The 129,661-nt window shown below is 35.3% G+C and overlaps 18 protein-coding genes across 36 annotated transcripts in view; 8 read left to right on the plus strand and 10 right to left on the minus strand.

Annotated features, from left to right (window-relative positions):
• The first annotated feature begins 657 nt into the window (after positions 1 to 657).
• LOC149382639 (histone H3.2) lies at positions 658 to 1,498 on the plus strand. Its single transcript, XM_089600673.1, has one exon. It carries the CDS (start codon positions 753 to 755, stop codon positions 1,161 to 1,163), a length of 411 nt encoding a protein of 136 aa, XP_089456799.1. The 5' UTR covers positions 658 to 752; the 3' UTR covers positions 1,164 to 1,498.
• A 7,634-nt stretch (positions 1,499 to 9,132) lies between these two features.
• LOC149382640 (Transducin/WD40 repeat-like superfamily protein) lies at positions 9,133 to 12,868 on the minus strand. The gene is made up of 18 exons (XM_089630842.1): positions 12,765 to 12,868; positions 12,591 to 12,687; positions 12,467 to 12,520; positions 12,332 to 12,369; positions 12,215 to 12,248; positions 12,023 to 12,113; positions 11,854 to 11,945; positions 11,676 to 11,750; positions 11,326 to 11,417; positions 10,955 to 11,084; positions 10,651 to 10,740; positions 10,511 to 10,576; positions 10,338 to 10,429; positions 10,168 to 10,233; positions 10,022 to 10,085; positions 9,821 to 9,909; positions 9,539 to 9,671; positions 9,133 to 9,434 (listed from the first exon to the last, which is right to left on the minus strand). The coding sequence occupies exons 1-18, from the start codon at positions 12,827 to 12,829 to the stop codon at positions 9,390 to 9,392; spliced, it is 1,413 nt and encodes a 470-aa protein (XP_089486968.1). The 5' UTR covers positions 12,830 to 12,868; the 3' UTR covers positions 9,133 to 9,389.
• A 407-nt stretch (positions 12,869 to 13,275) lies between these two features.
• On the minus strand, positions 13,276 to 13,932 carry LOC149382641 (histone H3.2). The gene has a single exon (XM_089630872.1). The coding sequence runs from the start codon at positions 13,826 to 13,828 to the stop codon at positions 13,418 to 13,420; it is 411 nt and encodes a 136-aa protein (XP_089486998.1). The 5' UTR covers positions 13,829 to 13,932; the 3' UTR covers positions 13,276 to 13,417.
• A 9,778-nt stretch (positions 13,933 to 23,710) lies between these two features.
• Positions 23,711 to 27,033, plus strand: LOC149382642 (inactive rhomboid protein). The gene is made up of 7 exons (XM_089600890.1): positions 23,711 to 24,127; positions 24,424 to 24,597; positions 24,681 to 24,824; positions 25,475 to 25,594; positions 25,672 to 25,758; positions 26,272 to 26,705; positions 26,788 to 27,033. Coding segments are annotated over exons 1-7 (1,311 nt in total). The 5' UTR covers positions 23,711 to 23,776; the 3' UTR covers positions 26,789 to 27,033.
• A 430-nt stretch (positions 27,034 to 27,463) lies between these two features.
• On the minus strand, positions 27,464 to 30,411 carry LOC149382643 (Pentatricopeptide repeat (PPR) superfamily protein). The gene is made up of 2 exons (XM_089629808.1): positions 28,739 to 30,411; positions 27,464 to 28,512 (listed from the first exon to the last, which is right to left on the minus strand). The coding sequence occupies exons 1-2, from the start codon at positions 30,305 to 30,307 to the stop codon at positions 27,799 to 27,801; spliced, it is 2,283 nt and encodes a 760-aa protein (XP_089485934.1). The 5' UTR covers positions 30,308 to 30,411; the 3' UTR covers positions 27,464 to 27,798.
• A 1,781-nt stretch (positions 30,412 to 32,192) lies between these two features.
• On the plus strand, positions 32,193 to 34,931 carry LOC149382644 (uncharacterized). Of its 2 annotated transcripts, XM_089630068.1 has the most exons (5): positions 32,193 to 32,358; positions 32,424 to 32,852; positions 33,091 to 33,145; positions 33,427 to 33,883; positions 34,254 to 34,931. In XM_089630068.1, the coding sequence occupies exons 2-5, from the start codon at positions 32,459 to 32,461 to the stop codon at positions 34,698 to 34,700; spliced, it is 1,353 nt and encodes a 450-aa protein (XP_089486194.1). In that variant the 5' UTR covers positions 32,193 to 32,358; positions 32,424 to 32,458; the 3' UTR covers positions 34,701 to 34,931. The 2 variants fall into 2 exon arrangements, with proteins under 2 accessions (XP_089486194.1, XP_089486195.1); XM_089630069.1 differs by lacking the exon at positions 32,193 to 32,358 and having other exon boundaries at positions 32,368 to 32,852.
• A 208-nt stretch (positions 34,932 to 35,139) lies between these two features.
• On the minus strand, positions 35,140 to 50,854 carry LOC149382645 (octanoyltransferase). Of its 17 annotated transcripts, none has more exons than XM_089630078.1 (6): positions 50,690 to 50,849; positions 50,519 to 50,578; positions 50,384 to 50,456; positions 35,880 to 35,920; positions 35,471 to 35,530; positions 35,140 to 35,367 (listed from the first exon to the last, which is right to left on the minus strand). In XM_089630078.1, the coding sequence occupies exons 1-6, from the start codon at positions 50,753 to 50,755 to the stop codon at positions 35,299 to 35,301; spliced, it is 369 nt and encodes a 122-aa protein (XP_089486204.1). In that variant the 5' UTR covers positions 50,756 to 50,849; the 3' UTR covers positions 35,140 to 35,298. The 17 variants fall into 17 exon arrangements, 10 of the variants coding, with proteins under 10 accessions (XP_089486204.1, XP_089486203.1, XP_089486205.1 ...); XM_089630077.1 differs by lacking the exons at positions 50,384 to 50,456; positions 50,519 to 50,578; positions 50,690 to 50,849 and adding exons at positions 36,018 to 36,090; positions 36,153 to 36,212; positions 36,324 to 36,484; XM_089630079.1 differs by lacking the exons at positions 50,384 to 50,456; positions 50,519 to 50,578; positions 50,690 to 50,849 and adding exons at positions 36,018 to 36,090; positions 36,153 to 36,206; positions 36,324 to 36,481.
• LOC149382646 (F-box/LRR-repeat protein At3g03360-like) lies at positions 37,811 to 40,464 on the minus strand. Its single transcript, XM_089601151.1, has 6 exons — positions 40,297 to 40,464; positions 39,802 to 39,887; positions 39,658 to 39,699; positions 38,602 to 39,516; positions 38,378 to 38,515; positions 37,811 to 38,291 (listed from the first exon to the last, which is right to left on the minus strand). Exons 2-6 carry the CDS (start codon positions 39,877 to 39,879, stop codon positions 38,025 to 38,027), a joined length of 1,440 nt encoding a protein of 479 aa, XP_089457277.1. The 5' UTR covers positions 39,880 to 39,887; positions 40,297 to 40,464; the 3' UTR covers positions 37,811 to 38,024.
• LOC149382647 (F-box/LRR-repeat protein At3g03360-like) lies at positions 44,765 to 47,346 on the minus strand. 2 transcript variants are annotated; one of them, XM_089630067.1, is made up of 6 exons: positions 47,177 to 47,346; positions 46,684 to 46,761; positions 46,540 to 46,581; positions 45,495 to 46,409; positions 45,271 to 45,408; positions 44,765 to 45,182 (listed from the first exon to the last, which is right to left on the minus strand). In XM_089630067.1, the coding sequence occupies exons 2-6, from the start codon at positions 46,759 to 46,761 to the stop codon at positions 44,922 to 44,924; spliced, it is 1,434 nt and encodes a 477-aa protein (XP_089486193.1). In that variant the 5' UTR covers positions 47,177 to 47,346; the 3' UTR covers positions 44,765 to 44,921. The 2 variants fall into 2 exon arrangements, with proteins under 2 accessions (XP_089486193.1, XP_089486192.1); XM_089630066.1 differs by having other exon boundaries at positions 46,684 to 46,769.
• Positions 50,855 to 55,512: 4,658 nt separating the features above from the next.
• Positions 55,513 to 58,170, minus strand: LOC149382648 (transcription factor bHLH130-like). Its single transcript, XM_089630866.1, has 6 exons — positions 56,977 to 58,170; positions 56,569 to 56,888; positions 56,316 to 56,468; positions 56,170 to 56,235; positions 55,968 to 56,036; positions 55,513 to 55,823 (listed from the first exon to the last, which is right to left on the minus strand). Exons 1-6 carry the CDS (start codon positions 57,512 to 57,514, stop codon positions 55,764 to 55,766), a joined length of 1,206 nt encoding a protein of 401 aa, XP_089486992.1. The 5' UTR covers positions 57,515 to 58,170; the 3' UTR covers positions 55,513 to 55,763.
• Positions 58,171 to 83,235: 25,065 nt separating this feature from the next.
• Positions 83,236 to 84,685, plus strand: LOC149382649 (uncharacterized). The gene has a single exon (XM_089600921.1). It carries the CDS (start codon positions 83,317 to 83,319, stop codon positions 84,445 to 84,447), a length of 1,131 nt encoding a protein of 376 aa, XP_089457047.1. The 5' UTR covers positions 83,236 to 83,316; the 3' UTR covers positions 84,448 to 84,685.
• Positions 84,686 to 87,156: 2,471 nt separating this feature from the next.
• LOC149382650 (uncharacterized) lies at positions 87,157 to 91,277 on the minus strand. The gene is made up of 10 exons (XM_089630832.1): positions 90,545 to 91,277; positions 90,262 to 90,464; positions 89,888 to 90,085; positions 89,722 to 89,793; positions 89,540 to 89,635; positions 89,378 to 89,457; positions 89,220 to 89,295; positions 88,430 to 88,940; positions 88,246 to 88,335; positions 87,157 to 88,158 (listed from the first exon to the last, which is right to left on the minus strand). The coding sequence occupies exons 1-10, from the start codon at positions 91,074 to 91,076 to the stop codon at positions 87,419 to 87,421; spliced, it is 2,598 nt and encodes an 865-aa protein (XP_089486958.1). The 5' UTR covers positions 91,077 to 91,277; the 3' UTR covers positions 87,157 to 87,418.
• A 4,327-nt stretch (positions 91,278 to 95,604) lies between these two features.
• LOC149382651 (MIF4G domain-containing protein / MA3 domain-containing protein) lies at positions 95,605 to 99,265 on the minus strand. Its single transcript, XM_089630628.1, has 7 exons — positions 98,279 to 99,265; positions 97,998 to 98,187; positions 97,449 to 97,552; positions 97,253 to 97,355; positions 96,860 to 97,167; positions 96,464 to 96,769; positions 95,605 to 96,364 (listed from the first exon to the last, which is right to left on the minus strand). Exons 1-7 carry the CDS (start codon positions 99,035 to 99,037, stop codon positions 96,035 to 96,037), a joined length of 2,100 nt encoding a protein of 699 aa, XP_089486754.1. The 5' UTR covers positions 99,038 to 99,265; the 3' UTR covers positions 95,605 to 96,034.
• Positions 99,266 to 99,967: 702 nt separating this feature from the next.
• Positions 99,968 to 101,219, plus strand: LOC149382652 (uncharacterized). The gene is made up of 7 exons (XM_089600865.1): positions 99,968 to 100,024; positions 100,130 to 100,177; positions 100,267 to 100,313; positions 100,387 to 100,453; positions 100,541 to 100,584; positions 100,669 to 100,726; positions 100,826 to 101,219. Exons 1-7 carry the CDS (start codon positions 99,968 to 99,970, stop codon positions 100,874 to 100,876), a joined length of 372 nt encoding a protein of 123 aa, XP_089456991.1. The 3' UTR covers positions 100,877 to 101,219.
• A 1,923-nt stretch (positions 101,220 to 103,142) lies between these two features.
• LOC149382653 (protein SIEL-like) lies at positions 103,143 to 105,443 on the plus strand. Its single transcript, XM_089601521.1, has 2 exons — positions 103,143 to 103,156; positions 104,423 to 105,443. The coding sequence occupies exons 1-2, from the start codon at positions 103,143 to 103,145 to the stop codon at positions 105,351 to 105,353; spliced, it is 945 nt and encodes a 314-aa protein (XP_089457647.1). The 3' UTR covers positions 105,354 to 105,443.
• A 573-nt stretch (positions 105,444 to 106,016) lies between these two features.
• On the plus strand, positions 106,017 to 108,715 carry LOC149382654 (uncharacterized). The gene is made up of 7 exons (XM_089601522.1): positions 106,017 to 106,143; positions 106,420 to 106,467; positions 106,557 to 106,603; positions 106,677 to 106,743; positions 106,831 to 106,874; positions 106,959 to 107,072; positions 108,670 to 108,715. The coding sequence occupies exons 1-7, from the start codon at positions 106,087 to 106,089 to the stop codon at positions 108,713 to 108,715; spliced, it is 423 nt and encodes a 140-aa protein (XP_089457648.1). The 5' UTR covers positions 106,017 to 106,086.
• Positions 108,716 to 116,266: 7,551 nt separating this feature from the next.
• Positions 116,267 to 117,740, minus strand: UCNL (AGC (cAMP-dependent, cGMP-dependent and protein kinase C) kinase family protein). The gene has a single exon (XM_089602097.1). The coding sequence runs from the start codon at positions 117,670 to 117,672 to the stop codon at positions 116,473 to 116,475; it is 1,200 nt and encodes a 399-aa protein (XP_089458223.1). The 5' UTR covers positions 117,673 to 117,740; the 3' UTR covers positions 116,267 to 116,472.
• A 10,472-nt stretch (positions 117,741 to 128,212) lies between these two features.
• The window catches only part of LOC149382656 (MSF1-like family protein), a 1,833-nt gene continuing 384 nt past the window's right edge, over positions 128,213 to 129,661 (plus strand). The window contains exons 1-2 of the mRNA XM_089630194.1: positions 128,213 to 128,602; positions 129,278 to 129,661. The exon at positions 129,278 to 129,661 is cut by the window's right edge and continues 384 nt beyond it. Coding sequence (XP_089486320.1) covers positions 129,285 to 129,661 — 377 coding nt within the window. The 5' untranslated portion in view covers positions 128,213 to 128,602; positions 129,278 to 129,284. The remainder of the gene's footprint in view (positions 128,603 to 129,277) is intronic.

Below are 129,661 nucleotides of genomic sequence, written 5' to 3' on the forward strand. Positions count from 1 at the left end.
ATGAAATAATCTATTGGGAGATATGAATTTTATTATTTAATTTCAATTTAAGGCTAATTTTATTTCAAAATTTGGAATTTGAAAATTAGGGTACTGGTTTCGATTTGATTCGGTTTTTTTTATATAAGAGTTAATATCAATGAAAGGTAGATTTGTGATACTGTTATCTATTTCAGGGTATAATTGCGTCATTTTAGTTAAACAGATTGTATAATTTCGTCATTTTAGTTAAACAGAAGGTATGAACTCGACATTTTTGAAAATCAAATGTTAAACTCGACATTTCACTAAAACATATGATATATATGTGTAATTTTCCCCTTTTTTTTCCATCAAGTATAGTAAGGTATTAATGCATATATTTCCCATTGAATAGCCAGAAAACCGCCAAAAATGAAACTTAATTGGTAAAAATAATCCCCGCCTAGCCGTACCAAAGATAATTTTTTTTGAAAACCCGCCTAAACAATGAAATTTGATTGGTTAACTCCAAACTCGCAGATCACGATCCGCGACATTAGGTATAATTGAATCTGTACCGTTAATATCTGTGTGAATCAACGCTCCAAAAACTCTTTCTACAAGTTCTCATTTTTCATTTTTCAAACGCGCATTTTCTCGTTGCTCTCAAATCCCTCCCCAATATATTTCCCCTCCAAACCCCGCTTCCAACTCAAACCTTCTTCGAGAATCAAACGCCAACAAGAAATCCATTCTCATTTCCCTAAAACCTCTCAAATTCCTAATCCGAAATGGCTCGTACCAAGCAGACCGCTAGGAAATCGACCGGAGGAAAGGCTCCGAGGAAGCAACTGGCGACGAAGGCGGCGAGGAAATCGGCTCCGGCGACGGGAGGAGTGAAGAAGCCGCACAGATTCAGGCCGGGAACGGTGGCGCTGAGGGAGATCAGGAAGTACCAAAAGAGCACTGAGCTTCTGATAAGGAAGCTTCCGTTTCAGAGGCTGGTCAGAGAGATCGCTCAGGATTTCAAGACCGACCTCCGATTCCAGAGCAGCGCTGTGGCGGCCTTGCAGGAGGCGGCGGAGGCGTACCTCGTCGGACTTTTCGAAGACACGAACCTCTGCGCAATCCACGCCAAGCGCGTGACGATCATGCCAAAGGATATTCAGCTCGCTCGCCGCATCAGAGGAGAGAGGGCTTAGGGTTTCAAATCGGAGCATGAACGTCTGTTTGTTGGATTCTTAGTTTCTAGATCTGAATAGTATTCTCTTTTTTTATCTGGGTTTTCCAATCGGGCTGTAAAATTGTTCCCGAATCATTTCTCTAGTTAGATTTTTCACCTGGCTACTTCATCCCATCTGATATAATACTTTTCAAATATTCGTGGCCACTGATTTATTGCGGATAATTTTCAATCGCCTAATTCGTAGATCAGGACACTTGTTATTGAAATTTTCGTTATGATCTTCAATCTGGAAACCGGATTACCTGGATTCTGCATTGGTTTTTCCAAAACAAAGGTTCAATTATTCTTAGACTCTAATGAGTAAATAGAGTACTTGTAATCTCCCTGTGGCGATAACGTTATGTTGCTATTGTATTTGTATATGTGACTGTGAGTGTAAGTATTAGCAGGTTTCACATAGCCAATTAGTTTAGAATGATCCAAACTGATACATGCTGTTTTCTAGAGCTCCAAGAAACTAGACATTCACCTAGGAAGACACAATAGGCACTAGTTGATCTTTGATAGTCCGGACAACTAGCCCAATCTGCGTCCGTGAAGCACATAAGCGAGAATGTTGTTGATGGTCGGAGATGTATACCATGAGTAATCGTTCCCTTGAGATATCTTAGTACTCGTTTGCACGCGAGCCAATGAGCTTATTGGCTCAACTTGTTGACTATTTAGGCAATGTCCGGCCTTGTGAGAGTCAAGTATTGTAAAGCCCCTATAACACTTCTGTACTGAGTCGTGTCATTCATTTGTTCCTCCTCTCTTGACCAGGGTTTGGCTTGGTGTTGATGGTGTGGGGAAGGGCTTGGCTGTGATCAAGCCGGTCTTTTTGAGCAAGTCGGCGACATACTTGGACTGAGACAGATACAAGCCGGTGGAGTCGTGGTATGCTTCACTCCAAGGAATTAATGAAGATCACCCAGTTGTTTGAGTGAGAAGCAGCGATGCAGGTCATTAATAACCTCAGAAATAGCCATATCATCATTTCTGGTGACGAGAATATCGTCGACGTAGACCAGAAAGATGATGCAGACATCATTGCTGGTGTAGATGAAAAACAAAGAGTATGACTTCTGAGTCGGTCGAACCACGCATGCGATGCTTGTTTAAGGTCGTACAGTGCCTTTTTTAACTTGCAGACGTGGTGAGGACGGAGATGGCCCATAAAGCTCTTTAGTTGCCACATGTACACGTCCTTTGTGAGAATCCCATTAAGGAATGCATTGTCGATGTCGAGTTGTCGAACACGCCACCCACGTTGCACAGCTAGCGTTAGAACAATTCTTACAGTATATGGCTTCACAACATGGCTAAATGTCTCCGAAAAATCAACACCTGGAGTTTGTGTATCCCTTTGCAACAAGCCGCGCTTTGTGGCGATGGAGAGAGCCATCAGACTTTTACTTCAGCTTGAATACCCATTTGTTCCCAACCACATTGTGAGTGGGAGAGAACGGGATCAGATCCCACGTGTCGTTCTTGTGTAGAACATTTAGCTTTGATTCATAGCCGAGAGCCATTTAGAGTCAACTAGAGCATGGTAGACCGTGGAAGGTTCAGATGGACAAGGATTGATTATTAGAGGGGTGTCTACTGAGATTGAACACATTGGGTTTGAATACCCCAACTTTAGATCTCGTGGTCATAGTATGTGTGAGACTTAGGTCTGGGACTATGGATTTCGCACAGGCATGGTAGTGGTAGGAGTAGGTGGAGCTGAAAGTTGATGACGGGTGTATGGTACAATGGTTGTCTAGGATGGTTGTGGTCGGTTTTTGGGTCATTGGCTCTTTTGGACTGTGGACTGGTTGGATAGGCTGATAGGTCTGAATCAGAGAGGCTGAGAGCAACAATATTGGTGTTAAAATTGGTCACATCAATGTCATATGGAACAAAAATAGGACCTGGACAAAACGAACAACAAGACACTATTTGTGGACTGACATCAAGATGAGGAACAGACTCATACCCAAACAACTCAATATAAGGAAATTCACCTTCATGAAAAACAAAATTCCTGGTGATCTGAGGCAGGCAAACACTTATACCCTTTGTGTGCATGACTATAGCCCAGAAAAACACATTTTGATGATCTAAATTCGAGTTTATGAGTGTTGTAGGGACGAAGATGTGAACAAAAGGCATAACCAAAAACTTCAAAAAGTTGTAGTCTGGGGTTTTGTTAAAAAGAATCTGAAATGGTGATTGGCTTTGCAAAACAGATTTAGGCACGATATTGATTAAGTACGCAGCTGTTAGAAAATAATCAACCAGAAACATAGTGGCAATTTTGCTTGAGCTAAGAGAGTGAGTCCTCATTCAACAATATAACACTGCTTTCTCTCCGCTCGACCATTTTGTCCATGAACGCGTGGACATGGATGCATCATTTGTACTCCCTATTCAGTTAGAAAATTCTTGAAACTACGAAACTCCCCACCCCAATCACATTGAATAGTAATAATGTAAGCTTTAATGGCTTTCTTAGCAAATCGTTTATAATTTGTAAACACATTATAGGCTTCAGATTTTAGCTTTTAGGGATAAATCCAAGTAAAATGGGCATGGTCATCTAGGAATTAAGAAATTTATCAACGTTTTCGTTATGTTCTAACCTTTAGTTGCTTTACAATCAACATATAACCAGGGACACATAAAAACTTTGACTAGATTACTCAGACGAGTCTTCACTGTCATATATTGAGAAAGAGAGCAAAATATGATAATGAAAATTAAAAACAAACCAACAGAGAAAAGGAAAACACTAACCGAGCTTTAGGATGAGTCAATCCTGCTCCACCTTCAACAAAAAATTTTATCCACGAACTTCGACAGCACATCCGATTTTGAATTTTTCCTTCGTCGGCAACAAGGATGAACACTGGATCAACACGCGCCAGTCCGCTGGGACCATGAGTTTCCTCCACCTCTACCACCTTCATCACGTAGAGCTCTAAGTTGAACGCACCCCATATTTTTTCTTGGAATCCACTCGTGAGTCTGGTTTGCACCTTCTGGTTTGCTTGCGTGTTTTGTTTTCTTTCCTATCGGAGTCGGTGAAGTCGGCTCCGAATCAGCTTCAGTTTGTTCTGTTGGGATTTCTTCGTCGAAACCCCTAATATAATCGAAAACGAAATTAAACAATAGCAAATAATGGATACAAAGATTTATAGCGGTTCACTTTCAATGCGAAAGCTACATCTAGTTGTTTACAATTAGCTTAAAGTGTTTCTTGCTAGGATGAATGGAATACACTCAATGAACCCCTATTTATACACTTTTAGAGTTCACAAATTTGCTCTCTCTTTCTCATGTGGGACTTTTTTTCACTCATATTATATTAGGCTCCACACTTTCTAACATATTCCTGGTCAGCTCCTTTGGCATAACGTTTTTTCTAGCAATCATAATCCTCAATTTCTGGGTCGATGATCACTACGACAAAACAGGGGATTCCAAGAAAGAATCCGCGGTGCATTTGACGTGGAGCTCTACGTTATGAATGTGGTGGAGGGAAACTCGTGGTCCCAGCAGACTGGCGCGTGTTGATCCAGTGTTCATCCTCGTTGCCGAGAAAGGAAAAATTCAAAATCGGATGTCCTGTCAAAGTTCGTGGATCAAAGTTTTTGCTGTAGGTGGATCATGATTGGCTCATCCTAAAGCTCGGTTAGTGTTTTTCTTTTCTCTGTTGGTTTGTTTTTAGTTTTCATTCTCATATTTTGCTCTCTTTCTCAATGTAGGACAGTGAAGACTCGTATGAGTAATCTAGTCAAAGTTTTTATGTGTTCCTGGTTATATGTTGAATGTAAAGCAACTACGGGTTAGAACATAACGAAAACGTTGATAAATTTCTTAATTCCTAGATGACCATGCCCATTTTACTTGGATTTATCCCTTAAAGCTAAAATCTGAAGCCTATAATGTGTTTACAAGTTATAAGCGATTTGCTAAGAAAGCCTTTTAAGCATACATTATTTTATGCGACATGTCGCAAGTTCTAAAAGAATAAATTTTTAAAGTATTGCCCCATAACAAAACAATCGAAAATAAAGAGAGAAACAAATCCCGCTTAATTTTTAACGTATTGGATGCGACACGTTGCATCCAATACCACTAAGTTTTCCTGAAATGTTATTGGATGCGGCATGTCGCATCCAATACCACTAAATTTTACAGAAATGTTATTGTGCTTTTGCTTATCCGGAGCACTTTCGGATGCGACATGTCGCATCTAAAAGGGCTCTGCATAAAAAATGTCTGGTTTGAACATTCTGGTTTGCTTGCGTGTTTTGTTTTCTTTCCCATCGGAGTCGGTGAAGTCGGCTCCGAATCAGCTTCAGTTTGTTTAGTTAGGATTTCTTCTTCGAAACCTCTAATATAATCGAAAACGAAATTAAACAATATAAAATAATGGATACAAAGATTTACAATGGTTCACTTTCAATGCGAAAGCTACATCCAATGTTTACAATTAGCGTAAAGTGTTTCTTGCTAGGATGAATGGAATACACCCAATGAAATCGTTGCATTCACTTACAACAAGAAACAACCACCTATCCTATTTATACACTTTTTTTTGGCTCCCTTGGCATATCTTCTTTTCTAGCAATCATAATCCACAATTTCTGGGTCGATCTTCACTACAACAAAACATGTTTTTGATGCGGAGCCCTTTTAGATGCGACATGTCGCATCCGAAAGTGCTCCGGATAAGCAAAAGCACAATAATATTTCTGTAAAATTTAGTGATATTGGATGCGACATGCCGCATCCAATAACATTTCAGGAAAACTTAGTGGTATTGGATGCAACGTGTCGCATCCAATACATTAAAAATTAAGCGGGATTTGTTTCTCTCTTTATTTTTTATTGTTTTGTTATGAGGCAATACTTTAAAAAAAAAATTCTTTTAGAACTTGCAACATGTCGCATAAAATAATGTATGCTTAAAAGGCTTTCTTAGCAAATCGTTTATAATTTGTAAACACATTATAGGCTTCAGATTTTAGCTTTTAGGGATAAATCCAAGTAAAATGGGCATGGTCATCTAGGAATTAAGAAATTTATCAACGTTTTCGTTATGTTCTAACCCGTAGTTGCTTTACATTCAACATATAACCAGGAACACATAAAAACTTTGACTAGATTACTCATACGAGTCTTCACTGTCCTACATTGAGAAAGAGAGCAAAATATGAGAATGAAAACTAAAAACAAACCAACAGAGAAAAGAAAAACACTAACCGAGCTTTAGGATGAGCCAATCATGATCCACCTACAGCAAAAACTTTGATCCACGAACTTCGACAGCACATCCGATTTTGAATTTTTCCTTTCTTGGCAACGAGGATGAACACTGGATCAACACGCGCCAGTCCGCTGGGACTACGAGTTTCCTCAACCTATACCACCTTCATCACGTAAAGCTCTACGTCAAACGCACCATGGATTCTTTGTTGGAATCCCCTCGTGAGTCTGGTTTGAACATTCTGGTTTGCTTACTTGTTTTGTTTTCTTTCCCATCGGAGTCGGTGAAGTCGGCTCCGAATCAGCTTCAGTTTGTTTAGTTAGGATTTCTTCTTCGAAACCTCTAATATAATCGAAAACGAAATTAAACAATATAAAATAATGGATACAAAGATTTACAATGGTTCACTTTCAATGCGAAAACTACATCCAATGTTTACAATTAGCGTAAAGTGTTTCTTGCTAGGATGAATGGAATACACCCAATGAAATCGTTGCATTCACTTACAACAAGAAACAACCACCTACCCTATTTATACACTTTTTTTTGGCTCCCTTGGCATATCGTCTTTTCTAGCAATCATAAACAACAATTTCTGGGTCGATCTTCACTACAACAAAACATGTTTTTGATGCGGAGCCCTTTTAGATGCGACATGTCGCATCCGAAAGTGCTCCAGATAAGCAAAGCACAATAATATTTCTGTAAAATTTAGTGATATTGGATGCGACATGCCGCATCCAATAACATTTCAGGAAAACTTAGTGGTATTGGATGCAACGTGTCGCATCCAATACATTAAAAATTAAGCGGGATTTGTTTCTCTCTTTATTTTCGATTGTTTTGTTATGAGGCAATACTTTAAAAAAAAAATTCTTTTAGAACTTGCAACATGTCGCATAAAATAATGTATGCTTAAAAGGCTTTCTTAGCAAATCGTTTATAATTTGTAAACACATTAAGGGATAAATCCAAGTAAAATGGGCATGGTCATCTAGGAATTAAGAAATTTATCAACGTTTTCGTTATGTTCTAACCCGTAGTTGCTTTACATTCAACATGTAACCAGGAACACATAAAAACTTTGACTAGATTACTCATACGAGTCTTCACTGTCCTACATTGAGAAAGAGAGCAAAATATGAGAATGAAAACTAAAAACAAACCAACAGAGAAAAGAAAAACACTAACCGAGCTTTGAGATAAGCTAATCCTGATCCACCTTTAGCAAAAACTTTGATCCACGAAATTCGACAGCACATCCGATTTTGAATTTTTCCTTCCTCGACAACGAGGATGAACACTGGATCAACACGCGCCAGTCCGCTGGGACCACGAGTTTCCCTCCACCACCTTCATAACGTAGAGCTCCACGTCGAATGCACCACGGATTCTTTCTTGGAATCCCCTCGTGAGTCTGGTTTGAACCTTCTGGTTTGCTTGTGTTTTTTGTTTTCTTTCCCATTGGAGTCAGCGAAGTCGGCTCTGAATCAGCTTCAGTTTGTTCTATTGGGATTTCTTCATCGAAATCCCTAATATAATCGAAAATGAAATTAAACAATAGCAAATAATGGATACAAAGATTTATAGTGGTTCACTTTCAATGCGAAAGCTACATCCAGTGTTTACAATTAGCGTAAAGTGTTTCTTGGTAGGATGAATAGAATACATCCAATGAACCCCTATTTATACACTTTTAGAATTCACAAAGTTGCTCTCCCTTTCTCATGTGGGACTTTTTTTCACTCCTATTATATTAGGCTCCATACTTTCTAACGTATTCCTGGTCGGCTCTTTTGGCATAACGTCTTTTTTAGCAATCATAATCCTCAATTTCCGGGTCGATCATCACTATAACAAAACATGTTTTTGATGCGGAGCCCTTTAGATGAGACATATCGCATCTGAAAGTGCTCCGGATAAGTAAAACCACAATGACATTTCTGTATAACTTAATGGTATTGGATGTGACATGCCGCATCCAATAACATTTCAGGAAAACTTAGTGGTATTGGATGTACATTAAAAATTAAGCGGGATTTGTTTTCATCTTTATTTTCGATTGTTTTGTTATGGGGTAATACTTTAAAAATTTATTCTTTTAGAACTTGCGACATGTCGCATCTAATACAACTTTCTAAAAGCCTTGTTTTTCTATATAACCTACGCGTCTTCTTCTTCCTCTCGTGTATGAGAGGCTGAGCAATATGGGTGACGATGATAGAAGAACCCGTGAGAATCCCGACATTTCCATATACTCAGTGAGGTCTTAAATGGATCTAAACCTTTCATTGGCATCGACAATTGTTATTGAAAGGATCGACACAAAGGTGTGTAGCTCAGTGCTACTGAGAAATGCTAATTTTGTTGTAGGTAATAATATATCAAGCCGCTCCTAGAGTCCCTGGTTTGCTTCACATAATATGTTGTTATCATGTGCAGAACAATTTTCAAAAACCATTGCTTCACATAATATGTTGTTATCATGTGCAGAACAATTTTCAAAAACCATTCAGCGATATTGACTTGCGTTGGTCATTGCGCGGTTGCAAATTGCAATACATTCCCAAACTTGGAATAAGTTTGTGACTAGTTCAAGGCAACTAATGTCTCTCAATGACTAGTTTAGCTGGAGCGTGCTTTCGTTTTGAGTAAAGCAAAAAAATGCATAATCATAGCAAATAAATTACATGGCAAGTTCTCATGTCATTACATATTATGTTCTTAACAATATTCAGCTCTTCAAAACATACAATATTCCAGGAATTAAATTTCACAAGACACCCATATGTATTTGTTGTTTAATCTAATATTACACAGCTTAACTTCTATGTTCTAACTGGTTGTGGAATATGGATATCAAGAACACCTTTAAGCATCTGAATAGCTACAGACTAAAAATAAGATAACTTATCAGGCTTTCATCTATTATCGCTCTCAGCCTCAACATTGCTGGTGCTTCTGTGAAATCATGAGTAAAGATGAATCCTGAAACCAGTTACCAAAACTATCAGGTAGTGACATGGCTTTAATTCTCTGAAGCACAGCAAAAACTGTACACAAACTTGGAAATTTTCCGAGGGATGTTGTACCTTAGTAGCGGCTACAATGGTGCAATTGAGAGGATGAACAGAACACGCAGTAACTGCTTCGGATGATGGAACAAAATAATTTTGATTGCTTTGCTTGTTGGTCTCACTTGAATTCTCTGCATCATCACTCTCACTAGAGGTGACAACAAATAGTTAAAACTCAAAATAATGAAGAAAAAAAAACAACAACAACAACAACAAGAAATAGAACTGTTCACATCAGATGTTACAAGCCATAAAAACAGAGTAATAATACAGTTTTTATAAAAGGGTATTACTTACTTGAAGTCTACATGGCTCGGGGAAGTTACATCGGGGTAAAAATCTAGTATGTATATTCCTTTCTCAGACGACGATCCAACAGCGTAGATCTGCACCAGAGAGTATGAAATGATGATCTAACTTCTCTCATATGTGAAAGCCGAAATAGTTTTTTTTTTTTTTCGAGGAAAAGGCAACGAGGGCATAAGTGAAGTCTCTTACAGAGTTTGTGGGTAACCAAGCTGGTTTTCGCAGACACAACATCCCAGCTGAACTCGATTCATTTCTGCTCAAATCCCAATCAAATACAAACAAATTTACATCATAATAAGCATCAGATAGTATGATGAGATCAATGTTGAACTTACAGCCAAGCTGGCGGAGGGCAATGTATATGCGTAATGTCAAAAGTATATGTATTCAAAACACCAGACCTGCAATATCGGATACATGACAAACAATAAGATATGCGTAGTATTATGGAAGTGTTCAAGAAAGTTGTTCTTTAATTAAAAAGGAAATTCTGGTTCTGACTTACCAACCATCGTCAAGGTGAAATGCTAGTTGGTATGGACAAGATGGGTCAATGTCAATGGAGTGTATCTCTTTTGCAATTATATCTGACTGAGCCTGCAAACGTACATCATTGATTACACGAGCTTGGTTTTAAGGTCTGGTTTGTGTTAAACAAAGAAAAAACAGACGAATTACCTTCAGCGGTTTAATTTTCTCCATCATAGAAGACAACTTTAATGATGCAAACGGAAAATGACAGATCTGGACGGCACAAAAAAATACAAATTAAAAACCAAACTGATTGTAATACTTGATCTGTAGAGAAATAAACTTACTTCTTTATGACTACGAAACGCATCAGATGCTCTTCCTCCACGGAGATCCCACATATGTACAACCCCATCCTTATTGGCCCCAAATACAGTCTGCATAAATTACAACCTGACTTATGTGATTGATTCCAATTGTCTAGTTAAAGTCTGTACTTACGGTATTTTATAGTATCTGCACTACACATGTACTTGAAAATACCCCCCAAAAAATGCTGTAATGTCACATATATACAATGTAAGAGATAAGGAATACAATATATTCCTCGAAAGATTTATGTATAGTTGTATACATGTATAAAATTCTGACCTGGTTTTCAGGGTTTAGCTGTACACTATTAATGGTACTGCGAGAGCCTGAAGCAAGTTCAAGACATGGAAATGAACTTAATCTTCTATCCCATACATTGATTACACCATGGGTATCGGATGCAAACAACCTATCAAAGTTAATCACTAAATCATATAAGAATATGTAAGAGTAGTGAAAACATTACTCTTTCTTAGCAGCTGGTTTGCTTAGTATTGACGTTATTGCACTTCTACGCCAAAAGGCAAGAGCTTGAAAAGGTTCCAACTAGTAGTAGTGAGTTAATTATCAATCTCCGATTCATGTGCATTTAAGTTAAGCCACAATTCGAAAACCAGGAAAATAACGGGCGTTATGATCTTTTTACCGACCTTGAATCGTCGGTTGAGGTAGAAGCTATGTCCGAAAGACCTCTTTGAAAGCTTGAAGGTTGGACAGAGATACTTGATTTTGTTCTTAACACCTACTACCAAGTGTGAATTCATCAAACAAAGTTGGGTTATCTTTGTTATGTAAAAGTGTCAAAAAGGTTTCAGATACTTAGACAGTACCAAACCGTTAGCAGTAAGTGGGAACCATAGTAACTATTCAGTCACTATTAGGTTCCTTTTTTTGCTTCTTCTCTAGGAGCGCTATCAGCTATGTGATTAAAAAGGTTAGTGAAGAAAACTAATGCAGTAAGATAAATAACCATATGCTGAAAAACTGTTCTACTTAGTACCTGGGATGGCTCTGAAGAGATAAGACCAATATCATATACGAGTAATTCACAGCTTTTCGTAGAACCACAAACAACCTAAAGCCGGAAAAAAAGAAACAGATCAGATTTATCTCCTTTAAACAACAGAGATGAAATGCACCTTAATGTTTAGTAAATTACTGAAACTTAAAAAAGAAACCTCGTCTTGGTTGGCGAGATTCCATCTCACAAAGTCGAATTGTCGACACGTGGAAAAGTGAAGCACAAGTTTGCTCGCCTCATCCTCCGAGCCTAACAACAGCGAAATAATGTTCCCGTAGACATTCAATGGAAAAGGGTCTATAATAATATAAAATGAGCAGTCTTACATGCTGCTGAACCACTAGTTCGACAATAAAGAGATTCAAAGTCGTGCACAGTTAAGCACCCCGATTTCGTGACGGAAACCAAATATATTCCCTGTCCAGAATAAAAAAAACAAATGACCCAAATTATCAACACAAGTGGAAGGTAAAACCACACCAAGAGACATCAACGAACCCTAGTTCACTTAATTTCACCTTGTTATCGAAGTCCAGAGCAGAAATTCCTTCCCTAAAACAGACAAAGAGGAAAATTTATCAGCTTATCTCTTCTGAATTGAATGGAAATACCACAATAGATAGTTGTAGACGAACTTATGAATATATGCTCCACCATCTCCAAGTCGATTCAACTGTAAATATACCCCCAAAAACAAAATCATATAAGCAGACAACGCAATAGTGATCATCACAGGATATTGAAGCGGTGTATGAAATGGATTTACATACATAGGTTTGACATGGAACGCCGTCGACGAGATACGAATGCGGAAATGCTCCGACCTAAATTAAATTCAATTTAATACTACGAAACCACCTCAGAATAATGTATATTATCAACGATCGGAATCACCTGAGAATAGGATTGCATCAGCAAACCGGAGTAGCGATGGCGTCGTTTCGACTCAAACTTGCCGTTTAATTCGACGAGGTTACGATTCCATTGTTTCCTTGAAAAGATTAAGAGACACTCAGATCTATTTGCTCACTGTGAAGAACGAAAACGGCGAAACAGATATAAAATTACCTCCGTTTCTTATTCGGTTCAGATTCTTCAATTTTGGGATTCAGAGACACCAAATATTTCTCCATTGTCTCAGAAAAAAGTGAAGTACTTAATTTGTGTTGTATATCTCCAATTATTGCTCTATTTTCATTTTTCGCGAATATTCATTAAATTTCCCGCCAGTTTCTTATCGGTCACGTGGGTCGGGTAAGCCCGTTTAGAGAATATGGGTCAAACATGAACACGGTTTTCTTGAGAGTATTTTGCTCTGTTTTGTATGCGAGTATTAGTAATTCGTATAATTGTTTATTGCTTGTTTTGCTTTTAGTCCTACGTGGCTTGTATGTGCGAGAAGTCAGTAAAATCGATATACAATTCCAATTCCTCTCTTTGTTGAGCACTTGAGCTCAACTCTTTATCTACCACAAGAAACTCTGCGGAGTTATAATTGTAATACGTTTTCAACCGATTTACATTTTTCAAACTAAAATTAAAACGAGAAAGTAAATGAGAAGGATCGAAAGACAGAATGTTTAGAACTATGCAGTAGATATTAATCCAGTAACAGATTTACATTATCCATCACTCAAAATCATAAAACTAAATCCTAACGAAACACAAAAGATCACAAAAAAACAAACAGATCCACAGTTTTCATGACTCGATCTGAAACCCTAAGCCCTCTCTCCTCTGATGCGGCGAGCGAGCTGGATGTCCTTCGGCATGATTGTGACGCGCTTGGCGTGGATTGCGCAGAGGTTGGTGTCCTCGAACAGTCCGACGAGGTACGCCTCCGCCGCCTCCTGGAGGGCGGCGACGGCGCTGCTCTGGAATCGGAGGTCGGTCTTGAAGTCCTGAGCGATCTCTCTCACCAGCCTCTGAAACGGAAGCTTCCTGATCAGAAGCTCAGTGCTCTTCTGGTACTTCCTGATCTCTCTCAGCGCCACCGTTCCCGGCCTGAATCTGTGCGGCTTCTTCACTCCTCCCGTCGCCGGAGCAGACTTCCTCGCCGCCTTCGTCGCCAACTGCTTCCTTGGAGCCTTTCCTCCGGTCGATTTCCTTGCGGTCTGCTTGGTACGAGCCATTTCCGATTAGGAATTGAGAAGATTGGTATGAGACCGAAAGTGATTGTTTATTGAGATTATCTGAGAGAGGAGATCTTTCGGATGCGGTGAATCATTCAATAATGGCGGGCATTTTTTATAGGGAGATTTTGGCTTACCTCTCTTAGTCTCTTTTGAAATGAAATATTATGGGCCGTCGATAGTGCAACAAATCTACCGTCAGGATTAAATGCACAAGGATATCAGATTGCAATCCGTGCCTTTTTATATCAGCCAATCAGATTCTTTCGCCTTAGCGGGCTTACTTTTTAGAATAAGGCTTTGTTTGGTAGGAGGGATTATTGGAGGGATGGATTAAGTTGGAGGGATTTGGAGTGATGGATTATACATTTCCTTTGTTTGGTATGAATAGAAAAAGATGGAGGGAAGAATTTGTTTCCGTGAGACCCACCAAAAAACTTTCCTCTCCATTTTGGAAGGATTGTAGAAATCCATAGCATTTTATTTATGAAAATTACATTTATAATATTTATTGATGCAATTTCATAGTATCTAATTATTTTATACACAATTTATTTTTTAAATTATTTTGGATGTGAAACAAAAATGAGTAAAAATTAAACATAATTTTAAAATTAATGTTATATACTTTTATTTATGTACCTTGAAAATATAATTATTTTTGTTTGGGTAATTTATAATTATAATTTCTTGTGCATTATTTGATATGTTTTTGGTAGATAATATATTTACTTTGCATGTTTTATATCACATATATATTTACATACGTGAGTGATATGTTTTTTTTTTTTTTTTTTTTTTTTTTTTATCAGAGTGAGTGATATGTTTATGTATAGATGTATTAACTCATATATTTTTTTGGGGTGAAAATAGGCAGTTATTTGGTATTTTATAAGAGTAAAAAATGGAATTTAATATATAAATGTTATTTATTCTTTTTATATTTTTTTATACCAAACAACAAATGGATGGATAATAATCTTTCCTCTCATCATACCAATCAACTTTTGAAAAAACCACAATCCATCACTTTCCTTTCTTTTCTCTTCCATCCTAAATAATCCATCCACCTTACTTTCCCTCCTTCTTACCAAACAAAGCCTAAGCGAGTTATTTAACCCCGCGCGTTGCTGCGGGTAAGTGAAAAAAAAAAAAAAAAAAAAAAAAAAGGTTATCCTGTCAAAATGTTCATGAGCTCATGAATATATAATAATAATTAATTTATGATATTTAATATACGTAACTAAAATTGTTTATATACACATAATATTTGAGTTATACATAAAGATATAATATAGTCTCGTATTTTCATATAATTTGCATACGCATCAACTTTCTCAATCCTATTATATTTGAACTATCAAAAAAATCAGATTTAAACTAAACTGTTAAGATTTAAAAAAATGATAATTAACCATGTATTTTTGTTTATCATAAAGTAAACATCGGATGAAAAAATAGCGTATAGGATTGAAAGAGCGGATAATACAACGGCATCATTGTGAAAGAAGGTATAAATATGTATTACTACCCCTTTGTTTATGTAAAAAGTATTATATATTTTTCTAATTCGTTCTATATACATGAAAAACCATTACGGACTCATATTTATCCAATGAAATTAAACATCAACTTTTCAAAACATTTAATGATTTCAAATTATTCCATAATTATTAAAAAAATTAATTTAAAAATTAGTCATTTAATCACATAACTAATCTGTAAATATAATTTGTAAGCAATCACATAACTAATTTGTATAGTAAATACCATGCCAACCATATTGTATTTGTATGTATTTTTTTTTTTTTTACTATTGTCTGCATTTTTCTTGGATATTGTCTGCATTTTTTTTATACTGTCTGCTTTTTTTTCTTGGCTACTGTTTACATTTTTATTTTTTTTGCAACTGTTCTACTGTCTACAAAAATTATAGATACTTGTAAGTAGAAAAAAATAAAAGATGGATAGAGTAGATGTGACAAATGCATAGAGTAGCCGTGACAAATGCAACCGTGAAAAAAAAAAAAAAAAAAAAAAGAAGAAGACTATATTAGCCGTGAAATAAGAAGAGAATATTTTATATTGAATTCAATGGTCCATGTTAAATAATCAAAACTGACAATAAAAGAAATAAAGATTCAGTAACAATACCAAAACATAATAATATAAGGCTACGAGCAGAGGAAGACTCTTCAACTTCAAAACATGGCTTCATCCAATTACAATCTTCACTACATTACTTACTAATTATTATTAGCCTTTTGCTTTATCGGAGTTAGTAAGTGAGAAACAAAGCTCGTGCTGGTTTAGCAAGAGAAGAAAACGAGGCTTAATTTTGTAGTCTTGTCATTCATTTTCTCATACTGTCTATTGGTTTCAATTTTCATTACCAACTAAACACAGATACGTGCACTACCAAAAAAAAAAAAAAAAAAAAAAGAGGCTTTCATTCAACGACATGTGATTAATGTCGTAAAAAGAATGTCATTATATGTTTTCCATTGTCATTGAATGGGGGTACTGGGAAAAATTTCCATGTATATATTAGCAGCAACCGAGTTAATAAGATATCAAGTTTCATGCTCATAGTTTCTAAGCAAATTAGGCGGTTGTAACACCCTAAATTTGTAGGGAATACTTGTCTGGACGAACCTTGCGAACATAGTGAACATACTTGTCTGGTCGTAGCACCATTGAACATACACTGTTAGTGTTAAATAGCTAAACGTAGTGTCATTTCTTACTTCCTCTGTTTGTATGTCGTTTATTACTTAGACTATATAAACTCTGTACTCACTCTGATATTGGCTGTATCAAAGAGATCTTCGTCTTCTCTCTTGTTCTCAATCTCTCTCTACCTTATCATGGTATCAGAGCTTCTCTCTTTCGACGCCTGATCGGAGTTTTTCGTTTTCTCCGATCGCCGTCCTCTGAACCTATCATCTTCTCAACTTCGTTATGGATCCAAATGCTACTCAGTCGTTTGTTACCTTTGCTCATCCAATAGCATCGAAACTCGACGGAAACAATTACATTGTTTGGCGCAAACAAGTGTTAGCCACTCTGCGAGGTCACGATCTGCAGAAATTCCTTCTACCAGAAGTCATTCCTCCACCAGAATTCACTTCCGAGCGTAATCGGGAGAACGGAATAGTCAATCCAGCCTTCATAGCCTGGGATCGACAAGATCAACTCATCATCTCGTGGCTTATGGCCTCGATGAGTGATAATCTTCTGTATCGCATGGTCTCCTGTGAGACTACAGCTCAGATTTGGAGCACATTGAAGTACTACTTTGCATCGCAAGTGAGAGCTAAAATATCGCAGTTCAAGACGCAGCTGAATGCGATGAAGAAAGGCTCACTGTCAATCAATGATTACCTTCTCAAGATTCGCAACCTAGTTGATCTCTTAGCTATGGTTGGTGAAGAATATAAGGCGAAAGATCACATTGAGGCGATTTTCAGTGGATTGCCAGAAGAATACGAAGGTTTCATCATGAACATTGAAACAAGAGTTGAGCCTCTCACTGTTGTCGAAGTCGAGTCTCTTCTCCTTACTCAAGAGAGCAGAATCGAGAGGAAATCTCAAACTCTAAACCAGATCGATAATCCTACAGCAAATTTGGCGCAATACAACCTAAATTCCAACTGGAATCGAGGACGTGGTTCAAATTTCAATCGTGGCTCGAACTATGGCGGATTTCAGAGAGGTGGCTTCTATTCTCAAAGAGGTGGCCAAAATTTCCACCGCGGTGGTTATGGTGCTCAGAACGGGGTCAACTCCGGAAGAGGAACTCAGTTCTCAGCTCCAAATCCAAATCGAGGTCGCAGCAGCTCGTTTGGTCGCGGACGAGTTCAGTGCCAACTATGCGGCAAAAGTGGTCATCTCGTCACCTCCTGTTTCTACAGGTTTGACCAAAATTTCTCAGGCCCTGGACAATTGCAAGATATTCATGAGGCTCAAGGTCATCTAGCTGAGATAGGCGATGAAGTTGTTGGCGATTTTCAGTACAATCTTGGTTCAGACGATTTCTATGAGCTCTCACAGAATGACTTCACGCCATCAGCAATGCTTGCTACTCCTTCTTCAGTTCAAGACTCCAGCTGGTATCCCGATTCTGGTGCTACACACCACATAACTTCCGCTGAAGACAATCTGATGTACAAACAGGAGTTCACAGGATCGGAGAAAGTCTTGCTTGGTAATGGTATGGGCCTCCAAATCTCTCACATAGGCAGAACTAAATTCAATACTCCTAGTCACAACACAAACCTTCTCTTAGATAAACTCCTACATGTTCCAAATATTACAAAAAATCTTCTTAGTGTGTCTAGGTTTGCTGCCGATAACAATGTCTTCTTTGAGTTTCACTCCACGTTTTGTCTTGTGAAGGATCAGGTCTCTAAGGAAGTCCTTATGCGTGGTCATCTACACAGCGGTCTCTATGTGTTCGATAAAAGTCAGCTCTCCCTCAGTCTCCAGTCCAGCTCTCAGTCAGTTTCCCCAAAATCAAGTTCAAGTCTGCACAACTCGAGTCTAGAAAATTCTGTCAATGCTTTTGTATCTAGTTCATCAACTACCTGTAACAATGCTTTTGATGTATGGCATAAGAGACTAGCTCATCCATCTGAGAAAGTTGTAAAATCTGTTCTCCAAAAGTGTAACATTTCCTATATCAATACAAATTCTTTTTCAGTATGCACAGCGTGTTGCTTAGGTAAAATTCACAAACGTCCATTCTCAAACTCTGATACAAAATATACAAAACCTCTTCAACTTGTCCACACGGATTTATGGGGCCCATCACCTGTTCCATCTGCAAGTGGATATTCATATTACATCCATTTTATTGACGCCTTCTCTCGATACACCTGGATATATCTGCTGCGACAGAAATCATAGGCGCTTAACACGTTTAAGCTTTTTCAGAAACATGTTGAGCTACAAACTGGGCAAAGGATTATGGCTGTTCAATCAGATTGGGGAGGAGAGTATAGGCCATTCACTGCGTTCCTTAACTCCCAAGGGATTACCCATCGAAATTCGTGCCCACATACACACCAGCAAAATGGTGTAGCCGAACGCAAGCATCAGCAAATTGTGGAAACAGGGCTCACCTTACTAGCTCAAGCGTCGATGCCCATAAAGTTTTGGGATGAGGCTTTCCGAACCTCCGTTTACATCATAAACCGGCTTCCTACACCAACGTTGAACATGGCAACTCCTCTTGAGGCTCTGTTTCAGGTACAACCCTTATACTCTCAACTAAAAATTTTTGGTTGTGAATGTTTTCCCAACCTACGCCCATACAACAACCATAAACTAGATTTTCGGTCCAAGCCATGCCTATTTCTAGGGTATAGCCTAAATCATAAGGGGTATAAGTGCCTTGACTCTTCGGGTAGAATTTTCATCTCTAGGGATGTTGTATTCAATGAAGCATGTTTCCATTACACAACCATATTTCCTTCACCTCTACCACACCCTCAACCTCAAACAACTCTATCTCTTCCTCTACAACTAGTCCACACACCTCTTCCTACTCCAATGTTGTCTTCGCCTACCTCACCATCTCAGTCAGATTCCATCTCACCCTCCCTCGAACCTGTCCCGTCACCTACAGAACCGTGCTCTACATCCCTCTCTTCCTCATCCACAACACAAACTGCTTCACCAGACCCTGCCCCATCCCACTCTATGGTTACTCGCAGCAAAAATGGAATCTTCAAGCCTCGAATCCTCTATGCTGTGAAGGAACCTGAATCTGTCTCTGAAGCACTGTCCTCGGAAGCCTGGAAACAAGCAATGAAGGATGAATATCTTGCCTTGCTGCGGAACAAAACGTGGAGCTTGGTCCCTCTACCACCGGACAGGCAAGCCATTGGTAGCAAGTGGGTATTTAAACTAAAGCAAAACTCGGATGGCACACTAAACAAGCATAAAGCCAGATTTGTTGCAAAGGGCTTTAAGCAAGTTGCAGGGTTTGACTTTCATGAAACGTTCAGTCCCGTCGTCAAACAAACTACCATTCGAGTGGTTCTTACACTTGCACTTGCTAAGGGTTGGTCCATTCGTCAATTAGACGTTAATAATGCTTTTCTCAATGGCGATTTGCACGAGGAGGTGTATTTACAGCAACCAGAGGGCTTCACAGACTCGTCTTCACCAAATCTTGTGTGCAGGCTTCACAAGTCACTCTACGGTCTGAAACAGGCTCCCCGGGCCTGGTTTGACAAGCTAAGAGACGTTCTTCTCCAAGTGGGGTTTACTTCGGCTAAAACAGACCAATCTCTGTTTATTAAAACCTCTCCACAATTCACTCAGTACGTACTAGTCTACGTTGATGATATTCTTCTGGTCAGCAGCTGCCCTTCTCATCTTGAGAGCCTAGTTTGTCATCTCAATGCACAATTTGCACTAAAAGACTTGGGATCGCTGGACTACTTTCTGGGTATTCAAGTGCATCACATGGAGTCTGGCCTACTGCTCTCACAAAAGAAATATGCGACCGATCTTCTATCTCGAGTGAAAATGTGTACTGCGAAGGGTGTTGCATCTCCGATGACATCTGGTACTGCACTCTCAGCCTATGGCAGTGATGATTTTGACTCACCGTCACTCTATCGGAGTGTAGTTGGGGCTCTACAGTACCTCACGATCACTCGTCCCGAGCTGTCCTTTGCAGTCAATAAGGTGTGCCAATTTATGCAACGCCCTCTAGTCTCCCACTGGAAGGCTGTGAAACGCATTCTACGCTACATTGCTGGTTCAATCGATTTCGGTCTGCTCGTTCGACGCCAACCTGTTGCGTCCCTATTAATCAGTGGGTTCAGCGACGCTGACTGGGCCTCTGACAGCGATGATCGCAAGTCTACATCTGGGTTTTGTGTCTTTTTGGGTTCAAATCTAGTGGCTTGGTCCTCTCGGAAACAGCACACCATCTCCCGATCGTCCACTGAAGCTGAATTTCGCAGCTTAGCGAGCCTTACTTCGGAGGTAACCTGGATTCAATCCCTTCTGCTTGAGCTCGGTCACATCTCTCCACGCCGTCCAGTGCTCTGGTGTGACAACCTCAGCACCGTCCAGATTGCTGCCAATCCAGTCCTTCACGCACGTACGAAACACATCGAAATTGATCTGTATTTCGTTCGTGAGAAAGTCCTTCATCGCCTTCTCGACGTGCGTCACGTTCCTGCGTCTGCTCAAGTTGCTGATGTTCTCACCAAGCCGATCTCCAGCCTTCAATTTCCGACCCTACGCTCCAAGCTTCGCGTCGAGTCTCACTCTCCGCTCGGCTTGCGGGGGGCTGTTAGTGTTAAATAGCTAAACGTAGTGTCGTTTCTTACTTCCTCTGTTTGTATGTCGTTTATTACTTAGACTATATAAACTCTGTACTCACTCTGATATTGGCTGCATCAAAGAGATCTTCGTCTTCTCTCTTGTTCTCAATCTCTCTCTACCTTATCATACACTTAGTCATTCAACGGCTATAGATAGGTAAACAAATTCAGCTAGCAGGCATAAAGTTATTGTGACCCACTTTTTCCGACGAGTTATAGAAATCGGTATGATCACACACGTAGTGCTACGCCAAAAAAATCCGAATTTTAATCAATGTACGAATAAAGACACGGGTGCGGATTGACATTCCACTTTCACAAAAAAAGAACAACATTCACAATTCAAACGTATAAAAGCCTACATACTTACATGGCTTTAAGAGCCAATCGATTTTCCATCACAAACGCCTCAACCATTAAAATTAAGAAACCTATACATTTCGGTCACACGACATCATAAGCAAAAGTTGGAAAATTACATGGAAATTTTCAAAGCTATATATATAACCCTTATGCACCTAAGTATCGGTGACGAAGGGGAAAATTTATGATCTCCTCATGTGTCTTCCAATAGAACAGCTCTATCTTCATCGTTAACACTCTCTTTGCCAGACTCACCAAGTTTATATCAGAATGCCTACTGCGTACATATATTGAAATTACTATGATTCATTTCGATTACACGTCTTTCCTATTAATATGAAGTTCTCATATAACTTCTAATTTTCTTTTCATGCCTTAAATTAAACATTTTTTTAATAACAATTTCCATTCTAAGCTAAAAACTCTGATAGTCCTCAAATCAATCTCGTTTCGAGTCTCTTTTAATTTACCGGCGATGATTTAGATTTCTTTGTTATGACTTTAACTTTAGAGTTTGGGTTTAGGTTTTGATGTTTCTTTGTCATTTTTGGTGGAGAAGAAATATAAGAAGAAGAAATCATGACGAAGAATAAGAGGAATTGACGTGGATACGAAGAGAGTGAGAGAGAGAGAGAGCGTTTTATGTCCATATCAACGTGTTTCATGATCTCACTCCCTCTATAGCCTTGTATATACCTAATAATTTGGGGAAACTGGAAAAAATAGTTTTAAGAATTTGAAAATTTGTTTGATGATTTATTGACGTATTGTCTTTTTATTGACCTCAATGTCAATAATTCTTCAAACCATTCTGGAAATTTATTTGAAGATTTATTGACATCGATATCAATAAAATTTATGGATGTCAATAAATCTTCAAAAAAGTTGGTCTATTGTAGATTTATTGACATGCATAAAATTTATTGACAACGATGTCAATAAATCTTCAAATAATTTTTCATAATCGTTTGAATATTTATTGAAATTCATGTCAATAAAAAGACAAAATATCAATAAATTTTCAAACGAATTTAAAAAAAATTTAAGCCAATTTTTTTTCTTCTAATTTTCCAATTTTTTTTTTTCAACTTCACATACCAAAATTAAATACAAAATTAAACACACATACATCATTAAGAGTAAATAAAAAAAATTAAATACAAAAGAAAATAAAAGTATATTTCATTAAGAGTATTTTTGTACTTACACATACATCAAAGTCATATTTTTGGATTAATTTTGACTTATTAGATTTTGGACATAGTTCGAGGAATAAAATATTGAGGAGGTCATAGTTTAGGAATAATCACACTTACCTTAATAGACCACATAATTTCCATAAAAAAAAAATAGGATTTTTGGTTCAAATAATCATAGCCTTTTATATGAAAAATGGTATGAAGTAGCCAATTCAAACTATGACTTTTGCAAAATAGCCATAGTTTCATTAGGTATAGCAAAATAGCCAATTGAGAGTACTATAACTTTTAATCTTGCCTCGATTAATTTTAATCTAGCATTCATAAAGCTTACATTATGTCTTTATAGTTCGTTGGGATTAAATTTAATCCAGCCTAGATTAATCTTACTTAGACTAGTTTGCTTATAGTTGACAAATTATGACTATTTTGCAAAAGCTAATTTTTATTTGGCTATATAACCGTTTGACTCACCCCCTTTTATAATAGTGGCATTTTAGTACTTAAACTCTTTTGAAGCATTTTGGTCATTAACTTACTTATTTTGTAGCATTTTGATCTTTTTCAAAAAACATATATTTTATTTTATAAACTTAAAACATGTTTATCTACTAAATTAAATTATTAATTTTACAAAATAAATTTATTATATCATATTTCGTAAAAACACTAAAAAAATGATACACTATTAGATTTTTATAATATTATATATGTTACTTTTTAAATTTTATAAAATTATAAACAAGTTATTTTAGTTTGTAAATATGTTTTAAGTTGATTTGGTGTTGAATTAAAAAAAAAAAAAATATGACATAATTATTTTTTTCAAAAAAATAAAATAAAATAAAAAGACAACGTATCGGTAGTCAATTACATGACACGCGCAAGACATTCCCCTTAAAGATATATAACGTCTAGTATTCAGATTCCCTCCTTCCTTATAAATAGAATTTGAATTTAATTCCATTAAATAATAGAATTTGAATTTAATTCCATTAAATAATAATAAAACTCTCTCATTTCTCTCTCTCAACGACGCCATGGAAGACGAAGCCGACCTCATTTTTGGCGCGGCACCTCCGGCTCACGTCTCCATGACGCCATTCTCTCCGGCGACACGGCGGCTCTCAAGCTGCTTCGTCAAGCCGAGCCGACCGGTCCACGCGGCTAGGCGCCTCGCCTGGGTCTCCCTTCAAGGCCGGCTCGTGAACGCCGACGAGGCCAGCTCAGCCACAGCCGTTAATGGCGGCTTTTCTCCGGCTCAATCCGTGGCCTGGGAGCTCTTCAGCCCAGTTCAGCGATTCCTCATCGTAGCCGTTATCGGAGTCGCCGTCGCCGAGTCCAAGAAAAACGTCCAGATTCGGCGCCTTCAAAAATCCGTTCAACTTAGGGTTAGCATTTAATTCCATTTGTTGATCTCGACACTTCACCGTGACACATTGATTGAAATTCGTTTTAATGGCTTTGCAATTTGTTGTTCTCGCGAGTTTCTATTGAATATTGCAAATAAAATATTAATTTGTCCGTTTCAGATACAGTAGAATCAAATAGATGTGTAATTACATGGCATTTTTAAAATTTGAAAATTCAACTGTTCTTTTAAGGATAGGAAAATTTTATCTCTGGTATCTGAAAAACGATCCAGTCTTTGCATTTAATATGAAATAGGTTTGAATGTTTTTCGCAGGACCAAGTGTTATCTAGTATGCAGCAGAAACTCGATGGTCTCTGTGATCAGCTGAACAATGTTAAGGCTTGTTCGGGATCCGAGAGTTTAGAACAACAAGATCACGATACTTGGTTTGTCGATTTTGGTAGTTGTCTTCGTGATCAAAATGACAACCAGTTCAATAGGACCACGGTATGAGTTCCGTCGCATGTCTCCGCTAATGTAATAATCTTTTATAACTCGGTTTAAACTTTTTTTTATGAATTTAAATGCAGGGGAACAAGGTAACAAAAGCCTCCGGGGACGATTCGATTCAAGCGTACAAGCCGAGTCTGACAAATTTTGCGGAGCAAGAGGAGCGTCGAATGTCTGATTTATCAGATTGGGGTTCGAGTGTCACGTCTGCTGCTGAAATCCAAGTGAGTTATTTTTTGAGTGAAAAACTGGTAAATAGGTGATTAGTTTTTTTTATGATTAGACGAATATTTGAAATATTATCTCTCTTTATGCCGTTATGCTCTTTTATTTTGCAATCATTCAAATGTCTACCAGGGCCCAGGATACTTTTAGTACAACTTGGAATCTTTGGAATAGTATCGAAATGTAAAGATGGGAATTTTCAGGATCTCTTTTGGTTTTTGAAAAAGGAATTAGAGTTCTTGAGTGTTTTATCCTGATTTATTCCTAGGCTTTGTAATGATATTTCAGAAATCAAGGTGGACCCATTGTTTATTTTAAGTTGGACAATATGTCATTTAAGCAAATTCCAATCATGGTGGCTTTAGTTGGTCTTTGCTCCCAATGGTGTTCTGGTTTTAAAGCTGTTTCACACGAATCTCCACAACGGTCCTTTTGTAGGGTCTCTAATAATCTTTTAGTTGGTCTTGTTGAGAATTTGTGTCTATAGACTCTATAGCACTATTCACAAGCGTTGCTACTTTTGATTAATGCATCAAAACACCAACAGAAAATTAAACCAAAACTTCCCACTTTACTTATGTACGGGCCGCATTTTGTCGTTCGCAAATTTCAATTTTCTACAATGTGTTATTTATAATTCAATGTATAGATGAACAACTTGGCCGTAGAACAAGACATCTATAACTTGAGGAGGAACTGCGACGACAAGGACGCTATCATAAAAGAACTCACTTCTCTACTTCACTCATCCGATCTAGCTGGCTCAAAGGTAAAATTCTTTTTCCTTTCCATGGTAATTTCCTCTTCTTTTTTCACCCTCAAGATCTTGTTATCTTTGTGCAACAGAGAATATCGGAGCTTGAAGATATGATAAAAAGGAAGAACGGTACCATTACACGACTAAAGAAAGACATCATCATTCTGGAACAAAAGGTCAGTGGTAGCTTACTCAAAAAAAAAAAAAAAAAAAAAGGTCAGTGGTAGCGCGGGAGAAATATGAAAAGAACCTTTGAATTCCATTGATGAACTATAAGAAAATACTCCGAGACCCTTAACTCTCCTAAATGATTTTTTTCTCACCTTTATTTTATAGACAAAGAAGTACCACTAATACCATTTCTCACCCCTAAACAATTTACTAATTATTTTGATTTCCAAAAGTGGTATCAGAATAGTAGCAATGTAATTACGAATGGACGTTCCTGATTAAGTCTGACCTACAAACTATAAGAAAAATACTCTCGAGACCCCAAATGATTTTCTCGTGTACCTTAATGTATAGACTAAGAGTTCCCACTAATACTATTTCTCCCCCTAAACAATTAACTAATTATTTCATTGCCTAAAAAGTTCTTCCTACAAGAATAGTAGCAATATTTTCCAAGAAAACCAAACAAATAAACAATGTCACTATGAATGGGCATTCCTGATCAAGTTCGATCACAGGTGATGAACTTTGCGAGGCTTCAAAGACCATCTTTCTCTTCCCCGAAGCCACCGAGTGTCCATATCCCACACATGAGAGACAACCTCGTCTACGACATGGACAGTACCACCGGACCCTCTTCGTCCTCTGATTCAGACAACTCGCCAAAGGACCGACCTCATTCTCCGGAGATCCTTCCTCAGACATTCGAACTCGATTCTTCTAGGAACGAGAAACCAATGCCAACACGGAAACCTTCCTCGTCGGTTTCCATTGGGAGAAGGAAGGAAAAAGAACCACCAACTTCGCGATCGGCTAGTCCTCTCAAAGAGATATCTATGAACCGAAAACTCGATACGGTCTCTTCTTCTTCTTCGTCCTCGAGACTAAGGAGGTCTTCGAATAGTAGTGCCAACAGAAGACTGAATCTCACTCCTCACAAGAGATGGGTTTAGTAAGTGACTGCATTTTGTTCATAAATAAATCTCTGCTGTGACTTGTTCTTATATGATTTGAGTTTTTCTTTTGTTGGTCAGGTACATTTTGCAAGCCAAACTTGGATGGTCGTCAAGGATTAGAAAGTACATAATTATATAGTCGTGATTTGTTTATAAATCTTTAAGATGTCGGTGAATTATATCACTCTTTAATGTAGGATATTCTTGAATTTTGAGTTGACCATCAATTCTGGTTTTCTCACGTCAAACCATGGAGTTAAAAGTCCTATGATGTGTTTTAGTTGACTTGTTTATTAAATTCACTATTCAAATTGCACCGTGTAATCCGTGTTCCTTGTCTATAGGAAGACTTGTGCGGAAAAAAAGAAAAAGACGGAAATTCAACGACATAATTTTCAATAGAAACTAAAAGCGCCTACCAAATCGCCAATTATTGACTTTTGAATAAAATGGAAGAATGGCTTTGTTCTTTTCTATTGTACGGTATTCAAGCGCATTAAAAACTTTGATTAAAATCGAATTTCAAATTTTGAAATATGTAGGCAGCTTGGACTGTAGCACAAGCAATCTGTTCGAATGATTTCAAATTTAAGATTATAAAATATGTTACTGATAATATTACGGACTGTTTTTTTTGTCTATAGAAATAAAATCATTGGAAATTAAAAAATTCGTACAAAAACAACTGTATTTTTCTAAAAGCGTATATAAATTAAATACATAAGAAAAATATATACAAACAAACATCTCTTACCTTACATAGAACAGGCCAGCAATAAATTGAATCTTTTTGTGTTTGTTTCTATCTTCACGCTCAATAACTTGCGTGTGAAGATTCGCATCAAAAGATTGATTCTCTGGTCTGGAACATGATGTGCAGAACTGCAGATCAGAATTTGCAAATCAAAATCTAAATAGCTTGCAACTTCATGGTTTTATGGAACGACTCAATGCCTAACTAGGCGAAAATTCAAAACTCAATTCAGATTCCAATAAATAGAAGAACTTACAAGGACTTGAAAAAAAAAATCTCTTATTTACACCCGACTATCCCCGAATTCGGGTTTCAATTTCGATTTTTTTTCTTGTTCAACAAGACTCTCCTTCCATCTTATGCTCGATCCGGCTATAGCCTCTACCTTTCGCGATCCTCTTATCGCTCATCAAGTCTCTCACGTCCCTCGCTTCGTCCCATCTCCCGAGAGAAGAGTAAATGTTGCCGAGAAGCACATACGGCGTCGAATCGCCCGGCGATAACCGGAAAAGCTCGTCCGCCGCTCTTTTCGCCAAACCCACGTTCCCATAAAGCCTACAGCAACTAAGCAAGACCTCCCAAAGGACGGGATCGTCTTTACACGTCATCCCGTCCACGAGCGCCTCCGCTTCTTCGAACCGACCCGCTCGCCCCAGAGAATCCACGACGCAAGTGTAGTGGTCCGACCCGGGCTCGATCCCGTGGACCCGTTTCATCGAATCGAAAATCTCGAGCCCCGTGTCGGTCAGACCCGAGTGGCTACAAGCGGTCAAGACCGCCACGAAGGTTATGGAATCCGGAGATTCCCCGGATTCTTCTTCCGTCAATTCTCTGTAGAGAGAGACGGCCTCGTCTCCGTGCCCGTTCTGGGCGTACCCGTGAATCATCTCGTTCCACGTAACAATGTTTTTTTTCGTATTCATCGAGTCGAAGAAGCGACGCGCCTCGTCGACGTTCCCGCATTTGCAGTACATTCCGATGAGGGCGGTCCCCACGAAGACGTCGTTCGCGGACCCGTCTTTCGCGATCAGGCCGTGAATCTGCCTCCCCTGAGAGTAAAGGTGGGCATTTTAACCCGTTAGTTTACATTCTGACCGTTTGTTTTGGTCAAAATTTACCCAGCGATTAGTTTTAACCGGTTATTTCATGGTCAACCAACCATCAGTGGAAAAATATATGAAAATAACGGATAATTGGTTAACTGTTCTAAAGGTTAATCGGTTAACTATTAACCGTCTAAAATGGTTAAAGGTTTGACTTTTGCACACGTTTTACCTGAGACGAAGAAGAGAGCTTCGCGCAGGAACTGAGCACGGTGGCGTAAGAGAACGGCGAAGGATACATCGCGTGTTGTCTCATCTGGGCAAAGAACGAGAGAGCCTCTTGATCTCGTGAGTTGAACGAAAACCCCGCTATCATCGAATTCCAACACACGTTATCAGATTCGGGTGTTCTGTGGAATATCTTCTCCGCCGATCCCATGTCTCCGCACTTCGAGTAGACCCCGATCAGCCCACTCGCCACGTAGACGTCTTCGTGGAAATCGGCTCGGATCGAGGCTCCGTGAATCTCCTTTCCGTGCTCGAAAAGTCCCGTAGCGGCGCACGAACTGAGTGCGATCGCGAGGGTTGTCCGATCCGGTTTCTCTCTCCGAAACTGCATTAGCCCGAAAAGCTTTACAGCCTCGCAGTGGTTTCCGCTCTGGGAATACCCAGAGAGCATTGCGTTCCACGAACCGACGCTCGGGTTCGAAATCTCGTCGAACATTTTCCGAGCCGTTTCGACGTCCCCGCATTTCACGCACGAAGCGAGCATATTGATGTACGTCACGTCGTCCGGCTCGAGACCCGAACGGCTCATTCGCTCCAGGCAGCGGAGAGCTTCCCCGAACCGGGATCTCTGGCCGTACCCGGAGATCATGATGTTCCACGTCACCACATTGACTTTCGGAAGAGCAGAGAAGACCTCTTCGGCACCGTCCATGTCTCCGTGCTTCGCGTACATGTCGAGCAACGAGTTGTTCAAATGAAGATCTCCTCCGAACCCGAGCTTGATCGTAAGAGAGTGAACTTGTTTCCCGTTGTTTTCGTCCTCTTTAGCACACACGCCCATAATACTCGAGAGCGAGACCGAATCCAAGCGTATCCCTTTCCTCAACATGAGTCTGAAGAGCTGAAACGCCTCGGAGACTCGATCGGTCTGAGCTAACCCGCTCATGAGAGCCGTGAAAGCGACCTCGTTCGGCTCAGCCATGTCTTGTAAGGCTCGAACCGCGTCGCTGATGACACCGCACTTCGAGTACATGGAGAGAAGAGCGTTGCTGACATAGACGTTGCTCTCGAGACCGATCTTCCGAGCGAGTCCGTGGAATCTCCGGCCACGGCTCAGATCTTGCACCGATCCACAAGCGCTGAACGCGCTGGCCAAAGTGAAACGAGTCGTCTCGTGACCCTCCGAGGCCATTTCGTCGTAAGCGCTCAAGGCTTCTCGGTCGAACCCATTTCGCACGAGAGCGCTGATCACGTTGTTCCAAGACACGGTGTTTCTCTCGGGCATTTTAGCGAACACTTGGCGAGCGCGGTTCAGATCACCGGCTTTGCAATGCGCGCCCAAAATGGCGTTCCATGAAAAGACGTCTTTCCTAGGCATTTCGTCGAACGTTTGGTGGGCGTAATTAGTGTTGCTGCATTTCGAGTACAGCTCGATGAGTCTGTTCGACAGAAACGTGTCGGATATGAGACCGTTCCTCATAATATAAGCATGGATGTGTTTTCCGGTCCGGTGAGCTTTCTTGTCGATGCAAAGCTGCAAAAGGTTTGCGAAACGAGTGCTTTGACTTTCCATGGATTAAAGTCGAGTTCTTTAAAACTATCATGAAAGTCATAACATCTGATTAAGGCTCGCGGTTTTCTCACCGTAATGTGGAGAAAGCGGTGAGATAGTGTGGTGTTCATGTTGGGCTTCTTTTTATATGCCTTTGATAATATAAGGCGTACGTCACAATTCTTGTCTCACACGTAAGCACAACACTTGTTGCTGGAATTTTATTACATAATATATTAATTGAAAAAAAGAATAATTTTGCTGGGGATGAGACTATTGAAATGTGTGTGTGTGTGTTTTTTTTTTTTTTGAACAATTACATCCCCGTTACTTTTTACCAAAATTCAATATATCTAAATTATTCCAAATTTATGACTGTAATATCTGTTTTATCTTCTCATCTGTTTCAAAGTCTTAAAGTATTGTATAATCGTCAACGAGTATGATATGTAGTTAAATTCTCTTCCGTTTTGGCCAATTGCATTATAATTAATATATCTTGTTGACAAGTCCAATTTTCGGGGACGAATTTGTGATCACTAATGAACTCATGAAATGGCAGATTTGCTGCACATTTTCCCCCGTTTTTTTTTTTTGGAAATTTACTAACGTTTTTCATGGCTTGCTGGTCATCCTGGGCAACGGTGTTTAACGATACTACCGTTACCGTTAACCAGCCTTAGGCAACGGTATTTAGCGGTACTACCGTTACCATTATGCAGTATAAAGTGTAACGTCACAATTCTTGTCTCCCACTCCCACCTCCGTAAAAAATAATAATAGTAGTAATACTAATGCCATTGCCAGGAAGTGATGTGCGTGGTGGTTGGAATATTTGTAAAAAATGCTTAATAATAATAATAATATTGCAATTAGAATATCAACTACTCTGCTCTACTATTCATTTTAATATATTTTTTTAAACAGCAACAAGAAATTCTTAACAAGAATCTTGTAAGGGAGTGATAGAGATTGGACATCAAAATTGAGACAGAGTGGTAGTGAAATAAGAAATATTCAAATCCTTATTGGTTGAAGTCAATCTAAAGATTCTAAACTCAACTCTCAAGTCAATTTATGTTTGCCTGGAAATTGGAATGGTATCACAATACCAGGTCGTATATTTATTTATTGTAATTTGTAAGTAGTAAATAAAATAGTACTCGTATCGATCGACGCGATTGAAATACAATTATATTTGTCAGAGAGAGTAAAGGCAAATCAGAGTAATATAGTATTCTAATTTTAAAACATAAAAAAGAAAAGAGCTACCTTAATATATAAAGAAGACATGCGATGTCAACTCTCTCCCAACACCAACTATAGACATATGAAGTAAAAATAATATGACAAAATTAATTATTTCATTCTTTCTAACAATTATGCTACGTTTTCAGTGCTCCTTTAGAAGATTAATTTAATGATGTCACGATCATAATGTTGGTGAGGTCATTAAATTCCTAGATATATTATATCTATAGAGGGAGGCATAGAGATGTATAGGGGAAATAAAGTACTCGCAAATGGCTTTTTGGGGCCGTGAACGCCAGATAAACCCAATCTAGACCCCACCCATAATATTATAGGAAGAAGATGAACAGTGTATGTGTAATTATTATAGTACCCCATAAAAATAAAAAAGAAATATCTCTGTTAGATCATATGAGATTAGCATTTAATTATCATCGCTACTTGTCTAAACGAAATTTCTCGGGATTAATAAAAGTTTTAAGAAAAGAGAAAAAGCTAGACTACCAAAAGAAACTCTCTTTTTTTTTCTTCCATTTCCCATCGAAGTTATTGACTTTTCTCTTCAAAGCCAAACCTTTGAAAAACCAGTACACCTTCATAATAACTCCCTTGTATATTATTGCCTCGTTATTCATATATATTTACTCTCTCTCTCTCTCTCTCTCTCTCTCTCTCTCAATTTGCGAGCCTCTTTTGTTTACTTCTCATCCCTCCCAAAATCCTTTCACACATCTCTCTTCTGTCTCTCACAAACATTCAAAACCCAAACGTACATAACAATCATCACCACCAGGAAAAATAAAATGTTTCCGTGCTAACAGGTTAGTCCATTATATATGATGATTCATCATCGAGTTAATTTAATATTAATTTACTTCGCGCGCAGCTGAAATTAAAAAAAAGAAAGGAAAAAGAAAAAGAATGACCATGGAGAGAAACTCAACACAGTCGGCGGAGGTTTTGTCGATCGAGTGCCTGAAAGGAAGCTCGAAGGCGGAGGAATGGACGGAGGACATGTTGCAGACGGGAGACATAGTGGAGGAGCTCCGGATCGGAACCTCCGTCACCGTCAAGTCTCCGTTCAAAAACGGCCGGAGCGGCGTCCAGAAGATCCTCCACGGCTCGTTCAGAGCAAACGACACTTCGATTCTGGTTCGAGTCCGGCGAGGCCGCGACCGGTTCGCCGAGCTCCAGGCCTGCATCGTCCCCAACGAGTCCGCCGGAAAGAAGCAGTACATGCTCCGATCCATCGACGATCCCAATTACACCGTCGGATTCTTGGATCGCACCGAGTCCGAATGCTTCGACCTCCAACGTCCGTACACTTCTTTCTCAGCCTAATCAAGCCTTTCTCTTATATTCACTATTAAGAATAATATTTCCGATAGACCAGAAAGTTAATTAGTTTTGGGCGGGGAAGCGCGTGAATGGAAATGTGGTCAATAAAAGCCTTTAGAGTGGGTAGATAGATAGACATAGATAGGTGTAAATGTAATGAATAAATTGGGGGTTTTGTGATGTACTGAGTAGGGCTGTTTTTGTGGTGTGTACAGAATCAAGGAGCGCGAGGATGGTGGCGGCTCTGTCTCGGACGAAGTTGCAAGACGGGTAATTGGTTAAACATTTAATCAATTTATAGGGTTAGGATTTATAACCGTTTTTTTTTTACAACAGTTAACCGGTTAAACTTTTAATCAATTAAGCCGGTTAGAGGTTAACCGACCGTTCAAAACGGTTAAATATTTAATCGGTTATTTTAGAACGATTAACTAATCAATTAATCGTTAGTTTCAATATTGTGTTTCTTGATTGTTGGTTGACCACCATTAACTATGAAATATAATTTGAATCAAATAATAACTGATCGGTTAAAAATGTCCACTTTATAGATACGTGTCGTACCCGTGGGACCGGCGGATGCAGGAAATGCTGGCGGTCCCGCACTCGAGCTCGTTCTTCTCGTTCTTGTTGTTCCCAAAGGCATCGGACCGGGCCAACTCGCGGTACAACGACCTCGAGGACACGCTGGCGCGGGCCAACGCGTGGCTCAACTCCTCGCAGGCCTCGGGGGTCCCCATCGTCTTCATGAACATCCACACCGAGTCCCTCCTCACCAAGATCTCCGGTGACATGGCTTCTTCCACCGTCAACACGGGCTCGCTCTCCGACCTCGCCAACCTCGCCAATGCCAGCCTCTACGGCTTCGAGGACTACCACGGCGTTGACATCGGCGTCGTGCGGGCCGTGCGGCTCTGGTACGCCCCTCTTGGCCCCGAGATCGCCATCGAGATCAAGATTCAGGAGGGAGACACCAAGCTCGGCTTCACCATCAGCCGGACCGAAGAGGTACTTGATCTTTTATTTTTTTATTTTTTTATGGAAAAATTGTACAAAATAGTCATTTGAAACTTATTGATTAGCAATATAGCCAAAGTTTCAACTTTTCAGCAAAGTAGACAAATTTACGTTTTCAAAATTTATTTGACAGCCTAGATTAAATTTTTTGACGATTATTATAAGCAATTTATCACTTTCAAAGGAATTAATCTTGAAACCAGATTGCTGCACATTTTTGCTATTTTGCTCAATTGAGGCAAACCTTGACTATTTTGCAAATTCATAAGTTTGAATTGGCTATTTAGCTACGTCATCTTTTTTTTTTTTTTTTTCAATAAGAGTAGTCCAACAATTGTGGATTGATGTCGAAATGGGACAGGGATTTATTTACGTGTCGTCGGTGATGGATCGGGACGAGAGCTTGCCGTCGACTCGGTCGGGGCTGCTGAACCTGTACAAGGAGGCGGAGAGCACGTCGAGGCTGTTGGTGGTGTCTCGGGTGTCGGGCCAGAAGGTGCTGCCGTGGATGGCGTCTCCGACGGGGGCGGTGCGCTGCTTCGACACCGTGTCCCTCAGCCAGAAGCTGTCGCTGCACCGCCACGCCAGAGTGCCCATCCTCATCCACGTCTTCCTCTGGGACACCGCCCCCGGCTTCTCCCAGCAGCCCGCCAGCTCAGCGCCCCTCGCTCAGTCCATGCCGCCCGAAGTGGCACAGCACCACCCCAACACCGCCCAGGTGGCGCCTCTCCCGGGGCTCGTGCGGGACGCCGCCGGTGACGTGTCCTTCCGTTTCCACGACTTGGCACTCTCCGCCAACCGGGTTTAGCTCACCTCTTTTTTTTTCTTTTTTTTTTTCCATTTTTCCTTCATTGATTGATTATGTCTGTGCATAGAGAAATATTCAAGGTGGTGTGGAATGATTGTGTTGTTGTAGAAATATTAGAACCTTTAATTACAAAACTACGGGATTAGAGTATAGATTTTCCACCTGGGGTTTGCTCTGTATATCTGTATTTGTATATGCTACAATCAATAATAATACACTACAAAAGCCAAATGGACTCAATTTTTTTTTTACCTGTTTGTTTTGTGGTTGCTAATCCTAATGTATCTAATTTCTGAAAGTCGTTTTCCAGGAATCTTTGTTTGTTTCTGACAGAGAAAGAGACCAGTCTTTTTTCTCGCATTCCAAAATTCTTATTCCAGTCGTAGACGTATTCATGTCGAATTTGCGTGATGGAACTTCTTGTTAAAGAATACATATGTACAAATGAATAATTATTTTTGTTATTCTTTTTTTTTAGAGTTAACCTTTCATAATCCATTGCTTTAACTCACAATACAACCCAAAAAAACTACAACAGGCAGCCACAAACAGATATTAAGCAGCAAATAAAATGAAAAATAAACAGTGTAGTTAACAACTATTTGTCTGATATCTTCAACAGCTTAAAGAGGCTTTTGGTGGCGTCTGAGCTCAGTTCTTCATGAACCTTTACATATGCCAAGGAAAATCACATAATCATTACATATTCGGAAACAAAATTTGAGAAGGAAAAAAAAAAAGACTAATCATTTTAGGAAGATAACACTTACTAGTTTGTTATGAATGTGCTGAAAGGTCTTGCAAAATCTTTCTGCTTCTTCAGCTCCCACCTGCACAAATCAAAGCAGCTAGTTTTTATTAAAGATACTCAGATATTTCTAACACCGAGTTCGAAATAAATGAAATTTTTATGCTAATTGTTTGGACATTGTTACAATCAATCCTACATCAGTTAATAGACAGGCCATTGAATATCTGAATTTTTTGGTCCTATTTTCTTTCAAGCATCTGAATTCTGGACACAAGATCTTCAACAACTAAAAAATTCTATACACAAGCGATTGTAAGTAGTTATATCGCAATTATTCTGAAAGAATTGGCTCACAGTTTCATAGAACATAAAAGGCAATACTAATACCCAGAATTTGAAATTGTTCATCATAAACAGCACAAACGTACCTTTCTCTCAGCAGCTGACTTTAGCTTCTTCCAAAACGCGTCTGCTAGTTCAACACCAACAACACAGAAGCTATAAATAAACCACCACAATAGCAATGAAACTAACTCTTTTCAATATGAAACGATCAAAACTCGTACCGCGCTGATCAAACCCTTGGACCGCGATTCGCTTTTCATCTCCCTTGTCCCACGCATCATGCCATTCGTTTAGCTGTCACGGCCTTAAAATGTGAGATCAAAATCGAACAACTCGCAAGAGAATTCGCACAGTACCTCAACACTCGGCGAAGCTCTGGAACTTGACTGTCTCGACGATTCTGTTACCGGCTGAAACTAAAACAAACATGCATTGATTCTGATGAAAATGAAACCAAAATCCAAACAGTTTCGAGAAAAATAAAATTGAGAGCTAATAAAGCAGCAAAGAGCTTGTGAGACGATTACAATGAAGTCTCGTGATCTGACGACTGGGAAGAGATCAAGAAGGCGTTTGAATTCAACCTCGTCCATTGCCTCTCTCTCTTCTTCTTCCTCTCTAACGAATCTCTCGCTCGCAACTTTCTTGGTTTCTTCTTTCTTCCTGATCCCCAACCCAGTCCTCCACAGTTTCGTTATTGTCAGTTGGGCCGTTTTTTAATTGGGCCGAGGCTTCTAAATATTTAAAAGCCCGTAGTCAAATTCTTGTGATCTTCTTCGGCTTTTGGTCAAATTCTGTGTCTTTCTCTCCAAAGCTTGACATTGTAGACCTCATTGAGTATATTGAAATGTTGGGATTCTCACGGAGCTTTGAGCCAAGCTTCTTCGCAATCACTGTTGTGGTGACATGGTAGTGATTACTTCTAAACGCTTTATACAAATACGATTCGTTGGTGATTTTGATCACAAATGAAAATTTATCCGGGGTTAGAGACGCGTGAACTCTCCAAGCACATCCTTCCACCTTGCACCGTTGTTCTCGATTTTTCAAACTTCATTTCCTCATTTCAAATCCCTCTTGGATCGCAAAATCATCAAGAATAGAGCAAAAGTCCATGTAATCCTTGAGTGTTTATCATTGCATAAGCTGAACTTTACCACTTTCTTCACCAACTTGCACCATAGGAAAACATAAATTTGAGTTATTCTCATCTTCGTCAGTCATATATTGCTCGGCCTCATGTACAAAACCTTCAATATCATATTCTGTTCATTCTTTACCCGAAAATATTATTCTATCGGGGCGAAATGGGTTCGATTGGATATGCTCTTATAACTCCAATAAAAAAAAATTTAATAAAAAGTATTTAACGAACACCACTAATTTTCTTTTTAATATATTAGATTCTCTTAAAACTTATTTATAGTTGGATTTTGAAATTCCTTTCAAAATTTATTCGACTCGACATATAAATACCTTACGTTTTGATGGGAATATTGTGTGATTTAGCTAAATACACAATTTAAAAAACTCGTTTTTTAGTTTTGTTTTGCTTGTTGGAGAGTTTTAGAGCTTATTTTTCCTCTTCAACTACTTTCTTCTCTTCTCGTTCTCTTAACTCTTTTAATTATGTTTTTGTTTATTGTATTTTATCTCATGTTTTTAATTATACACTAGATGTTCATGGGGTTACAATGGAGCCCGATGATTCTCTAGTTTTATATATTTTCTAGTTTCCATTCGTGTTTGCTTGATTGTTCGCCGTACAATTTGTCATGTTCTCATTGAATTTCCATATAGGATTATATACTTTTTGAGAGAGAGTAAATAATCGTGCTTAGCCCTCTATGTAAGTTATGTTTTGATTTGTTTTTGTTTTGTTATTTGTTTTTAAATCACCTCTATCTGCAATAGTTTTCTTGAACAAGACAGTTTTGAAATGAGTTTTTTTTTTTAATTAACCCACGCAATTCCAGAGTGAAACTTTAACAGACACATAACGAATCTAACAGACTGAGACTGGATTAGATTTTTCTACTATAATTAATAATAAATAAATAAAAGTTTCTCACATCAGACGATAAGTATTGACACCAAAACGAAATACAAACCTCGATCTAAATCTCAACTTCCTAAATGGCTATAAAATAAAAATAAAAAATAAATAAACAGTCCAAATAAATTAATGGCTCAACCAGCATCTTAGAGGAACCCTATAATTTATGAAGTCAAAGGAATCGCAGTTTCATAGTGGGCGGGAGTGTTTGTGCTAGCTTGTTGAATGGATATATATGTTTTTGGTTTGGCTGCTGATGAACATCTATCTTCTCAATAGATTTACCACAGTTGACAATTTGCTTTAGAAGCTCAACTTCTCTTGCTTGTCCGCGATAATTATAGAACACAACTTCCTTGAGATTAACGTGTTGCAATTGATGGTCCTCCGAAGACGCTACCTCGTTTATCGGACGATTCTTCCCTTGAAGCATAGGAAACTAGAAACACATATAATACGATCAACTAGTCATCAAAGGATGCAACATTGTAGAATAACATAAAGAGTCACCAAATATTTACTTACATGTAACTCGAGTTTGTTCAGGCTCGGGGATGCCTTCAAAATATTTGAGACTTGTGGCCATAAGTCCTCGGGGTGTTTTTGAACTAACACGAGCTCGAAATTCTTAATAGCGGAGAATGTCGGCAAGCTTTCGCTCCCCTAGTTTTCATCAGCAAAAAAGAACCAATGACTAAAACAACAAATAACTAGATAAAAAAAGAAGGAAGAAACGTAACGGAACTTACATGGATAAACGGTTGGTGCAACGACAAGGTTTCCAAGTGAGGGAAGCCATTTGCGAGGCTGTCAAGGTGCTTTGGGTCGTATTTGGAAACATGTAACGAAACTCTCTTCACTGTCACTACATTGCTTCCACAATGAAGCTCATCTAATACGTTTCCCACGTAGTTCAACGATACGAGAGATTTTGCTTCACTAACATCCACCATTTTCATGTCCACACAATTAGTGATGCTCAAGTGCTTCAGTCGAAGGGGTTCAGCGAAAGGACGCTGCTCAAGACCACAATTCAAATCTAAAAAGCGTTCTAAACCAAAGCACTCTTCAATGCGTAGTGATTCAAGCGATACACAATTCAATAAGAGACCACGCAATTGAAATCCCGATACAAGAGCATGTTTCAAAGTCAATGATAAAAGTGACTTGAAATTACCATGAGCACCTAAATAGTGCGCAATTACGAAAGAGCTCATCGACAAGTGTTTTACGGAAGCTGGTTCTTCTCCACGGTAAAATGATAACGGACAGATATGAAACACATTTTCAGGAATTCCCAGCGAAAAGTTCAGATCCATCCTTTGAACTTTAGTCTTGATCGCAAATCGAATACAATCTCGAATAGTATCATGTCGGAAATTACCTAATAATAAACATTTTATTTCCATGGATTCAACCACGGTACCGCTACGACTTGCTAAAAATGCCATGAATTGTCTCACCAAATAACGTGCCTTACGTTTCGGCATACACCCAGCCTCAAAATAAATGTGTTTCAAACTTGCTTCCTGCCACAAATTTCTCCACCTTCTCGACAAAATGCCGGTTCTTATTGCATCTCTTGAATTCAATCGCGATATAATTTCACATAGAAGATCGTCTGTCAATCTAGTGAACAAATCCTCCTTGCTTTCATTGACATTCTTTAACCCCATAAAAAAAAAAAAAAAAAAAAAAAATTACAACATGTCAAAATGCGCTAGATAAAATATTAGAACTAATACGTTATCTGAAAGATCTATCATGAGCAACATAGATAATGATATAATATAATTTTGATTTACCTTGGTAGCCCCAAGAGTTCTCCGAGTTCTCTTCTGCCAATACTTCAAGTTTGCGATATGATAAAAATAAGTCAATGACAACAAATTGAAGCAAAGTAGATGAGACTAATGCAAATTAAGTGAGTGATAATCTGTAATACTCACCCGCAATAAAGATGTCAGTCTCGTCCCCAAACAACTTTTTCGAAATCTCCCCATACCTTTGCTCTTCGAAGCCACCATCTGCAAGCCTATTAACAGAAATAGTGTTTGGCTCAATAGAATGAGAACTGTTTCATTGAATGAATTGAACGTACAAGTAACTGAGTTTATATACTCAGCTGAGTGAGAGGGAAAAGGAGAAATACAAGAAACGCATAAAGAGAAACGACATTGTGTAGAGTGAGTGTCGTTTTGACATGAAACGACTAAGTCACTCCAATAAAGCCCGAGTATTAGCAAAGAAAAACTTGGAACACAAATACATGTACGATTATTTGTGGGGGCTGAATTAACATACATGTGTACATATATATATATATATACCTTATTTAATTGTTCATGATAAAAGCCAAATTGAGATGAAGGTATATATATAATCGTCATACAATTAAACAGATTCGATACCAAAACCGGACGAGATGAGTCAAGTCAACTCACCGGAAACACTGACGGCGAAAAAAACTGACCGGCGACGATATGAGTAATTGGGATGGTCTGTACTGTAGATGTGAACGAAACTTGTACTTAGAAGTTCGAACTATGACTCCTTGGATGTTCTCAAAGTCGGATTTTGATTTCCTACGAAGCTTAATTTGAATTGACATAGTTACCCCTGGGTTTTATGTGAATAAAAACGTAAAAATAAACATATTAGAAATTAGAATAGGCAATTTTGATGGGAATATAATATACAAAAAATTGGCTGCTTAAGCCACGGAATGTGTAGCAATTTAAAATCGGCCAACCTTTCGTTAATATTCTGTAAATAGCCATATTGCTTACGTGGCAGCTTATTAATTAAATTAGGTTTACACTTTTGTCCTTATTTAACTCGCAGAAACCGAATAGGGAACTTTTCAAATTTGAAATTTGAAATTTCCTGCAGATTTTGAAAATTAATAGCCCATTTATTGTTATGTTTTTGGAAGTTTCTAGCGTTGACTTTAGGTAATTAGTATCTATTTTCGTGGTTAAACTCTGTAAATATATTCTTCATTTATTGATATTATTTTGTCTTCCATATATTCATAATTTCCAGAATTTTCGTGCTCAAAATATTTCCAGAATTTTTTTTCCAGTTCAAATATACTGTAAATAGGCTTCTTATTTACAATAAATATAATGTAAATATGCTTTGTATTTACAATGAATATACTGTAAATATGCTTCTTATTTACACGAATATACTGTAAATATGTTTTCTATGAACAGCAACCAAAAAAAAAAAAACTGTTCTTCTTATTTAATCATATGTCTGTCTCTTCCTACGCGGACCTCGGAGGTCACCGGCAGCGATGGTGACTTGACCGCCATCAAAATGGCGGCGTGAATCTCCAAAATCGGCTTTATGCTCAAACATGACCGTCCTCCAATTGTCGATTATCCTTTCGGCGCCAGAGAAGAAGATCGTCACTGCTTAGATCGCACGGCCTCAACGAGATCGCGGCAAAGATCGGATAGTCGATGGACTCGGGCTGGAGACTTCTTCAAGACTCCACGCCTTGGATCTCCTCCGGCCGGCGGGCCTCCAAGTCGCCACGCTCCTCCGCCGCCGTGCCCTAGGTCGCCGCGAAATCCCGACCTAGAACCTAGGTCACGCCCTAAGTTGTCGCGCGCCTCATCCTCGCTCGCTCGCCAGCCACTCCAGCTTGACCCGGTCGAGGATCTCCTTCTCAGGCGCGGCTCGAGCACCAGCCTCCATCTGCGATGGACTCGTCTTCGAGGTCTGCAGAAATCGCTCCAACAGATTCGTGAGAGGATATTATCGTTTGGGGTTCTTCTTCTTTTTTATTAGGGAAATTAATGTGGGCGGTTGTGTGTGAACGCATCTACACGGTTTTAATTACTTCCTAGATTTTCGCGAGCATTAATAACGAAATATTTGAGCTGATTAATAACGAAACTGGGCGGGAAAAAGAAAAGGGTAGTCTAGTCAAATTTTGGCTGTTAATAAATCATCCGGACTATTTACCACTTATTTAAAGAACGTTGGCTAAAAATAAATTGGCTATTTTTAGGAGGCTACTTAGCTTAATTACCCTATAATATAACATCAGCTTTCTGATTTCGTTTTCTTTCAAAATATACTATTATGTTCAAAATTTGAACTACCTCCTTTCAAAAGTTTTTTCTTTTAGAATCCTTCACTTTTTAGGAAACATCTCGTTTATATACTTTTTTTTTATTGTACTTTCAGTTTTATTAGACTTTTTTTATTTATTATTGTTTACATTTTCGTTTTAAGTTTTTATTAACTATTTATAGTTTCATTAAAAACATGGACATAAAATGCTCTCACGAAAATTAACTTACACTTTAAAGTCTATATGTGATTATTGATTTAAGAACACATGTATAAATTAATCATCGATCAAATTTATTTGTTGATATCTATGCACCTATAGAACATTTTTATTAAATTATCGCATAAGTCTATGAGTGTAATTTTGATGAATGTGATATTTTTATATCAAATTAATATTTTACTATTATTAAATTATAATAATGTGTACCTATTTTATATTTATGTCAATAACCTTAGAATAATTATCAAAATACTTACAAAAATAAAGAGAAAATGGTTATTGGCGGTATAAATATTTCAATTTTTCGATTTTATACATTTATATAGTACAATTTTTTTTCGGTGACAAAAAAATTTAATATTACGTTTTAATACCATTGTGCGTTTCAATCGTTAAATTGAGAATAAAAAATGATATTTTTTTTCACTTTTTTACTTTATTTAATATCTACTCTTTGATATACTTAATTTTATATACAAATTTGTTTTTGTCCTTCGTCTTCTTCATCATCAGAGAGCAACAATGGCTGAAATCCCCGCCGTGTCGGACCCGCTCTTCTCCGAGAATTGCCCTCACCAAGACTCACAACGATTTCCGTCTTCTCGAATTCGGATTCCTTCGCCGCCAAAAAATCTATCACATAACAATATATTCCTCGATGAAAACATATAATAACCTTCACAAAACTCACAATTCAAGCATCAAACCAGAGAGGCTGTTGTTGACCGGTAAGTTGAAAGTCTCCCAACGGCAACGGTACGAAGTCCCATGTGAGTATTTTGATGGGAATTTAACATCAGAGCTTTATGATTTCGTTTTCTTTCAACTTACTAGAGTCCTTCACTCATGAGAGACCTAGGTCTCCCTGGTCTCTTTGTCCTTCAAGCTACGGCGATGCCTTCGAGCTCTCCAGCGAGAAGATGAGTCCGTGTCAACGATTGAAGAGCAATGAGCTCCTGCAAGAGGACCACTCAGCCAACGGCGGAGACTTCCATCGTGTTAAAGTAAATGGGAACTAACAAGAGTTTATAAAGGTCATGGGTTACTCCTCTCATTACCAATTGGTTTTGAGATGGAACCCCATGATACTTTAACACATCGCCACGCTATTCCCCTTTTCGACCGCCACGGCGTCCATTTTTTACACGATTCTCACTCCACACACTCAGATCCACAAAGAAAACACCAGTGAGAACCAGAATGGAGTCTTTGGTCTCCTAGTTCTCTTTCCGTTTAGACCAAGCCTTGAGCGACAAGAACTTCGATAAGTCGGCCATCGAAGACCTAATGAGGCTCTTCAAGGTGGAGGCCTATGAATTGTGGCGGCGACGGAGCTGAACCTTCTCCAAAGGCCGACGAAACCGTGACGGAGCTCAAGGAAGCCGACGAAGAGCTCGAATCGACCATGGAAGCCGCCATGGACGATGGCCTTGAATCCTTCTTCTTGTTCAAAATTCAGAGATGAAGCATTAGGGTTTTCTCGTTTGACAAATTACATCCATAATCAATAATATTCAAAGTTGTCAGCATTTTTTTATGGTTTATTTTTTTACAGGAGAGAGAGATAGAGAGATTTGCAGGTTCGTATAGAAGAAGAAGGATTTATATTTATAACTTAAATCTGTTTTTAAAATTAATATTATAATACTTTACCCAAATAACTTTTATTTGAGTCTCACGTGAAAAAAAAAACGTGATTACTTCACTGACATTTTGATATCACAATAAACGAAATGACTATAATGACACAAAACATGACATTGAGAAGTAAAAATCGAGTTTTTATATTATGAGAGACAAGTTATTACAAATAATGTAGTTCTTGAGACAAACGTATCATTTGTTCTAAAAAAAATCAAAATTGTATATTTTGATGGGAATATAACATCAGCTTTATGGCATTTTGATAATAAAAAAAATAGTTCTCTTTCATTCTTATTTTAGGAACGCCTCGTTTTATCATAAAAGTGTATCATTTTTGTAAATTTTTCTTATTGTTTATGGTTTTATCACTTATCCTAAACCTTGACACAATTAGGCACCAAAAAACACGTCTTTCCATTATTTTTAATTTTGTTTTGCTTGTTGGAGGGTTTTAGAGCTTGTTTTTCCTCTTCAACTATTTTCTTCTCTTCTCCTTCTCTGACCTCTTTTAATTGTGTTTTTGTTTATTGTATTTTATTTCATGTTTTTAATTATACACTATATTTCATGGGGCTACAATGGAGCCCGATGATTCTCTAGTTTTATATATTTTCTAGTTTCCATTCGTGTTTGCTTGATTGTTAGCCGTGCAATTTTTCATGTTCTCATTGAATTTCCGTATAGGATTATATACTTTTTGAGAGAGAGTAAATAATCGTGCTTAGCCCTCTATGTAAGTTATGTTTTGATTTGTTTTTGTTTTGTTATTTGTTTTTAAATCACCTCTATCTGCAATAGTTTTCTTGAACAAGACAGTTTTGAAATGAGTTTTTTTTTTTTAATTAACCCACGCAATTCCAGAGTGAAACTTTAACAGACACATAACGAATCTAACAGACTGAGACTGGATTAGATTTTTCTACTATAATTAATAATAAATAAATAAAAGTTTCTCACATCAGACGATAAGTATTGACACCAAAACGAAATACAAACCTCGATCTAAATCTCAACTTCCTAAATGGCTATAAAATAAAAATAAAAAATAAATAAACAGTCCAAATAAATTAATGGCTCAACCAGCATCTTAGAGGAACCCTATAATTTATGAAGTCAAAGGAATCGCAGTTTCATAGTGGGCGGGAGTGTTTGTGCTAGCTTGTTAAATGGATATATATGTTTTTGGTTTGGCTGCTGATGAACATCTATCTTCTCGATAGATTTAGCACAGTTGACAATTTGCTTTAGAAGCTCAACTTCTCTTGCTTGTCCGCGATAATTATAGAACACGACTTCCTTGAGATTAACGTGTTGATGGTCCTCCGAAAACGCTACCTCGTTTATCGGACGATTCTTCCCTTGAAGCATAGGAAACTAGAAACACATATATAATACGATCAACTAGTCATCAAAGGATGCAACATCGTAGAATAACATAAAGAGTCACCAAATATTTACTTACATGTAACTCGAGTTTGTTCAGGCTCGGAGATGCCTTCAAAATATTTGAGACTTGTGGCCATAAGTCCTCGGGGTGTTTTTGAACTAACACGAGCTCGAAATTCTTAATAGCGGAGAATGTCGGCAAGCTTTCGCTCCCCTAGTTTTCATCAGCAAAAAAGAACCAATGACTAAAACAACAAATAACTAGATAAAAAAAGAAGGAAGAAACGTAACGGAACTTACATGGATAAACGGTTGGTGCAACGACAAGGTTTCCAAGTGAGGGAAGCCATTTGCGAGGCTGTCAAGGTGCTTTGGGTCGTATTTGGAAACATGTAACGAAACTCTCTTCACTGTCACTACATTGCTTCCACAATGAAGCTCATCTAATACGTTTCCCACGTAGTTCAACGATACGAGAGATTTTGCTTCACTAACATCCACCATTTTCATGTCCACACAATTAGTGATGCTCAAGTGCTTCAGTCGAAGGGGTTCAGCGAAAGGACGCTGCTCAAGACCACAATTCAAATCTAAAAAGCGTTCTAAACCAAAGCACTCTTCAATGCGTAGTGATTCAAGCGATACACAATTCAATAAGAGACCACGCAATTGAAATCCCGATACAAGAGCATGTTTCAAAGTCAATGATAAAAGTGACTTGAAATTACCATGAGCACCTAAATAGTGCGCAATTACGAAAGAGCTCATCGACAAGTGTTTTACGGAAGCTGGTTCTTCTCCACGGTAAAATGATAACGGACAGATATGAAACACATTTTCAGGAATTCCCAGCGAAAAGTTCAGATCCATCCTTTGAACTTTAGTCTTGATCGCAAATCGAATACAATCTCGAATAGTATCATGTCGGAAATTACCTAATAATAAACATTTTATTTCCATGGATTCAACCACGGTACCGCTACGACTTGCTAAAAATGCCATGAATTGTCTCACCAAATAACGTGCCTTACGTTTCGGCATACACCCAGCCTCAAAATAAATGTGTTTCAAACTTGCTTCCTGCCACAAATTTCTCCACCTTCTCGACAAAATGCCGGTTCTTATTGCATCTCTTGAATTCAATCGCGATATAATTTCACATAGAAGATCGTCTGTCAATCTAGTGAACAAATCCTCCTTGCTTTCATTGACATTCTTTAACCCCATAAAAAAAATTACAAAATGTCAAAATGCGCTAGATAAAAGATTAGAACTAATACGTTATCTGAAAGATATATCATGAGCAACATAGATAATGATATAATATAATATAATTCTGATTTACCTTGGTAGCCACAAGAGTTCTCCGAGTTCTCTTCTGCCAATACTTCAAGTTTGGGATATGATAAAAATAAGTCAATGACAACAAATTGAAGCAAAGTAGATGAGACTAATGCAAATTAAGTGAGTGATAATCTGTAATACTCACCCGCAATAAAGATGTCAGTCTCGTCCCCAAACAACTTTTTCGAAATCTCCCCATACCTTTGCTCTTCGAAGCCACCATCTGCAAGCCTATTAAAAGAAATAGTGTTTGGCTCAATAGAATGAGAACTGTTTCATTGAATGAATTGAACGTACAAGTAACTGAGTTTATATACTCAGCTGAGTGAGAGGGAAAAGGAGAAATACAAGAAACGCATAAAGAGAAACGACATTGTGTAGAGTGAGTGTCGTTTTGACATGAAACGACTAAGTCACTCCAATAAAGCCCGAGTATTAGCAAAGAAAAACTTGGAACACAAATACATGTACGATTATTTGTGGGGGCTGAATTAACATACATGTGTACATATATATATATATACCTTATTTAATTGTTCATGATAAAAGCCAAATTGAGATGAAGGTATATATATAATCGTCATACAATTAAACAGATTCGATACCAAAACCGGACGAGATGAGTCAAGTCAACTCACCGGAAACACTGACGGCGAAAAAAACTGACCGGCGACGATATGAGTAATTGGGATGGTCTGTACTGTAGATGTGAACGAAACTTGTACTTAGAAGTTCGAACTATGACTCCTTGGATGTTCTCAAAGTCGGATTTTGATTTCCTACGAAGCTTAATTTGAATTGACATAGTTACCCCTGGGTTTTATGTGAATAAAAACGTAAAAATAAACATATTAGAAATTAGAATAGGCTATTTTGATGGGAATATAATATAACATCAGCTTTCTGATTTCGTTTTCTTTCAAAATATACTATTATGTTCAAAATTTGAACTACCTCCTTTCAAAAGTTTTTTCTTTTAGAATCCTTCACTTTTTAGGAAACATCTCGTTTATATACTTTTTTTTTATTGTACTTTCAGTTTTATAAGACTTTTTTTTTTATTATTGTTTACATTTTCGTTTTAAGTTTTTATTAACTATTTATAGTTTCATTAAAAACATGGACATAAAATGCCCTCACGAAAATTAACTTACACTTTAAAGTCTATATGTGATTATTGATTTAACAACACATGTATAAATTAATCATCGATCAAATTTATTTGTCGATATCTATGCACCTATAGAACATTTTTATTAAATTATCGCATAAGTCTATGAGTGTAATTTTGATGAATGTGATATTTTTATATCAAATTAATATTTTACTATTATTAAATTATAATAATGTGTACCTATTTTATATTTATGTCAATAACCTTAGAATAATTATCAAAATACTTACAAAAATAAAGAGAAAATGGTTATTGGCGGTATAAATATTTCAATTTTTCGATTTTATACATTTATATAGTACAATTTTTTTTCGGCGACAAAAAAATTTAATATTACGTTTTAATACCGTTGTGCGTTTCAATCGTTAAATTGAGAATAAAAAATGATATTTTTTTTCACTTTTTTACTTTATTTAATATCTACTCTTTGATATACTTAATTTTATATACAAATTTGTTTTTGTCCTTCGTCTTCTTCATCATCAGAGAGCAACAATGGCTGAAATCCCCGCCGTGTCGGACCCGCTCTTCTCCGAGAATTGCCCTCACCAAGACTCGCAATGATTTCCGTCTTCTCGAATTCGGATTCCTTCGCCGCCAAAAAATCTATCACATAATAATATATTCCTCGATGAAAACATATAATAACCTTCACAAAACTCACAATTCAAGCATCAAACCAGAGAGGCTGTTGTTGACCGGTAAGTTGAAAGTCTCCCAACGGCAACGGTACGAAGTCCCATGTGAGTATTTTGATGGGAATTTAACATCAGAGCTTTATGATTTCGTTTTCTTTCAACTTACTAGAGTCCTTCACTCATGAGAGACCTAGGTCTCCCTGGTCTCTTTGTCCTTCAAGCTACGGCGATGCCTTCGAGCTCTCCAACGAGAAGATGAGTCCGTGTCAACGATTGAAGAGCAATGAGCTCCTGCAAGAGGACCACTCAGCCAACGGCGGAGACTTCCATCGTGTTAAAGTAAATGGGAACTAACAAGAGTTTATAAAGGTCATGGGTTACTCCTCTCATTACCAATTGGTTTTGAGATGGAACCCCATGATACTTTAACACATCGCCACGCTATTCCCCTTCTCGACCGCCACGGCGTCCATTTTTTACACGATTCTCACTCCACACACTCAGATTCACAAAGAAAACACCAGTGAGAACCAGAATGGAGTCTCTGGTCTCCTAGTTCTCTTTCCGTTTAGACCAAGCCTTGAGCGACAAGAACTTCGATAAGTCGGCCATCGAAGACCTAATGAGGCTCTTCAAGGTGGAGGCCTACGAATTGTGGCGGTGACAGAGCTGAACCTTCTCCAAAGGCCGACGAAACCGTGACGGAGCTCAAGGAAGCCAACGAAGAGCTCGAAACGACCATGGAAGCCGCCATGGACGATGGCCTTGAATCCTTCTTCTTGTTCAAAATTCAGAGATGAAGCATTAGGGTTTTCTCGTTTGACAAATTACATCCATAATCAATAATATTCAAAGTTGTCAGCATTTTTTTATGGTTTATTTTTTACAGGAGAGAGAGATAGAGAGATTTGCAGGTTCCTATAGAAGAAGAAGGATTTATATTTATAACTTAAATCTGTTTTTAAAATTAATATTATAATACTTTACCCAAATAACTTTTATTTGAGTCTCACGTGAAAAAAAAAAAAAAAAAAAAAAAAAAAAAAAAAAAAAGTGACTACTTCTCTGACATTTTGATATCACAATAAACGAGCTGACTATAATGACACAAAACATGACATTGAGAAGTAAAAATCGAGTTTTTATATTACAAGAGACAAGTTATTATAAATAATGTAGTTCTTGAGACAAACGTATCATTTGTTCTAAAAAAAAAATCAAAATTGTATATTTTGATGGGAATATAACATCAGCTTTATGGCATTTTGATAATAAAAAAAATAGTTCTCTTTCATTCTTATTTTAGGAACGCCTCGTTTTATCATAAAAGTGTATCATTTTTGTAAATTTTTCTTATTGTTTATGGTTTTATCACTTATCCTAAACCTTGACACAATTAGGCACCAAAAAACACGCCTTTTCATTCTTTTTAATTTTGTTTTGCTTGTTGGAGGGTTTTAGAGCTTGTTTTTCCTCTTCAACTATTTTCTTCTCTTCTCCTTCTCTGAACTCTTTTAATTGTGTTTTTGTTTATTGTATTTTATTTCATGTTTTTAATTATACACTATATTTCATGGGGCTACAATGGAGCCCGATGATACTCAGATATTTCTAACACCGAGTTCGAAATAAATGAAATTTTTACGCTAATTGTATGGACAGTTAATAGACAGGCCATTGAATATCTGTATTTTTTTTTTGTCCTATTTTCTTTCAAGCATCTCAATTCTGGAAACACAAGATCTTCAACAACTAAAAAAATTCTATACACAACCGATTGTAAGTAGTTATATCGCAATTATTCTGAAAGAATTGGCTCACAGTTTCATAGAACATAAAAGGCAATACTAACACCCAGAATTTGAAATTGTTCATCATAAACAGCAAAAACATACCTTTCTCTCAGCAGCTGACTTTAGCTTCTTCCAAAACGCGTCTGCTAGTTCAACACCAACAACACAGAAGCTATAAATAAACCATCACAATAGCAATGAAACTAACTCTTTTCAATATGAAACGATCAAAACTCGTACCGCGTTGATCAAACCCTTGGACCGCGATTCGCTTTTCATCTCCCTTGTCCCACGCATCATGCCATTCGTTTAGCTGTCACGGCCTTAAAATGTGAGATCAAAATTGAACAACTCGCAAGAGAATTCGCACAGTACCTCAACACTCGGCGAAGCTCTGGAACTTGACTGTCTCGATGATTCCGTTACCGGCTGAAACTAAAACAAACATCCATTGATTCTAATGAAAATGAAACCAAAATCCAAACAGTTCCGAGAAAAATAAAATTGAGGGCTAATAAAGCAGCAAAGAGCTTGTGAGACGATTACAATGAAGTCTCGTGATCTGACGACTGGGAAGAGATCAAGAAGGCGTTTGAATTCAACCTCGTCCATTGCCTCTCTCTCTTCTTCTTCCTCTCTAACGATTCTCTTGCTCGCAACTTTCTTGGTTTCTTCTTTCTTCCTGATCCCCAGTCTTCCACACTTTCATTATCAGTTGGGCCGTTTTTTATTGGGCCAAGGCTTCTAAATATTTAAAAGCCCATAAAGTTAAGGACAACCAACCAAAAGTAGGCCCTTTAAGGTGAAAGAATCTGATCGGCCGATGTACGTAAAAAGAGAAATGGCCTCGACGAATAACAACTTTGATACTTTAAACTAAAATAGTATCAATTATGTTTTTGCACACTTTTACTAGTAACTAAAGATTAAAAGATCTACTATTTTAGCGCGCTATTTTAAAAGATTAAAAGAGTGTACAAAGACGAGAACAAGAATCTGATCCACCGTCTTTGTAATGTTGCTGCGCATAATCTAGCGCGCTATGCGGTTAACCATCACTCGTCTTCGACCTGGCTGGGTTTAGTCCCGCCTTGTTCGGAAGAGGCCATTAGGGCCGATGATCGCGAGTTGCGGTCCCGCACGGCCTCCTAGGGCCTTGTTGTTTGAGCTTTTCTTGTTCTCTTTCCGTTGGTTTCTGTTTCATTCCTATCTTTGTAACCACGGTTTTCCTCCGCCATACGTGAGGGCTTTTATGATATTTCGTGGCACCGACCACGTTTCCTCAAAAAAAAAAAAAGATTAAAAGATCTACAATTATTGTTAATTATAGACTTGTAAGTCTACGGTTTATGACAACTGTATACTTTCATGTCTATAATTAACAGTAAACGTGTCTAAAAATATAATTCCTACTATTTTAGTCCAAATTATCAATATTGTTACTACTTGAGGCCATTTTCCATGTAAAATGCGCTGATTATCCCCTAAAAATGATGGAACACCATTATGGTGGTCTTCCGGATTTGTGCTATGCGGTGGACGGCGCTTTGTACTACCAACAAACTGCCCGGGTTTGTTCATAAAACTACATGTGCATAACATTATATTAACGTAAACAATAAGATGGCTGTTGTGTTTGGCATAGTTTTTTTTAAGTGCTTTTAAATTATGCTTTTGAAAAAAAAACTGTTTTTTCCAAAAGTTACGAAAATCTAGTTTTTCAATTTTTTCCTATATTTTGCAAAAACACTTTTCAAGTTTTACTAAAAACTATTTTTACCAAACTTTAAAACGGTTGAGTTTTAGAAAAAATCTAAAAGTAGGCTTAATAAGCTAAGCCGAACATAGCCTACATTGATAAATTGGTTGTTTTAGTTATATACTTACTTACAAAAGTGTAGACATGTAATTTTTTTTTTGTTTTACAAATATTGTTTATATTTGCATTTAAAATATACAAATATAATCTAAAATATGATAAAAGTAGTATATACAATACAACTATTAGTTAAGTCTAAAATGGTATTTCAAGTTTCCAAACGATTCTATAGTAATATATAGAAAGGCTATTTGTTTCCCTTTATTTTCTAAATAATTTTTTAAATAGGGCAAAACCAAACATAATTTAAACTTCACACGCGCCTCACGCTCTCTCTTTCCCAGGTTCCCTCGCTTTTCTCACACGCGCCCGCTCAAAATTGATTCGGTTAGAGATATTTTGCTCGAATTATGTTATACCTCTCAAACGTAAACTCTCACTCTCTCATCAAAATGAAGCTCAAGCTCAAGCTATCGCAATGGTTAACATTCAGGTGATTCCACGGTTGAACAAGCATCCAAGAATTGTGATTTGTCGAACTGATGGAGAAGAGGTCGAGGAACTGGAGCCTCTCAAGCTTGCAAATCTGCAGAGGAAACTTAAACGTCTCAAACAGAAACGACTGAACATTGTGAGCGAGATCATCTCTGCTGTCTACCAAGGCACCTACATTGGGCCTTTCGATCTCGAAGTCCCTGTGACGGACATGAGGGGTGTCGAAGAGCTCGAAGTTCCAATGCATGAAAAGTCATTGTGACATGCAATTCAGAGGTGTCGACGGAGTAAAAGTATCAGATAGGTTGTGCTGTGGAAGCACGTACCAGCATTGGCTATGAGTTTTATTTCTACGTCATCCCGTGAACGTCACTGTTCTGGTATATATATATATTTTGTTATTTATACAGGTTACATGGGCTTTCAAAACCTAGCCCAATAGCCATGCAAAGCTTTGATCATTCTTTGTATTTATAGTAAATCAAAGCTCATATCATTCATGTATCTAAGCAATGCGGGACTTTTTGCTTCAATGAGATATAAACACATATCATTTATGATACACTTTCTTTTTATTAAAATGTTTTCCACATATATATATATATATATATATATATATTATTACAATTTTTTTTATTACACGCATATATATTATATTTATATGTATATATTTATACTTCGTACAAACATACAGAAGTTAACATATATGTTATATGTATACAAATATCTATTTTATAAATACATATAAATGTAATATATATATATATATATATATATTTAAGTGTATACATATAACAGCGCTTCGAAGATGGAGACGTTGGAGTACCAGAGTGGGCGTTTCACAAAGGGGTTGCCATGACTGGAAGTGTGTTTCGTGAGAGGCGAAGGAGAGACGAGCCTTCGTGATTACTATAAGAGTAGTTCGAACACGGAAGGAAATCATCTCTTAGGATGTATTAATTTTATTAGTCTATTTCGAGTTAAGCCTATTTTTTATTTCAAAATTGAGAATTATTGGGAGTTACGGTACTGGTTTGCAGTTTGGTTCAATTTTCATGAATGAAAAATTAATAAAAAGTAGATTTGTGACGTTGTTATTTATTTTAAGGTATAATTCAATTATTTTAATTAAACAGATGGTACAAGCTCGATATTTTTTAAAACATAAAGGTAAACTCGACATTTCATTAAAACACATGGTATATATGTTATTTTCCCTTTAATAAAAAACCAACTTTTTTTTTCACTTCCAAAATCTTTGGAAAGCTGTTGAATTTTTCTTTTAGTAATGTATTTCGTTCTTCACAGAGTTATGAGGTGAACTGCTGCTCGGAGTTATTCAGAGCCCGAACGTCTTAGTTCGGAGAAATATATTTATATGCTGGTTTAAAAAAAAAAAACAACGCTTGAAAATTTAATACACCAATTAGTTTTAAAATATTACACCTTTAAAACAATATTCCCGTACCTTCCCTTTTTTATTTTACATCAAATTTCAGATAATTCTTTTCTTACGGGCTCCAAACATAGGAGTAAGCCCAAATAAATAGATGCAGAAATGTGTGGCTACCAGCCCAGTTAAGTTAGTGTTGAAGCCCAATTGTATATTGAATTTGTACTAAATTTTTGCTCAAACATATAGATTTGGGTACATGCAATTTTCAGACCCATACTAAATGACGATCGTAATCAGATATATTCGCCATCAAACATAGAAGAAGCTCAAAGTCAAACTACGGACAATAATTTTCCGTTGATTTCTACATGTGAAAGCAAATCTCGGTTACTTATGCACAATTTTGTGTTTATCACTAAATCATGACATGTATAGAATATGAGAGGGACGTTTTCCAAAACTAGACTAAAAAATATTCGGTTTTGAAGATCCGAAATGCAAAGAGACGACAATGAGAGAAGGTTCACGAAAGGCATAGTTGTAATATAAGGAGTTAGGAAGGTCCCACTACTATAAAGATGAAAAGAAAGTGTATGTTCTGGCTTTGCCTTTGCCTATATAATATATATACATTTTGTTCGTGCATACATATGTGTTTGTATATATATTATATATCTACTTCAAATAATATACACCTCTCTTTCACTGTGCACTACACAAAAGAACCACTATGCCACATAGCTTTTTAGCCTAGGATGATTACGTCACTCGTGACGCATCACTCACTCCCTTCTTTCCTTGGATTTCATTTCCCTTCTTTTTGGCCTATTAAGCCAGGGAAAAAAAAAGTAAAAAATACAAAGCTTGTTTAAAGTCAAAATCATGTGATTCATCTTCTGTTTTTTAATCAGGAAAAACATGAATGCCCTACAACTACAGGTGTTCATTGTCTTTTTCTTCTTTTCTTATATAGAAAAATATAGCATTCTTTGAGTGCTTTAATATAAGATAATTGTATGTAAATAAAAGGATGAGGAAAGTTCAGATGATTATTGTTGCTGTGTAAATCGCCCATTCGTTTGGCTGGGCCCACTATCCCTTTCGACCAATGTTTATTTTATAAAAGTGCGTCTAATAATGTCAGACTCGGAGGCTTAAACTAGAGTCCGTAATTGAAAACTTCCAAGCAATTATAAATAATGGTATTAAATTATAAAAATCGAGGCTCAGAAAAGTGGAAGTTCAACTTTCACATGAATGGATGCTTATTATTTGAAGCGTGCAGTTATGGAGTTGAAAGTTAGATGACACATTAGATTTTACATTCTCTGCGAGATTACACTCTCTTTTTTACTGCTATATGGAATCTAGGAAATTACACTTACAAAAAAGGAAGAAAAAGTTAATAAATTTTCTAGTGGTTGAGGTACGTACGTACACTAGTGAAATTGAAAGCACATGTTACAGCACCGGAAGAATAAATAATATATATATATATATATATATATATATATATATATATTCTGCACAAACTGGGTTATTTTTAATTTCCTATGATCAATATAGGGGCGTTGAATATATATGGATCCTAAACTAGATGCCCTTTTCACCAGCTTTTTTATTCTCACCCCTCTCATTATTTATAACCACATACATATATTTGTAAAAAGAAAGAAATATATATTTACGAGCTCACCACTAGGCACACTAGACACTAGAGAGTAGAGACTACCATATATCTTTTTCCCGGTGCAGACAAAAGATTTTTATGAATAATCTTCTTTTGGTTCTTCTTTTCACAAACTCTAATGATTATTCTTAAACGTAATAATCTGTACATGTACACAATTAACATATTTTTATAAGACCAATTAACCAAAGTCTGCGTTTTTCACTGGTCCCTTTATTTGCTATTGTTCCTTCTGCTGCTCGATTGAACACGTACACTTTGCACGACTATCATCGAGTGTCTGAAAAAGGCCACATATTAATATATTTTTTTTATACGTAAGTATTGTATGGATTGAAAGAAGAGCACTTGATAAATCTTTGTCTAATGATCTTTTTTCGGTAAAGTTCAAAAAAAAAAGAGAGAGACTTGAATATATATGTACCTGCACTTGGTTTTGAAGGTCTTTAATGTACTCAACTGCCAAATCTAACATGTCGGCCGTGTTTGTTTGCTGCAAATAATTCACCAAAAACTTATTTAGATTTTGTTTTATTTTTATTATTGCTTTAATTAAAAAGTTCAAGCATAGACTATACGATTAAAAAAAAATTGTGGACTATTTACGCTTTTTTTAAAAAAATTACCTTTTCCATGTTGGGTACAAGCTCTTGCAGCTTCCTCATCCGCTCACTAATTCGGGTCCTTCTAACCTGTTTCAATAATAAATAAATAAAACAAAATTTCATTGCAATTTAGCAAAAAATAAATAAACGTAAAATGACATATATACCCTCTCGGCTATGCTACGGGGATGAGTGGCACAGCCGCGCTTAGCTCGGATCTTACACGGCACCGAATCTTGAAACTGCAAAAACTTCTCTATCGCTGCCATTTCCGTTGGCGTCTTTGGCAAGCTCAGGTGATGACTCAGCATCGGAGGCTTCTGGAAAAATATTCCACAACAAACAGGACCAGTCTCCTTAAAATGCAACGCACACGTGGCAGTAATCACAGCCGTACATATACAACTAATAAAAACAAACCTGATTCTCCATCGGATTCATGCCGGAAAACGGCTTCACATCGTCGTCGTAGTCGTCTTCGTCTCCCCGGAGCCTTTTCAAGCCGGAGATATTGTCCGACATGTCGTCCCACGGGAAGTTGGGGGCGTAATTATTGTCGTTTTTATCTTCCGTCATCATGGGACCTGTCGAAGAAGTCCTCTTCAAACGACTCGCCGGGGAAAACGACGACGCTTCTAAGTCGTTGACCGTGCTCGTATTATTATTAATACTATTCCCTCCGTACGTTCCGACCATCCCTCCTCCTCTCGTTGCACCGAAGCCAGTCAACTCTCCGATGACTTTAAACATAAAGAAAGACAAAGGATTTATATCTAGCAGAGCGAAATTTATCATTATAAAGACACGAATATTTTTACAAAAAATTACCAGAGTCGATATCAATGTTGGCGAATAGCCCCGCCGGAGAACTGCTGTGTCGAACTAGGCCGGTTTTCATCGCCGGAATCTGAGTATTCATTCGCTGAGAATACGGCACTTCTCCGCCGGAATTCATTGCCTGGCTCGTCGGAAGAGGCGGTTTCGACGCGCTCTGGTAAAAAGTCGCCGGAGGAGGAGGAGGAGCGGAGTAGTTATTATTGGAACTCTGAACCGGTTCCGGGTTCGGAGTGAGGTTCGGGTTCGGAGTTGGGGTCGGAATGGTGACTGGGGGTTTGAGAGGGTCCAAGTCGTCGGTGCTGGTCATGAAGCGAGCGAAAATCCTCTCCGTCTCGGGGCTGGAAGGACGGTTGAAGAATTGCTGACAGAGCTCTCTGTCCAACATTTCGTTGAAGTAAGAGCTCGGAGCCGATCTGTATCGCATCAATCCCGAGTTCGCTGGTTGTTGCTGTTGTTGGTGTTGCTGATGATTGAGAAGACTATGGTGATGATGATGATGATGATGTTGTTGGAGATCTGATGACTCCATAACTTCCTTTTTCTCCTCAATCTTCTCTGCCTTCTATTTCAATACTTGACCTTGAAGTAAAAGCTAAAAGGACTCGCTCAGTTTTTTACTGCGGAATTCCTCACTCTTTCTCTCTCTCAAAACACCTTTGTTGCTTGATCAGATCAGATCAGTAGTTTCAGAAAGAGACAGACGAATGATTGTTGTGGATCTAATAAAATTGGTGACTACATAAAAAAAAACAGAGGAAAGGAAAACAGAGTAGAGTTTGAATGGACGACAATAATAATACAAATAATAATTAAACTCCTGCTAACAGTAAAATCTAGTACCACCCTTTTTCCTATGTCTGAATCTGAATCACGCAAGAGTAAGAGATAACATAATAAAAACCTGGAGCTATAATTTTTACAGTAAAAGAAGAAAAGACACTAGAACTGAGAACTGTTGACAGAACAAATAGTGAAACAAGTGGGTTCTCTCTCTCTCTCTATCTCTCTCTCTCTCTCTCTGCAAGTTCAGAGATACGGTATATTGTTTGTGGTGAAAGTGGCAGTGGTGTTGCTCTTCCTCTTGAGTTGATGCCAGTGAGTGAAAATAGACAGAGAGAAACGAAAGTATTTTATTTTCTATAATAAGAGTTCAACTAATGGGAAGTAAAACAGAGCCCAGAAATTCTAGTCTCCCAGATTGGGTATGTTTCTAGTACTTTTACGATAATACCCTTACTCGCGACTTATAATTACGGACTAGCCATTTCTTGGATATATACGCTACGCTGGAAACACTTGAGAATTAGCCAATTACTTCTTTTATTTTTTATGAGAGAAATGGCTCAATTATCTACAAGTCGGCCAAAGTGTGAATGACATGAAGAAATAATTGCACTCAAATTAATATATATTATTACCATATTAGTGCAAAGTATGACTATCAAGCTATGCCTATTTTCAGTAACAAACCTAATCTCAAAGAAATCATAAGGACATGTTTGATTATTGAGAGCTTAATTTTTTTTTAATTTAATGTAAATTGAACCCACGATTTTCACGTTATAAATTTTAAAATTACTATTAGATCAAACTAGATACGACATTCATACAACAAGTTAAAACATTGTAATGCATATGATATAATTATGTTGAATCTACGATTTGTCGACCATATAAATGACATGGACGAAAAAAATTAAAGCTCCAACTAAGACGATGACTTAATTGTAATTTATAAGAGATTAGTATTTGCGTATTCAAAAATCTATAAATAGCTAGTTTGATCACATATCGGGAGTTTTTTTTGTTCTTATAAATCGTAATCTTTAATATTAAGAAATTGGATAGATTCTACAAATATATGGAAAATATAAATTCAAAGTACGTATGAATACTGAGGTGTCAATAATTTTTCATTCAAGACGAAAGTGACGAAAATATAAGGAAAAAATAATACACATCCCCGAAATTGAAAGTCCTCCATAGATTCATACCAATGATTGGAGTTTAGTGTCACGAAAAAGCACCATTGGAGATTGAAAACAAAGAGGAACAACGTTCAGATCAAAACCGAATACTAGTTCACTAATGTGATGTGCTTACAATAATTAAACAAAATATTAGGTAACTGTTCAACTAAAACGTTTGAGATTGCTAAATAACAAACGTTTCGTAAATCTTACGTAAAAATCCATAAAAATGACTTGGCATTCATGATTTGTCATTTCATTGAAATAAAATGGTTGAATATTTACCTCAATTTACACGTGTAAATACACGGACGTGGTTATTTACATAATATTTACGAAACATTGGTTATATAATAATGTGAAATTATAAATAGGGTCCAATAAAAAATAGTCAACTTAAATGTTTGACATTGCTAAATAGCCAAAGTTTTATAAATCTTAGTTAAATATCTACAAAGATGACGTGGCCCTATAAAAAAAATTATGTTTTCCAGATTTGTCCATTCTTTTTATTTCTTAATTTTCATTTAAATTTTTATTATTAATTCGGCAGTTTATGTAAGGCAATTTTTTAAAATTTTGAATTTTAAATTCTCTCTTATATTTCCAAAAAAATAGCAATCAGTTATTTCTACAATATTTCGTGGATTCATGATTACATATCAATGCCCAAAATATACGCAACAATTATTTTTCTTATTTTGTATTCTTTAAAATCGTAGTTCACATTTATACGTATTTACATATATTTATAAACATTTACAGTTATTGACACATATTAACAGATATTAACAAATTTATTCTACGTTTTTATTTGAATATTTTTTGCAGTTATTCGTTTAAATTTGATTTTTGTTATTTGTTTAAATTTAGAAAATAGCTATTTAGTTGACTTAATTGTGTTAAGAGTCATTATTTTAAAAAATATAGCAAATAATTATTTTTTACATAACTACTTGAATTGCTAAATCATATTAATTCCCAAAAATATACGCAACAGTTACTTTTGTTATTTTATGCTGATACAATCGTAGTTAAAATTACGTATATATTAACAGATATTTACAAAATATTCACACATATTAACAGTTATTTTCAAATAATAAATTTACAGAATTCAAATAAAGATCCTAATGGCGGTGTTCGCGATCGACGAGATTTTTCTTCTAAGTTAGCTTTTTAAGAACGTTACTGAGGCTCCGGCGATGGTGTTGGAGAAGAGCATGAGACAGTGGCAGACGAGGAGTAGCACGAACGGCACGTGAAGACCAATTGCGATGTGATAATCGTCACCGCCATGAGGCGTGCCAGGCCACGCCAGAGGTAGTTGACGAGACCGATGATGATTCTGACGTCTGCGGCGGCGGGAGAGAGGCGGGGATGGAGCTGGATGAACGGGGATAGAGGGGTCGCAGTGGCGAGCAGGTAGCCGGTGGTCTGGATGAGCGGGACGAGGACGATTGTCTGAAGACAGACTATATCAAACCGTCGCAGCGTCCTCCTCCAACGCAACCGCCGCCTCCGCCACGGCAACGGTCCTGACCGCGACGACGATAACTTTCACGACGTGTCTTTTGATCTTCTCTTGTTCCACTGCCGCCATCTGCATAACCGCCACCGGCAACGACATAATCGGAGGCGACGGAGCAGTCTTGGTGGGTCCGGCAGCGGACTCTCTCGAAGGTCGCCGAAGCTCCACCGCTTCTTCTCCTTGCGAGAGAGAAGATCGTTTTTTTTTTCTTCAGGAAATGCAAATGAAGTCTAAATAGATATTGAGTGTGGTTATTGATTTAGTCCTCTTTAATTTCCTGATACGCGGAATATTGATTGCCCGATTATAGTAATTTTATAAAAATTAAACCATAACGTAATAAGTTTTGGGTGAGAATGATTTTTTTGTATATTCGTCTATTTATGTCTGTAAATAAATGACAATGATTATTTATCTAAGATTTACAAAACGTTGGCTCTTTAGCAATTTTCAACGTTTAAGTTGATTATTTAGCTAATTAATTGTTATAAATATGATTATATACCTAATGAATCCATAATTAAAACAAAACATAATTGATAATACAAATGCCTTGATTTTGTGAATTTTTTTTAAGTTTTGACATAAATTTTTATTTATTTTGTTTTGTTTTAAAAAACGGAGGGATATATTTAATAATTTTTGGCATGACATGTATTACAAAAGATTTCTTTATCAAAAGGAAAATCTAACGGTGTGAATGTAATGATTGATCATAGTGTTATCTAATCACAAATTTACGGTTGAATCCGAAAGTTTAGGAGTGTCAAGAGAACCAAAAGTACTGCTCAATTGACTGCACTGTCACTGTTTGAACCACTATATATAATTGTGCGTGTGCCACATGGTTCACAAACGACATTTAATTTTTAATATCTGTTATTTACTAAATTCTTCTTCCCATTTTCCCCTCTAATGGCTAAATAAAGCATGCGATTTTATTTATTTATTTATTTAAATGGAATTGTGGATTAGATAAATTATAGGAATTGCAAAATTCAGGCTTGAAACCATAACATTCTCAATCATATTCTCCAAGTTTTGATTGAAGTGGACTTGTTCTGTTCTTGTTGTATTCACAGATGCATGATTGTGGTGAAATAAACCTAAATAGTAATATATAAACAAGGAAAATACAATATCTAAAGGTTGACTTGTCTTGTCCCCTTTTTTATTTTTGGCAATGCAATGTAGATGGTGAGCCCTATAAAGAAATTATGAAAGGAACCATTAATTTTAATGAAAACTTTAGTCCAGTTTTTATGGTCCATATCTCATGTGTTTATACGAAGAAAGGTTGAGTAAATATGTGGTAGAGATTTTAATGCTTCCCGTCTTAGACTTGGAAAGTCAACAAAAAGAAAAATAACAGAAAAATATATTTTAAATGTTTGCACATTCATAATAAATACATACGACAAAATAAACCATTGTTTTTCCATTTATTATTTCTGCAATCATAATTAATTCAGTAGCAACATTCACACTGAGAGCTCAGGGTCTTTCTTATTTTATTTTAACGAAGCTACAAATATTCAGTATTCTGATATACAAGAAAAATTTAATAAGTTGTATATGATGTCAGTCTAATTACATATATGACGTATACATATATAATGAGGATGGACGTAAATTTGATTATTTTTAATACAGAATCTACTGTATAAAGTTTTCAATTTGACCTGAAAACCAAAAGATAGTAAAAGTTTTATAAGCACTGATTCTGTAGGGGTTATGTATTTGTTTGGATGTCCCTAAACTTTTGGAGTTATTAATTATATTTCGAGGTACTAAGAATACAAAAAATAGGTAAAATATATGGAATTATGGTCTCTTCTTTTTCTCTGGCATACAACTAAATATTAGAAGAAGAAAAAAATTCAATATAATATTTTTGCTTTCCTACCAAAAATGCGAAAGGTTGCGTCACTCTTTTAAAGAATGTTTAAATTTCATTTAAAAAAGTCTAAATTTCGATTATCTTTCAATGAAATGATTAGCCCTTGCAAAGGGATTCCTCTTCACAAAGACCCACAACATTTTTTTAGAATATGTTGAATTTGATTGTCATCTTTTGAGAGATAAATGACATTAGCTCTCTGATCAGTATCAACGATCAATTATTTCAGATATGTATACTATTTAATATACGAGAACGATGGTTAACTTCAAATAGTAAATGTTTATTGGATTCTTGTAGCATTTATAGTATTTTTGCCTTTTCGGAACTTCTTACGAAAAGAGAGACCCGTCCAAAACCTAAAAAATGAGGGTCGTACCGATTAGCTCATTGACGAACCGGTTATACTTATGTAACCTTATCTTAGCTTAGCATATATTCAAAATCAGCAAAATACGAGCTTAGAATTATTTATTGCATGTACAAAATGGACATTTCTCTACAATTTAGGTCGTACCTCAACTAAGCCCCAAAATATTATTGTCACAAGACGGAGCCAGCTAAAGGTCCAGGGGGGCTTAAGCCCCCCCTCAAATTTTTTTTTTTGCACTTTTTGCCAATTTTAAAAAAAAAATTACATTTTTTTCTCTTGAAAATTTATACTTTTGGCCCAATTTTTATAAATTTTTTACAATCAAGCCCCCCTGAATTTTTTTTCTTCAAATTAGCCCCCCTGATGGGCTTTTCTGGCTCCGTCAGTGGTCACAAGTCATATATAATACTCCAAACTAAGCCCCAAAATATATTATCATAAATTACAACTTATTCTCCATTATTACTTTTTGGAGAGAATTGTACCAAACAATATATTTTGTTCTCAACCTGCGTTGAACATAATAATTTGTTATTAAATCTGGAAGAGGAATTAAAAAAAAACTTTTGCTTAATCATGAAGTGCCACGCACGGACATCGAAGTTAGAGAAAATTTTATTTTTGTTTAATTTTGAAGTTTTTTATTTCAAATTTTATTTTTGTTTTGTTGGTGGAGGGGACCATATGATACACGCGTAACCTTAGGACACAAAACAATATTTGATTATTATTTATTTCTTCTGGCAATTTATGTTTCCACATGAGCTGTACTTCTTAAATCCGAAGACAGATATATCCCCGTCTTAACTCTTAACCCTCCAAACGCAAGGGCAAACTTGTCCTTACATTTTGTGTGCTTTGCTTTCTAGTAGAGTCCCAATTTCAAAAAGGATATTCGAGTTCAATGAAAATGGATCTTCAATTCCAAACCAAACCGTTTTAAACAATTTGATATAAGTGAGACTCAATTGTTTAAGAAAATAAACTGGACTGAATTACTGAACCGGTATGGATAAGAATGTCATTTTTTGATACTGAATATCAGTTTAAAAAGTGGACTAAGCAAAATCAGAGAAGATCACTAGGCTATAAAACGACCTTGTTTGAGTTGTTGTTATAGTTTTTTTTTTTTTTTTTGTCACACCCTTAAAGGAAGATACATTATCAAGATTAATTTATAAGATAAGCGCATTACTTGCCTCCAGCAAAGCTTTTAGAGTTAACAAGATATCATCCAATAACAATAAGGTAATGAGTCTTGTAAAATAGTTTGTGAGCTTATAAAATTGAAATTAATTATATAATTAAACACACCCACTCAGAAAAGAAGAAGAGATAATTTGGTTTCTTATATCAAATATTTTCCTTCGAGATTTCCGAGTTATACTGCTTCTGCATGTGTTGTGTATGGGTTGACCCTTGAAAAGGGTTAGTTGCCAACTCTATCATAGATTAATTTCACATAGTTTAGCTAACTTTAATAAATATCACTTTATAATGGTACCTAGCACAATCTAATCTAATGTGTAATTTCACGCCACATTTTAAAAGATCAGTTGTAACTATCACTATATACTTTGAAGCTTTTACTAAAATAAATAAATATAAAGATGAAAACATATTTGTATAAAAATGTCTTTTTGAGTAGCACCGCCCTTACAAAAATCATAAGAGCAACTCCAATGTTAGGAGATGCTTATTTATACATATTATAAAAAATAATATATTTTATTAAATATTACTTTTATATAATATTTTTACAAAATGCTCCAATGCAAGCATATTTTAAAATTGCATACTTAAATATTATTTTAATATATTTTATTTCTTTTTCATATCATTGGTGTCATATTTAAACACCATTGCCCTAATGATTATGACACTCTAAAGTGCTCACAATCAGGCACGAAGTTAGGTATAAATGAAGGGGGCTATAGCCCCTCAAATTTTTTTTTGTGCACTTTTTACCCACTTTTTCATTTTATTTTTACAATTTTTTACTCTTAAAATTTACAAATTAACCCCCCTTGATTTTTTTTTTACAAATTAGCCCCCCTAAAATGAAATCTTGACTTCGTCCCTGCTCACAATGCAATAACAATTTAAGATATTATCCACATAAGCTTCACTTAAATATGAGCACTCTCGATTAGAATTGCTCTAAAATTTCAAATGTCGAATTAAATATATGCCTAGTTTTTAAGGTTTGATTAAAGATATGTCGAATTAATTTTAGCCAAATATTGAAATTTTTGGATTTTTCCGAAGTTTTTTTTTTATGACCGTGTTATTAGTGTAATATTATTGTACCATATTATATAATACAAATTAATAATAATTAGAGAAAGATATGCCAACTTTTTTAGGTTGAAATTTCAATTAATACTACAAATAAACCAATTATTTTTTTGGAAAAATACAGTAACTTTCCCATTTAGATTATTCACCATATATTAGTGGCCAATGCCCAGCTGGATTGGAAACTTCGATTTACTATTGTTCCACATCTTACTCAAATAAACAATTTCGAAAAAGTCACCTCTGTAAATCAATGAGCTCAAAAGTTGACAAATTTTGTTTATTTTAAGAGTGAACACGTATTGAGATTATTAGATAATGTTGTGTTACTGAAAAATGGTTTATCTCAGTGATGCGACTCACTTCATCATCCGTGACATGTGTGACAAATTTTGGACCAACCTTAGTAACCTTACATATACATTTTTATATATTTATCTTAACTAATTTTGTAGTTTGGTCACCTACATATCACAATTTTGTTAGGCGCTAAAGCGAAAAAAGGTACTCAAGTAATAAAAAATTTATAATAAAATTAAACAGTAAACTAAATTAAATATGTGACACCGATATTGAAGTTGAAACCTAACACCGTTTACTTTCTGTTTAAGCTATTAATACAAACAAATTATTTAATCAAGAAGAGAGACGCGATGCTTTTATATTTGAGTAAATATTTTTAACAAATATTTTTAAGTATTTCTACAAGACAGTGTGACAAACAAAAGACCCTACCATTTTTGTTGTCAACCGTTGCATTTATAATATAGAAGCTGACTGAGGAAAAAATCGCTCTGCCTTGATTGGGATTGATATTCATATTAATGCCTTGAAAATAAAAAACCTCTTTATTTTATTTGACATAATGGAAATTTGTTGTTTAAGTTTAGATAAGCTCGTGAATTATTGTACATACACATCTTATAAAATTATTAAATTTTGAAGTAATCTTTGTATATGATATAACCAAGCATCATTATCATGTTTTTATGTTTTCATTTAAGTGAATTGTTTAGCAGATAATTATAAATTTAAAGAAGCTATATATTCCAAAATAGTTGGAGGCACGCAATCTTTTAACAGACAGATACAGCCAACTCATGTGACTATTTAATCTTTTTTTTTTTTAAACTTTTCTGAAGACCATATAGTAAAAAAAAATGTTGCTGATTCCAATGATATATATTAACATTTTGTCTTCTAGCATTAGATCATGTGATTGTAGATATAGAAATTATCACATTCGTCGCTGCTAAGATACAAATTAATCTAAACTATTCTAACAAGTTATACTGCAACGCTTTCAGTATTTATTTATTTATATACGTAACAGGGTAGGAAAGATTCCTAAGTACCAAGAAAACGAGTGAAATTAATATGATTATAAATTTTGGTGTTTTGAAGTTTGAACAAGTTTGAAGGCCAATATTGTCTACCCAGACGGCTAAAAACAAGGCCAACAATAATAGCTCAATGAATCTATTTATTTTTATTCTCCAATGAGTGAATCATTAGACCTTATATTGACCAGGCAGAATTTTCTAATTATTTGTTATTTTTCAAGCTTCTTTTATTTTATCAGTAGTTTATGTGGTCGTTGTGTAAGATTTATTTGGTTGAAGACAAATAAGCCACATTTCAGTATATATATATATATATATATATATATATATATATATATATATATATATATATATATGGTTGTTTGGATCTCTCGATCATCCATTCATTGCGAGTATTTTGAAAAAGTTTAATGAATGTTCAACTTTTAATATGCTTTATGTAACTTAGTGTCAGAATCACACACAAAATAGTTGAACACTTGAATTTAGTAACAGATACATTCCGACCTAAATTCATGTTATGTATTGTACAAAAATACTGCTCTTTTACACATTATAAGATATATACTGCTCTTGTACAAAAATTCACGTTTTGCCTAATATTAATGGGCAAGTAGTTAAGTTTGGTCATATTTCAGAAAGCCTTAATGCAAACCAGTTCATATCGATCTAGGAGGAAGAAAAAGGAGAGTTATGGTGAGCGAGAATATATAAAGAGAATGTCCAAAACTACTACTATTGATATGAAAAAAAGATCGAATAAATTTGTATCTGTATTTACATATATACAATATGATTCCCACACTTTTGGCAACCTGATGTGGAGTTGGGGCAAAAAAGGGAACAAAGTAAAAATTGTCATTTAGATGTTTCTTTGTGGCTCAACAAAAGTATTGGGCAAAACGAAAGAATAGATTCTCTTCACAAATGCTCAAACCAACAAGAAGCCAATGAGACTTTCTTTGTTTGGCTTAAGTGTTTATACATGTGTTTATTCATCTTCACTAAAAATGGGCTTGATGTTTCAGCCGGGAATCTATCTACTTTTTTCTTTTGCACTTACGATCCTTTTGCCTAATTAAATTTTGTAAAGTTTTTTATGAACATCAAATGCATGGCTCACGTTACCATAATTTTTTTTTTTTTAGGTAAAATGATCAGTTCATGTGTTCAATTTAGCATAACCAAATCAATTATATTAAGATTTGGGCAATACAATTTATGGATTCCGCTCACACTTGCGCCACCGTCCAACATTAATTAGGTCATAATTTTTTTTTTCTTTCACATAAACTGCTTTAAAGGTGAAACGACGTGAATTGTATACTTGAGATCCTGTAATAATTATGAATAATGATGTAAATCATCCTAAACGATTATAGGTTCCAAAACACGATTATAGGTGTCAAAACTGGATATATTAGATAAAGTTGTATGCCCATATTCAAATAAATCAGTATAAATAATATGTTAGAACAATCAAGGGATATATACACACAATAAATTATGGGAGCCCGAACAAAATAGCAAAGTCAAACATTGTAATTGTCAAAATAGCCAACTTTTGGTTTATTTTTAATGTGTAGCCAAATATACCACATTAACAGTAAAAAATTACAAATTTGCCCTTCATTTAAATAATATCAAATCAAAATATTTGGAAGATTCCCGCGTCCAAAAAAGAAATAAATGAAATTGGAATCGCGTGAATAAATGTCAACTAAAACAAATCCACCGTGATAAATGCATATCTAACAAATCCACCGTGATAAATGCTTATCTTTCAAACACGCAACCAAACGTACACCGCACGAGCAAAAATTCAAAAACAAAGTCAAACAAAAAAATTTGAAGCGAGACCGGCGATTGAAATTAACAGATATTAACAGAAATTAACAGCAATTAAAAGAAATTAACAGGATTGAAATCGTTCCATACATGAATCAATGAGTGAAAAATCTTCAATCAAAGCTCTAATTTAACATCTAATTTACGTTGCAATCAAATTAAATAGGCAAAAACAAATTATTGTCTGCGATTTACTGATACAAACAGATTAAATACAAAGGACCAACACCAGATCGTCAACAACAATTAACAAGAATTAACATAAATTAACATGATTGAAAACAAGATCTTTAATTCCTGTACAAATATTAAACATAAAAACAAATAACAAACACCTATAAATCGTTCAATACCTGATTCAATACCTTGGGGTTTGGTGCTTCCATGACACGAGTGATGGTCATTGGTGAAGGCGACCTCTCGGCCGTGAAAACCGGTGGCGCCGACGGCCACGGCGGGGGCAGGGGGAATGCGCTCTCCGGAGATCAAGATAAGTCTTCCCTTCTCATCGAGGTGGTGGGCTCGGGCGATGCTCCTCCGGGCGACTGGGCCTCACCCGGCGTGGCCGGCGGCGCGGCCGACCAGGCTCTGCAGACAGCCGAGCCCGCGCAGGGCGTTGGGACGCGGGATCGCCGAGGAGGGAGCCCCCAACCAGGATAAACCCAGCGCTGGGACGGCTGGGACGCCGGCGAGCGAGGCCGGTGCTGCGCACGAGACGGGGCGCGCTATCGCGCGCGGGACCGAGCGTTTGGCTGGGCGTGAGGGAAAAGTCTCTTCAAATCTGAACGTGTATATTTAAACGTGGAAATTCTGTTAAACAAGCATTTAAAGTGGATCAATGGTTGACTTTTTCATTTTGATTCTTTCAGTTTATATAAAATCAACGTTAAATAAAAAAATAAGGGCAGTTTAGGTAGAAAAAACACGTCTGATTTGCCAGCTCACCCATATTGGCTATTCTGCAAAAGTTTCTCAAAGGTCGGCTATTTTGCAATCTAAACGTTTGGACATGGCTAGTTCGTCCAATTTTTCATAAAGTAATCATAGTGTGTTAGGTGAGCTAAATGAACCAAAATGCAAAACCTTAATAACCGGTTATAAATGTGAAGTTCGAAACAAATATTATTAAACTCATGTCATTTTACCAAAATCAACAAACACTTAAAATTTGATAATTTTATTATTAAAATTAGGAGAAAAAAATATTTTCTTATCAAATACAATTTCGTGACTTTTTTCTTACTTCGTAACTGATCTGTTACGAAATTTTAAGATTATTTACGAAATTTTAAGATTATTTACGAAATGCATAATTTCGTCACCTAACTATCACGAAATTATGAAAGGTATTACAGTTTTTGTCTAACTCATTGAGTAATAAAATTATTTCAAATTATTTTTGGTGTTAAAATTCCTTTTTAAATAGCTAAAATGGATTGACTTCATAGATGGAATGTCAGAGGATCCACTGTGTGAACAAATATAAATAGAGGGTCCAAAAAAATGGTGGTGCGGTAATGAATATTAGTCAAGAAGTGGCATCATAAAAGCAATGTTGAAGATTGCATTTCATGATGACTATAATAATAAAAATAAATATACCCCCAGCTTTTGATTTCTTTCAAAATCTAACTATCAAATTGTTCTCCAAACTCTTGGAAGATATCCTCTGGATACGAATTATTGGATTGCAATTAAGATGCTTTTACATGTAAGTCCCAATGAATGGATCAAGAATTGATCCATTAGAAGTTAGAACATCTTCAATTTGATTATAAAAAAAAGTCTCTTATATTTTTTTGGATTATTGGTTTCTCCCAGAAAGTATGTTTGAAAGCTTTAATCCGACGTTGTTAAGAACGAAACAATTTAACTTGCCTTTCAAGCCTAGTGGGCCGTTTAAGATTGGCCTTATTTAGTTGTTGGCCCAATAAGGACATATGTTCCCAAATTCGACCAGATTTGGGTCATTTAGCCACGTGGCAGGTCCAACAAGACCTGGTGCTTGTCTCAAGGCTTGCGCGCTCAGCGTGGGTCGGCCCAAGTTCTCTGAAATATGTATTATTTCTGAGAATATCTTATTTTACATGTATATTTCCTTTTCAGACTCGAGGACTACGAGGAATATAAAGGAAATATATAATATTTGTAACGGAAAAAACACAGTTTAATCACAATGATATTTTTATCCGGATATTTCGTGAGGTCTCTTTGGCAAAATTTATAATGTGAGCTATTTAGGAAAGTCTTATATCTATTTCGAGCTAGATATGTAATTTTCATTTTTGGTCTAGATACCCCAATAACATATTTTGTTTCCTATTATTTAATTCATTTATTTGTTTTTGCCACACCTTGTGCTTAATTATTTTTGGGGTTGGTGAATGCTAGACCCAATTTATCATTTATTTATGTCATTTAATTGTATTTTAGTGTATATAAGTAATTAAGGTGGATATTAGAGTGTTATGAGAAAAATGATTCAGTTAAGTTATCACAGTTTCTTTGGTCTTATATTTATAATTTTATAGACATCAGTAAATAATAAATAAGCAACAATAATAAGATAATAATAATAATAAAAAGGATAGTTTAATAAATAAGATAAGCCTTTCTGTCTTCCGACACATGCAATACGAGACGATTTTCGTTGGAATCATCAATTTTCTCTAACTTAGTGACATGGCAAGGAACGAACAACATTATTAAGTCATCACAACATGTTTGATATATTCTCTCCCGGATATATCGGAATATTGTTCCAAGACGGTTCATATAGTTTAATTTACTTACATGCACGTGAAATCCTCCATAATTTTCTCTCTCATGTACACGTACGATAGCTAGAAATACACGTGTATACGTATTTGTGGCTTTGTGGAGTTTTTTTTATTTTTTTTATTTTTTTTATTTAGAGACACTGCTCATATGATCATATCATGTACCGTCAGAAAGGTTTATACAAATTATTGAAGCATAGTCCCATGTTAAAAGGCATGTCTCACGGCTAAAAATAAAATAAATAAAAATTAAAACTCTATGAATACATATCATGCTACGCAACGTGGTCTATTTCTAACATTTCCACAATTGACACTTTTTGTAGAAGCCATTAACTAGACTATAATTATATAGGTAGATATAAAAGGAAAATATCACTGTTATTTTTTCCCCTTCTGATCTAAAGAATATATTGTTATGTCCTAATCTTTCATTATTTTCTAGATATATTTCTATATCTACCGACGTTTTTTTTTTCATGGCCAATTTGTATGTACACACTAAGATATTCTGACATGGTTTTTGTGACTAGCTAGCACAGTAGTACTTGTGATTTGATATATCATACTTTTCAATTATGATCAAAAGTCCAAGACCCATCGATATTGTATATGGTGTGATTAAGATAACTCATGACTCGGTTCCTCTTATAACTCTTGATGTGGATACATTACATGCATGCATTATCTATGTGTGGTGTAGATAATTGTGAATTTGTGTTGAATTGTATTGGCCCTTTTAATGAATTAATTGAGATTACATCAAATCAAGTGGTTGGGGTTTCTTAGTTATTACTTACATTTTAGAGGAATATGCGTGTGACTAATTATTGGTTGTTAATGCAAAAAAGAATTAGGTACAAATATAGAAATAGATGATTTATTTGGGAGTTCTTAATTATTTGATTTAGAGTATCAGTGGCACATGGCCATACCACATGCGTTAGCTAGTAAATTATGTCAATTCAATTATCACATCACTAATACTACACTTTTGTAAGGATATTATTTTTTCGTGGGTCAATCCAATATAAAGCTTATTATTGATTTATTTTCTTAATTATATATCAGTAAATTGTAATCCTGATCGGTTAATCAAGCATGGATCCTTTATATCCAACATCACAGCTTGTCGTCAGATCTTTGACGCTGCATACTAAGACATAATGTTTTTTATAATCTATAATTTCATTTTAGAGTAGAAAAAAAGTCTCCTTTGTTTTTACAAGCTATCGCATATAATATGATATTAAGAAGAAAAAAAATTGTTGTTGTTTCGTTTGTGAGTAGAACGACAACGAGAGTGAGGTCACAGAGGTGTCGCACACAATATTTACCCGATAATAATCTCTTATATCAATAATTCAAAATAATGTTGAAAAATACATGTCTTTAAGATACATTACTTTAAACATAAACACGCTTGTCGGCGCTTCTTCATATACGTAGACCAAACATGAGATTATGACAATAATTAATTAGTTTACGCTCCAACTTTCTGGTGGGAATTAGGTTTAAGATAACAAACGAATCGTATGTCGGCTGTCAAATAATTAGTACTTGTATTTTGATTTTTTATAAACATAAATATGACGTAAACCCTCACATTTTTTAAGAAAAAATAGCTTTAGCTAAACCACATCAAACATTAAAATTACATTCTAACCAACATTTCAATATTTTTTTTACAAACTAACCAATATATATTGATGACGTGACAATGAATCTATTATCTTGTTTCCTGATTTCATCCCTATTAATTGTTTATTCCATTTGTTTAAACAAAATTATCAATTAATAATAAAATCAACAATCTTTAATGATTTGATATTTTGATTACCCATTTTGAACTCTCTAGTCTCTCATACGAACCCTACTTTTTCAAATTCATTCCAAAGCATAAACAAGATTTGCATTGTCCCTTGCTAGAACCAACCATTTGTGTGGCTCCTCGTGGCGGCGGTAGTGTGGGCGTGGACGTAATCGCGAAACTCGTGCACAAAGACCAAGACCCACTCCGGCTTCGGCCCCGCGAACCTCTCCGAAACCGCATCTCCCTCGCTGTGGCTCCAACGAATCGGAGTTCCTCCTAGAGCCGCCGAGATGTTGCAGTCCTTCGCCTTCGACATCCAAAATTGAATCTCTGGTCTTGTTGTCGCTCATATCCTAGACCATGAAGTCAGATCCATAACTCTTCATCACTTGTCAGTGGACCACGAAGTAAGAATCTCAACCGCCATCATCGAGTTCATGCTCATGGACGATTCGCCGTCGCTCGTCCTCGACCACGAAGTCAAATCCACGATCTAACGGGCTTCTTAAACTTTTTCAGCTCATTCCATAGCATCGCCTCCTCGTCATCTGAGGCCGAGACCAACCAAAAGCCTATTAAACCTCGAGTGAGATTGCATTAGTCTCTCTCTCTCTCTCTCTCATTCTCTACAACTTTCTCAAATTCGGAACATGAGTGTATTTGAATTTGAATTGGACTGTATAGTTGTGTTTATTCAATCGTATTGATATTTTTTGTGTTTATTTGTATTAATGCCTAAGTAAATTTGTATGAATATCGGTATTTTGTGTGAATATCAGTTAATTTATTGTAGAAACACAGCTGAATTGAATTGGAGTTAGAATTTGAATTTGAATTGGACTGATATTTGTGTTTATTCAATCAGATTGGTATTTTTTTTTTGTTTATTTGTATTAATGTCTAAGTAAATTTGTGTTAATATCAATAATTTGTGTTAATATCAGTTAATTTATTGTAGAAATGCAGCTAAATAAATATGAGAGACTACGACACAACCCTGGGCGTCATGGTGAATGTCTCTTGGTCGGTCAGATCTGCAATTAAGATATTAACATATAAGATTTTGTTTATTTTTTTTAAAAGGGACTTGAAGATTTCAAGGTCAGTTTAAATTATTTATTTATTTCATATTGAATAGACTTGCCGCGTATATGTGAGTATAATTTCAAATTTGGTTACTTTCAATTTTTTTTATTTAGTTAATTCAATGTCTTTTCTATTTATAGGGTATAATAGATGATCAGGTTAGTTAATGTGGTTTATTGACTATTTCGCAAATTAAACCAAATGTTAGTTAATTTTCCAAAATTAAGTTTCTGATTGATTACTTAACTCAAGCGTTCTTTTTATAATTATTAATTAGTTTGCCCTCCTATTTTCGTATGCATGAATTAAATTTGAGGCCTTTTAATTGTACAAGAATAAACTGTATCAAATATTCGAATAGCTACCCTAAACTAAAATTATAACTAAATTATATAGCTTAATTTATGTCTATGCTTCACATAATATGGCGCATATACTTATCTTAATTTGAGTTATTTTAATTATTAGATATCTATGCTAAAATATTAATATAAGAGGTCTAAATTAATCATGTGTAAACTAGAATGTAGTTAACGCCGGTTAGTAGTATTTTTTAATTCTATGTAAAATGACCTTTTTGGAGGGGAGGTGTTGGAAGTTTCCTATTGCTATCCCCTCCGCTACGCCTTAGACATTCAAATCTTCATGCAATATGAAATTTTATTTTAAATAATTTATCTTGTTTTCTAATTTTATTTGAAATAATTAAGCTTATTATCTAACAATAATAATTGTATTATAACGTTATTCAAATGACTAGATCAATAGCTTAATATAGTTTATTGTACCTTCTTTAAATTTTTATAGCTCTCCAACTTCTTAATTTTTTTAAGATTATATTTATTGCCGGTGAGATTGAATACACGACTCCCGTTTCAAAAGTAGTGACAATTACTAGTAGATCAAATTAGCTACCACAACTATTATATTTATAAATAGCTAAAATATAGATCCCAAATTATTTTAAAGCATTTTGAACCACATTTTTTTTAGAACTGAATAATTAGTCCACAACTTTTTTTTGTTGGCACTTAGTCGATTTGTTTTGAACCAATAATTGAAATCCTCACCATCTAGCTCTCAGAACAATTGAGTTTTATAGCTCAACTAGATTCCGAACTAATTTGAAACATTTTGATCAATGGGTATACTTTAGAACTGAATTAGTCTTTATTATAAAATAAAAAAAAAAATAAAAAAACTGAATTAGTCTTTATTATAAAAAAAAAAATAATAAAAAAAAACTGAATTAGTCCATAACGTTTTTTCTTGCCACTAATCTAGTAAATGAAAATTCATTTGCATTTCTACTCTATTAAATATTAATAAAATTTATTTTAAATTATTCTAAATCATTAAAAAAATGTGGCATCTAGTAGCACTACTACACATTTTATTCTATATATCAGCTCTGACTTGTTGCAAAACAAAAAACAAAAAACAAAAAAAAACGCTGTTAAAGCTACATTTTAATATCGTATAGTCTATTATAAAGTGGACCACCAATCAGAATGCGGAATGTCAACATGTTAAGACTTAAGAGTGCCTAGATCAGTTACAAGGGTGGCATACTTTTTAGTGGCGCTTGCTACATAAATGTCGCTAAAACTGATTACTTTCTTTGCATGACTTCCATGGATAAATAAAAAATAAGAAACTGTGACTTCAATAACGACGCATATTTCGACATCGTCAGCCTCTACCTTGTTGCGGAGAGTATAGTAATTATGTCAATCCAATCTCTCCCAACAACCAATACATAATGAAATCTAAAATGAAAACAAGAGCGCCTTTTTGTATATTTACGAGTATATGAGACTCTTTTTCAGATCATTTATATTCTTTATGAACAAAAAAACTTGTATTCTTCGCTCCCAGTTAGTTAATATGGTCATTGTAGATGCTCGATTTGCAACTGATAGTCCAAAGGTGAACACTAAAGATATGCATAAACCACGTAACCAAAAGAAAAGGTAAAGATAGTCATAGCCCTTTTTTCAATTTTGTTAGATTTAATAATGGAGGAGAGTACTAATATTATTTGTTTTTGGTTGATGACATGAAATTCGATCAAATCCAACATTTTAGAATGACATTCATGAGAGACATACTGTTTAAGATACGACGGATATATTGAACATCATAAATAAAAAACGGATTTTGGACCATATTACATTCTTACTTTCAGCATAATCTGCGTGCATGATTTAATCATAATTCCAGTGACCCGTCGAGTACGGTTCATTAGTTTGTCAATAGCTGTGTCTTAATCACATCAGTTTGTCAATGGCTGTGTCTCAAATAATAATTAAGATACTGCTTTAGATGGAAGAATACTTTGTTAGGAATTTTGAATCTCTAATTTAATCTCAATTCAATTAAAGAGAAATTAAACTTAAGATCTTAAACGTGTATCCGAATTATTTGGATTGAATGCACAAAATGATTGTGGTCTTTCAATTGCAATTTGACAGAGAGTTTGGAGTATTTTTGTTGATGAGGATACAAGAAAAAGAAACGTGTTGCAATCAGCGACCATACTTGTTATTAATAACTATCAGACAATTACTAATTAATAACTATCAGACAATTACTAATAACTATTGCCTATTTTTAATTTGGTTCTTCATCAAATTCGAATTGATATTTATGGTATTCACATAATAACATCATGACAGATATGTCATTATCACAAAATTATTTCACATCAATTTTGACCAACATATTTATTTATACCATTAACATACTTATCAAATTGCTATATTTTAAAGAAGGAAAAAAAAAGAATATATAAAACATATACAAGTCGATCACATCTCGAAGATATTATGCATTTCACAGTCTGGAATTATTTTAAGTATGTGTTTGATATCCCCATGACACATTGTGTGACGGTGCTTTTGTCTTCATATGATTCATATCCACAATTTCATCGAGCTTTTTCTTTTTAATTTTTTTAATGGAACAATTTCATCGAACTCTTGTGCCCACAAATGCATTATTTTTCTTTTAATCATTTAGGGTCAGTTTCAGCTCAACAGTATACTGAGCTGATTAATACAGTTAATAAGATCTGTACATACACTATACATATTGTATATATTTGTGTATAGTTATAAATAAGAATTATCTAGATCTCTCGCTCGAATTCAGAAATTTATCTTTTTCTTTTGCTATAGCACGGTTCCGAAATGCCCCTATATAATGATGATGGGTCATTGAATAAAATAGCCGACTAGTTTCTGATGAATAATAATCTAAATCAGTGGACTGAAATTCTGCATATTAAGACAAAGATTCAGGTAGTGGGTTAGTAGTAGTTTAACAGTTGTATTCCATGGGGTTTTGAGCATTAATCCCTCACTGCACATGTGTTTAATATTCATCATGTCCCACTTGATACGTACACTTGCATCAATTTTGTAATCTCGCCACGGATAGATTTTTAATTAACAAATTATATTCATTCAAATCTCACCTACAGATTTCCTTGTTTTCTTATCGAATACTGACAGATGTGGGCTCTTCATTTGTCTTCATTCGTGTTGTCAATGCAATATTGGATACATATTATAATACTTTATATCTGGTAATAAATTACCATATATATATATATATATATATATATATATATATCCTCATCTTATACCATCTTCAAACCATAAGAAGTTCTAAAGTTTTAAATCTTTGGTGCCGCCCTTCTTTAGTGTCTTTCGTGACAACATGATTAATGGAGGGTTCTTGATATAGGGTATGATGATTTTTCTTCAATCCATTTCGGAAAATTCTGCTAACTGTCATCCAACGCAATCGTCTTTCATAGCTTAAAATTGCATCGCCATCAGGGCCGGCTCAAGAAGAAGGCAAGAGGAGCAATTGCTCAAGACCTCCACCATTCACTAGGCCCCACTTAAAAAAAAAATTAAAAAGTTATTATATTTATACATATGTAGTTGTGTACTAATATCCTAATTTAAATGGAATGCTCAACTTAAAACAATCGAATCTGTCAAGGGGTTTTCGTTTGATTATCCATAGAATATATGAAGCTCAACATTTTTATATGTCAGTAGTATTGTGTTTTTCTTGGTATTTTCTGCATAATTAAAGTGAAGAGAAATACAACATTAGTATATTGAAGGATATACATACTAATTATATCTATATTAAGTCATTTGACTTTAACATTCATTATCTCCTAATTTTTTATATTTTTTTTATATTATAATTTTTAATTTGATTTTCTTATTCTTATTTTCAACTTATCACTAGTTAGTATTTGATTGTGAAATTGAATTTTATCCTAGAATCCTGGCTAGATATGACTACTAGGAAATATAAATTAAGATGTAACTTCATTTTTATGATGTAATTTATCATTATTTTGTTATGTATAATTTCTATATTTTAACTAATAACTTTTTTTAAAGCCCCGTAATTTTCTTAAACCTCAAGCCCCCTTATATGTCGAGCCGCCTCTGATCGCCATCTCCTCCACTAAGTGCTTGTTTATGTTGTAATCTTAGATTAGAGAAATAATTTATTTTATATGGGCCGCGAATGTCCCGAAAATACAATTACAAAATATAAATACAAAGTTCGCTAGTAATATGTTATATGAAAAAAATCGGTGAGTTATTTTTTGTTTTAATTATAATTTTGGTGAGCTACAATCTTATATTTTTTTATCATTTTTTTTAGAACTTGTTCGTATACTCCTTTGAATTTTATATTCTTAAAACTATTTATAATATATATATATATATATATATATATATATATACTATTATATATTTACCAGACATTAATTAGTTCAAAATTATATTTCATGATTAAGGCTAAACGTGGGATTCAATTAAAACGTGAATTTCGTTCGACGGAACCTAATTCTAGTCCTTAGTAATGGACCAGAATGTTCCGATTAGAATAGTGCTATATTTTTTGCCAAACCGATAAAGCATATTTCAGCACTATTCACGAAATAAAAAATAAATTTTTGAAACCTAAATGTATATAATATCTATATTTTTATATGATCAATAAAAGTTAATTCGGATATAGTATCGTACTAGAATTTTCATTTCGTAAAAATGCCAAAAAATAATTATGGTACAGTGAATAGTATGGCAAGAGGAAAAAAAACAGAAGAACAAAGTTTTGTTTCATATTTCGAAATGCCCACCTTTAATCTAAATAGCATTTTTTTTTAGGCCACAAATATCTATAGTATAATTAGTAATAAAGAAATATACTATGCTCTCAAATATTTATAATACAATTAATAATAAAAGGGAGCAATTAATTTAAAAAGGCACGTACGCGCTTGAGTATATAGCAAATTAAGGATCATCCACGATTGAACAAGCGAAGGGTCATACGTAATGCTCATTACTTAACTTTCTAACATGCGTCGCGAAACATTATGGTGTTGTATATTAACTATTAACTAATTATATCACCGTACGTTACACTAAATGGTATACAAAAAACAATCATGTGAAGTCTTTTAAGGCAAATACTTATATCCCACCTCTCTCTTTCTCAGAGATGATTTCATTCATTCTCAACTCATCATTTTTAAGTTTCTCTCCAACTTTTTTCTCTTTGCCTTTCATTAATTTTGATGGTCCTACGCTATCACAACAAGCATTTATAGTGGATTCATTGAGCTTCATCATGAAGACCCCGAGTTCTGTTCTCTAGGATAATTAATGTCGTTGGATCCCTGTGGTATAATTTTATGTTTGGTAAAACAAATTGTGACAATTGTTCAAGTCAAAACTTCAAAGAGTTGTTCAAGCTGCTTAAAAAATCGGAGTACTTATGTCTTTGTCCTTTTGTGCAAAAAAGAAAACTAAATATTGTGTTTAGTTCTAATTTTATTGGACGTATAAGATCAGATTTAGAAGATCCGTCGCAAGAGATTAGGAAGTGCATCATATAAAATCCACCTAGGGTTTCTTGCGATCACTTTGGCAAATTACACGCAGTCATATCTTTGTGTTCGTCTCTCTACTCTGGAGATCTTCGTCGATAATGAACTCAAAAAACCTTGCAATTACTTGTGTTTTGTCGTACTAAGTTTGTGAGAGAATGTTTTCATAGATTGACGTGCTTGTCAATCTTCGGGAGAAGATTGAGTGAAAATGAGAGGAGTTTCAGATCTGAGGGGAGCCCAGATTGCAAGAATCCATCGGAGAAAAATCAAAGACGAAAGTGTTTGCGAAGGGGGAGTTTTTTCAATCTTAATATTCCTGTACATTTAACTATTTTGAGTTAGTGGATTGCTTTTCACCCTGGATGTATCAGTCTCCCTGAGTAGGTGTATCTCACCGAACATGGTTACCAATTTCTCGTGTTCTTTACTTCTTTCAGTTATTTTTCGATTGATAGTTGATTTAATTAATCATGTTAAAATCAATCAGTTGTTCAACCAGTAGTTATAACAAATAAGTTGAACAACCGTCTAACACCACGTTAAGTAATTTCAATGTTATATTTATATATCATTCTCCGCTTTTTTATAATTATTTGTTAAAACACCTTTTTTAATATAGATTCAGAACATTGAATGTCACATTCAAAACGTAAATCGCAAATATGGATATGTAATTTTTTTTAATAACATATGTTATTTAATATGGGCTCTCTAGATATATATCCATATGTTTATTAAAAAAATGATATATAGTCGTATGAAAACTCAATTTTTTTTTCTTTCCATAAAACTAACATTTAGTAAATTGTAAATAAAAAGTCACGAGATTTTATTAACAAAGGCACAAAAAAAAAACATTAATAGTTATAAATATTCGTTAATAACTGTAAATAACCATCGGACTCTAATGACAAAAATGGAATGCTAAAAGGTCTAAACAGTTAAAGTTGAAAATTTGGTTACCTTCAATTAACTGTTAACCGAACTACACGATCAAAGGTTACTTGTTAACCTAAAAAAATAAATCCAATTAATTGTAGTTAACCGATTTAACCGGTTATCATTTATTGCTGTTTTTTTATGTTGCTGTTTTTCATACAAGTTGCATTGTATTGGCATCAATTAATTTCAATTAACCGTAAGATTAATTTCAACCGAAAATTTTCGATTAAAAATTAAATCAAAATTGTTTAATTAACCGAAAATTAACCTTTAAAAACAATGTCACTATAAAATTTATTTAGCAATATTTAAATTTTTGCTGATTTAGTTACTCAATTAATTGATTTAATATCATCAAACTCAATTATTAGTTTTTCATGATTAAACAAATATTCAAACTCGAACTCCGTCCAAGCGTTGCACTATTTTTTTTTTTGGAGAGCGTTGCACTATTTTTCTTACTTTTTTTTTTTTTTGAAAAGACACTATTTTTCTTACTTTACCGTTTCTGTCTGAGAATATCAGCCTCAGCCGTAAGATCTGACATTTTCTGTATATAACTATATATAAATAATATATTGGTTGCGTTTGGTATAGCTTTGCTTTTTAAAAAAGCGATTTTAAAATAGCTGTACGAAAAAACTGTTGTTTTAAAAAACAGATGAGTGTTTGGTAAACTATTGTAAAATAGCTGTAGTTGTTAACAAAAGCTGATTTAGTGTTTGGTAAAATATATATTAATATTTATTTGTAATAATTATTTATATAAAATGTAATTAATAATAATAGTAAGATATATTTTGGTATATAAAAATTATATCAAAGTGGGTGTCTATAGAATGTAAAAAATAAATTATAAATTTTGGTGACGTCAAAAAAATTATTTGATAAAAGCCTATAAAGATAATTAGAATTAAAAGTTAGTGTAAGAGAAAATAAAAGTTAAGAGAGATAAACTAAAAACTAAAACTTAAAAGCTACAAATTGTAGCTTTTAGTTTTTTAGTTAAAATATTCAAAAACACTTTTTAGCTTTTAGAAAAAACAATTTTACCAAACACTTTAATATGATTTAACTTTTAGAAAAAGCTAAAATCAAGCTTAATAAGCTGAACCAAACATAGCCATTATGTATACGATATAGTAATACCGCCACTTTTCTATTACTGACAAATTACCATGTTTTGTTACTTTGTAGACTATTAACGGTTAAAATGTAGCAAAGCACCAAAAATGAAAAACTTAATGATATAATTAATTATAATAAGCACAAGTATAAGTGTTTTATTTTTATTTTTATTTTTATTTTATAAAAGTACAAGTGTTTCAAAAAATATTGAAGACGAAGATAACAGTAATCCACGTGGCTGTAATCCAGAAAAGAATAGATTAAATACAGCAAAATATATAGAGATTAGATTCCCATAGATTTTTGTAGTGCTTGAAATGTAATTTAGGAATAAGGACCCTGAAAAGTTGCACTTGCACGTAAATGAAATTATGAAGCGTCCCTACTACTATACTGTAGAGAGAAATCTCTCTCATGATGAAGAAAATGAAAGACAGAAAATGAGAGAGGAGAGAGAAACACCTTTGACGACCGACGTTTTCGACTCTCTCTCTGGTTTTTAGGAAGAAGAAGATAAGAATAAGCTATAAGATAAACGTTGGTGTGGGACCCAACTACAGAAGAGCATGTGGGGTTTTTTGCGGCAGTGATGACACAAGTACATTGAATTTCATTATTTACTCTTACTGGGAAAATGTAATGAAGTTAATGAGAAAAAATTGAATAAATGCCCTCTAGTTTACAACTGTCTTCCTATAAATATTAACCCAAGATCAATCCGAACGTTAGAAATACAAAAATAGTTAAGCATTCACTGTCATGTAACTAAGAAATTATCACATGCTTGCTTGACTCTACTCTAGTCTATATATATATATATTTTTTTTGAAAATGTACTCTAGTCTATATAACATAGGAGAGAAGAAGACAAAATTATCAATTTTAGTTCTAAATCTATAGACTAAAATTCAAAAATAAAAAATGAATAATTTTGGACCTAAAAATTATTGATTAACAATCTTGACTGAACTAACTTTAAAATAATTTGTACATAACCAAACAAATATTAGTGGCAATACTTCAACGAGAAAAGCTTGGAACTGAGATAATCTCAACAAAAATTTAGATAAAAAAAGTAAATAAAAAAACAACAATATTCTCATAAATAAAATGAGTATATATAACACTCTTGAAATGAATGAGTCCAAAAGTAAATGCTTAAAAGGTAATATCTTGTACATATCCAAGGCCCAAGCGAGACACAGCGGGGAAAATTCAAGGAAGCCAACGTCCCATAATAGAGGGGCAAAATCGTCAAAACAAAACAAAATACTATATTCTATAAAATCTATATATAGTCGCACACATTAATCCAGTCTCATTAAAAACCTCAAATCCCACACACTTACGCACACAAAGCAAAACAGACACTAAAAAAAAAATGTGGAAGCGCAGTGAGAAGAACTACGCCGCGGCGACGGCGGTGATAACGATCCTCGTAACGGTGACGGCGTTGATCAACGGCGGCGAAGCGTGTCCTCCGTCGGACCTGCAAGCTCTCCTTGAATTCAAGAGAGCCTTGCACGAGCCGTATCTCGGAATCTTCAACTCGTGGACCGGCACCGATTGCTGCCACAAGTGGTACGGCGTGAGCTGCGATCCAGAGACGCGGCGCGTGGCCGACATCAACCTCCGCGGCGAGTCGGAGGACCCGATCTTCGAGCGGGCCCACCGCACCGGATACATGACCGGCTTCATCTCCCCCGCCATCTGCCGCCTCCCCCGCCTCTCCGCCGTCACCATCGCCGACTGGAAAGGAATCTCCGGCCAAATCCCTAGCTGCATCACAACTCTCCCTTTCCTCCGAATCCTCGACCTCATCGGAAACAGAATCTCCGGCGGCCTCCCCGCCGGACTCGGCCGCCTCACTCGCATGACCGTCCTAAACGTCGCCGATAACCTAATCACCGGCCCAATCCCGGAGTCGATCACCGGAATGTCGAGCTTGATGCACCTCGATCTCCGAAACAACCGGATCTCCGGCGGGATTCCGAGGGATATCGGAAAGCTCAAGATGCTCAGCCGCGCGCTTCTCAGCCGAAATATGATCTCCGGCACGATTCCGCCGTCGATTTCTCAGATCTACCGGCTCGCGGATATCGATCTCTCCCTCAACCGCCTCTCTGGTCCCATTCCCGAGACGCTCGGCCACATGGCGGTCCTCGGAACTCTCAACCTCGACGGGAATATGCTCTCCGGTAACATTCCGGCGAGTCTGATAACGTCGGCGATCGGGAATTTGAATCTGAGTCGGAATCTTCTGGAAGGCGCGATTCCGGACAAGTTTGACTCGAGGTCGTATTTCATGGCCCTTGACTTTTCTCACAATCGACTCACTGGCCCGATTCCGAAGACGCTCTCCGCCGCCTCTTTTGTCGGACACATGGATCTGAGCCATAACCACCTCTGCGGCCGGATTCCGGTGGGATCGCCGTTCGACCACCTTGAAGCGTCGTCGTTTATTTACAACGACTGTCTATGTGGGAAGCCTCTCAAGCCATGCAAGATATGAATTATTACATTATTATATGGTTTTATTATTATTATTATTAGTAATTTTATTAATTAATTATTTTGTCGGGTTTCAGAGAAAGAGAAGAGAAACTAAAACAAATCTTACAACAAATATATCTTCGTGTTCGTGAATATTTATATGTTTTTTTTTTTCTTGTTTTAAGTGTATTTTATAGTGCAAGTGTAACAAATAATTACACATTGCTACATGTCGTATTAATTGTTTTTGGGCGTAATATCTTCGAATTATACCATAAAATGGGTGTTTGCACCTTTTCAGGGATAAGGATAAGATTAAGACTAGACTACTCATCTTTCTCATTTCAAGTTTCACTTTCACATAACGGTACGCACATATTAATCATTTTTATTTTAGTGAAGTACGCGAATAACTAATAATGAGGACGTAAAAGCAGCTGCTTTTTGAAGTGTATAGGGATGGGTTTACAGACCACACCATGCATTATATTTAAAAACTAAAAATATCAAAATAATTGAAACGTACAAATTGGAAATTCACTGAACGCTACTTGCTTGTGACGGTCCCATTTTGCCGAAAAAAAAAAATAAACGACACTTTGAAATTTATTGTCGTCTATAGTATACTATAATCATCTTTTCCCTGTGTTTGTGGCCGCACAATAATATCACACCTTTGGACGTATTTGACTTATCCTCAACTTCTTAAGGGAAAACGTGGGACACATTTGACTTGGAAAAAAAAAAAAACTTGTTTTTATACACACGTAGAAAACTCAAAAAAAGAGGGGAACGATAATCGTTCATTAATTAGGGTATTTTAATATTTTGTTTCAAAATTTCAATAACTTTTTAACGAAGTAATAAATTTCGTATATAAAATCGTCAAAAATAATTAATTAGCGTGTGTCATTTATTTTTTTACAACATAAAATTATATTTTAATGAGACAATTAGACTAATAGTTCAATAGCTTATTTGACGGTATTCCTCTACGGTGACGGTAAGTTCAACGGTACCGGTTTTTTTTTTTTTTTTTTCCTGCTTTCCCCGGTATTCCTTTATGGTACTAGAGGTTACCAGTAAATTCTAAAGCTCGGAACGGTAACGGTATTTCGATCCTTGGTCTAAACTATACTCATCTTTTCCCTGTGTTTGTGGCCGCTCAATAATATCACACCCTTGGACGTATTTGACTTATCCTCAACTTCTTAAGGGAAAACGTGGGACACATTTGACTTGGAAAAAAAAAAACTTGTTTTTATACACACGTAGAAAACTCAAAAAAAGAGGGGAGATAATCATTCATTAATTAGGGTATTTTAATATTTTGTTTCAAAATTTAAATAACTTTTTAACGAAGTAATAAATTTCGTATATAAAATCGTCAAAAATAATTAATTAGCGTTTTTCATTTATTTTTTTAACAACATAAAATTAACTACTTTAATAATAAAAAATGAAAAAAATTATTTTAATAAGACAATTAGACTAATAGTTCAATAGCTTATCCTATTTTTATAAATATTCAAAGTGTATTTTAGTGCAAGTGTAACAAAGAATTACATATTGCTACATGTCGTATTTATTTCTTTTGGGCGTAATATCTTCGAATCATACAATAAACGGTTCGCAAATATTATTAAATTTTTATTTTATTTATAAGAGGAAATAAAAGCTGTTATTTTTTTAAATGACACTATTAATTAAGATTATATAATATACTAGTAATGTAAATGATATTATTGACCAAAATTACTTAATTTAGAATAAATATTAAAGGGTCATACATTTCTGTATTTAAAAAACTCAAAGAATTCGAACTCACAATCTCTCTATCGAAATACGTGTGAGATTACAACTAGACTAATTTAACTACCTCAAAAACAAAGAAGGGGCCATTTGAAGTGTGTACCGATGATATTTATATTTAAAAACTAAAAACATCAAAATAATTTAAACAAGCAAAATGGAAATTCAATGAACACTTGCTTGGGGCGGTCCCATTTTCCCGATTTTTTTTTTTAATTTAATTAATGGACACTTTGAAATTTATGGTCGTCTGTAGTCACCATTTCCTTATTTTTGTGGCTCAATAATATCAACACCCTTGGACGTATTTGACGTATTTTTAACTTTTAAGGGAAAACTTGGGACACATTTGACTTATAAAAAAGCTTGTTTTTTTTACTTTTTATACACGTAGTGACGTAGACAGCACAAAAAAAAGAGAGGAATGATATCATTAATTAATCAGGGTGTTTAATATCATGTTTCAATAATCCATTTTTTTTTATCTTATAATTCCATTTTATGAAAATAATAAATTGTTTATACAGATGGTCAAAAATTATAATCAGAATGTGCCAATTTTATTTACAACATAACATTAACTATTTTACAAAAAATTTAAAAATTTAACTATTTAGTTATCAATTAGTTTCAAAGCTACTATGTATATTTTTCCATTTATCTAAGTGTGACGAATTGGTACAGTACTGGATTCAACTTTCAAGTCTTACGGCAGTAATTTTTAACAATAATAATAATGTAGTTCTTACTTCTTACAATTGGGACCGTGCTGTGTGGACTATGCAACAAGACATTGTATTATAGCAATGTTATCACGTGACATGTCTTTCTCCACCATCATCAATTATTCAATAATCAATATATGTCTCCAATCATGATTATTTTTTATTTATTTCTATCAAACAATTGATACATATATTCAAAGGTTAGTCCAAGTATTGGCTTTTTATTTTAACTGTTATTTTTCATTTGTTTAGAAGAAGAGGAAAGGACTATTTAAAAACTACATGTCGTCTAAGACATAGACTCAATTCTGTTCTGGTCAAACAAATATACATCAAAAGATCAATACTGGACAAATACTACGTTGAATAATGCATTCAAATTTATTATATCAGAAGTATCTGTACTGTGAGATAGCTACTTATTCTTCTGAGTTATCAATCTTTTTTTCTGTTTCAAGTCCCAATATTGAAGTAAACTGTGTAAGACTCGTCAATGAAGCTGAACAACGGAGAGAGAAGGAAATTCCTGGACGAGCCTTTAGCCACGAAGCTCATAGGATGATATTTACTCATTCCTCTGTGCATCACGAAACTCGCCGCCTTTTTCACTGAATCATCTGATGAAGAACCGATATCGCAGCTCAGTTTCAACGCTCCACCGCTCGGATTGTACACGAAGCAACCTCTCTTGCTCTGCGACTCCAACGACACCGTGTCGTTCCTCTGATCCAATCCCCGAGAAACCAGAAACACGGTCGAAGAAGTGGAAGAGAAAGAGTGATCGGCGACCACCACAACGAGGTCGTTTCCTTGGCCTCTGTGAGCCACGGCCGTCCCGGGAAAGTCCATAGGCTCGAACGCGACTGGTTTGCCGATAATGTCTTCAACGAAAGACGGGTCTGGCGAGGAAGACGAGTTGGTTAGGACGAGCCTGAACGTGGCTTGGAGAGACGAGTCCGTCCCGGGCTCAGGGAGTTTTTGCATCGTGAGCGACTGGTTTGTGTTCGACACCGCGTAGATCGAATCTCCTTGGGATTGGCTGAGAGTGAATAACAGGTTGTTATGTTTGGAAGGTACCGGAGTTATCCAATCCGACGATCCAGCTTCGATGTCCCAATCACCGTTCGTATGACCTGCAAGTAGATAAGGACCGTACAGAATCGCCTTGATCGAACCGTATTCAGGCCGATCATCTGACGCATTGACAATAACCATTGGTGAAAAAAGTTAATTTCCGAAACAAAAAACCGCGTTCGGAAAAGAAAAAAAGAAAAACTCACCTTTGATAGGTTCTGTTCTAAGACCCATCGGGAAATGGAGAGTTAGTTCATCACCGGGGCTCCAATTCCTCGTGATAGACAGAAAATTGCCTGCATCAAAAGAGGAAAAAAAAAAAAAAGTCATGTAAGTTCGGTTTGCAAGAGAGTCGTAATTAAAACTCAAAACTGTGATTTTTGTCTCAACCTGGAGGCGGGAGAGACAGATCTTTGCCGTTCAACTTTGCTCTTGCGCCGATGGATCGAGTCCAGCTCGGAACACGCAAATTCAATGCCAAAAGTCTCTTTCCCGTTACCGAAGAAACTCTGAGAGTGACTCGAAGGTTTTGGTCCCACGAGTTGACGGGGTCGACTCTCTGGCTCAGCCCAAGGCCTCCGAGCTTCCAAGCGAGCGAGCTCGATATGTACTGAATGACGTACAGCCCGGGAGTCTCTCCTTTCTCTTCAAAGTAAATGGAGTTTCCGAGCTTTGAGAAGGACTCGATTCCCGTTCCGTAGCAGCACCAGAAAGAGTCGAACTTGGTTCCCCAGCCGTGGTAGCTCTTGGCCTTCGAGACCCCTCGGCCCATCGGAAGCATGTAGATCATCACACCCGGTTCCGTGCCTCTCTGGATGCTGAGAACGCCGTTCGTCAGAGCACGCTCGTAATAATCCGCGTACGAGGCTTCTTTCGTCCACCTGAATAAGTGCCGAGACACCTGCGAAAAAAATCACTCTGTTAAAGAGGTCAAGAGATTTTTCGATTGCAAAACATTCAAAGCTTGGGTTTGAACTTTGAAGTTTTGAGTTGTTGAGCCTAATTCATCGCCGATACTATGAAGACTTTACAACAAGAATTCACGATGGTCGATCTATATTGTTGTGCTTTACTTTGTAGAGCGAAGGAGAGAATTGTACATTGTGTTATGTGTTCTTCGTTTATTTTATTGTTTTCTGGTTAGGTCGGATTCAGAGCTCAAATCCTAAACATGAAGTACCTTGAGCATGTTGTAAGTGGTGCAAGACTCTTCGTTCTCGGTCTGGAAATGGTTTGCCATTCTCTTTGGGTCTGCCCTGAAAAGGGTTTAAAAGACGATCAAATCAATACAAAAATATGTAAAAGAAAATATCGCGAAGAGACTAAGAATTTAAGTACCAGAATTCGCCAACTGATGTTCCTCCTGTCGCATAGCTGTGAGATGAGTTCACCGTTTCCATGAAGAACTTCCCAATATCCTTGAAAATTCATAACACACAAATGATATTTTAAAAGCCATTCAAGTTTCCTCAAAAAATGGACTTGTGTGTTATTACTTACCTTATAAAGTTGGTCGCCGGTGACTTCATAGCGCATTTGAGCGCCGATCACGATCGGGATGTGTGTGTTGGAGTGAAAACCGGATATGTCATCGGCCTATAAGCACACAGAAAAATAATCTATTCATGAAAAAAATCAAACAAAAAATAAAATTAAAACTATTGATAAGTTAGGTTGGTTACCTGAACAGCAAGCAACCCGAGGAAGCAGGGCTTGTCAAAGAGATGAGCCAACAAGAGATGCTTCGGGTCAGCCTGACGATCATATCATCGACAAAACACGCGTCTCAGATCGATCGATCGATCAATTGATTAGAAGAAGAATAGAACGAAACGAAGAGGCAATTACCGTGATCCGATAGAGTTTGTAGAGCACGTCGTTCATACCTCCGGTCTCCTCGTTGAGCGACAAGTAATGCCTTTCGACCGTGTGCTTCACGATCACGCTCTGCACTCTCTTGTAAAAGTAATCGACCATCCACGTCATCATTTTCAACGCCTTCTCGTTCCCCGCCAATGTGTATTGGTCCAAAAGCCCCGCCAACACCTTTCAAACACGAACCAAAAAAAAAAAAAAAATTATGATTTCATTACGATAATACTCTTCTTTTTTTTTTCAAACTATAAACAGTTATTTTCCTTACATATAGTACCGAAAAAATTTACGAAAATTCTATAAACTCGATAAAAAAATTTAAAAAACTAACATCACATAAGGTGTACCTTGTGGATGGTGTAATACGGGGCCCACACGGGTTTTATGGCCTCGAAACGGTCGAAGAGCTCGGACGGGAATGCAGAGAGATATCCGGTCCCCATTTTGTCTTGACACGCCGACAAAGCCGACACAATTTCCGACATCTTCGCTCTCACGGTTTCATTGTGAGTGCTCGCCCACATTTGCGCCGATGCGCTCAAATAATGCCCTGAAACACATGTCCTAATTATTTCTTTGCACAAAAAAAAAAAAAAAAAAGACTAATGAAATACCCGAAGCGTGACTGACCTACGAAATGGCCGCGGAGCTCGGTGTTCGGGTCTTCCCAGCCGCCGTACGGTTTCCCCGGCGTGGATAAACCGGCGGTCTTTCTAAAGCTCCAGACGAGGCTATCGGAGTCCAACAGCAACAAGTACTCGAGGTTCGTTTGCTGTGCTCTTCCGTGGATCGAATCTGATGCCAATCTCACGTCGTGCAATGAGATTTCCCTCAGGAAATTCCCGGGACTGTCGTCAGTGATCCCTCCAGAGTGTTTCATCTTCCGGTACATCATCGACCACTCGAAATCCTCGTCGTCTCGGCTTTCTTGGCTGAGAAGCTTCCTCGGAAGCAGGCTCGTCCACGCCGAGTCGTCCGTGGGAGTCAAGTGATAGTGAGAGAACATCTCTGTTCTCCAACTTTCGTTCTTTGACTTCAAAAGCTCGTATCTGAGACTGTGTGACGAAAGCTGTGTTGGAACGTTCGTACACTCTTTGCACTCAACAACAAACCCATTTCGCAGATACCCCACAAGAAGAGCTAAAAACACTAAAGTCTTCATCTTTTTCCGAAACCCAGAACGAATAGGACCAGATGAATCTGAATTATGAAGAACGAGAAAAGCTCATGTTTTAGGGAGTGTCTCGAAACAAAAGATTTGGTTTTAGCGTGAGAAAGGACAGAGCATAGGAAAGAGCCAACAATGGTAAAATAGTAGTTATACATGTGACTCTATCAATGAGTGTGTATCTATATATACAACCAAAAAGTTTCTGTTTGAGTTTGAGACCATCTCGTGAAAGGCTGAGAGTAAAGAATGGATTTTTTAGGAAAGTGAGTAGTGAATAATAATGTAAAAAAATGTATTATTTATATTACTAATAACTTCTATTTTTTTTTTTTTAGTATCTAATCTTTTTCTGATAAGATTTGTTTTTATCAATAAGATCTGATATTTTTTTGTATCTTCGTTAGAAAGAGTGAGAAGGAACATATTAGGAAGATATGGATGGTGATTAAGATAATAATCAGGAACTTGGGTTGAGTTTTACCATGCCAGACTGTGAAATAATAGTCTTTCGTAGCTTAATTTTCGAAACCGTTCTCGCAATTCATATTTTATATACTTTTTTTTTTAATCAATCCGTGTGTATTTATAAAGTGCTCACATGTAAAGTGCTAAACACGCGTTTTCCATCACCCTGGTTTTGCGAATTCATGGTTTTTTTTTTTTTTTTTTTTTTTTTATGTAACAAAATAACTAATTTAAAGTTATGAATTTGTAAAACAGTTAAAATTTGTCTTAATTTAGTGAAATAGCCAAAATGTGCATTAATCTGGTTTCAATTTTTTTTTATCCCAAGAGTAATTTTTTTAAGTGATAAATTAATTATAATAATCTTCAAAAAATTTAATCTTAACAGTCAAATTTTTTTTTTAAAATCTAAATTTAGCTAGTTTATTAAAAAGTTTAAATTTTGACTATTTTACTAATAAATAAGTTACAAATGATTATTTTGAACAATTTTTTCTTTTTTTATTAGAGCACCTTGACATTTTCACAACTTTACATTTTGATAATATTCATTAGCTTTAATTAAAAAAAAATTGTTGAATATATAATCTTAAAGTAGATTAGTAAGTTTGTGTGAATCAAATTAATTTGTAGACGAAATATGAAGCGTAGAGTCTTGTGCTTGAGATCACGAAAAAAAAATATTGAACAACTTTAAAAACTCATAGAGAAATATTATTTTGTGACCTAAAAAGTGGAAAAATGTGAAGATTGGACTCTATAGTTGTAAAATATCTAAAATTGAACTTTTCACTTTAAATCGGATAAAAATACTATTTCAGCCCATTTTTTTTTCTCTTTCACTCTCTCCCTCATTTCCACTCAAAATGGTATTTGTTTCTTTCGGATTTAAGATTCAGAAGCTCAAAAGGACCAAAAAAAAAGTAAGTTTTCATCTTTATTAGTGTTTGAAATGTTGTAAAATAATTTTAATAATGATTAGAGTGATTATTAGATAATTTGAATCGGTTTTGAAAAAGTTGAGATAATTTTGAATTTGATATTTTTTTCTCGATGAAATACGATGATGTAAGATGAAATCCGATGAAATCATAGCTGTTTACGATGAAATTCAAATATTTAAGATCATTTGAAATGGTATTTTTGTTTGAATTTGGATAACAAAAAATATAATTTTAAATATTTTACAGTGTAATCTTGATATTTCTCTATTTTTAGGTCAACAAAATAAAATTTCTCGACTCATAAATGTCGTAAAGTACAAATATAAAATCCATCACTTTGTCCTGAATATTCTTGCCGGTCTTTCTTCTCTTTTTATTTTATTATTTTGTACTTATTGCTTTTGACAAACGTGAAAGTTTTCACATAATATTCTAGATTATATTCTTCTTTATTGGTTAAATAATAAAAAAAAAAAAAAGAGTTTGGTTGATCACTCTTCATCTTGAGTAACGAAATTACGAAACAATTGTGGGCAATGACTAATACAGCTTTTCATTGAATTTGATTTAATAGATAAATAGGGAATGGCACGCGATGGGGTGCGAATTTTTAATTAAGTATTATAGCATTGACTTTACGGATAATGACTTCTTTTTCGAAGAAGTAATGAAATTGAAAATCTTTAAGCTATATTACTCCCTGAGTATATAATCAAGCATTGGTTGAATTGACGTTTACCAAACAAATTTTGATGTATAAAGCAACGTTTACTTTAATTCACAATAAGAGAACATGGTGGTGAGCAGTTTTTTTTTTGGGCATCATTTAAAGAGTAGGGCTTATATGTGACAACATTTAATTTAATTTAAGTTTGAAAAAAATACATTTAATTTAATTTGCAATAATAATGTATCTTCAAAACTATATTCCCTCTTGGCATGAAAAAACTCACAAAGTGGATAAAAATATGGTCCATTAGATATATAGTCATATTTGCAACTTTACATTGTTATATAGTTAACTTTCGTAATTTTTTAAGTATATAACCACGTCCAAGTATTTACACGTGTAAATTGACGTAGATATCTCATTATTTATTTCAATGAAAAGGCAAACCAAGAATGTCACGTCATCTTTATGGTTATATACTTACGATTAATTATGTGTTATGTGTTTAAATTTAAAAATTAATTATTTAGTTGACTTAATCGTGTTAAGATGTGCGATTTATTAAATTCATTTAAATAGTCAACGTTTGGACGGAAATGATATGTATGAGTATTCTTGTAAAACTGCGATTGTAAATAAAAGGTAATTGCTAAATCATAAGATTTATCAAACGTTAGTTATTTATCAATGTCAAACGTTTAAGTTGACTATTTTTCTAATTAATTGATTTATTTATTTGTAAATATAGTGTGTATACACGCTAACTTGACCATCATTTGAAGAAAGATCACAAGTAAAATAAACACTTGCTCTCGCTTCTAGACTTGGCTTGGTTTGTCTCAAACAAAACAGTATCTACTTGCACAAAGTACCAACGATTTATAATAGGTGGAGAAACCAAAACTCATTTGTCGTTTTCATATCTAGGCCTTGAAAGTTAACGTTGGACATAAAATTCCACTCCCACATCATATTTGCTTCGGAACGTAAGAGATTGATAAATATCTTGGTAAATATAAAAAAAAAATAAAAAAAATACATACAAGTATCTCTTTTTAAAAAATAAGAGGGTGGTCATTATTTTGCTATTTTTTAGACGTTTAATTTTAAGTTAGGGCCATTATAAGCTCATAAAGTTTGAACCATATACTCACTCGCCAACAAGGAAAAAAAAATGGAATGCATGGTGGTCACATAATGGCTGTAGGGTTGAGTTATTTTAAAATTGGGTGTAGGTGTAGCATGGAGTACACGATTTGTAGTTGGAGAATTATGATTCTACATAAAAGAGACCTTCCAATTTATGATTGAATATATTAAATTTGGACTTCTAACATCCGTATATATGCATATATCCAATATGGTTATCTTATCACAGGCAATTATTGGGAAACTTAAATATCCCCTCAAAAGCACATTGCTATTTCCAAATATACTAGATATTGGGCAAAATTAGTTTTGTGATTCAATCATTCAGCATGTGATAGATCTATTTTGAGCGTTTCCTACTCTACCAAACCGTCCCTTTTAGGCACTGCAATTGTCACAATTATGGAGGAATACAGTTGTCTTAAACGTAACGAAAAATCATAGGAAGTGTGTGAACAAACTTGAAAACGCTATTTATAAAATGGGAGTTGGTAGTTCAAATTTAAGATGACTCAGCGCCTATTTCCGGTTTGGGCAGGCTTGGACCCTTTTTTGAAAAGAGCTGGGCCTCTGATTTAGGCCCAACTATTGGGCCCGATCCAAAACTATTAGTCACCAAACAGAAGCCCATTCGAGGCCCACATAAGTCCATGACCCGGGTTAAATGACAATTTAATTTTATTTTTTTTTAAATTTGGGGACTTGTTACTAATCAAATGTCATTTTTATTAGAATTTGTCAAATTTTCATCATTTAAAACCCCAAAATAATAACAAAATCCCTTATAAAATGGTTCCGAAGAGGCCTAGCATAGACCCGGGACTTGAGAGCAGTACCTGAGTTGGGCCTTATGGTTTCTAAGTTTCAAGCTGGGCTGACCCGAGCCTCTTCACTGATGGGCCTGGGCGCTTCCAGACCCGGACATACCGGGGCCCAATTTTATATCTACCCTAAATTAAGGTTTAGCACTATGTGTCTTTCATAGAATAAAATAGGAGCTAGAACTTGGTGATGTATTATTTAAATGGCGAGACTAAGGTTCGTTGTGATTGTCACATGGAAAGAGAGATTTTATTTGTCTTTAACTTCCCTGAAAAATTTATTTGGTAGATTTTTCGGTTTGGCTACATGTCCACAGAATGCATCCCTCAACAATCAATTAAATAATCCAAGTTTTGCTTCTTTAAATTTTAATTTGTGTGGCTTTTCCAAAATAACAATTCGACGACCGTTTGTGTCAAACGGATCACTTGCTTGTTACACAATTATAAAAATGGAGCCGTCAACGATATCATAAAGAATATTAGGTTAAGCAGAAAATGCAAAGAAAATATCCTCATTCTCATGAATTAGTGAAGAAACAAGTAGCTTCGTAATAAGTGTCGCAGCAAGCTTGGAACCCGATTCGCGGAACCGTAATAAGACTAGCTCTCTCTGATTTCTTGGCTTACGCGTTGCCGATAGTGCAAGCTCTGTCTGATTTCTTGGCTCATGCTTTTGCCGATAGTGCAAGCTCTGTCTGATTTCTGAACTTGAACACGCACACCTTGCTCTATCAACCCTTCATATATCAAAAACAAAAACCAGCATTTGTTGTCCAAAACACAAACTAATAGAATAATCAGATCCACTCAAAATTGTACAGATTTTACCATCTCATCAAACACAACAACAAGACCTAAAGATTTTACAAGTTATGGAAATCATAAACAGATCGATTTTTATCTCCTGCGCTTTCGCTTTTTATCCCTCTCGGAGTCTGACGATTCGGATTCTGAACTCGACGACGACGAGCTCTCTGAATCGTCGCCCGATCCCGATTCCGACTCCGACACGGGCTTCTGTTGCTGCATGATCAGTCTCGGCATGTTTTTCAGATACTCTCGCAAGTTCTCTGTTATCCCGCCGAGCCCGATGGACGTAAAAAAGTTGATTGCGAACCGCGTGTTCTTTGGGTTGTCCTTTGGAAAGATCGAGTCAAACGAGTCTTGCATCGTCGGATCGCTGAGCCGCTCGTTCAACAAACGTATCCCAAGATGCTCCGATAGCTCCTGCAGAGACAAGAAGAAGAAAAATGAAGCTAAATAACCAGTGATCTCAAAACCTACTTATCACATAATCAAAACTCTAACAGAGCCAAACTTCTTTACCTGGAACAGAATCTTGATGAAGATTCTGGACGAAGAAGTGGTATCTTCCTCGGTCAAACGGATATAGGAGAGAACATGCCACGGCAGCGCAAACGTGCCGAGAAGGTGGGCAAAGAATTTTGCCACGTTTCGTAGCTTGTTGGTTTCGAGCCGATGAATCATGGAATATTGCTGGACAAAGCACTTCTCGAAATTCTCCTGGTGAATTTTGTTGATCATACAGAAGCGTTGACCCAAAAGTCCATAGTATCGGAGGTACGTTCTTTCTTGGCTGCAACACTCCAAGAGCATTACACACAGCTCCATCTACAGAAACAACATCACAAGATTATCGGAAAATTGCCAACATCAGGGAAGAAAAATAGAAGATGAAATCTTGAGGAGTTATATTCTTACTTCTTGTCCCGGCTCTAGTTTAATTTTGAGGAGCTTGTGGCCAGCCTCCTCAAAGTCGACACTGGACATGATAGTCAAATATATGGTCCTCCGAAGATTAACAAGATTCGTCTCGGTCTCGTCCCTTATGTCCATCTCGTCATCGTGATCTTCTTCAGACTCTTCGTCCTCGTCATCATCATCTTCCTCGCCGTCTGAAGCTGCGTCGGAGCCTTGTTCGTCTCCGGATTCCTCTCCGAGAATATTCTTGCGCACATCTTCGTAACGCTTTTCGTTCTCGAGGAAATTGGGATCAGCCTTGAACAGATCTGAACAGGGCAAAGAGCGATACGAGTCAGAGAACGGTGATTAGCCAGTGAAAAAGGAGCAAAGAAGTCAGCGCTTAAGACATACCAAGGGTAATTTCTGAATCTATCTCCTCTTGGAGAGAAATCTCATGTGTCAGTTGATCTTCTTGCTCCACGAGGTCCAGTTCGGGACGAACGGCAGGGTATCCCTATGAATCCATGTATCAAAAAACAAGTGCACTTGACAGATTCATACTTTTTGCAACACATTCTGAATGCAAAAAGAGAACGACATAATCTACCTGAAACTTTGCCTTTCTTATCGCAAACAAGCCTTCAATCAAAAACTGAACTCTTTTGTCAATTTCTCCTTCGTGTAGAATCCCACGGAAGCGCTCAAAGATTCCTGCAAGCCCATCATAATATATTTAACTAAAAACATAAGAAGAAAGCACATTAATAATTATATGTTAGTCTTTACAAAATCAGTAGTCTAACTACTCTACATTTGACCCCTAACTATCTAATGGATTCTCTGTCTTCTTTAGCTCTGCCTCCGACCTCGCAGCTCCGTACTTGGTGGATAATTTCCGCCGGAAAATTCACCGGTTGAGGAGCCGGACGATGACGAAGACCAGGTGGAGAGAGCGCTCCACATGGACAGTAATTGCAGGTATGTGTTTGTCCAAGATTGTGTGTATATATACATATATAGTGATTTATGAAGCTGATCATGCTTTTTTAGTAGTGTTTTTGAGTGAGGCAAACCAAATAGTTTCATATCACGAGACAGAAATAATATCAAAGAATCGATTAAACAGAAGCAAAGAATTCGAAGAAAGAGAACGCACCGCGAAGCCCATTAGGGGAAAGGTCCTGCATAATGGACCCGCATTCGGTCACGAATCCCACAGCAACTTCGACACTGTCGTCTGTGGGGTTCTCGAGCAGGACGGTCAGCAATTCCAGGGCTATGATCTCGTGAGCCACTTGCTGGTTCACCAGATGAGCTATGAACTTCACAGCAGCTAGTAATTGTGGCTGCCAAGCAAGATACCAGATATACATATATCATCCAAAAAAAATTATCAAATTCATCGTCACAAGACAACAATGGAGATAAAGAACTCACCTTGTCATTACGCTTATAGGCTCGCTTGAGCTGCAAGACTATCCTCCTCAGAAGAAGCTCGCCGACCTCGGGGAACTTGGTGTTTACCACAGAGACCAGGGCAGCAAAGACGTCGGTGAACCCCGGCGAGGCCATCTGAGACTTCATACACGACCGGCAAAACAGACCTCTTCCACGGATCAGATTCTCCGAGAAGAGCTCGGGGATTATGTTCTTTATATTCGTGGCGTTGACCTTGTTGACCAAACCGTTTATGCTCTTCCGAAGAGCGTCCCAGGTCAGCCTCTGGTACTCGACGCTGCTCTTGTCTTCCACGTCCTTCATCATCCTCGCCAGCTTGAACGGAGGAATGTAAACCCCTCCGCTCTTCCCCAATTCAATGCTCGGTGTCGGATTCACGGCGAGCTTGGCATCTTCGCGGCGTTCCTTGACTTCCTTAGCTCTCGGATCTCTCGCATCGCCGCCGTGGTCTTCTCTTCCGTATCTCCTCTCCTTCTCGTCGTCTCTCCTGTCTCTTTTCCGGTCAGACCTCCGTCGGTCCTCCCGGTCGTCATCTCTGTCCTCCGACCGGCGCCGCCGCGAGTACCGATCCCTATCTCTATGGGAATCCTCAGATCTTCGGACGCTTCGATCGTGATGACGAGACCTCTCTCCTTCTCGCGTGTCCCTCCCGGTTTTCCTCTCGTCTCCGTCGCCATCGTCGTTCCTCCCCCACCGGCCTCTGTCTTCGACGGCGATTTCTCGATCCTCACCGTCCATTATCAGACCAATTTCGAAGAGGCTAAGGAGTCGGACAAGAGAAACCCTAGGCGAAGGAACCCTAGCTTGCCTGGTATTTTGTTTTCTTCTTGCTCTTTTACAGAGAATTTTTAAAAGAATAAGACTGAGAGAAGAAGAACGAATGAGATGGAGAAGAAGAGAGCTCCACGACGAGGCTGTGCTGAAGTGAACGAGGGAGATGGTGAAGCAACAGCTTTGAAAATGGACACCATCTGATTAGATATTAGGTTAAGTCTAAAATGAATAAAGCCCGATAAATGAAAAGGCCCAATAATAATAATAAAAGATAGATGTGTCGTTTTTTCCTCAGATGTGTCGTTTTTACCTCAGCTATGTCGTTTTGTTGCTCATATGTCGTTTGTTAGACGTGTCGTTTTTTCAAAGATGTGTCGTTTTCTTGATGTGTCGTGTCGTTTTTCTTATACGCATCTGCTTCAATGAAAATGAAGAGAAATATCAAGTCTTGATTGTAATTTGGGAACATCTTAGTCTTATCCGGTTAGTCTTGGTTCCAGTGATAAACCGGCTGAATCGATCCCGAGAAGTGGAAGCGGAGCCGATTCGACACATTTTGTCACCCAGACCACTCCAAATGAGCCATCTGAAAAACCCTCTTTGTCGAGTCTCGTTTGCGAGTCTAGCAATATTGGAAAATCGGCTGAACCGATCACAACAGTAAGCAGAGCCGAGACACGTATTGAATTAGCGGCTAAGGAAGTGAGGAATAAAAGGATCTCCGCGTTTGTCCCATATACAAAGAAACACCCCCTCTGAAGCTTCTGTTTTGATTTCGTGAATCGATATAGCTGGAATAACTGATTTGATTCCTTACAGGTCATCTTTGGTTTAGTGACTTTAGTCTCTTGTGTTCTTTAAGACCTTTGGCCTATAACACTACTAGTTGGAGTTATGGACACCTCTCTCACATTTATGGTGGCTCACAAAAATCTCTCTTTGGAGATCAAGGTACATTTTCTTCTATGCCTTAATTAATCATTCCATGCCTTTCATGGTTTCATTACATGTGTTTTTTTTTTGTGAGACTGTGAAATAAATTTGTTATCTTTGTAGGGGAACAAGACAGATATTGTAATTTGCAGTTACGATGATCATTATATGGTAATTTGCTCATCTTATCTGGGTATGGATAGTTTAATCATGTGGATTGGCTAGCCGATTTCAATTACTCAAAATTCCTTTATTATCAGGTTATTGCAACGCAGGTTGAGACTATGGGCACAATACTATACGCAAGGTCTGTAATTCGATCATCAAAACGCGCTGAAACATGGTTTTAATTCTTAGGGACGCTGATATTTTTATTCCAGGAAAGACGAAGGAGTGTTGACTCAGCCTACGTTCGATGTGTCTGTTATTTTCGGAAAACGAGACGAGGTTTTGTACTAATTTTTTATGATATATTTATTTATTTGAAACTGTGAATATAAACAAAACAATGTTTTGCCTGTTGTTTTATGGCAGCCGATGCTTGTGGCTTGTGCTCGCCAGCTAATCGAGCACATTAGGTAAACCACCATGTTGATTTTGAGATTGAAGATTTCAGATCAGAGCATTTTTGTTGGCTATATATCTATTGGTTCTCGTTGCAGTGTCTCTGGTGCCACAAAGAACTTGGTCCTCTCTCTAGGCCTCAAAGACCATTCTTCGGTACTACTTTCTTCATCAATTAATGTGATGAAATTGCTCAATTTTTTATTATTATTGTTATATATATTATATAGTTTATTTTGTGAGTGTGTTTCGCAGGAGACGCTGAAGGGTATCGTCGCATCAGTGCTCGAGAATCGTGTCTGGTAACATGACCATTTGGTTCGATTGTTAAGATGTTAGCATATGAACCGCATAACCATTGGCTAGGTTTAAGCTCACTACTTTGCTTAAGCGTGAAGAAAGAAAAATGAACTTTTTGGCTCTTGACAAAGCACGGTTTCCGCAAAAGATGATATAGTCGAATGAGAAATTGTATAGACCTTTTGTGCTTCTAGTTCTTTACTTTGTTTGACACTCCAAATTCATACAAGTAAGTTATGATAGCGTTAGCTATGTTTCTCGAAGCTTGTGGAAATGGGATGAATGTTGAGAACTTGCAATTGATAGCTTGGTCTTACAAAGGATCAGTAATTTATTCTTCAACTTAATCTTGTTTATTTCCCATTTAATGAAAATAGGATGGTGTCAGATAATTTTTTCGTGTATTTTAATATCAGTCGTACTTTGGTTTTTATAGTTTTTTTTCTTAATGATGTACTCGTCTTCTTCCTTGTGTGTCATAAACTACTAACTGTTCTTTTTCATATCGGTGATGTTAATAGATAATGGATTAAGATGTCATAATTTCATTATTGTTCTTATTCATATCGATAAAGTATCAATCGAAATGTTGATAGAAAATGGGTTAAGATGTCACATTTTGATCGGATACTTTATTTTATCTTTCTTTTCATTTACAAGCCACTTTAATAAAGAAGAAAAAACATGTTGGAACTGGTTGGAACAGATCTTAAATCTAAAATAAAATGTGGTATTTGATTTATTCGACAGGTTACATGTAGTTCGATAACCTTCTTGTAACTTTTATTCTGTATCGTTGTTTCGTTTAATAATGTCAATTAGACCCCCAAAAAAAAGTTATTTTGAATTATATGTGAACTCTTTTTTTTTTTTACCTTATATGTTTATTTCTAATGGCATTTTACTTTGGTGAATATAAGTGTTATTAATACTACATTATTAGCAGGCAGAGACGAAAACATATTATTTAATTAAATTGTTTGTGAGCGTCATGAAAGAAAGTGATGTAATGAATGAAATCCCATAATCTCATCTAATATATTATGTACTTATTAATTAGTATTTTTACTATGACTCAAGATCATCAGAACCGTTAATCTAAGTAGGGAAGAGGGAAAGAGCAACAAGACAAGGTAAACGATCTGTGTAAAACCGAGTCGGTGTCGTTGCAATTTTCTCTTTTCCTTTCAGCGCTTGAAATCAGAGTCTCCTCCGAGAAGTCTCTCTCTCTCTGTGAATTGTCTGAAACTCACTCTCCATTATTCTCTCGCGTATTAAGGTATGTTCGCTATTTGTTATTTGCTTTCGACCGCTAATCGAGATATATAGAACCAAATTCCAATATTGATTTTCTTTGTCGAGCTTCCCTGCGGATTACTATTGTTCCATAGCTGTAGCTCGAAATCGATCCAGCTTGGTTTGGATATATTATGCCCTAGGTAATTTAGGGCTCTCTGGGTTCGATATAGTACCGATAGTTAGATTGTGATTTACTGTGTAATTTTGGCTGCGATACAAATCTGCTTCAGAATTTGAGAAGAGAGAAGAAGAATTGATTGTTGGATTGTGATTTATTGTGTCGTTTGTTAGACGTGTCGTTTTTTTAAAAATGTGTCGTTTTGTTCTCAGCTGTGTTTGTATTCAGATGTGTTGTCGTTTTTCTTATGTGTCGTTTTTGTTTATGTCGTTTTCTTTACGTGTCATTTTTGTTATGTGTCATTTTCTTTACGTGCCTTTTTGTTACGTGTCGTTTTCTTTACATGTCGTTTTTATTACGTGTCGTTTTCTTTAAGTATTGTTTTTGTTATGTGTCGTTTTCTTTACGTGTTGTTTTAGTATCGTTTTTGTTATGTGTCGTTTTCTTTACGTGTCGTTTTCTTTACGTGTCGTTTTTGTTATGTGTCGTTTTCATTACGTGTTGTTTTCTTTACGTGTCGTTTTTGTTATGTCATTTTCTTTACGTGTCGTTTTTGTTATGTGTCATTTTTGTTACGTGTCGTTTTCATTACGTGTCGTTTTTTCTAAGCTGTGTCGTTTCTTGCTAAGCTGTGTCTTTTTTTAATGTGTTGTTTTTTACTCAGGTGTGTGATTAAGTAAATAAAATAAAGTAAAAAAGAAAAGAGAAGCCACACTCTTTCTGTCTCTCGACCATCTTCCACTGTCTTGATTTTCCCATTGGGTGTTTATCGCCGCTCTTCTTCCGCCGTGAAGCTCTAACGGACGACGGGATTATCCAAACTCAAAGCCGCACGACTGGACGACGACGAAGACGATGACGGTCGGAAGGTAAGTTTTGGAATTTGTGTGTTGGGTTTTAATTGGCAATATTTTATTTGTGAAGTGTATTGATGTATTTGATTTCATTTGGGCTAGGGCTTCGGTACCTCTTTATCTCTCTCCGACGTGGGTTTCTCTTTCTATTTGATATTTGCGTTCGACCGCTAATCGAGCTATCTATTTTAAATATCGATACTCTCTTTCCTGCGGATCAAACGATTGTTCTATAGCTCTTTTGCAATGAATATATAATCGGTGAATAAAACACAGGCAATCGATGAAATCGACAGAGCTCGGTTTGGTTATAGCATACCATAGGTATTATTTTATTTTTATTTTTTTTAAGAAACAGGGACTATTTTATTAAGACTGGCAGAAGCCAATAATAATAAATACCCTAGGTAATTTATAGTCTGGACTATATCATCAATGAACAAAACACAGGCAATCGTTCGTCTCTTTGAGGACCGTCTTATTCCAACTTTGATTTTTGTATATGTTTGAGAGCTTTGGTCCTTCCTTCTGCCAGTATTTTTACCAATTTCTGATCTAATTGATTATTGGATTGTGATTTATCGTGTGATTTTGGCAGTTATACGAATTTGCTTCAATGAAAATGAAGAGAAATATCAAGTCTTGATTCTGAGACATATCAGGGTAATTTGGGAACATCTTCGCACTTTCTCTGAAGCTTCTGTTTTGATCCTGTGAGTTGATATAACTGGAAAAACTGATTTGAGTCTATAGCGACTCGAAATTTTAAGATTAATGTTGTGAATTAAGTAGATAAAAAAAACGAGAAAATTCTCGTTTTGAAGCTTTAATTAAAGGCTCGATCGGTTATGGTTGAAGTCACAAAATTTTGTGACAAGGACGTAATTGTCATGTTTTTTGGAGTTATTTGAAAGAAAACTTGAGTTCGGGGTCAGTTTACAAGCGGTGGAGAATTGAAGATTTTCATGAGTATGGATTTCTCATTTCACATATAAGTGAAATTTTTTTATCCTCTACCTCATCTTATCTTCTTCATCTTCCCGATTCTTCTTTCTTCTTGTCCTGGTTCTCCAGCCGCGCGGCCTACACAAGAAGAAAAAAAAAATTCATCACCCACCACGACGAAATCATCTCCGGCTCTTGAAACATAGTTCAAGGGTTATTTCTCCTATTAAAATAGTTTTGAGGACTTGAATGCAACTCGGAGAATAGTTAAGGGACTATTTACCATAGAAAAAAGTTTTTTTTTTCATTTTTTCTTAAACGTTCAACTTTACGCAGGAGTTGCGGAGAAGAGTTATCGATATTCAACTCCATCGAATCCTCTGGTGTTATAGCCTTCACATTTCAGTACACGCGCATTATAGAATTGATCTCCAAGGTGTTGGAGCACTTTCGACCACCAAAATCTCTTGCTCCTGAACCAGCAACGTTGGATTTTCTATTCGCAAAGCTAGACAGAAGGCTTAGAGAAATAACAAGCCGATTCATCGGATTATCTAGAGAAGAAAAGTTGCACATCTTTGAACTCAAACTCTTAGCTTACGCTCTCAGGTTATCTAAGCCCGAAATTTTCTGTAGAGTCTCTAATCTAACAAGCCTGGCTATTACACTCTCACAGATAGAATCTCTCAATAAAGAAGGATCAGTCGAACTTGAACTCAGCGAATTCGTCACTGAAATTGGTAAGTCATCAAACGACGGAGAATTGTGTGCTTTACACGGGTTTAAAAAATTAACAGAACTCTTCAGCCTCAAACAATTAGTGATTAGCCGAGGACTCGAGCTCGTAAAGGCAGAGCTAGAAGTGCCCGAGAACGACTTTGTAACCCCGCTTTATTTTGTTCCGGGATTACCAGTCGGGATATCTTGCCGGATCGCTCTTCGTAATGTCTTGGACGAGAACAATTTGTGGCTGAGAATGGGAATGGATGACGGGTCGGCACAGTTTATCTTTCTCGATCCGAGCCGATATGAAAATCGCGAAAACGGGTGTTCGGAATTTACCCTTCTCGCGCCTTTTTACGGGACCCCAAAAGCGTTGTGTTTCAGTGTTAAGTTATGCATTGGTGTGGAATGCCAATTTGAGGATCTCCGGTTTGAAAAAGGCTGTTGGGGTGGTCCTAAACATGAACTAGCATATCTTTGTAAAGAAAAAGAAGTTTTTTTCGCTATGAGCTTCAATGGTCAAACTCGAACTCCATGCTTGTGATCGATAATTTTATAATGCGTTTTCATTTTCATCCATGTGCAGCTCAAGGTTTCGAAATACCGATACCTACTAAATTTCGATGATCTGATTTGAATGAGATGCTAGTTACCAAAAAAAAAACTACATATATATATATATATATATATATGTATATACATAAATATATATGTATATACATAAATATATATTTGATAGTAATTTGAAAACTGTTGTTGGCGTAGTGATTAGAAATCAAACGGATATACTTATCAAGATAATGGACCTCATTTACGTTTAATTTAAACAATTTTATTTTTGTATATAAAGTTCATACAATACTTATATTACTTATATACATATATGCTTATATTACTTGTCCTCAAGCTCACCCCTACGTTTCTTTGTTTTTCTTAAATTATCTGTATAATCAGGAAAGTGAGAAGAAGTGTTAGGACGACCTCGGGATTAAAGGTGGTCGAGAGTTTGAAAGTCTTTCGTTGGATAGACTATCAAGTGTCGAAGGTTTGTTTTATTTTTCGTTTCCTTTCTTTTATCTTTGGACTTGTAAAGTAAATAACTGAGTATGCACCGTGGGATAGTTATGTAAAGTTTATTAGTGTTTAATTTTATTCAATAATCACACCCCACTTTTCCCGGGGCGTGATAGAGTCCTTACATGATATCTTTGGTTTAGTGACTTTAGTCTCTTGTGTTCTTTTAAGACCTTTGGGCTATAACACTACTAGTTGGAGTTATGAACAGCTCTCTCACATTTCCGGTGCCTCACAAAAATCTCTCTTTGGAGATCAAGGTACAGTTTCTTCTATGCCTTAATTAATCATTCCATCCCTTTCATAGTTTCATTACACAGTGTTTTTTTTTGTCCGAAAATTTCTCTTTTGCCTACCCCTATCTTGATGAGCCGAAACCAAAGCTCTTATTTTCTGTTGAATAATAGTCCGAGAAAGTCTTGAGCGAGCCCCTTGAAAACTTGCTGCAAATAAACGAATTTTGGTTCTACGTCTTCGGGCAATATATCCTCGTTTAATTCTAGGGAGACTGTGAAATATATTTGTGATCTTTGTAGGGGAACAAGACAGATATTGTAATTTGCAGTTACGATGATCATTATATGGTAATTTGCTCATCTTATCTGGGTATGGATAGTTTAATCATGTGGATTGGCTAACTGATTTCAATTCCTCAAAATTCTTTTATCATCAGGTTATTGCAACGCAGGTTGGGACTATGGGCACAATACTATATGCCAGGTCTGTAATTCGATCATCAAAACGCGCTGAAACAGGGTTTTAAGTCTCAGGGACGCTGATATTTTTATTCCAGGAAAGACGAAGGAGTGTTGACTCAGCCCACGTTCGATGTGTCTGTTATTTTCGGAAAACGAGACGAGGTTTTGTACTGATTTTTTATGATATATTTATTTATTTGAAACTGTGAATATAAACAAAACAATGTTTTGCCTGTTGTTTTATGGCAGCCGATGCTTGTGGCTTGTGCTCGCCAGCTAATCGAGCACATTAGGTAAACCACCATGTTGATTTTGAGATTGAAGATTTCAGATCAGAGCATTTTTGTTGGCTATATATCTATTGGTTCTCGTTGCAGTGTCTCTGGTGCCACAAAGAACTTGGTCCTCTCTCTAGGCCTCAAAGACCATTCTTCGGTACTACTTTCTTCATCAATTAATGTGATGAAATTGCTCAATTTTTTATTATTATTGTTATATATATTATATAGTTTATTTTGTGAGTGTGTTTCGCATGAGACGCTGAAGGGTATCGTCGCATCAGTGCTCGAGAATCGTGTCTGGTAACATGACCATTTGGTTCGATTGTTAAGATGTTAGCATATGAACCGCATAACCATTGGCTAGGTTTAAGCTCACTACTTTGCTTAAGCGTGAAGAAAGAAAAATGAACTTTTTGGCTCTTGACAAAGCACGGTTTCCGCAAAAGATGATATAGTCGAATGAGAAATTGTATAGACCTTTTGTGCTTCTAGTTCTTTACTTTGTTTGACACTCCAAATTCATACAAGTAAGTTATGATAGCGTTAGCTATGTTTCTCGAAGCTTGTGGAAATGGGATGAATGTTGAGAACTTGCAATTGATAGCTTGGTCTTACAAAGGATCAACAGTTTATTCTTCAACTTAATCTTGTTTATTTCCCGTTTAATGATTGTTTCTGAAAATAGGATGGTGTCAGATGATTTTTTCGTGTATTTTAATATCAGTTGTACTTTGGTTTTCTGTCGTTTTTTTCTTAATGATGTACTCGTCTTCTTCCCTGTGTGTCATAATCTACTAACTGTTTTTTTTCATATCGGTGATGTTAATAGATAATGGATTAAGATGTCATAATTTCACTAATGTTCTTATTCATATCGATAAAGTATCAATCGAAATGTTGATAGAAAATGGGTTAAGATGTCACATTTTGATCGGATACTTTACTTCATCTTTCTTTTCATTTACAAGCCACTTTAATGAAGAAGAAAAAATGTTGGAACTGGTTGGAACAGATCTTAAATCTAAAATAAAATGTGATATTTGATTTATTCGGCAGGTTACATGTAGTTCGATAACCTTCATGTAACTTTTCTTCTTTATCGTTGGTTCGTTTAATAATGCCAATTAGACAAAAAAAAAAAAAAGTTATTTTGAATTATATGTGAACCTTTTTTTTTCTTTTTTCCTTTACGTTTATTTCTAATGGCATTTCACTTTGGTGAATATAAGTTTGTAATTAATTAAGTACAAAACAAAAGAAAACATTTTTATTGTCACTTTCTCTTCTGACTTGTCATTTTATTGTATTATGTATAATCAATTTTTTTTTTTGGTCGTTCCCTTTGGCCGTTGTTCTTCTATATGTTTTTTTTTACTGATTAACAAGATGAGATCTGTTTCCTTTATAGTTAGGGAAAATGGTGGCAAAAATATTTAATATTTATACAAGACACTACTTATATACTCACTCTTTTTTTTTTGGCAAAAATATTCAAAGTTTCAAATTTAGTTACACGTAAATACTTTGTCGTTAAAATTTATGTTTGAATTTAATGGTCTGAGAAGTAACGGACCCACCATAACGTAACATGTTGTACTTTTATAAAAAAAACAAAAAAAAAACAAAAACAAAAACAAAAACTTTTGAGTATATAACTAGTATTTTGACCAAGCATTTTATATTATTGTCACCATTTCCCCGGTTATTATTTTCTCCTTTTGAGGTACTCTCTCTACCAGGTACTAGAGATCTCGTCGTTTCTGTCATGAGTTACATCGTTTTCCATATGTATTGTCGTCTTGTGCAGGTTCCTATTTCCGTCCCTTAGCGTCAAAAATCAAGAAGCCAATTGATCTCTCTTTTTACTTATTACGTGCGATTATTAAAACAATCCTTAACAGACTGTTAATAGAAAGCAGATTCTTTATATACATGTAATTGATAAATAGTAGTTCCATTGTGAGGATTTGTGCCGACTCGCTCCTTTGTTTGAGTTTTATATTTATATATATATAATATATATATATATATATATGTATATAATGTCCAACCACTCGCTCGCTCGTGGTTGCAAAACAGTAGTACACTATTTTCTTCATTTATCGTGAGAAAATAAAGGCAAAGCTAAGGCTGAAAAAGCTCACTTGTTATTGATTTGGAACAACTCAGAACTCCACACACTTGCCTGGATAGTGCAGCCTTATAACACACGCTCGTGCCAATATATCTATATATATACATACATCTTGCCAGCTCACGAAGCTCACTCTATTATATGAGCTATCCCATTATTGTTCTGATCAGTGACCATTCTAAATAAATATATATATATATATATATAATATATATATATCTCTACTGATCATAATAAAAATAATGTTCAAGTGTGCCATAGGATAGAAGAAGTAACTCAAGCCATGCATGCATTAATTAAGCCAACTCAAAGGTTTTGTTTCTTCTTCATCTCTTTCCCGGCCCTCTTCTTGTCGCTTGTCGGTGGTTCAGTACACAAATATATATATATATATATATATATATATATATATATATATATATTACTTTCCATCTTAATTATTTTTTATATTCTGCTTAATAATAATGTAGTAGCTCTTTAATATGTGATGTGACACGTACAAAATATATATACATGTAATGTATTATTATAAGGCTGAGATAACGGGACTGTATGATAATCGTATCCTCGAAACAGAAGCTTCCTTGATGTAAAGTGCGCATATTAGTAAGACAATAGGTCTGGTTTTTGTTTTATTTAAGCGAAATACAATAATTTCGTTGTATGGATATATATATATATATATACATATATAAAATATTCACTTTGAAGAACTATATATAAATCAATAATATGATAAAATTTGTAATATTTACTGATTTTTTTGCATCTCGAAAACAAGCTCCTTTAAGTGGGTCCTGTATGTTTCATCCTTCCTTTCAGTTTCAAGTTATGAAAAAGCCAATACAAGCACAAATATATACATATACAGGGGACATATTTAAAAGAAATTATTAAGATTAGGCATATACGAAAACATATAATTTTGGGCTAAAATCTAAAAATTGATGATAAAAAAATTTGAAATAAAAGAATTCTTTTCAGAAGTTCAGAGAGGTATATATGCCCCTCTGATTTCATACATTCATGTGTAAAAGTAATTCTTAACTACATCAAAAAAAAAAAAAATACAAAAATAAAGGAAAGTAATTTCTTAACTGGCTCTGCCAATGCAATAAAGTAGAGTTTGAAATCAACACGAAGGTAATTAATCAATCTGTACTGTATTTTTTATAATTCAGTAAATTTTGGCTTTCCGTTCCAATTGACCATAAGAAAGTTGTTCAAACTTCAAACACCTAACTTAACATTCGTAGTCATGATGGTTAAGACCGTCAAAAAGTCTCTTATTTGGTCAACCGTTGAAAGGTTTATTCTTGAGCGAAACCTGCTGGTGAGAAGGAATGAATATAATGGAGCCTAATAATAAATCATTTGAAATCTAAAGTTGTTCGCTAGCTCTCCTTGAAATTAACTTCTCTGGAATTTCTGGCCAACAGTACAAAGATATATTATCCTTATTGTTCATCAATAAATAAAGGTACCCCAACATCAAAAACCAATGAAAGTGAATGATTAAAGGGTTCCAATATGCTGGTCGTGGTCAGAAAATCACGAGGAAAATGTATATATATAATGACACATATATTGATCTTTAAGTATAGATAGAATTAAAAAAAAAATGCCAATGACAGACGGGTTTCAAATCGATCCTTATAAAGTTATCGTCAATGAAAACTTATAGTAGAGGATGAGTGTCTAAACTCTATAGACGTTGCTAATTAGTACGATTTTTAGTTTTTTTTTTAATTAAAAAAAAAAACCCTTGAGAGACGCTCATCTATGATATTTGTGGAGGTAATCTAAGATCCAACCTTGTACCTCATTTGATGAAGAAAATGGCTGGACTTTTTTACCTTTACGGATAGCAGTTTGACCATGCATGTCAGCGTGACTGATCAAATATAATTTACCTCACAATTTAATATTGTTAAGCTGAAATTAATGGACGCTTGTGTACGTATTATTATCGAAAATATATATCACAAGATTTACATCATATGTTAAACTGTTATTACACAATTAATCATTGAGAAACTCTGCTTATGCATATTATTTTGCCTATAATTAAACCATTTTTATGATCAAGTTTACTGATATTTTCACGAGAAATTGTCTCATTTGTCATCAATTTCATAACATTTTCCCATTTTCCACCAAAAGACTAATTTGGTCCAAAATGCCACCATCTATGTCAACAATGTTCACATCTATTTTTGCCATTCACTATTAGATGTCAACATTGTTGACATATCGGTGGCATTTTGGACCAAATTAGTCTTTTGGTGGAAAGTGAGAAAATGTTATGAAATTAGTGGTAAATAAGACAATTTCCCTCTTTTCAAAAGGCTATATAAATGAGTCACTTGGGAGCAACTTGTTCCAAAGCATGATGCCACAAATATATTTAACTAAAAATCAGAAGAAGTTGTGGAGAATTAACAGTATTCTGTTGGGCCCAAGCCCACCCGAAAATCTCAAGATTTTGAGTCCAAGCTCACTTTGTCCAGGCGACCTCAATCCTACATTAGGAGCCAATCATAGCTCCCACGTCGTCAACACGAAAGAGGAGGCCTTCCTCCGGTTTTCTCGCCTCCACCAACTTGAACCAGCATGTGGAGAGCTCGTTGAAGACTTCCAGTCCGATCACGTGTCCTTCAGATCGACAATGAGGACCAGTCAACCTCAGCTATAAATAGACCTCAAAATACTTGTTGAGCTTGTCAACTGTTTAGCTGAGCTCAACACTTTTGTTGCTCACATTTAATATTCAATAAAGCGACTCAACTCAGTTCTTATACGACGAATTATTGAGATGTACATAAATATAAATAAATAGATATACTAAATATAATCTATAGTATTTGTGATTGTTGATGGACCGAATCCGACATCAACAGAAGCCAATGCTCATGATGTAATGACAGCAATGATTGAAATCTCGCATCTTTATTTGCAGCTAGAGGCAAGGTGATTCTTCACCTAGAAACACCTCCGTCTTGCATCTCATATCCACAAAATTTGCACACAAAACCGTTCGTCTTTCTTTCAAGGGGCTTACAATATTTTTGGGCCGGATCCAAACTCATTCTTTTAGTATTAAATCTGAATTAACAAAATATATCAACCTTAACAATAATGAATAACGTTGATAATGTTGCATAGTTCAAATTAACAATAATTAAAAAAAAACATTACATTATTAACAATCATTCAAAATAACGTTGCATATTTAACAATAACAAATAACATCAACTAAACAATCAATAGTCAAGAAATTAATTAAATTTAGATCAAATTAATTACAAATTAAATCTAAATAAACATTAACAACAACATGCAATTACTCAAAGAAACCCATTTCAAATCAACAAAAATTAACAATCAAGTGAACAAATAACTTCATAATTAACAATCATGCAATTATTCAAATAAACCCATATTTAAATTCGGATTTGAAAAAAAAAACCATTTCAACTCAACAAAAATTACAAAATCAAGTGAACAAATAATTTAATAATTAACAATCTTCGTAATATATATGAAATTCATAATTTCATTATCAAATCAACTTATCAAACTCCAAATCCATTAAAAAAAAGGGCAGTGTAGCAAAATAGCCAAAATGAAACGATGAAATTTGTTTTTAGCCTACGTTTCACAACTTTTAGAGAAATAGCCAACAGGTTTATGTGACAATAATTAAGGTCTGACTTGCTCTTATTTATTAACAAATTTGTCATTTTCTCTCTCCTATTTTTTCATACACTTTTTTTACATAAAAACTTCAAAAAACCATATATATCTCATATGAACTCGAAATTGAGTGATTCAAAATCGTACGGATTCGTGACGCCGAGATCTTCAAAAATAGATCCATTGTGCTTGATGAAAAATCATGTTTAATACCATAGATGTAGAAAAATCACGCTACTACATTAAATATGGAAATAACTAATTTTTTTTGAAATTATAAAAAATGGAAACGTAAATATGATGCATTAAACATAATTTTTCATCAAACACAATGGGTCTATTTTTGAAGATATCGACTCCACGAATTTGTAGGATAAAAAATCACTCAATTTCGAGTTCGTATGAGAAAGATACGAATTTTTGAGGTTTTGATGCAAAAAAAATTATTTGAAAAAAAATAAGAGAGAGAAAGTGACGAATTTGTTAATAAATAAGGGCAAATCAGACCTTTATTATTGCCACATAAGTCATTTGGCTATATCCCTAAAAATTGTCAAACGTAGGCTAGATCCAAAATCACATGTTTAAAGTGGCCTAATTAGTTACAAATCTCTTAAAAAAATCACTTAAAAAAAATTCAAAACATAGATCTAAACACTTACCTCGCGAGATCGACGGAATTCTGCGAGATTTGAACAACTTTTAACAGTCGCGTGACGGAAAATGGTGATCTCGCGTGACAATCAGCAAGATCGGAGCAGGTTTGGCGACAGAAGTGGTGTGAAACCCAGAGCTCTTTTCTCGTCTGATTCTGCGGGAAGTGAGCGAAAATGAGGGATTTTTCTTCACTTCGTAACACGATTTTAGTGAGAAATTGAGAAAAGAAGCTGAACGAAATAACGTGCGAGAACTCGTGAGAAATGGTCTAATTCGCGAGTTTTACTCGACTTGCTCTTGCAATCCTTTAAAACGCGAGTTACCCCATCTCGCGCGAGATTTAAATTTCATATATATATTTATATGAAATTAAGTTGTCACTAGAAATAATATTTTCGCTACGTATAATACTTAAATTCGCCGACAGATGGAATCATATTGTCTTCATGTTTTTACCTCCTATATATGCGCATCTAATTCTAGGTTTGGGATTATTTGATTTGAGAAGAGAACTTGATGCTACACTATCAAACAAAGTAGCACACATAATAAATGACAAGATCTCCAATATGATAAATTCATCGCCTTTTGCTTTCAACTTATATATATTGGTAGAGATACAAAGTCTTCCTACGTTGTAGTTGTCCTTTGCTTAATTTGTTTGATTTTCATCACTATATATATTTTTATATTATTGTTCTATTTAAATCTCTTTTTTTTTTTTTTCTTTTGCTGCAGATTCGTGAAATTTAGATTGTCGCATATTGTGATCGAGATTTGTCACCATATGCGATTTTTACATTTATACAATAATATAATATAACGTAGAATATATACAATATTGATAGATCATAGACCTATATATATACAAAGCCTAAGCCGGCTATGTATTAAATATTGATGCACTGAATTCAAACATTATTTGTATACTAGTGTTATTTATAAAGAATTTTAAATTATACTTTTTCAATATAATTTTATTTTTCGTTTTGCAAAAGCCCGGGAAAATTGTAGTGCAATTGAAAATAAACTGAACTTTTTAATTATCAACTTAGCCGTATAGCAAAGTTGTTGAACTTTTCCCTTTTGCACACGGACATGGTCCCTGTAAAATGCGAAAATTAAGTTTCTCACGTGCTTATAATTCTTTTTGTTATTCATTGTTTAAATTCTCTTGCGATTATACCCTTCCAAAGCCTCAAAATCATTCATTTGCTTTATTCTGTAGCTTAAGTTTAACTATCATGGTGATACTATGCCAACCTGTTTTTATTTTGATTTTATTTACTCTTTTTTTTTAAGATATGGAGTTTTGATTACAATGTGTTGTGCCATATATTCCTCGGTGGAAAAGCAGTAATGATTACGAATATAAATTATATTGGAATTGGACATCAAAGGTGAAAGTCATATGAAATGTTTAGTAAAGTATGAGCCTAAGCTATTAAGCTAATATTTAAATCCCGTGATTTCAGAGCATTTTGTCCCATAATAATAATCCAAACAATTCATTAAAGTAAACTCTTTTTTTTTTTTGGCATAGCCACTCACTAGTTTTTTTTAATTATTTTTTCATACATATTATGATCGTTTAATATGAATCTTTATACGCAGCTAATTAACCGTCCCTAGAGCTACAAGAGATGGACTATAAAGCCAGCTTTATTAAAAAGATAAGTAGCACTTAATCTTTTTTTTTTCCTCCATATATATCACAATATCACATGATCAACCCACAGACGGTAAATAGTGATCGTATTATGATCAGTAAAATAATTATCGTCGTATCTTTCATCGAAATCACCGTTTCGAATATTAATCCTCGAGTTTGTAAAAACCTATCGCACTACTATTGAACCTAGCGCTGCTCTTTCACGTGATAACGGATTAACATAGGTTAAACACACACACACACACACACACACACACACATATATATATATATATATATATATATATATATATATATATATATCATTAGCAAGTTGTAAGCAAATTGCATATGTAGAATTAAAAGCATTTATAACAATAAATCAAATATTCGGCAATATTCTCTATCCTTCCGCACCATACAAAAAAAACATTTATATTTATATTTAGTTTTTATTATTGAAAACCATATATTACACGAAACAGAAAAGAAAATTAAAAATAACTTGTACGCTACTTTGCTTATTATGCGAGTCATTCTCTTGTATCAACACGTTACACATATACATGTCCAAATAATATCACGAGTTCAAAACTTAATTAGAAGACATCAAGAAAAGCATGAATAAATTTATATAAATTCCAAACGAAGAAAGATGAAGATGATGTATTCACGTGTAAAAGTACCCCAAAGTTTTGGCCTCTAATTATTAGAAGAGATGATAAGAGTAACTGATGTAACACGGCTCTTCACGGAACATACAAACACCGTGCTATTATAATTCGTCTTTTGGTAAAAATTGCAATACCATTATTACAGCACGGTGATGTGTAATATGATCTAATGATAAATTATATCCGAAAAAAAATATAAAGGATTCAAAAATCAAACAATTTCGACTTATCGATTTGCAGTTTGTGTTTTAGATTTTGTATGAAATAGTACATGTAATTCAAAACAACTTGCAGATCATCAATTCACCAATAAACCCTGTTACACTTTATTTCTACATTTAATTAATGACCTGAGATGAGATAATGAAAACAGAGATGTCTAATAAGAAATCACATCTGAAAAAAAGGATAAATCACGTATCATCTTTAAACTGGATTCAATGTTCGAACAATTTCGTCTTTTCAATTTTGTAGTTTGTGTTTTATATTTTGTATGAAATAATAACTGTAATTCAAAACAACATGCACGTCATTAATTAATGACCTGAGATGGTCATGAGATAGTGAAAACAGAGATGTCTCATACACGCGCTGAAAAATAAAAAGCCGGAAAACATTAATCCGTTTGATATTGAAAGATCCTCTGTACAAAAACAAATCTAACTATTTATTTTATAGTTTAAACTAACGGCGTTTTCCTGATCCTAATTAATAATAATCATTAAACCTTAATTTATTTACACTGCAAATTACAAACATGCAAAAAAAGAAACAGCACAATTTAACTTAACGGCCGAATCAGAACTCCGTCAACCGTTGACGGTCAGGCGACGGAGGCAGAGACGGCGGAGACCTCAGATTCTGAAAATACTCTCTAACGTCAAACCCAGCAAGCGGCGTCGCCGTCAAGTCTCCGTCGTCGTCACGCGCCGGTATAAAGGGCGGCCTGAGAACTTCCCCGAGTAGATCCCACCTGAGTCCACGAAAGAACTCATGCGACCTAATCTCATCCGCGCCACGCGCGTAGCCGAGCCGGCGCGTGGGATCCTTCTCGAGAAGCCGACTAATGAGATCAGAAAGAGCGTCAGGCTTCCCAGGAAACTCCGGCTGCTTGAACAAAACGTTTCGAAACGTTTCCTTCCGATTCTTCCCCTTAAACGGCGTCGTACCGTAAAGCATCTCGTAGGCCAGCACTCCCAGGGCCCACCAGTCAACGGCGAACTCGTGTCCCTCACCGCGAACAACTTCCGGCGAAACATACTCCTCCGTTCCGACAAACGACTTCGATCTCTCCCCGTCGGAAAAGCTCGGCTTCCGGCGACTCACCGGGCTGACCCTCGCCGACTTCGTCTTCTTCAAATTAGGGTTAGGGTTAGGCTTCTCCGCGAAAATCCACCTCCGGCGACGGCGAGGAGGACGGGGAATTTCGGCGGGAAGATCGTCGGAGGGAGGAGAAGTACGGCGGAGGAGAGCGCGGGAGAGGTCGAAATCCGTGAGAGTCAAATGGCCGGAGGATTGGAGGAGGATATTCTCCGGCTTGAGGTCACGGTAAGCGATTCCGAGGGAATGAAGGTGGTGGAGAGCGGAGATGATCTCGGCGAGGTAGAATTTGATGGCGGCGGAGGAGAAGACTCTGTCGTGTTGGCGGTGGCGGAGGTTGTTGAGATCGCCGCCGGGGCAGAAGGGGAGAGCCCATGCGATGAGGCTTTTATCGTCGTTTTGTTGGTCGGAGGTGGAGGCGAGGAGGGACGGGAGGCAAGGGTGGCGGAGGCGGGAGAGGACGGAGATTTCCCATCGGGCTCGGCGAGCGGCGTCGGGTTTCGCCGCCGCGGCGAGGTCCACCACTTTCAGAGCGAAGGGGCTTCCAGTTCCACCGGAGGTCGGGTCGTGGGCGAGGAACACCGTTCCCATCGCTCCTTTTCCGACTACTTTTATAGCCCTCACGTTTTCCAGCGATATCTTCTTCTGGTTCGACGATGGTTCTTTCTCTTCCTCCATTCTCTTCTTTTTACTATTCTTGTCTCGAGTTTCTATTTTTTTTTTTTTAAAAGAGAGAGAGAATAATAGAAGTGGTGTTTTAGCGATGGTTTTTGGCTTTTATAGGCTTTTGGTTATCATCCAAAGTATTGCAAACTATTGCGCGCGTGTGTGTGTCCGTCTCTTTGCGAATTCGCCTCTTATGTTTGTCGGATTTTCATTAAGGCCGTGTTATGTTCTGTTATTTCTAAATTGATCCGCAAAACTACAAAAGTTACTCTGCTTGGCCCCGTTTGAGTCCTTTTCTCCCAATCTCGTGCCTTATTTTTTTAGTACTTGAATTTCCTAAATTAGTGGGAAGCCTTCTAAAAATTTTATGAAGCAAAAAATCATACGTATTATATAACATTAAGTATTAAATACATCAAGCATAATCCCAGTTGTTTGCAAATGATTCGAAATAGAGCTTTGAAAAAAACAAAATGAGTCATCGAATATTTTCAATATTTTCTTGAATACCAAACTGAAGAATGTAGCTTACGGTTTGATTTTGCCATTAAATTTCAAAATTTGAAGCTCGAAGTATATAATTTAAAAATAATACGGGTTAGGGTGATCACAGTACATAGTGAAGTCATAATATCCTGTTAAGAGATTCATAACAGGTATGATATTGTTGGAAAGTTAAAATTCCGAGAAACAAACAATTTGCTACCAAATTCATCCAACCCAAAATAATTAATTATCTGCAGGACCACAAAAACACTATTGCAACATAGATAGCTGTAGTTGATCAGCCGTAAATAATTATATTTATATATATTAGTTAAGATGATTCTTGCTATAATGTAGCCAAAATGAGATTTAATTGCTCCACTAATTAATTTCGTATGATCTGCTATGCTAGCCATTTGGATTAAAGTAATGGCTAGGCATGAGTGTAATGAGTTGGTAAAAGTTGGGGCTTTTGAAAAAGAATAATTAGTGGGCACACGTGTAAAACAACAAAATAAGTTAAAGGATGAATAATTATTCATTATTAAACTCATGAATAAAAATAGTCCAAATTTAAACTACATTTTAAATGAATAGTTCTACTTTGTAAGAAAAATATCTAACATTTAAAATAAATTTAGAAAATATCAATTGGAGCATGGCAACTAATTTTTTGCGTGTAAAAAAAAAGTTCACTTATAAAAAAAATATTAGACAAGATATCTCGGTTAAACTAATTAATTTGAGAAATAGCGAAGTTGTAAGTTTTTAAGTAAAATAGCTATATTTTTTTATTTTTTTTTATAAAATAATCAAAGTTTTAATTACTCTTGTACATAAAATTATTTACAAAAGTAAATATTTTATTTACACTTTGTACTTTCGTTATTTTCGAAAAAAATGAGCTAATTACTTAGTTCCAACTGATTATTTAATTTGAACACTTATCAATAATTATATATAAAAAAAAGGTTTAATTAACTATTTTACCTCTTAAATTATTTTGTCGTATTATTTTTTTCTTTTTCTTAATAGCATTTTTAGAGCCAAACAAGAGAATGCACATCGGTGTACGGTATACACATGGGGGGATATAAGTGAGGGGCTCCCATAATTCAAGGCAAATTTGTGAACGTGCACTTTGGTTCAGTGTTGGAATCTTGTCGCCTTCCTAATTGCTTATCCTACTTCCAAAATATACATATATTAATTCGCTATCTATCTGTTAGTACGGCATAAATATAGTTTAGTTTTAAAATATGTTTGCGAGGGAAGGATTCATAAAACAAAAAAAACAAGTGTCAAAATAATTCTTTAGGAGAAGAAAATATCAAATTCAAATATGAAAGTGTCACTAAGTTGAATCAAAAGAAGTTTAAATTAAGTATTATTTTATACAAATTTTTATCAAGTTTTTTATTGCAAATGTCAAGATAAATACTATTAACATCTACAAAGGAAATAAGAGGGGGTTTAATTGTATACAGAAAAAGAAATAAAAGGTCTAAAGTGTGAATAAAGAAAAAATTAAGGGGTCCGCCTGTGTATGTATTCATTGGATGGCAAGACCTTTTTAGCATGTGGATTGCTCTATAAATAGAGACCTCCATATAATCCTGAAGAAAACAATAACAAAAAAACCATATTCAATACATGAAATTTGACTTTTGTTTGGCTTACTATGAATTATATTGATGCTGAATTTTATATTTCTATCTATTTGATGAATTTCGGGGGAAGTGTCCGGGGTCGCATCAGAAAGTAAGCGATGTGTTAATTAAGCTATATAATTAATAAATATTGCAAAGATATATAATAGTGACAAAGCCAATCACTTGTCTTTTTGCAATCCATGCCTAGAAATCCTACACTTCGTTATGCCCTATCTGGTTTTAAGTTTTAATATTATGCCGCGCTATATGTTTGTTTTCTTGTGTTCAATTTCTGGGTTTCATTTTTGATAAATAAATAGGTCAAATAAATATCACGATATAATTTTCTTTTAAATTTGCATTAAAGAAAAACATTAACGTCAAGTTGATATCGCTGCAGGCTAATGAGAGAAGCAAAGTTGACAAAATTGTAGTAGTTCTTTCATTTTTTTTTTTTTTTTTTTAGAAAAGTAGTTCTTTCATTTAGTACATACCGAAATATCACACAAGTCGAAAAAAATATAAAATATTATTTATTTATTTGTACGGTCGATCGCTGTTGTTTTAGTGATCATATATAACCATTTAATGAGGTCATGCTTTTCTCAAAAAAAAAAAAAAAAAAAATGAGGTCATGCTTTTACAGTGACAATTATCAAGACTAAAAATCACATTTGGAGTCCCTGTAATTCTTTTTAACAGAAATCGCACTTAATAGTATACCACTTGTGGTTTTAAATATGTCGTTTAATTACACCCTATAGCTGTTAGTTCAATACATTTTTATCTAATCTTTCTACTATAACAAAAATTCAGTCCTAAATAATGAATAAATATTTATTTTAACAGTAAATAGAATGAAATAATAAATAACCCAAAAAACGTATGTTTAATTTTCTTTTATGTGCAGACACATATACACTAATAATAAAAATAAAACTAACAGAGATAAGCATATAATAGTCAATGATTCATAGCCAGTATTATTGTCATTTCTTATCTAAACTAAGTGGCCATCGTTAATAATGCAGCTGAAATATAGAAGAGAGAATAATGAGGCTTGTGGATGTCTTTTCATCACATACATTTTTTATACATATAATATTTGTCATAATATTTGTTATATATCTATATATATATGTTGCTATTGTATATTAATTGCTCGTATTTATTATTGTATTGTTGTGATCGATCTGTTCCTGTACAAAAAATTATAAACATAACATACCTGCACATATATTTTATGCATACGGTGGTGCGCATGTACGTGTATATATATATATAAATATATAGTATATGTTTCTGTGTATATATTAAATGCGCATCATTAATTCTATGAAGCATTCATCAATAAATATACAATCTTTTGGGCAAAAAAATAAAATAAATATACAATCTGGATCTGATCAACGATCTATCTGTATGATTTTTTTCGACCGCTAATATTATGACAAGTGTCAGTATCACATACATAGACATCTTTCACTCGTCATTTCATAAAAATGAGAAGAAAAAATAAAAAATGCAGATCTCTGAAAATATACTGCTTAATGTATTAAACTAATATTACGTATTAATCAACGAACGTATCTTACACGAATTAATAGTATTCATGTTAGGTGATGCATTGCTGGTAGCTAAATACTTTCACCTACCAATTTGAATTACAATAGTTGATATTGATCCTTGTTAACATTTTATTTATTTATTACCTGATCATATTTATATAATCTCTTAATAATGGAAAGCCTTTGATCAATCCAAATATGGTCGCTGATCCAAAAGACACCCGATTTATAATATGCAAAGAGACTATACATATAGTTTATCTATTTTATTTACAATGTACTACGTACGTACGGAAAAATTAATCTGTTGTCTTTTACTGTGAGGCATTTGTCTCACTATCGATCTCTTTCACGTATTTAGACATGCACATGTGCAGGAAGACAAACGAATCAATTAATTAATTAATAATAACTAGTAAATTCAGATATGCATTTATTTCGATCCAAATTCACGTAAGTGTATGTATATGTTTACTTTTTCAAATTTGTTATAGATTATGAAGGAAAAAAAAGGAAGAAGAAAGAAAAACATTATTTGTGGTGCATTTTCTTACACACACAAGTGTCTATAAATATGCAAAAGGGTCGTAATAATGAAAAAAAAAAGAGCTATTACTTGATAGTAGACGTGACAAATGAAGGTACTAAGGGCATTAATATCTGAAAAAGACATTAGAGTAAATCAAATTGCACGATCACATGTTGCATTCAGTGCTGATTGTCACAGTTCATGAAGCAAGGATTAGACTAAGGTCCTACTTGTACTTAAACCCTTCTTCTTCCTATTATAACCCCATATGCCATTATCAATGATCTACCTTAGCTTTCTAATTATCCCTATAGAAATACAAATTGTATAATTGTGCGATTAATTTATTGTCGAAAGTGTTATATAATATGATTCATCTCACACCCGTCTTTATACTGAGAGTTGAGACGTATATCGAGTAATTAATTGTTGGTATGTGTAATCTCAGCTTATTGTCTATCTTATTGTGGAAACATAAGCTTTATATTCGATTAAAAAAAAAAAAGTGAAACTTGGTCTTTGAAACTTTACTACTTTCTGGAGATATGTATGGATGTCAACATTTATATAGCTTTGTATTTTAAAAATATATACATATTTAGCAGGCTTTTTTTTTTTTATTATTTACTCAAGTAATCTATATTTTGATTACCACCAAGCTAAGTTTATTTGTCAAAATAGAGTCTTCAAATTGCTGATTCCGTAGCGTTTTATAAGTTCATTTTAAAAGTATTTACTTATTCTTTAAAAATATATAACACTTAAATAACTTAAACCATATATACAACACATTAATAGACTGTTCTTTCCTTTCTGAATAGTGCTAGAAGTATAGCTAAATCGAAACAAAAGATTTCGTTTTGGTTAATTTTGTAATATACACAATAAATACTCTTTAGGGGACATTTGCGACACAACAATTTGAACATACGATTTCCTTTTGAAGGTGACCTCTAGATCAATAACTACTAGATATTGACATCGTTTGACATAGATTTGTTTTAAAAAAAACGCTTTTAGTGTTTTTTTTTAACTGACAAGTGTTTGGTAAGCTGTTTATAAAACAGTTGTTGCTGGTAACAAAAACTGATTTTGCGTTTAGTAAAATAAATATATTATAGTAAAAAGAATAAAATAGACATGTTTTTAAAAATTGAATAATAATTATTAATACTCTTTTTAATAAACTATAAACTAAAACTATACTACAAAAAAAATCTAAAGCCTACTTAACAATGGCAAAAACGAATCAATAGAATAACTGTGTATGATATTTTGTTCTCTTTTATTACTGATTTTAAAAATAAATGACAAGAAGACTTATCAATGTGTATATATAATTGGTTGTCTTTTATGCAAACTAAACATTGGGAATAGTTTTTGAAGTACGGATCAATTCCTTCTATGATCTCTCTTTCTCTATACTTGAAATTACTGAGAAGGCTTTTTAGGAATATTTTGATCTTTTTCTTGGGCCTCTTTTTTGTCGTCAAGTGAAGTGTGTCTTGTTAGTGCCTGCCTTTTTACACGTAGATCTTTAACAATGTTATGGATAATCACGTGAGGATATTAAAGTAATTTTATATCAAATACAAAAAACGCTTTTTCTAAAAGCTAAGATTCTTAGCTTTTGTGACTCATGTACAATTTTTAAAATCGTTTTTAAAGTTTTTTCTAAAAACTGTTTTACCAAACAACAGGATTGCAGTTTTGTTTTTGCTAACTGCAAAAACAGGCTTACAAAAGCTGTACCAAACACGCCCATTATAATATATTAACGGCTTGTATATATATATATATATATATATATATATATATATATATATATATTCAAATAAAGTATTATCTCCTTAAAATGAGAGATGTAGAATCCAGCACTCATACATGATTAAATTTCGGCGTTTGGTTGGAATGGATATTTTCTTCCAATTGAATCGAATTTTCTATCCTTGATAGACTAAACTTTCCATTCTGAATAGCGCCAGAAGTATAGCTAAATCGAAACGGAATATTCTGTTTTGGTTAATTCCACAATTTACACAATAAATACTATTTAGGGGAAATCTGCGGCACACCAATTTGAACTTGCAATTTTTATTTTGAAGGTGTCCTCTAGATCAAGAACTACTAGTTACTATAGTATATTAATGGCTTGTCGATTCAAATCAAGTGTTATTTCCTTACAACGAGATATGTATATATCAAGCACTCATACACGATTAAATTTGGGCATTTGATTGGAATGGATATTTTGTTCCAATTGAATCGAAATTTTTATCCTTAATAGACTGGATTTTTCCATTTGGAATAGTGCTAGGAATGTAGCTAAATCAAAACGAAATATTTCGTTTTGTTTAATTCCGTAATATACACAATAAAAAATTGAAACTTAAAATATAGTCTACTTGTCAAAAAATAAATAAATAAATCGATGAATAATACCTGAAAAAATAAACTTCTTAATTTTTTATTTCGTGAACAGTTCAAAACTTAATTTTGGTGCCGTGAATAGTGCCAGAAAGAAACAAACATCTAGTGTTATTTAAACATGAGCATGTGTAAGGAAATGGAAATCCACTTCCATATGGCACAAAATTTCGTGTTTGAGTGGAATTGATTATTTTTTCCAGTGTTGACCGGAGTTCCAATCCACATGGAAGGGAAATTTCCACTTCCATACATTAAAAAAATAAAAATATTTTATTAAAGGATTAAAAATTTAAATAAGGATTATAATGTAAAAGTGAAAGAAAGAGAATATTTTTTTTAAACTTATAAAGTAATATAAACTATATACTAAATTTATATATGAAGATTATATATTACAAACTATATGAAGAAGACGAAAAAGTGGAGAAAATTTTAATTTTTACTAAAATTATATTAAGTTTCAAAAATTTGGAATCGGATATAAAAAAATGACAAAAACTATCCAATTCCAACCATAATTTCGGTACCATTTCATTGATTTCCGCTGGTCCATCGGAAGGAATAATTTCTTCCATGTAAAGTCAATGGAAGAAAACTTCAAATGGAATTTTTTCCCATTTTCATACCACATGCCAGTTTAGTGTTATTCGGTTTCTGTTGCTCAAGTTTATATATATACTATTTAAAACACATATTAAATATAATAAGCATATCATTTTATATTTTTTTAAATCCGGGGGAAAATTAAGAGATCGATGTACAGTTGACTAAAGCGTTTCAACTAATTTCAGAGCGTGCATTTACACAGTCCAAAAAAATCATTTGAAGCTGGTTGACTCAAATCAAGTTCTAATTAACTTAACAGTTACCAAGAACAAGAATAATAAAACTAAATTCGATTAGATATATATATATATATATATATATATATATATATATAACATTTATTTCTCTTACAACCGTGAGTTATGATTAGCTCTGATGATCAAATGGTTAGTTGAATTAGTGCCTGACAGCTCTTCAAGGATAATCATAAACCCGATAGTCTGTGCAAGAGAGTCACGTGACTGGAATAATTGAAATAACATTCTTTGATTCAGCTTTTATTTTTTAGAATAAAAATTAAGTAAAACAATTACCTGCATATCAGGGTGTTCTTTTTTTTTTTTTTTTTTTTTTTTTGCTTAACGCATATCAGGGTGTTCATAACTTTATAAGCCGCATGAAGTATAAATAGAAAAAGAAGATAATGTGTGATATACACAAGAATAAAATATCTTTAAAAGCTAGAAAGCCAGATGGTAGAGATAGAATTTGTGTGGGCTATCATGTCATGGTAAGGCAATACATGGTACCATTTTATAAGCTCATGTGGCTACTCTCTATTTAATTTAGCAAAAAAGTGAGCGTGTCACAGATCAAGTATATACTATATAGTGAGTGAGTGATATAGATCGAGAAATTGGGTCACTCTATATTAGATGATAGCACAACAACAATACAATAAAAGAAAGGCATGATATATTTTTTTTAAGTAATTACCTAAAAATCCCTATACCACTCACAACCTTTTATGTTATTGTTACACATGACCAAGATCCGTGCAAACTAAATTTTCTTTTTGGAATTTTTTTGAGCCTATGTTGGGAACAATAAACCCCACCAATAATTTTATTTTTTTTAAAATAATTTTTGTTTCTATTAATGTTTATAAAAAGACCTTTGCTTTGATTTACTTTTGAAGGTTCATACAATTGTGTTCCTGTCGGCCATCATTTTGGTTGGGGAAAATGTAAGCTTCCACTTAATATAATCTCTTCAAATTAGCTAAGTAATGCGTATAATTCACAATATTTTATGTAAATACTATTCCAACACCCATGTCAAAGTTTGGAACATAAGAAACTCTAAAGATAAAAGCTTTCTGTGAACTTCATGATGACTCTGGTCGGCCATGATTAATCACCATCTAAGTAATGTAATCCTTGTTTGAAAAATTATGCAGATCTTTCAGGGAAAGATATGTGTATATATATACATATATATACTGCTTTTCTTTATATTGAGCATTTACAAGCCTTGGATTATTATTGGAGATTTAGGGTTGTGTGGGGACGAGTTTGTGAACCATTTCTCTATATTTGTTTGGCTTGCTCATTGATTAAGTAAACAAAAGGCGTGTGTATAGTACATGAGTGGAATTAATACTAAAACTATATAGCCTTTTGTATGTCTACACACAATTCCTAGCAATTTTCTATTTAATAATTCATATTGTGACTCGTTAGCTGATTTTTTAGTGGAAAGTGGAAACGAATTCATCGGTCAAAAGATAACCCATTATTATCAAACATATAACTTATATAGTATATGGATATTATTTAGATTTTAGAGGCTCCTTCCATATAATATGATTAGAATGGGGCAAATTGCATTCATTCACATTACTTTATCTATGTGCTAAAAAAGGGATGTACCTAATTGTTACGGAGAGCTCAAGTACATGACGCAGTATGTAGTTCTAATTTTCTATGAAGTTTGCTTTGATCTATATATATACATATATTATATATATACATATATTATATATATACTCCCTACATTTTGAAAATTAAAATTATTACGCAAAAATTTAATTCAAAATTAATATAAGGAGGGAGTTTAAGGTCTCTAATTTGGAAAAAAAATCTTAAGGAGGACGGATGTAAAAATTTCTTAAGTAAACTAAAATAAATTAAACAATAGTAAAAACATTGCAAATCAATATTTAATGGGAGCTTAAGTTTTTTGGGGCCTCCGTAATTTACAGTTGTGATTCTTACCTTGGTTAGAATATACCGTTAAGATTAAAAAGAGAACACTAGTGCTTGTATTATATGGTGGTTGAGTCCTTATATATATTGTCCATATATATTGTATATATATATATATATATATTTATATGTTGTATATATATGATACGGTTGTTTATGCGTTTTCATGATGAGCAATTTGGTGATTTGTAACTTTCGCTACTGCCACCACACTACGCTACACTAGTATTCAAAGAGAAAAAAAAATCAGTAGATTTCTTCTCTCCTTCTTTTTGCCTTTTTTCTTTATTTATTAGTGTTTTTTTAACTTTTATTTATCGGGATGAGAATTATTAGTGTTATTATTGTGGAGGTTGATGAGATGAAAGAATTCAAGTATAATATCATTACACACCATTACACAACCTTTTACTTTTGATATGTTTTAAGTTTTTTCAATGACTATAATTATATACATATATACTTTTGACTTCTAGTCATATTGTTTTATTTTTGTTACGTTGATTAGAGTATATTAGGTATTGTGCTCACCGGTCAAAATTTTCTTATAACAAATTAGTAAGATATTATTCTTCGAAAAAAAAAACAACTAAACTATGACTAGTAAGACATTAGGTAAGAATATTAAGGAACAAAATTATATGTGCGCAAGAGCTTAGTAGGAATTAAATTTAGGGGCAGCTAAGTGTAATGGAGCTATATGGAGGGATCAGTTTTAACATTATAATGGATAAGTTACTAGATAAAAAAATTTCTAAAAAATTAAAAATATAAAATAAGTTATCGGCATAATTATTTGAAAATAATCACAAATGAGGTACTTATGTAATGTTAATATTTCACTGAAGTATTTATGGAGTTTTCCCTAACTAATATGGGCCCTTACGTCTATTTAGGTCTCTACATCTAAGGGCGGCTACGTGGGCTAGCCAATGGGCTTTCACATTAAATCAATATCGGTACGGTCCATTTATATCTTTGCCCTTTTCTTTTATTTTCTTTCTTTTTCCGCACACAATTGTATTTTTTTATTTTATTTTTTTATTTTTTATTTTTTATTTTTAACGGAAAGAAACTGAGAATTTCCCTCGAGAATCAATTTATTCTACATTATTAGCAAGCAGAGACGAAAACATATTATTTTAATTAAATTGTTTGTGAGGATCATGAAGGAAAGTCGTGGAGTGAATGAAATCCCAGAATCTCATCTAATATATTATGTACTTATTAATTAGTATTTTTTTTTTCTCTGACTTAAGATCATCAGAACCGTTAATCTAAGTAGGGAAGAGGGAAAGAGCAGCAAGACAAGGTAAACGATCTGTATAAAACCGAGTCGGTGTCGTTGCAATTTCCTCTTTTCCTTTCAGCGCTTCAAATCAGAGTCTCCTCTGAGAAGTCTCTCTCTCTCTCTCTCTCTGAATTGTCTGAAACTCTCTCTCCATTATTCTCTCGCGTATTAAGGTACGTTCTCTATTTGTTATTTGCTTTCGACCGCTAATCGAGATATATAGAACCAAATTCCAATATCGATTTTCTTTGTCGAGCTTTCCTGCGGATTACTATTGTTACATAGCTGTAGCTCTTTTGGTGATGAAATCGATCCAGCTTGGTTTGGATATATTATGCCCTAGGTAATTTGGGGCTCTCTGGGTTCGCTATAGTACCGATAGTTAGATTGTGATTTAGTGTGTGATTTTGGCAGCGATACAAATCTGCTTCAAATGGAGAGAAATGTCAAGTCTTGATTAATCGGAGTAATTTGGGAACATCTTCTTAGGTTACAATTTCTCTGATGTTGCTGTTATGCTACCATAAGTCAATACAACTGGAAAAACAAAATGTGATTCGAGTCCTTACAGGAATGTGATGGTTCATGAACAGATTGAAGTATACAGTGCCATGTTGAAACGGAAAATATCATCAGTGTTCTCTGAATTTCATTGAGATTGTTGCATTCTTTAATCGAATTCACAATTGTCCGCTCAATTTAACAATTTTTTTTTACCTTCTTAATGGCTAGATAACCTCCGAATCGATAAATAAGTCGACTTTGGCTTGCTAACAAAACTGATATTACCATATCCGTTTAGCCTATTCTTGATCAGATTGTTTTCGATGGTTGGCTTTTTTCCACAGAAAAGAGATGGTCAGAGCGTACGGACAAGAGTACACATACAAACACCCGTGGGAGCGAGTGAGCTCAGCTTCGTGGCGCAAGTTCTCCGATCCCGAGAACAAGCGAACCCTCTCTCACATCCTCGACGTGGACACGCTGAGTCACCGGCTCGAGCCCGGCTCGGGGAAGCTCTACACCACTCGGGCCCTCACGATCCACGCCCCGGGGCCGTGGTTCGTGCGCAAGATCATCGGCCAGGACATCTGCCACTGCGTCGAGTCCACCGTGGTGGACGGGCCGTCGAGGTCTATGCAATTGACGACGCGCAATATCAGCCTCCAAAAGTTCATTGAAGTGGAAGAGAAGATCCGGTACGACCCGCACCCAGAGAATCCCGAGTCGTG

The sequence above is a fragment of the Urtica dioica genome, chromosome 11, assembly GCF_054948205.1.
Source record: "Urtica dioica subsp. dioica isolate 48M chromosome 11, U.dioica_male_clone48M_v1_H2, whole genome shotgun sequence".
Lineage (NCBI taxonomy): Eukaryota > Viridiplantae > Streptophyta > Magnoliopsida > Rosales > Urticaceae > Urtica > Urtica dioica.

Bases quoted from the DNA above. Each gene is read 5' to 3' on its own strand.
- LOC149382652 (XM_089600865.1), top strand. From the start codon at position 99,968: ATGGACACCTCTCTCACATTTATGGTGGCTCACAAAAATCTCTCTTTG. The intron at 100,585-100,668 runs GTAAACCACCAT...TTCTCGTTGCAG, and splicing joins CAGCTAATCGAGCACATTAG to TGTCTCTGGTGCCACAAAGA. The intron at 100,727-100,825 runs GTACTACTTTCT...TGTGTTTCGCAG, and splicing joins GCCTCAAAGACCATTCTTCG to GAGACGCTGAAGGGTATCGT.
- LOC149382649 (XM_089600921.1), top strand. From the start codon at position 83,317: ATGTGGAAGCGCAGTGAGAAGAACTACGCCGCGGCGACGGCGGTGATA.
- LOC149382642 (XM_089600890.1), top strand. From the start codon at position 23,777: ATGGAAGACGAAGCCGACCTCATTTTTGGCGCGGCACCTCCGGCTCAC. The intron at 24,598-24,680 runs GTATGAGTTCCG...ATTTAAATGCAG, and splicing joins ACCAGTTCAATAGGACCACG to GGGAACAAGGTAACAAAAGC. The intron at 25,759-26,271 runs GTCAGTGGTAGC...GTTCGATCACAG, and splicing joins TCATCATTCTGGAACAAAAG to GTGATGAACTTTGCGAGGCT.
- LOC149382650 (XM_089630832.1), bottom strand. From the start codon at position 91,076: ATGAAGACTTTAGTGTTTTTAGCTCTTCTTGTGGGGTATCTGCGAAAT. The intron at 90,465-90,544 runs GTCAGTCACGCT...CATGTGTTTCAG, and splicing joins GCTCCGCGGCCATTTCGTAG to GGCATTATTTGAGCGCATCG. The intron at 89,296-89,377 runs GTACTTAAATTC...AACCCTTTTCAG, and splicing joins ACATCAGTTGGCGAATTCTG to GGCAGACCCAAAGAGAATGG.
- LOC149382644 (XM_089630068.1), top strand. From the start codon at position 32,459: ATGACCATGGAGAGAAACTCAACACAGTCGGCGGAGGTTTTGTCGATC. The intron at 32,853-33,090 runs GTCCGTACACTT...TGGTGTGTACAG, and splicing joins CGAATGCTTCGACCTCCAAC to AATCAAGGAGCGCGAGGATG. The intron at 33,146-33,426 runs GTAATTGGTTAA...TCCACTTTATAG, and splicing joins CGGACGAAGTTGCAAGACGG to ATACGTGTCGTACCCGTGGG.
- UCNL (XM_089602097.1), bottom strand. From the start codon at position 117,672: ATGGAGGAAGAGAAAGAACCATCGTCGAACCAGAAGAAGATATCGCTG.
- LOC149382643 (XM_089629808.1), bottom strand. From the start codon at position 30,307: ATGGAAAGTCAAAGCACTCGTTTCGCAAACCTTTTGCAGCTTTGCATC. The intron at 28,513-28,738 runs GTAAAACGTGTG...CTTTACTCTCAG, and splicing joins AGCTCTCTTCTTCGTCTCAG to GGGAGGCAGATTCACGGCCT.
- LOC149382640 (XM_089630842.1), bottom strand. From the start codon at position 12,829: ATGGAGAAATATTTGGTGTCTCTGAATCCCAAAATTGAAGAATCTGAA. The intron at 10,577-10,650 runs GTAAGTTTATTT...TGTGCCGTCCAG, and splicing joins CGTTTCGTAGTCATAAAGAA to ATCTGTCATTTTCCGTTTGC. The intron at 10,234-10,337 runs GTAAGTCAGAAC...CCGATATTGCAG, and splicing joins TTTCACCTTGACGATGGTTG to GTCTGGTGTTTTGAATACAT.
- LOC149382639 (XM_089600673.1), top strand. From the start codon at position 753: ATGGCTCGTACCAAGCAGACCGCTAGGAAATCGACCGGAGGAAAGGCT.
- LOC149382645 (XM_089630070.1), bottom strand. From the start codon at position 50,755: ATGGACGAGGTTGAATTCAAACGCCTTCTTGATCTCTTCCCAGTCGTC. The intron at 50,579-50,689 runs GTAATCGTCTCA...TGTTTGTTTTAG, and splicing joins TCAGATCACGAGACTTCATT to TTTCAGCCGGTAACGGAATC. The intron at 50,457-50,518 runs GTACTGTGCGAA...AGGCCGTGACAG, and splicing joins GAGCTTCGCCGAGTGTTGAG to CTAAACGAATGGCATGATGC.
- LOC149382647 (XM_089630067.1), bottom strand. From the start codon at position 46,761: ATGGTGGCTTCGAAGAGCAAAGGTATGGGGAGATTTCGAAAAAGTTGT. The intron at 46,582-46,683 runs GTGAGTATTACA...CCAAACTTGAAG, and splicing joins GACTGACATCTTTATTGCGG to TATTGGCAGAAGAGAACTCG. The intron at 45,409-45,494 runs GTAAGTTCCGTT...GATGAAAACTAG, and splicing joins TGCACCAACCGTTTATCCAT to GGGAGCGAAAGCTTGCCGAC.
- LOC149382648 (XM_089630866.1), bottom strand. From the start codon at position 57,514: ATGGAGTCATCAGATCTCCAACAACATCATCATCATCATCATCACCAT. The intron at 56,469-56,568 runs GTTTGTTTTTAT...ATATTTTTCCAG, and splicing joins TGAATCCGATGGAGAATCAG to AAGCCTCCGATGCTGAGTCA. The intron at 56,037-56,169 runs GTAATTTTTTTA...AATTATTTGCAG, and splicing joins TTGTACCCAACATGGAAAAG to CAAACAAACACGGCCGACAT.
- LOC149382651 (XM_089630628.1), bottom strand. From the start codon at position 99,037: ATGGACGGTGAGGATCGAGAAATCGCCGTCGAAGACAGAGGCCGGTGG. The intron at 97,553-97,997 runs GTGCGTTCTCTT...ATGGGCTTGCAG, and splicing joins TTCCCCTAATGGGCTTCGCG to GAATCTTTGAGCGCTTCCGT. The intron at 96,365-96,463 runs GTAAAGAAGTTT...TTGTCTCTGCAG, and splicing joins TCATCAAGATTCTGTTCCAG to GAGCTATCGGAGCATCTTGG.
- LOC149382641 (XM_089630872.1), bottom strand. From the start codon at position 13,828: ATGGCTCGTACCAAGCAGACCGCAAGGAAATCGACCGGAGGAAAGGCT.
- LOC149382646 (XM_089601151.1), bottom strand. From the start codon at position 39,879: ATGGTGGCTTCGAAGAGCAAAGGTATGGGGAGATTTCGAAAAAGTTGT. The intron at 39,517-39,657 runs GTAAATCAAAAT...ATGGGGTTAAAG, and splicing joins GAACTCTTGGGGCTACCAAG to AATGTCAATGAAAGCAAGGA. The intron at 38,292-38,377 runs GTAAGTAAATAT...ATGTGTTTCTAG, and splicing joins TGAACAAACTCGAGTTACAT to TTTCCTATGCTTCAAGGGAA.
- LOC149382654 (XM_089601522.1), top strand. From the start codon at position 106,087: ATGAACAGCTCTCTCACATTTCCGGTGCCTCACAAAAATCTCTCTTTG. The intron at 106,744-106,830 runs GTTTTGTACTGA...GTTTTATGGCAG, and splicing joins TTTTCGGAAAACGAGACGAG to CCGATGCTTGTGGCTTGTGC. The intron at 106,875-106,958 runs GTAAACCACCAT...TTCTCGTTGCAG, and splicing joins CAGCTAATCGAGCACATTAG to TGTCTCTGGTGCCACAAAGA.